This window comes from Muntiacus reevesi, chromosome 1 (assembly GCF_963930625.1).
Source record: "Muntiacus reevesi chromosome 1, mMunRee1.1, whole genome shotgun sequence".
Classification (NCBI taxonomy): domain Eukaryota; kingdom Metazoa; phylum Chordata; class Mammalia; order Artiodactyla; family Cervidae; genus Muntiacus; species Muntiacus reevesi.
Genome location: NC_089249.1, coordinates 198,463,618 through 198,583,946, shown reverse-complemented (window position 1 = coordinate 198,583,946; position 120,329 = coordinate 198,463,618). Strand labels below are relative to the sequence as shown.

The 120,329-nt window shown below is 53.3% G+C and overlaps 8 protein-coding genes and 1 non-coding gene across 16 annotated transcripts in view; 5 read left to right on the top strand and 4 right to left on the bottom strand.

Moving 5' to 3' along the window:
* The first annotated feature begins 6,046 nt into the window (after positions 1–6,046).
* On the top strand, positions 6,047–12,658 carry SHD (Src homology 2 domain containing transforming protein D). The gene is made up of 6 exons (XM_065933635.1): positions 6,047–6,346; positions 7,574–7,679; positions 7,759–7,947; positions 9,492–9,615; positions 11,059–11,178; positions 12,472–12,658. Exons 1-6 carry the CDS (start codon positions 6,047–6,049, stop codon positions 12,656–12,658), a joined length of 1,026 nt encoding a protein of 341 aa, XP_065789707.1.
* A 339-nt stretch (positions 12,659–12,997) lies between these two features.
* Positions 12,998–20,930, bottom strand: TMIGD2 (transmembrane and immunoglobulin domain containing 2). The gene is made up of 6 exons (XM_065919126.1): positions 20,885–20,930; positions 18,089–18,448; positions 14,530–14,559; positions 14,335–14,436; positions 13,919–14,008; positions 12,998–13,005 (listed from the first exon to the last, which is right to left on the bottom strand). Exons 1-6 carry the CDS (start codon positions 20,928–20,930, stop codon positions 12,998–13,000), a joined length of 636 nt encoding a protein of 211 aa, XP_065775198.1.
* A 451-nt stretch (positions 20,931–21,381) lies between these two features.
* Positions 21,382–21,486, top strand: LOC136156492 (small nucleolar RNA U13). The gene has a single exon (XR_010661034.1). It is a non-coding gene; the product is annotated as a small nucleolar RNA U13 (small nucleolar RNA).
* A 1,346-nt stretch (positions 21,487–22,832) lies between these two features.
* On the top strand, positions 22,833–34,474 carry FSD1 (fibronectin type III and SPRY domain containing 1). The gene is made up of 13 exons (XM_065918023.1): positions 22,833–22,950; positions 23,904–23,999; positions 24,146–24,277; positions 25,279–25,380; positions 26,218–26,240; positions 26,443–26,564; positions 27,123–27,332; positions 31,124–31,222; positions 32,036–32,195; positions 32,549–32,628; positions 33,808–34,059; positions 34,169–34,257; positions 34,364–34,474. The coding sequence occupies exons 1-13, from the start codon at positions 22,936–22,938 to the stop codon at positions 34,472–34,474; spliced, it is 1,491 nt and encodes a 496-aa protein (XP_065774095.1). The 5' UTR covers positions 22,833–22,935.
* STAP2 (signal transducing adaptor family member 2) lies at positions 32,788–45,529 on the bottom strand. 4 transcript variants are annotated; one of them, XR_010660872.1, is made up of 14 exons: positions 45,303–45,528; positions 42,853–42,924; positions 42,605–42,727; positions 39,267–39,323; positions 38,675–38,775; positions 38,100–38,234; positions 37,735–37,804; positions 37,543–37,645; positions 37,335–37,409; positions 35,934–36,089; positions 35,755–35,847; positions 35,597–35,671; positions 33,894–35,364; positions 32,791–33,612 (listed from the first exon to the last, which is right to left on the bottom strand). XR_010660872.1 is itself a non-coding variant. In XM_065918024.1 (13 exons), the coding sequence occupies exons 1-13, from the start codon at positions 45,402–45,404 to the stop codon at positions 35,222–35,224; spliced, it is 1,305 nt and encodes a 434-aa protein (XP_065774096.1). In that variant the 5' UTR covers positions 45,405–45,528; the 3' UTR covers positions 32,791–35,221. The 4 variants fall into 4 exon arrangements, 3 of the variants coding, with proteins under 3 accessions (XP_065774098.1, XP_065774097.1, XP_065774096.1); XM_065918024.1 differs by having other exon boundaries at positions 32,791–35,364; XM_065918026.1 differs by lacking the exon at positions 42,605–42,727 and having other exon boundaries at positions 32,788–35,364; positions 45,303–45,529.
* A 5,054-nt stretch (positions 45,530–50,583) lies between these two features.
* MPND (MPN domain containing) lies at positions 50,584–60,618 on the top strand. Of its 2 annotated transcripts, none has more exons than XM_065918019.1 (13): positions 50,584–51,126; positions 51,207–51,492; positions 52,234–52,470; positions 54,892–55,024; positions 55,684–55,768; positions 55,983–56,079; positions 56,301–56,373; positions 56,453–56,529; positions 57,722–57,890; positions 57,976–58,046; positions 58,727–58,816; positions 59,462–59,554; positions 60,302–60,618. In XM_065918019.1, the coding sequence occupies exons 1-13, from the start codon at positions 51,023–51,025 to the stop codon at positions 60,386–60,388; spliced, it is 1,602 nt and encodes a 533-aa protein (XP_065774091.1). In that variant the 5' UTR covers positions 50,584–51,022; the 3' UTR covers positions 60,389–60,618. The 2 variants fall into 2 exon arrangements, with proteins under 2 accessions (XP_065774091.1, XP_065774092.1); XM_065918020.1 differs by having other exon boundaries at positions 51,030–51,126; positions 51,224–51,492; positions 60,302–60,617.
* Positions 60,619–60,704: 86 nt separating this feature from the next.
* Positions 60,705–88,009, bottom strand: SH3GL1 (SH3 domain containing GRB2 like 1, endophilin A2). 2 transcript variants are annotated; one of them, XM_065918021.1, is made up of 10 exons: positions 87,773–88,009; positions 65,997–66,065; positions 65,601–65,673; positions 64,680–64,823; positions 64,133–64,266; positions 63,865–64,023; positions 63,422–63,525; positions 62,668–62,792; positions 62,452–62,508; positions 60,705–62,144 (listed from the first exon to the last, which is right to left on the bottom strand). In XM_065918021.1, exons 1-10 carry the CDS (start codon positions 87,815–87,817, stop codon positions 61,948–61,950), a joined length of 1,107 nt encoding a protein of 368 aa, XP_065774093.1. In that variant the 5' UTR covers positions 87,818–88,009; the 3' UTR covers positions 60,705–61,947. The 2 variants fall into 2 exon arrangements, with proteins under 2 accessions (XP_065774093.1, XP_065774094.1); XM_065918022.1 differs by lacking the exon at positions 87,773–88,009 and adding an exon at positions 81,537–81,666.
* A 2,422-nt stretch (positions 88,010–90,431) lies between these two features.
* Positions 90,432–115,241, top strand: CHAF1A (chromatin assembly factor 1 subunit A). 2 transcript variants are annotated; one of them, XM_065933612.1, is made up of 15 exons: positions 90,432–90,711; positions 93,305–93,355; positions 94,982–95,844; positions 101,733–101,789; positions 104,391–104,620; positions 104,756–104,816; positions 105,176–105,244; positions 106,244–106,470; positions 106,997–107,165; positions 107,318–107,398; positions 107,796–107,888; positions 108,584–108,836; positions 109,387–109,877; positions 114,184–114,280; positions 114,758–115,241. In XM_065933612.1, the coding sequence occupies exons 1-15, from the start codon at positions 90,432–90,434 to the stop codon at positions 114,856–114,858; spliced, it is 3,123 nt and encodes a 1,040-aa protein (XP_065789684.1). In that variant the 3' UTR covers positions 114,859–115,241. The 2 variants fall into 2 exon arrangements, with proteins under 2 accessions (XP_065789684.1, XP_065789693.1); XM_065933621.1 differs by lacking the exon at positions 90,432–90,711 and adding an exon at positions 90,993–91,167.
* A 1,761-nt stretch (positions 115,242–117,002) lies between these two features.
* The window catches only part of UBXN6 (UBX domain protein 6), a 12,007-nt gene continuing 8,680 nt past the window's right edge, over positions 117,003–120,329 (bottom strand). For both annotated transcript variants that reach the window (XM_065918016.1, XM_065918018.1), the window contains exons 6-10: positions 119,593–119,668; positions 118,802–118,886; positions 118,373–118,723; positions 117,986–118,134; positions 117,003–117,484 (exon numbers count right to left, since the gene is read on the bottom strand). In XM_065918016.1, coding sequence (XP_065774088.1) covers positions 117,359–117,484; positions 117,986–118,134; positions 118,373–118,723; positions 118,802–118,886; positions 119,593–119,668 — 787 coding nt within the window. In that variant the 3' untranslated portion in view covers positions 117,003–117,358. The remainder of the gene's footprint in view (positions 117,485–117,985; positions 118,135–118,372; positions 118,724–118,801; positions 118,887–119,592; positions 119,669–120,329) is intronic.

Here is a 120,329-nt window from a genome sequence, read left to right as displayed (position 1 = left end):
GTACTTTCACTGCTGAGGGCCCGGGTTCAATCCCTGGTTGGGGAACTAAGATCCCATAAACTGCGCAGTGTGACCACATTTTAGAAATAAAATAGAAAAAAATGAATAAGTCATCTAGCTTAAGTAGATGTGAAAAGATATTGGGTTGGGAGCTCTCTGGCTCACTTTTTAAAATTATTTTATTTATTTGGGTGCATCAGGTCTTAGTCGTGGTACGTGAGCTTAGTTGCCCTGCAGTATGTGGGATCTTAGCTCCCCAACCAGGGATCAAACCCTTATACCCTAAATTGGAAGGCAGATTCTTAACCATTGGACTACCAGGGAAATTCCTGATTGATTCTTTCAGACTGTTTCTGGAATTCCCATTGCTCTCAATTCACTGCAGTTTTTGCCATGTATGTGCACCGTCTGTTACTATTATTTACTTAGTATTATTAAGTGTGAACCTAACTTCATCCTAAAACACAGGTCACCAAACTACAATCCACAGGCTAAATCTGGCCCGTGGCCTGTCTTTGTAAATAGTTTTATTGGCACACCAACACACCTATTTGTGTGCATGTCACCCATGACTGCCTTTGCTCCCTGGTGGCAGAGGTGAGTGGTTAAGACATCCCGTGACCTACAAAGTCAAAATAGGTACTCTCATATACCATAATAGGATAAACAAATGATACTAGAGGTGGTGCTAACAATGAAGCAATTAAAGCAGGATAGGAAAGTTCTGATGGGGCTACCTTAGGAGTTATGTGTACTGCCTGTGGCTCCCTGTATTGGTTACCTAATGCTGCGTAACAAATGATCCCCAAATTTAGCAGCTTAAACAACAGGAACCTGGGGTGGTTTCACTGCATTCTTGGCTTGAGTCTATCACAGATGCAGCTGAGATGTTGGCCAGGGCTGGGGTTTCATCTGAAGGCCTGACTGGGGAAGGATCCACTTCCAAGCTCACCCATATGGTTGTTGGCAGAATTCACTTTTCACAGACTGTTAGCCAGAAGCCACCCTCAGTTCCCTGCCTGCATAGACCTCTCCAACGGCTGGCCTCCTAAGGAGGAGAGTCTCCTAGAAGTGACAGCCCATCACCATTGCTATGTTCTGCTGGTTGGAAGCAGCCACACAGCGCCCCCCACCATGTTGCAGGGGAGGTGCTCACACATGGATGCGACCACCAGGAGGCTGGCTGGGGTCATGAGGGCCACCCATGGTGGCTAAGGGCCGAAACACCCGAGGGTCTACCTGCAGACCCCCCAGGCTTTGCAAGAGTCCTGTGTTGACGAGTGTGTCCCTGGCACCTGAGACCATTCTTGTATTTTGTAGGTGTTCACTGAATGTGTATGACCTGAGTGGGTATCTCCTCATTCACTGAGGAGGAAATTGAGGCCCAGGGAACCACATGCTTCTGCCAGCTCTCTGCCGCCCTCCCCTTTCCATCATGCTGGAATTGTTTCTTTCATTCTTATTTTTCCTGCAGGGATTTACACTTTGTTCTCCCACCCATGCCCTGGGAACAGTCTGGCTCTCAACCCCCAATTGCCTTGCTGGGTTTTCCAGGGTAGGGTGGGCAGAGGGACTGCATAGCAACACATTGGGGTCTGTCCTGTGTGCTGACCTTCCAGGGCCTCACCCTGCACCTACTGCCTGCCTTGAGCCTGCCTCCCCCAGACCATCTCCCCCTTTTTAGTCTCTGGAGCCTGCCCTTCCCCCCTTGCTGCTGACAGTCCCATTTCCCAGGAGCTCCATGTCTGTCATCTGGTCCTTGGAAGCTGTCAGGCCTCATCCGGAATCTCCTCCATCAACTCCCCTGGGGGCTGCCTGGCTGCCGGAGCACATCAGAGGGACCGGAGTTTGGGGGTGGCCCCCGCTCTGCTGGAGCCCCCGCCTGCCTGAGCCTGGGTTCCACAGACAAGGGGCTGCTCCTGCTTCTCGAGCTCCCTACACGCTGATGCCCTCAGGCACGTGCTCCCCATTTCACAGAGTGGGTGAGGGGCAGGACCTGGCTTTGAAAGTGCAAGGCTGGAGGCTACACCTTTGATCACCAGGACCTATAGACTGGGAGCTTCCAGGGGCCGGTCGGTGCCTCCCCCATCAGGTTGGAGATGGGCCCTGCAGGGCCATGTCTCCATTAGACTGAGAGCCCTTGAAAGCAAGTACATATTTCCCCCATCAGACTGGATGCTTCAAGGGGCAGGATCACGCCTCCTCCATCAGACTGAAAGCTCCTTAAGTCAGAACCATACCTCTCCCTTCAGACTGGAAGCTTATTAACACTTGCATATATCTCCTCCATCAGACTGGGAGTTTCCCAGGGCAGGACCATGTCTCTCCCATCAGACTGTGAGCTAAGAAAGGCAGGGCTGTGTCCAGGAGATTCTGAGGGCAGAGGTCGTCTCTCCTATCAGACTAGGAGCCCCTAAGTTGAGGCGACATCCCCTCCATCAGATCGGGAGATTTCAAGCCCCATCATGGGTCACCCCCACCTGGTCCCCACCTGTCCTAGGGCCTTGGCTCCCATCCCCACTGCAGGTATGGGGACCCCCAGCCAGGGACCTCCTCTTGCTTCTTCCTGATGTCCCAGCCACCGTAAGCATATATTGAGCACCTACTGTGTGCCATACAAGGAAATATCATTTGGTCATAAAGAGAAATGAAACGGGCATGCCATAATTTGGATGAACTTTGAAAACGTGATGCTCAGTGAGAGAAGCCAAGACACAAAAGGTCACACTGTGATTCCATTTATATGAAACTTCCAGAACAGGCAGACTCCAGAGACAGAGAATGGGCTGATGGTTGCCGGGGATTGGGGGTTGGGGGGAGGGTCTGAGAAGAACCAGAAGTGACTGCTAATTTCAGGTGGAGATTTCTTTGGGGGGTGATGAAAATTTCCTGAAATTACTGATGGTCACACAGCCTTGTGAACATACTAAAAACCCATGGACATATAGTTTGAGTGTGTAAATTGTGGGGTATGTGAATTATATCTCAAAAATCTTTAAAGCACCTAAAACAGTGTAAGGCAGTAAGCTCTCAACAGCGGCTGGCTGTTGTCCCATTTCACAGACAGGAAAACAAAGCTAGGTCACTTAACACGAGGTCATGTGGGCTGGGATTCCAGAAACAGAGCGCCACCTGGGAGAAGATCTGGAGAAACCATCTCTTGGACCCTGAGTGCTGGGGGAAGGGAAGTTCCCTCAGCTCAGGACCCCAGACCACCCACCTCCTTGCCTTTGTCCAGACAGTGCCTGTCTCCTGGCTTGGCTCCCTTGCTCCCCATTCCCCTAATTAAAAGGAAAAACCCAAGAGATTACGCGGCTATTCAAGGTCACACTATACCACAGGGTTGTGGGACCCCTAGTCCGGCTCTCCCCTTCATCCACCGCCTCTCGCTCCCCGAGACACCCACCCCCGCTCCTGCGGTGGGAGTTGAGACAGCCCCAGGAGAAGCCGGCTCAAAAGCACAGGGAAGTCAAACGCCGTTTGATTCTGCCTCCAGGGCCCCTAATTGCTATTCCTGACACACACTGTAATTAGAAGGCCCCTTTCAAATATTTATACCTTAGACATCGTGTGTTTATCTGACAGGGAGAGGACTCGGATTTGATGAGATCTGTCAACAGCTCATCCTGGAGCCAGGGAATTGCCTTGCGGCTGACAGAAAACAGGACAATTACCCGCTGTGCTCCCTGGCAGTCCCCAGGGATGCTGCCTCGTCGCTGAACGCTGAGGGTGGGGTGGGGTGGGGGGTGTGAATGCTCTTTGGGGAGATTGGGGAGGACCAAATTCAACAGGTTTGTGTCCAACGACTCAGCTGAAGCAGGAAAGGGAAGGGGAGGGCATCCGGACACCCCTGCTGCTGTGAGGGACCTTGCCTTGCTGGCTCTGGACCTCAGTTTTCCCATCTGGAAAATGGGGCTAACGGTGCAGGGGAGATGGAGAATCTCTCACTCTGTGAAGAGACCTGATGGGTGTTGAATGCCACTCCACGCCAGGCCATATCATGGCACCTGGGCAGAGCTAAGCTGTGAGGTGTCTCTCCCTTCTCTGTTCCTCCTTGGTTTCCCCACGGGGGGGTGAAAAATAAGTCATTCCCTCCTGGCAATCCTTTCCCCACTCTCTGAGGGTTTCCTATGAGAAGCCCCATTTTTCAAATCAGGAGACATTTCGGGGGCCCCACTATTCTGAAGGGAGGGGGTGCAGCTGTATAGCAGTGTTAGCTCTGACTCCAGTCTATTTCCCCTCCCTGCCAAGCTGCGGGCACCCGCCCACCCTAAGGGGCTTGGAGAAGGGAGCCTGAGGTCCTATCCTTCCTGACCACCCCTCTCTTATTCTTCTATTAGCGGTCCCTGAATAAGTCCCTCTATGGGGAAAGAAAAAAAATGTGTGTCTCTTGGGACTGGTCAGCAGCTCCCTGGGCTCTCTTACTCCCCTCAAATCCCTGTGTCCTCGCCCCCAGACAGCTGCAGCTGCCAAGAGGCAGCCAAACCAGGCGAGGCCCCCCCTCCTCTCATTTCTGCTTCCTCCCTCCCTCCACCCCCAGAAGCCACAAAGGGACAGATGCTGAAGACACACGCCAGGCACTGATACCATCTCCCTTCCCCTGGCCAGCTGTCCCAACCCCCTTCCCCCATCCCGCAATGGGTCCCTGGGGGGAGGGGGACAGAGGAAAGCCCTCTTGGGGGAGGGGAAGCCAGAACCCCTTCCCTTCTGCCCCCCCCCCCACTTCCTCCGGCGGCGGCGTCGTCGATATCCATTTTAGCCAATGACCTCTGGAACAGTTTCCACACCCCCATTCTCCTGATCAGTTTCGCTGCCAGACCCTTGTTCAATTTCAGCCCTCAATAGCGGTCACTCTCACCCCCTCTGCTGGTCAATTTCACCCCTTCTCGCGGTCAAGTCCAGCCCACCCCCTTTCCTGGTCAATTTCCACCTCGCCTTCCTCTCGTCTTCCCCGCCTCAGCACCTCTTGCTCTGCAGAGCAAGGTCAGCGCCTGTGGGTTCCCGCCTCCCGCGCTCCTCGCTCGCTCCTGCCAGCCTCGGTCCTCCGGGTCACTGTCCAACCGCCGCGGCCTTGGCCCCAGCGACTCTCGCTGCGCATCCCCCCACTCCCTCCGCGGGCAGCGGCTCTCCTCCCTCCCCAGAACAGCTGAAGGTCTCAGTCACCTCGGAGGGGCGCTCAGGGGGAGGGGAGGGGGCGGGGGAACCCGCGGAGGGGGAGGCGGGGAAGCCTTGACGTCCCTGCCCTGGACAAGGCCCGGGGCTGGTAGGGACTGGGGCTCCCGCCCGGCCGAGCGCCCCCTCCCCAAAGTCCCACCTCCCGGCCGCGCGCCGGCGGCGGCCGTGAAAGTCTCTCCGAAAGCGTGAAGGGGGATTGGAGGAGATTTTATTTCCCTTTGTGCCAGTGACTCGGGCCGAATCGAGGCGGCGGGGCCGGGGACCCCAGGCTTGGGGCTCCCCCCGGAGAGGCGAGGAGCGCAACAAAGGATGCGCCCCACCGGGGTCACCGTCCCCGCGGCCCAACTTTGCGCGCGGCGCCCGCTCCCCCGGGGAGCCCGCCCGCTGCGTTGAGAACCCAGGCGTTCGGGCTGAGCCAAGGCTGGGGGCGTCCGCTGGCGGCGCTGTCCCCGCCCTCGGCTCCCAGGAGGGGGATTCCAGAGCTTCCCGGAGGCGGCGGGTGGCCGCGCCGCGCACGAGACCGCTCTGCCCGCGGAAACTCCGCGCGCTTCCGCGGATGCCCCTGGCTCCGGCCGGACTACCCCGCGCTCGGCGTTCAGGGCCCCGCGCGACGCCCGCTCTCCACGCCGTCCTTCCAGAGCTGGGCTAACGTGCAATTTTGCTCCTCCTTTCCCCTCCCTCCTCTTGTCTCCTTCTCCTTTTTATCCCCCTTTCACCCTCCTCTGAGCGCAGCCAAGGGGCACACCTGATCTTTCTCCTCCTCCTTCCCCTCCTACCTTCTCCCTGGGGACCCTGCCGAGGAAGAGGGCCCAGAAGAGGGCATGCGGGTCCCCCTCTGACAGTGGCCAGGTTTGGGGTGACACGCGCTCAGATGGCCAAGTGGCTCCGAGACTACCTGAGCTTTGGCGGTCGGAGGCCCCCTCCGCAGCCGCCCACCCCCGACTACACCGAGAGCGACATCCTGCGGGCCTACCGCGAGCAGAAGGATCTCGACTTTGAGGACCCCTACGAGGACGCCGATAGCCGCCTAGAGCCGGATTCCTCCGCGGTGCCCGGGGACTCTAAGGGCCCTGGAGACGCTAAGTACGACTCGCCAAAGCACCGGCTCATCAAGGTGGAGGGAGTCGACATTGCCAGAGCCAAGGTCTTGCTGGGAAGCCCCGGGGAAGAGGTGCGTGGCTAAGTCCTCTAAGCTCGGTGGGCCCCGGAGACTGGGTGGGGAGGGCCAGGCTGGGACCCCCACCCTGGATTTTGGGGAGCTTGTTTAGGTGTTACCCCAGGGGTAGACCAGGGCACCAGCCCACTTCCCCCAGTCCCCCACCTGCTTGGCAGTTTGATGTCTGTCCCCTTTCAATGCACAGCGCTTGTTGCCCGCCTCCCTCTTCATTGGCTTTGTACCCCTTTCCCCCAGCTTCCTAAGTCCCCACTTCTAGATCCCTTCCCGCAACTTCCCTTCCTCTTAGAAGCTGAAGGGATCTCCTCAAACAGACCTGAGTGAGTCAGTTTCCTATAGGGCACTTCAACATCCTCACCACTGCTCTCCACCCTTCCTCTGTTACACTCCCATTTTACAGAAGTGGAAACTGAGGCTCACAGAAGAAAGGTGGCTGGCCCAAGGTCACATGGCTCTAGCTTGTTTAGAACTTGAACCAGACTTGATTCCAATGCCCATACTTTTTTTTTCAGTATTTTCCCTAAATGATCAGAAGGTCCACCACACACTGTCAGCAGAGACAGAAAAGACTTCAGGGGGAATTATGGGAGGCTGTGTCTGGTAGTGGGGCTTCCCTGGTGGCTCAAATGGTAAAGAATCTGCTTGCAATGCAGGAGATCCGGGTTCCATCCCTGGGTCGGGAAGATCCCCTGGAGAAGGAAATGACAACCCACTCCAGTATTTTCACCTGGAAAATCCCATGGGCAGAGGAGCCTGCCTGGTAGTGGTTAATGGCACAGAGAAAGGTAGGAGGCAGGAACTCGGGGAAGCAGACAGCCTAGGCTCAAACCCTGCCTCTGACTTATCAGCTGTGTGACCCTGAGCAAGTCACTTGCCCTGTATGTGCCTTGGTTTCCTCATCTGTAAAATGGGGATAAAGTACTTACTGAGTGTTGGTACTACCAGTAAATATATTTGAAGTCTTTTGGAACAGTACTGGCACCTGATAAACATTAAAATGATTGAAGGAGGGAGGTAGGGGTCAGAGGAAGAGAGCAAGGGATGACCTACTTGCAAACACTTGTGGGTGAAAAAAAACCCACTTGCTTGGACAGGGTGTATCAGATAGATCAGAGACAGCAGGCAAGAGGTGTACTGTACCCATGCTGGGCACAGCATGGGTACCCAGAGTTAGGCTTGGTCCCCCTGAGTCCTTGACCCCCTCTCTTGCCTTTCTCTGTCCAGTCGAAAGTCGACACCGAGTACTCGGACCCCTTTGATGCCCAGCCCCATCCACCACCCCCAGATGATGGCTACATGGAGCCCTATGATGCCCAGCGGGTCATGAGTGGTGAGTAAGCAGGGCTTGGAGGGAAGGTGACAGGCTCCCAAGTGGGAGTGGGAGCTGACCAGTGTCCTTGGCCTCCCAGAACTGCCATGCAGGAGGGTGCAGCTGTATGACACCCCCTATGAGGAGCAGGACCAAGAACTGGGAGATGGGCCCCCTTCAGGGCAGAAACCTCGACAGAGTCGGCTGCCCCAGGAGGATGAGCGGCCAGCAGACGAGTATGACCAGCCCTGGGAGTGGAAGAAAGACCATATCTCCAAGGCATTTGCAGGTGCTTCTCTTACCCTGACTTCTGAAGACCTGTGTCCCTCTAGTTTCTGCTCTGATCATATCCCCTGTTTCAATGAACAAAGTAAACCTCCATCACTTGTCACTTTGTTAATTCTCACTAAAGTGTGAATGACTGATAGTCATAAGTTTGTCTTTCCAGGAGAACCTGTATCTTGGAAACTGAAACCCCTTTAGTTAATCTATTTAATTTTATTTTATCTTATTTTATTGACTATGCCATAAGGCTTGCAGGACCTTAGTTCACAGACCAGGGATTGAACCCAGGCCTTTGGTAGTGAAAGCGTGAAGTCTTAACCACTGATCCGCCAGGGAATTCCCTGAAACCCCTTTTCGAGTGCAATGGAATCTACTCATTCTGCTCACTATAGTGCAGGAATAGGCTTGGCGTCAAGACTAGATCTGGGTTTGTGTCTCTTATGTGGGCAAATGACTTTATCTCCCTGAGTCTCAGTTCTCTAACTTGTACCTATTGAGTAAGGCACTTGTAAACTGAGTGCTAAAGTACTCAATTACACAGGAGCTTTGGGGAAGAGAGTAGCATTTCTTAGAGTCAGTTCCTGAGTTGGGTAAGCTTGGACAAGTCTCTGAACCTCAGTTTCCTCTTCTGTAGAAAGAGGAATAGTAAGGTCACCTAGGGCTTCCCTTGTGGATCAGCTGGAAATGAATCCACCTGCAATGTGGGAGACCTGGGTTCGACCCCTGGGTTGGGAAGATCCCCTGGAGAAGGGAAAGGCTACCCACTCCAGTATTCTGATCTGGGGAATTCCATGGACTGTATAAGTCCATGGAGTCAGAAAAGAGTTCGGACACGACTGAGCAACTTCCACTTTTCACTTTCAAGGTCACCTTTAAGAAATAAAATAACTTGGTCCAGGAAGAGTTGTGCGAACGCAAATCTGCCCAAAAAGGTGTATAGTTGTGAGGGAAATTGGAGCTAGTGCCTCAGTCTACCAGTCTGTATATCGGGGGCGATTGTTTAGCTCTGGGCTTTCCTGGTCGCTTAGACGGCAAAGAATCTGCCAGTAATGCAGGAGACCCAGGCCTGATCCCTGGTCGGGAAGATGCTCTGGAGAAGGGAATGGCAACCCACTCCAGTATTCTTGCCTGGAGAATTCCAAGGATAGAGGAGCCTGGTGGTCTACAGTCCATGGGGTCACAAAGAGTAGGACACAACTGAGCGACTAACACATTCTACATTCTCTATGACTTGGCCAAAATCTCGCGGAACTTCCCACTTGCCCCACTAGCCACGTCCCCTGCTCTCTGATTTAGTTATTCAGGGAACTGGCCACCTTCCATGCCACCAGATTCAGGAATGACCACACCCCTTTCTTCTGAAGGCTAATTGGTTACTCATGTACCAATCCATCCCCAACCTTAAACCCAACCCTTCTTCTTCTGGATTCTGATAGGTTGCCCTAAGCTGGCACCGCCTTCCTACTGAAATCCCATTGGCTTGCTCCTATCCCACCCTCTTGAGATAGGCGGGACTTAACCATTTTCTCTTTGAACCTTCCCCTTCAGTTCAGTTTGACAGTCCAGAGTGGGAAAGAACCTCGGGGTCAGCCAAGGAGCTCCGGAGACCCCCGCCCAGAAGCCCCCAGCCTGCAGAGCGCGTGGACCCGGCCCTGCCCCTGGAAAAACAGCCGTAAGTGAGGAAGCTGAAGATGGAAGAGCCGGGTTGAATCCCTCCCTGCCCCATACCAGTCACAGATTCCTCGGACCAGGGGGACTGGAGGAACTTGGATTCACTCATTCACTTCATTCATTTCTTCAACTAATCTTCACTGGGTGACAGCGTCTGTTGTGTGCTAGACACCCAGCTCGGTGCAAAGCAAAATCAGGTGTCTCCACTCCCTCTGGCATCAGATTCTGGGTTCAAATCCCTGCTCTGTAATTTTTGACTCTGTGACCTTGGGCAAGTCACTCAATCTCTCTAAAGCTCGGACTCAACACTTCCAAGAGAGTGCCTGCCTCACACAGAATAGGGATTTCCTCCCTTTCCTTGGGTGGGGTTTATAAGCCTGAGAGAGAAGAGACAAAAATCATTGTCACCCCCAAGAGATCTTGCGGTGAAAGTGGGAGGATCAGGATTTTGAAGGAGTTTCAACTTTAGGCTGGAATGACGCTCACAAGCTGTGAAAGTCTGGGTGTTCTGTGTTCCTCTAGCCTAGTTGTTCCTCAAAGAACTTCCTGAGCCCTGAGAGCCCAGCCCTGTGAGTAGCAGGGTGTGTTTAGCACAGCCATTCCCAAACCTCTTAGGTGGGTGGCACGGGACTACCTAATTAACACAAGCATGGGGGTATTTTCTTTTAATACAAACAACTTCTTGGTGCTCATTGGTCTTTGACACTTTGCTCCCTCTATTTGAGCATGTTAAAGAAAAGTATTATGTAAAGAATGTACAGGTAGGTGGGGATATGTTGCTGCTGTTCAGATGCAAAGTCGTGTCTGACTCTGTGACCCCATGGACTGCAGCACGCCAGGCTTCCCTGTCCTGCACCATCTCCCAGAGTTTGCCCAAGTTCATGTCCATTGAATCGGTGATGCCATCCAACCATCTCATCTTCTGTCCTCTTCTTCTTCTGCCTTCAGTCTTTTCCAGCATCAGGGTCTTTTCCAATGAGTCAGCTGTTTGCATCAGGTGGCCAAAGTATTGAAACTTCAGCTCAGCATCAGTCCTTCCAAAGAGTATCCAGGGTTGATTTCCGTTAGCATTGACTGTTTGATCTCCTTGCTGTCCAAGGGACTCTCAAGAGATACAGGATGCAGCAAACCTCATGAAAGTGATGTGCAAGTGATGCAAGTTGGAGGGAGGGGTTGAGGACACCTGGGCACTCAGCTGAGGGAGGCTGCAAAGATCAAAGTCAAGGGTACATGTTGAATTGCAGGGTGGTAGGCCTGGGTTTACCTGCCTCCCAAAGAGACCCTTGTCTGCCTGAAAACCAAGTTCCTCTTGAGAAATCCAAGGGAATTTGTCTCCCTTGTTTGCCTGGATGTCACAAGTCCTTGAATGAGCTGTGCCTACATCCAGCCTCAGGACGTGTTGGAAGGGGAATGCCTTCAGGAGACATCTGTCCCCACCCCCTAGGTGGTTCCACGGCCTGCTGAGCCGGGCAGATGCCGAGAACCTCCTGTCGCTCTGCAAGGAAGGCAGCTACCTTGTGCGGCTCAGTGAGACAAGTCCCCAAGACTGCTCCCTGTCCCTCAGGTGAGACCCCAATCATCTGGAGGGACAGAGGGTCACAGGACTGCATGCCTTCAACTGTCAAGCCTTTGACTGAATTCAGCTGGAGAAGAGGAGTGTGGCTCCAGGAGCTAATGGGCGGGATTTCCAGGGCGGATGGACAGAGCTTTCAGGCCAGTGGGTGGGGCTTATGGGAGCCATGGGCAGAGCCTCTAGGTCAGAAGGCGGGGCTTCCAGAGAGGCTACCGGCATGGTTCTGACTGAGAAAGAGCTCCCTGTCACTGGAGGTATGCAAGAAAATGGAAAGGAAGCCATACAGTAAATCTAGAACTTCAGTGAGATGAGGAACTAGGTGTCCAAGTTTCCTCTGGACTCCTCCCAGGTTTAAAAGTATATCCATTTGTGTCAATCCAGGGCCAAAATCTCAGTGGCCCTGTAGACGTTTGAGTTTGATACCCTGGCTCTATGTGCTTCTCTGCCTAAGATTCTAAGTGTGTCTGATTACAAAACACTCCTAAGTTTCTACCAGGTTTCTGAGTGTGAGATTCCTAAAAGGTCAAGATTGAAGAGGGTTTGGAAGTAGATTCATATCCTGCCTCTCCCACTTCCTAGCTGTGTGACCTCAGCTAAATCATTCAACCTCTCTGGGCCTCGGTTTCCTCATCTGTGAAACAAAGACAATAATAGCATCCAGTTTGTTGTAATACTACGATTAAAAGAGGGGGGAAAGTGAAAAAGTGTTGAGAAGAATGCCCAGGAAACAGGAAGCACTTAATTCATACTAATGATGGTAATAGAGTCATATCCAGGTTCTATGTCATTCACCTACCAGAGATGTAAAGGAAAGGGACCTAGGGAATTCCCTGGCAGTCGAGTGGTTAGGACCTTTTAGGAATCTCCAGTGGTTAGGACTCCATGGGTGAGGGTACAATCAGGGAACTAAGATCCTGCAAGCCTCATGGAAAAGCCAAGAGCAAAAAAAAAGGGGGGGGGGGGGTTGGGGGTCCCTTGATTGAGGGTAACCAGGATGGGTAGCACAAGGGGTTAGGAGGTTTGGCGAGAAAGTGCCTTCTATGTCCTTGGGGAGGGACCTCTGACTGGGAGGAACTCCAGCCTGTCTTCACAGGGGACAAGCGCAGAAGGCATCCCACAGTGGGGAACGAGTCAACAGCTTGATGCCAAGTGGCTGTTAATCAGAAATATTTGGGGATGCCTGGCTCGGGTTCCTAGGGTCCTCCAGGGAGTGGCTTTAAGGCTGGAGAGTGTGGGTGGGCCTCAGGTGCTGGGTACCCCTTCTGACCTGACCCCTGTCCCCAGGAGCAGCCAGGGCTTCCTGCACCTGAAGTTCGCGCGCACCCGAGAGAACCAGTTCGTGCTGGGTCAGCACAGCGGCCCTTTCCCCAGTGTGCCAGAGCTGGTGCTCCACTACAGCTCCCGCCCACTGCCCGTGCAGGGCGCCGAGCATCTGGCCCTCCTCTACCCGCTGGTCTCACAGACCCCCTGACCTGGAGCCTCAGCTCTGCACCCCGGGCCGTGAGACCCCAGATCACTGGCTGCAAACGGAGGTCTTTCCAGTCCTGGGGGAGGCTGGATGGAGAGATGTCTGCTCCTCCAGGCCCTCTTTGGCCCCCTTCTGGATTCTAGGGCCCAGAACTGTGTCTGGAACCCTTCCTCTGGCCTGGAAAATAAATAAGTTATTGTGTGTTTCAAGTGTTCTTTCTGGGAGGGGGAGCTCAACCCCTGAAGGAAGAAGGGAGGCAGACCCGTGGAGACCCGTATCCCCAGCTCCATGTTTTTGGAACCGGAGTTGGAGTCTGAATGGTTTACAGGGAGGGACCAAAAGTCAGAGAGCTGTTGACAGGCAGGGAGAGCGCGGTATGGAGGCAGATAAAACCTGGAGACAGCAGGCTGATTAAAAAGATGGCAAAACCGAGGGGGCGAGGCTCTAAGCCAACCCTGCCCCCATCCCACCCCTCCTTCCTATCCTGGGCCGGTGGCCACGGGCTGATGCTGCTGCTGAAAAGGACATCTGTCCCCATGGAAACAGCAGACGTGGGGGAGGGGAGCCAGGCTCAGCTGGTGTCACTTCAAGGTGACAGTTGGGCAGGAGACCCCAGGGGGCTGACAAATGCCAGGAATCTTCCCCATCACCTCCTAACTCCAATCCTGCCTAGGGAGGGGGTAGACACCAGTTGGGGAGGGGGCGTGCTTCCAGCTCCAGGCACTGTTTGGAAGTGAAGGACATCACTTCTCTGCTAATTGGACATGACCCTCCAAGGATAAGAGGGGGAAAGCTTTCAAACCCCTCACCAGAGTCGTCCTCCAGGACTGCACCCCCAGATGACTCCCTAATAGCTCAAATCTCTAGCACTGCCAAATTGCCACGGATACTGGCTTTGCTTTCTTCATGAACCTTTATTGGATGTTCTTGGGACAAGGGAGAGGTCTATCCTCATAAAAACAAAGATGGGGTCTCTAGGATAAACTGCTGGACTCTGTGATCCCCTAGGAATAAGTCACATCTTTATATAGTCACTGGGAGGAGGTCTTCTCTGGCTCTCCTGGGTTCTAATTTCTCTTCCCACTTCAAGGAACCCTCTTGACCTTGGCTGCCCAGAGGAGCCTGGGCCAGGAGAGATTCTGACTGCAGAGATGGGGTGAATGGATCTGGGGCTGGGGCAAGATTTGGGAGCCAGATGTGACTTGGGGGTGGGGCGCTGGGGGAAAGAGGTCGAATAGAAGCGTTGGCTCTTCTGATCCTCACTATCCAGCACCTTCCTTTCCACAGGCCACACCTCACTCTTCCTTGGGGCTCTCCGGGGCCGGTATAGGACGTTGCTGTAGAGTGGACTGCCTGCATTGGGGGGTGGGGTGGTAGATGACACCAAGAGGGGACAGTCATTTAAGAGAGCCTGGTCCTCTCCAGCCCACTTTCTGGGGGCTTTGTCTATGCCCCTGGGGTAGGGGCCAGCCTTCCCCATCCATTCCCCTTCTCTGCCCCCCAGCCTCACCCTCCCTCCTTCCGAAAGGAGCAGGTATCAAAGACAGAAGGGGATGCGTTCCCGCCTAGTCAAGCAGATGCAGTTCCAGCTTTCGCCACGAGGGGGCGCGATCGCCAGGGGATGGCGGTGCTCTTAGGAAACTTCGGTCCTCTGCTCAGCTACCCGCGCGGTTCCTTACCTGCATCCCCGTTCCGGTAGCGGCGGCAGCCCCAGATCCCGGCGCCCAGAGCGAAAGCGGCCACGGCCACCGCCCCTGCCACCAGCGGCGCGAAGTAGAGTCCTGGAATGGGAGAGGGGATGATGAGCTGGCTGACGGGGGGCGGGGTCGAGGGGCGGGGCGGAGCTGGAGGAGGGTCAGGTAGACGGAGCTCACCTGAGAAGCTCTGGTCCTGTAGCCAGCCATCTGCAGAGACGAAACCTGCGTCTCAGGGGAGCTCACCTTTGAGTTTAGCATCCTGCACCCCTTTAGGGTAAGAGCCCCTCTACCCCGTGTGGGACCTCAGGGTTCCTACACTTGCCATGCTATGAGTTCAGGCAAGTATTTGCTCTAAACCTCTTTCCTCTTCTGAAAAATGACACTAAGCATGCCTATCTTGCTGAGTTATTGTGAATACATTCCAGGCCCGGTAATAAACTCTTTAGATATAATCACTTTAAATTCATATAATCTGGGGACTTCCCTGGTGTCCAGTGGTTAAGACTCTGAACTCCGAATGCAGGGGGCCCAGGTTTGATCCCCGGTCAGGGAACTAGACCCCACATGCCAGAACTAAGAGTTCACATGCTGAAACAAAGATTCCGCGTGCTGCAACTAAGACCTGGCACAGGAAAACAAATGCATATTTTAAATAAATAAATAAATTCACCTAGTCTGATGCGAAAGCACAATTAGCTGAATTTTGATAACTAAGGAATCAGGCACAAGAGAGTCAAGTCACTAGCATAAGGTCACAGAGGAAGTGAATAGCCGAGTGGGGATGTGCTTTCAGGTCTGTGTAATTGACAGGAACCCCAGCCAAGGCGCTTTCTCCTGTGACCAAAACAAGACCCAGAGTCCCCAGCCCCTTCATCTTTCAGGTTCTGAAGTTGGCAGTGATCCCAGGGTGGTGGTGGGGGGGGGTTCCTATGGGGAAGCCAGCTGTGCAGAGCTGAATCCGTGCCGACCCACCCTCGCTGCCTCACAGCTGCCAACAACTCTCAGCCTGGTGCCTCCGCTGCCCGCCTCTGCTAATTGGTAATTGGCTCCCTTGTCCCTGAGAGCTGAGGGTAGGGGGGTGGGGGGCAGCAGGGCAGCCATAACACACCGCCCTGGAGGCAGGCAGTGGGCGGATCCTGCCAGCTGGAGGGAAACGGGCATCTCTCAGAGCTAGGAGTCTGGGTGGTGCTTCATTTTGCCTGATAGGAGCCAGGCAGGTGCCCAAGGCCCTGAGGGACAGCGGAGAGTGCAAGCCCGCAACAGGTCAACTTGCAAACTATGCAGGATTTGGCCCTTATGTGGGTGTCATGCAGAGTTGGGGAAATGTGTGAATCGGGCTCTGGAGAAAGCTGCCTGCATCCCGGCTTGTGTGGGTGGCTGGACGTGTCTTGGCCCTGGCTGGGCCTTAGCTTTATTCTCTGTGAAAGGAGGCTGCTGGCTAAGCTGATCTGGAAAGTTCCTTCCAGCCTTGAGAGTCAATGGTTTTCTTATTTGTCTGTTTGTTTTGTGTGTGTGTTTTATTTTTGGCCCTGTGGGATTGAAGCCGTGCCCCCTGCAGTGGAAGCATGGAGTCCTGACCACTGGACCACCACAGGGAAGTCCCAACGGTCAATGGCTTTCAATTCTAGATCCTGGAATTCTAGAGTTTTCTGCTCTTACATACTCTGTGATTGCAAAAGGCTAAGAGTTTATCTATTTAAAGTATTTCAGACACTACACTTCCAAGATTCTAGAATCTCCCATGCCTTTGTTTCAGTGTTTCTCAACCTTTTTTCATTATCACTCCCCTAAGAAGACTTTTTAAGAACCTCCATTTGTTCCCTCATGAAATGTTAATACCACAGATATGCTATGAATCTGTGTGTGGGCTATCTGCACATCTCTGCTTTACACGTAAAAGGGTAAGATTTTCTTTGCTCCCAAGAACCAATGTTTACCTCCTTAGGAGTGATAGAGCCCATGGATAACACATGCTGTAATTCTCAGAGCTTAGAATTTATTCCCCTAGGATTCTCAAACTGCAAGATTCTGCTTTATGGTTTGAGATTCTAGAATTGTTTTAGGTACAATAGAACTGTGTCCATATGTCGACCAAAAAACAAGTTCTAGGGCCTTCCCTGATGGTCCACTGGTTAACACTCCATGTTTCCAATGCAGGAGGTGTGGGTTTGATCCCTGATCAGGGAACTAAGATCCCGCATGCCCCACAGTGCAGCCAAAAAAAATATTTTAAAAAAGACAAGTTCTAGATTGTTCATAGCAGTCTTATTTATAATAGCCAAAACCCAGAAGTTACCAAAATACCCATCAGTGGGAAATTGAACTGAGCAGTGGTGATGGAGGGCACTCTACAGAAAAGGAAAAGGATGAGCCATTGCTCCACACACCAGTACAGAGGAGTCTCACAGAGTGTTGGGGGAAAGATGTCAGACACAGAATGCACTCTGTGATTTCACTTAAGTAAAATAGGAAGCCAGTTAAATAGATTTATGCTGCTATAAGTCAGAATAGTGGGGGGGAGGTGAGGACGGCATTTATAAGGAGGCATGTGTGTGTGTTGAGCAGGGCGGTGAGTACCCAAGTGTGTGCAGGTTGTGAGAATCCATTGCTATGATTTGTGTTGGTGTTGTTTAGTCAATAAGTCATGTCCGATTTTTTTGCAACCCCATGGACTATAGCCCATCAGTCTCCCCTCTCCATGGATTTCCCAGGCAAGAATACTGGAGTGGATTGCCATTTCCTTCTCCAGGGGGATCTCCCCTAGCCAGAGATCTCCCGCATCACAGGCGGATTCTTTACGACTGAGCCACCAGCGAAGCCTATGATTTGTATACATCCCTCCAAAATTCATATGTTGAATCCTAACCTCTAATACAATGGTAATGAGAGGTCAGGGCCTTTGGGGGGTAATTAGGTAAAGGGGGTAGAGCCTTCATGAATGGGATCAGTGCTCTTATGGTGGTCTGTCCAGTGGTTAAGACTGCCCTTCCAAGGCAGGCGGTGAGGTTCAGTCCCTGGTTGCTGAACTAAAATCCCACATGCAGTGTGGCACAGCAGCCCTCAATAAAAGGGACCCTAAAGAGCTCCCCAGCCCCCTCTGCTACATGAGGACACAGCTAGAAGGTGCGGGCTATGAGCCAGGAAGAGGGCTCTCACCAGAGCATGACCTTGCTGGCACTTTGATCTTGGGTTTCCAAGCTCTAGAATTCTGAGAAATAAATATGTGGTTTATAAACCACCCAGTCTTTAGTGTTTTATCAGTGATCTAACAAACTAAGATATCCATGAGCTGGCCACTTTCAGCATGTGCATTTCTCTGTATGGAGGATATACTTGAATAACACAGTTTACAGAACTGTTTTGAATTAGAATCCAGAATTATCTATATTCAAGAGTGTTTATGATTGTGATATACTGGAGCAGGGTTGAGTAACTACAGCATGTGAGTCAAATTCAGCCCTCTGGGTTTTTTTTCCAAGTAAAATTTTATTGGCACCCAGGCCCACCCATTCCCTTAAGCATGTCTATGGAGACTTTCACACTATAACAGCAGAGTGGAGTCGTCACAACAGAAACTGTCTGGCCTGCAAAATTCTTGCATCTGCAGACTGTTTCTAGGAATCTGATTTAGAGAATTTAGTTGCTAGGAGTTTGAGATTCTAGAAGCTTAAGATTTCTAGAAGTTCCAAGTCCTCCCTGGCTTACACCTCTGCCCCGCACCCCCATGCTCTCATACCTGTCTCCACCAGGAGCTGCGTCCCGTTGCCCTGGGCCTCCTCCCAATCAGGGATCTCCACGGTCGCCCCACACACATAGCGTCCACTGTCATTGAAGCTCACGTGATTCAGCTGCAGGGTGAGGGTGCCAGGCGGCTGCCAGGAGAGCCATCCCTGAGGCCCACAGACATTCTTCCTGAGACTGCCTTTGACGATGTGTGTCTGGCAGAAGATGTCAATGTCCTTGATCCACTCGACATGGAGCCGCTCCCAGGCCTGGGTCTGCACCACCTGGCAGGTCAAAGTCACCTGACTGTCCTGTCTCACCTGCAAGAACTTGGGTGTCTGCTGCACAGTCAGGCCTGTGGCTCCTTGCAGGACTGGGGGAAAGAAGAAGTGAGTGAGACCTTCATAAGTGTGTGTGTGTGTGTGTGTGTGTGTGTGAGTGTGTATGTGTGTGTGTGACTTGCTTCCCTAGCCAGCCCACAGGAATAAGGCAGTGAGAGCCTGAAAGCTTACTGTCTGTGTGATCTTTGCAAGGTCATTTCTTACTGAATCTCCATGGTCCCATCTGTGAAATGGGTATAAGTCTCTCTCAGCACTTGTGAGATTTCAAGGTGAACTCTATGACATGTCAGCCTCTCAGCCACAGAAAGATTGCCTGGAGTGTGCCAGACCCTGATCTGGACCCTGTGGACACAGACACACAGGTGACTGAGACAGACAGAAGCCCCTCCCCTTGTGGAGCCGGCGGTCTCGAGGGAGAGACACAGGAAGTCATGAAATGAGAATCACATTGGAGGGAAGGCATGGGGAATGGCAAGAGATGATAAGGATGAAATGAGAGGGTGTATTTACAGAGGGTGGTCAGGGAGGGCCTCTCAGAGGAGGTGGCATTTGAGCAGAGATGTGAATAGAAAGATGCGTTCAGAGCTTGCCTGGTGGTACAGTTAAGAATCCACCTGCCGATGCAGGAGACACGGGTTCGGTCCCTGGTTGGGGAAGATCCCACATGCTGTGGGACAACTAAGCCCGTGCTCTGCAACAAGAGAAATCGCTGCAATGAGAAGAGCAAACACCGCAACTAGAGAGTAGCCCCTGCTTGCCACAGCTAAAGAAAGTCTGAGTGCAGCAATGAAGACCCAGCACAGCCATAAACAAATAAAATAAATCTAAAAAAAAAAAAAAAGTAGTCAGTCATCCATAAGGAATGGGTCATGCAAAGGTCCTGAGGCTAGAACGGGCCTGGTGAGTTGGAGGAACAGGGAGGAGGAGGCCCCCAAGGTTGGAGCAGAGCATGCGAGGGGGAGAGAGGGAGGAAGTGGGATCAGAGAAGTCAGCGGGGCATGGCTTTTAGAGACCAGCAGGCTGTGTGGGTAGGGTATGAGGGAGGTAGGGAGGTGCGTGGGGGTGGGGAAAGGGGAGCAGTGTACGTTTCAATCTAAGCGTGATGGGTAACCACTGGAGCAGGGAGGAAGTGTGGTCCAGTTAAAGTTTTAAAAATAACCACAGTCATTGCCATGGCGAGAACGGACTGTGATCTTCATGGGGCAGGGGTTGGGGGGGCGGTCAGGATGGCCGAGAAACCAGGGTCCAGGAGACCGGTGATGGGACCCAGACCCTGGAAAAGAAGAGGTCAGAGTCTGAACAGATTTTGAAAGTTGCCCACAGAAGAACTACAAGACCTGAGTTAGTCACTGTTCCCCTGAAACTGTCGCAACACTGTTCATCGGCTATATTCTAACACAAAATTAAAAGTTTAAAAATAAATATTAAAAAAGAAGAAGAACTGAAATGGGAGGGAGGGAAAGAGAGATAGTGGCAGATTTCCAAGGTTCTTAGACTGAGGGACTTTGTGAATGGTGGCGACTTTAGGCCAAGATGGGGGATGCAGAGGGCCTTCCTTGGCGGTCCAGTGTTTAAGACTTGAGCTTCCACTGCAGGGGGTGTGCGTTTGTTCCCTGATTGGGGAACTAAGTTAATCTCACACGCCACACAGCCAAGAAAAAAAAAAAAAAAAAGATATGGGATACCGAGTAGAAGAAGCACGGTTAGAGGGGAAAGAAAGAGTTTGCTTTTGGCCATGGGAAGTCAGATGCCCCCCCAGAAGGGGTGAGTTGCTGTCAAGTTCCTGGCATTTGGGGTGGAGTTGTAGCTGACCCTAAAGAGAGGAGATGCAGGGAAGAGTATTCCAGGCAGAGGGAACAGAAGGTGCAAAGGTCCAGAGGTAGGATCGAGCTCGATGTGTTGGGATAAAAAAAGAAGAAAGAAAGAGGAGTCAGCAGACTGGCCATGGGGGACAGAGAGGGAATGCAGAGGAGCACAGAGAATAGAGAGGCCAGCAGGGCCAGGTCACACAAGGCTCGTGGGCAGGTCCCAGTGTGCATTTTATCCTAAGGCTCCCTCTGTGGATTTTTGCTAGAACGGTTCAACCCTTGTAGGCTTCCCTGGGAGCCCAGATGGCAAAGAATCTGCCTGCAATGCAGGAGACCTGGGTTCAGTCCCTGGGTAGGGAAGATCCCCTGGAGAAGGAAATGGCAACCCATTCCAGTATTCTTGCCTGGAGAATTCCATGGGCAGAGGAACCTGGCAGGCTACTGCAGCTCATGGGATGCAAACAGTTGGACTCTACTGAGCAACTAACACACACAGAGTTCAACCCTTGTAAAGTTCTGAGTTTCAGGGAGAGAGACAGGGTGTATTTGGCAGAGCGGAGAGACTAAGGTTTCGAGGGGGCTCTGAACAGGAGAGGCAGGCAGCTGGAGTGACGAGTCACAACAGGATGGGGGCCAAGGTGGGGAGATTCAGATACTCACCCCAGAACTGCACCAGGAGGACCAGCATTGTGCCCGGGGACCCCATTCCTGGCCCATCAGGCCCCTCTCTCCCAGCTGGTGTCCCGCCACCCCCTTTCCCCTCCCGTGTGACAGACTTCCTGCCACGGAAGCTGAGGTGACACTCCGCCCCCACCATAGAGGCCTAAGCAACACCCAGGCCAGCCGGCAGACGGCCGGTGGCCACTACTGCTAGGGCTCTACTTCCTGTCACCTGTGCCTCAGTTTCCCTCTTTTTTTTTCAAGGCGGCAATACATGTATGTGGTGGAGATGAAGTGAGTGAAAATCTTCCTAAAAGACTACAGAAGGACCTCCCTGGCCATCCAGAGGTTAAGACTTGGCCTTCCAATGCAGGGGGTGAGGGTTCAGTCCCTGGTTGGGGACCTAAGATCCCACACACCTAGAAGCCGAGAAACCAAAACATAAAACAGAAACAATATTTTTAAAAAACAGACATTTAAGAATTGTGTTTGTTTAGATCCTTTTGTAGTTCATGAGCATGATGATTGGGTGTTTACGCTGCTGCGTGACATGTGCCTCCCTCCAAACCTTGTTACGACATCGGCACATTACCTGTCTGACGTAAAAAAAAAAAAAAGAATTGTGTTTGTTTATTCGTCTTTGGTCATCCTGGGTCTTCACTGCTGCATACGGGCTCCTCTTGGGGAGCACGGGCTCAGTAGTTGTGGCCCGCGGGCTTAGTTGCCCTGCAGCATGTGGAATCTTCCCTGACCAGGGATCGAACCCATGTCCCTTGCATTGGCAGGCACATTCTCAACCACTGGACCGCCAGAGAAGTCCAAAACAGAAACAATATTGTTAACAAATTCAATAAAATCTTTAAAAATTGTCCACATCAAAGAAAAAAAATCTTAAAAAAAGACTCCATAAACACGCGTAGACTGGGGACATACTGCAGGACAGGTGAGAGAAGGAACGGGGAGGGGACCAGATGGTTCAGAGCTGAGCAGGGGACCTAGGGCAGCGCCTCAGCCTCAATTATTTTGCCCCTAAGATGTCTTCTTTTGGGGTTCAAGGGAATGGATTTCTGCTAATGGTTTTGAGTCCCACGGCAGGTGGCGGGGGAGGGCGGGGCGGATACCTGCCCCTACAGCTGGGAGAAGTTTGCAAAGGGGGGTGCTTTATAGTCTCCAGACTTTTTCTCGGCCCTGCACGTATTACCCCTCGCCTAGCTGTACCCACCCCGGGAGGAGAAGGCAGACTCCTAGACCTCAATGTCTCACTCCCAACCACAGTATCACCTTTTTTTTTTTTTACCCACCAGAAAGAAGAAGGTCAGTGTTCTTGGCAGAACTGTTCCCATCACTCACAAACAGGCCCCTGTGGTGGTGTTCTGCCCCACATCATACACTGAGCTTACCAGCCTCCTCCTTGCCCTTTGGATTCTGGGCAGGCAGAGAGGCTTCTGGAGGAGATGTGAGAGCCTGGGGCTCTGTGGGATGCTTAGGAGTTCAGCTGTGATGTGGGGAGAGAAAGGCAACACTGGAAGCTGAACATCTGCTTAGGCAAAAGACTTTGGCTTTTCAGTAAATGCGAGGCTTGAGTAGTCGTGGAGCCAGGTCTACTGGCCATGATGGCGGGCCGGAAATGTGGCGATGAAATTCCATTTTGAATGGTAGCTGAGAAGTTGCAGGGGTGAAAGAGTTGGGAGAATGAGGCACAGAACCAGGGACAGGTTCAAGGTCACAGGGCAGTTGAACCCAGGAATCCTGCCTCCCAGTTCTGAGCTCTCTCCAGCTCAGGCATCATTAGCAATATTTCCTACGACGACCCAGGCTCTGAGGGTCTCGGCCTTCCGCGACCCCAGCGCAAGAAAGACTACATTTCCCAGCTTGCAGCGAGGGGCGCGCCTGCGCGCTGCGGCCAGTGATGGAGCGCTGACTGGGGGCACGGCGGCGGCGGCGGCGAGGGCTCGGCGGGCCATTGGCTACCGGCAGCGGCAAAGGCAGCTTGGGGACTAGAAGAGCGAGTGGGGCCCGCGGGCCGGGCCGGGACAACCTGGGCTGCAGCCATGGAGGACCAGAAAGTAAGACCCGGGCGGGGCAGGGCGCGGTCCGAAGCGGGGGTGGACGAGAGGAGGGGGACCAGGTGATGCCGCAGCGTCCTCCCAGCCTCCCCCGACCCCAGCTGCTCTGCGGCCCAAGCCCCACCCTCGCCGCAACCACGCCCGGATCTCGCCCCCATTCTGGACGCCGCAGCCCCCCACCCTAGCCACGACCCACATCATCTTGGCCTGAGTTTAGGCGCATCCCCTTCATGGCCCCCACGCCCCCCCAGTATCAGGGACCCAGCCTTGACTCCATCACCCACGCCTTCCATCGGGACTGCGGACCAGGTGTCCCGACCCTGACCACGCCCCGCCTCGGAGGGCGCCCCGCCAGCTCAGCACAGGTGACCCCCACCAATCCCGTGCCCCCAGAAAAAGGACCCGTGGGAGGCCTGGGTTAGGGCTGCAGGCCCTAGAAGCACCCACCCACGCCGGCCTCCTCTCCCGGCATCCCCTCCCCCAGACCTTCTTACCTTTCTCCACTTACCTGATTCCCTAGCGTCTCCCCTTTTCCAGATGAACCCATGTTCTGCGGGCATCCTTTTCCTCTGGGGTCTCTTTCCCGGAGTTAGCTCCTTACCCCAATCATGCCCCTCCCCCTCAGGATATAACTACCTGGTTGAAAGCTTTGCACTCAGGCAGACCTGGCCAGGGCCCAGGGTCTGTGCTTCCTGAGAAGTTCTCTCAGAGCCTCAGTTTCCTCCGCTGTGAAATGGGCGGGCTCAATGTGCCTGATGCCTGCTGCTGCTCCCTGAGGGCTGTAGGGCCAGAGCTCCACCCAGGGCCTGCCCTTGGGTGGTGCCCAAGCTTTTTGGCACAGTGGCTCCCACATCCCTTCCCTGGATCCCTGGAGAACAGAAAGGGGGAGCTTCAAGTCAAGGAGCCCTGGCCAGGCTGAGGGACTTCGTTTGTGCATGCTTCCCTGGGGGCAGGAGGCTCTGAGGAAGATCATCACAACACTGGCTGTGAAAAATGAAGAGATCCAGAGTTTCATTTACTCCCTCAAGCAGATGCTGCTGAACGTGGAGGTGAGGAAGTCACCCCTGCTCCCAGGGTAGGGGGAAGGGCAGCTATAGAGGTAACCTGCCCTTGGAGACCCTGGGCCTTGCTGCCTGTCTGAGCAGCAGCTCAGTGGCCAGTCCCGGCCACTCTGACTTCACCTCATCTCTCCAAGGCAAACTCGGCCAAGGTGCAGGAGGACCTGGAAGCCGAGTTCCAGTCCCTCTTCTCCCTCCTGGAGGAGCTGAAGGAGGGCATGCTCATGAAGATAAAGCAGGACCGCGCCAGCCGCACCTATGAGCTACAGGTGTGTGTGATTTGGGGCGGGGGGGTGTTCTCCCAGACTCCCTCCCAGACGCCATCCCCTCCACACTCCCCAGAGCCCGACCGGCCTCAACGTCTTCCTCCGAACCTGCTCCTCCTCTCTTGCCCCCTCCCAGAGGGGCCTCCAGTGTCCCTGGTGTCATGAGCCAGACCGTCCAGTGGTGTCAGCCACACCTCCGCTTTTCCCTGGGCTCTTCCCAGCCCCCTCCCTGGCCATGACCTATCCATCCCCCACCCACCTGCTCTCCCTCTTAATCCCTTCTCCCCTCCATTGCTGCAGCCCCACCTCTACATCTGGCTGTTCCTCCCCACCTGTCTTCATCTCGCACTTCCAATTTTTCAGCCCTTCCCACTGGTCCCTCAAATCTGAGGGCATCACTTCTTGCCAAACACCCGCTATGGCTCCTCTGGGGTCTCAGATTCCAAGCTGAGGTCTCAGATTCCAAGCTGGGGTCACCAGGGTGACAGCAGCACTTCCTGGGCCACCTCCTAGCCCCCTGGATGCCCATCCACAAGGAATGTGGAGCACTAGGCTCAGATTTGACCTAGGCATGTCTGCTGCTTTTTTAAAAATATTCACACACACACACACACACACACACACACACACACACACACAAATTCACTTATTTTATTTATATGGTTATGCTGGGTCTTTGTTGCAGCATGTGGAATCTTTAGTTACAGCATGTGGGATCTAGGTCCCTGACCAGGGATTGAACCAGGCCGCCTGCCTTGGGAGCTTGGAGTCTTAGTCACTTACCACCAGGGAAGTCCCTCCGCATGTCCATTTCTAAGGAAGGGATCCCCAAATGGTTCTGATGTCCTGCCCGCAGATTGGCCCAAACTCCCTCTCGCCTCCATCTCCCACCTGGAGTTGGAGAAAGACATGGTACCCCAGATCCCCAAGGCAATGAGGAGCCCTGGGAGGGTCTGATGCCGTTGAGTAAGGTGTCTCTTCTCTTGGTGGCATGGCACCTGCAGAACCAGCTGGCTGCCTGCACGCGAGCCTTGGAGAGCTCGGAGGAGCTTCTGGAGACGGCCAACCAGACCCTGCTGGCCACTGACAGCAAGGACTTTCCCCAGGTGGGCACCTCGGGAGCCAGAGTGGCCACCCAGATACGTTTGCATTTCAGATCAACTACAAGTAATGTTATACTGTGATTATGGCCCATGCGGTATTTAGTCTGAGTACATCCTAAACATCATTGGTAGGACATATGCTAAAATAAGAATTCTTTGTGGTAGATCTAAAACTCACAGGAAGCCCAGCTTGGTGCTCTGTGATGACCTAGATGGGTGGGACGGGAAGGAGGTGGGAGAGGAGTCCAAGAGGGAGCATGTATGCGTGTATCCACACAGCTGCTTCACTTTGTTGTACAGAAGAATCTAACATAACATTGTAAAGAAATTATACTCCAATTAAAAAAAAAAGAATGAATAAAATTTTTAGTATATCTCAAGCAAATGTTTAAGTATTTCCCAAATGTCGCCTGGGACATATTTACACTAAAATATTTATTCAGTATTTGAAATTCAAATTTAACAAGCAATTAATTTTTTAGTAATATGTTACATCCAATATTTAGTGTAAGTATATCTGAAATATTGGATAGGACCTCCTTATACTAAAAAGTATATATTTATTTATTGTTCATCTGCAATGCAAATTTAACTGGGTAGCCTATCTTTTCATTTGCTGAATCAGTCAGCTGTGTGTACTGGGCACTAGGCAAGAGGTGGGGATAGGGGTGGGAGCCTGTCTTTGCCTCCCATCCCATCAGGGTCCGGCTAAGGCTTTATGCCCCCGTGCTGGGGCACTTTGACACATGGACACCCGGCTGGGCCTCAGTCTTGTCTATGTAGTGGGTTTCTGATTCAGCCAACTCAGTTCTTTGGCTTTTGTTCTGTTCCTCTTTCTAGGCTGCCAAGCAAATCAAAGATGGGTAAGACGCTGGGACCTGGCTCCCACCCTATTGCCCCACCCCCATTGTGAAGGTGGGAACACCCAGGTGAGGGTCCCTTGCCCAGGGCACCGGACCACAACAAGGGGGAGGGGGGCCCCCTACACACACCTCGGGGGACTAGGCCCGGGCGTCCACCTCCTTCCCTGCAGTGTGCAGGCTGCCTCCACCTCCTTCCCTGCAGTGTGACAATGGCCCCCGCCTTCCGGCTGTCACTGAAAGCCAAGGTCAGCGACAACATGAGTCATCTCATGGTGGACTTTGCACAGGAGCGGAGGATGTTGCAGGCACTCACGTTCCTGCCTGGTGAGAGGGGAACTCACTGGATCGTAGGGAAAAAAAATCCCAAAGTGTAGGAAAGGGTCCCAAGACAAGGCATGACAATCAGAATAAGGCTGACAACCATTTGTGGAAACCGCAGAAGGTCCCGCCCTGACTTGGAGCCCTGAGGAGTCCCACCCCCCAGTGGGTGGAGCCACAAGGAAGCCCCACCCTGTGGTGGAGTCCTAAAGCATCCTCATCCACTAGGGGTGGAGTCCCATGGAGGCCGCACCCCAATTGGTAGCATTCTGGAAACTTACTACCTCTAAATGGTGGGATTCAGGGAAGCCCAAGTATTCGTTGGTTGAACCCTGAGAAAGCTCTTCTCTGCCCCACACCCTTTGGTGAAACCCTGAGGAGGCTCCACCCCCAGGCTCCAGAACCCAGAGAAGCCCCGCCCCTAATCCTAGTATCTAGAGGACGCCCAGACCCCAAGAAGGTCTAGTGTGTGGCAGGGTTACAGCCAGGCCCGCCCCTGCAGGCTTCCCTGTCCCCGTCCCCCGCCCCGCACCCTGAGACCCCTCTCTCCTCTGTCCTGGGCAGTGCCTAGCGCCCCTGTGATCGACCTGGCCGAGTCCCTAGTGGCCGACAACTGTGTAACCTTGGTGTGGCGCATGCCAGACGAGGACAACAAGATTGACCACTTCGTGCTGGAATATCGGCGGACCAACTTTGAGGGCCCGCCCCGCCTCAAGGAGGACCAGCCCTGGATGGTCATCGAGGGGATCCGGCAAACGGAGTACACCCTGACCGGTAAGCGCAGCTCAGCCTTCCCCATGAGTCCACCTGGGGCTTGTGGACCGTCCTCAAGGCTCTGCTGGGCTGATGGGGGGTAACTGATATAATAAGGAAAACCATGCTGGTGACAGCCCTGCACCATGTACTGAGGGCTTACTATGTGCTAAGCATTTTACCCACATGTAATGAGTGTGTTATTGTCAGCTTTTTACAGATGAGGGAACTGAGTGAAGCACCTGGAAAGGGTGTGCTCCATCCCTGTCTTATCTCTATGATCCATCATTCATTCATTCATTTTGATTTAGTCCCTGAAGGGTACCAAGCATTGTCCTTAGAGTAGTAAACACAGTGCCTGAGAACCCCTCCTCTCGTGGAGCTGGTGTTCAGGGAACCATCCTCCCAGGACCTGAGGATTTCCTTGGCACTTACACGAAAGCAGAAAGACTGGGGGAATCCATCCAGCTGGTAGGGGAGGGTCTGGAGGAGGGTAAAATCAGGGGTCCCTAATGAGTTAAGAAACCATCCTGAGCCAGGGGGAAGCCCTCAAGGGTGGGGAGAGTCTCCCTGACAAGATAACTATCACCAGGGCTCTTGGGCTATAATCAGCTAATCTGTAATTAGCATACAAGCTTAATAATAAGCATGCTAATTGCAGGAAAGGAAAGCCAGCAGCCAAGAAGTGGGCCTGAGAAGCTCTCAGCTTACCCTTTGCATGGAAATAAAAATAAACACATCCCATTTTTCCCCGGTCTTTTTTTAAAATTATTGTGGCAAAATACACATAAGGTAAAATCCACCACGGTCACCATTAAGTGTACAGATCAGCTATTCAGTGCATTCATAATGTTGTGTTACGATCACCCCCACCATCCATCTCCGGAACTTCTCAGCTTCAAAACTGAAACTGTCCCCATTAGTTTTTGTTATTGTTGTTGTTTGTTTTGTTTTTAAATTTTGGCCTTACCACATGGCTTGCAGGATCCTAGTTCCCTGACCAGGGATCGAACCCCTGCCTTTGGCAGTGAAAGCACAGAGTCCTAAGCACTGGACAACCAGGAAATTCCCCTGTCCCCATTAGACACTAACTTCCATCCCTCTCTCCCCAGTCCCTGGCACCCACCATTCTAATTCCCATCCCTGGGACTGTTACTACTCTAAGTACCTCATCTAGATGGAGTCATACAGTGTGCCTGGCTTATGTCACTGAGCATCCTGTCCTCAAGGTTCACCGTGTTGTAACAGGTGTTAGTTTCCTTTCTTTTTAAGGCTGAATAATATTTCATTGTGTATACACACACACACAGACACACAAACACACACACAGACACACACACACACACACACGGGGCTTCCTAGGTGACGCTAGTAGTAAAGAATCCACCTGCCAATGCAGAAGACTTAAGAGATCACCTGGAGAAGGAAATGGCAACCCACTCCAGTATTCTTCCTTGAGAAATCCCATGAACAGAGGAGCCTGGCAGGCTACAGTCCGTGGGGTCACAAAGAGTTGGACAGCCTGAGCACAAATCATATATATATACAATGAAATATATTTACAAAATATATATATATTTGTAGCTGTAGTGGCAGCTTACATAACTAGAGTTCAATACCAGAACCAGGAAGCTGACGTGAGTATAGTCTGCAGGGTTGATTGACTTTTCATCAGTTTTACCAGTTTAGCAAGCACTGATTTGCATGTACATGTGTAATCCTGTATGTAATTTTATCCCCTATGTAAATTTGTGTAACTACCACCACAATCAAAATGTAGAGCTTCTCCATCATAGGCTTCCAGATGCATCTACTTTACCCCTCTGAAACTTCCTGCCCCGAGGAATTCACTCACTATGGATTTTGGGCAGGAAGTTAAGTCCCTCACAAGACCTGTGATATTGAAGATGATAAATTCACTCACCTATGTAAATAACCCATGTGGTTATTTGCAATCCACCTACTATCTTGTTGACTATTTGGAAGACAGGAGGGTTTTGGTTAAGTTCTTATAACTTATATTCCTTGGGCCATCTCATCCTTATGTGAACCCTGCTCGGTGTGGGAAAAATGATTGTTAGGTTACAGACTAGGAAACAGACACCCACTGTGAAAAGTTGGATAGGTTCATGATTCAGAATCCAAGCCTTCTGGGTGGTAGTCTTAGCTTCCCTGGTAAAGAATCTGGCAGAGGGTAAAGAATCTGCCTGCAATCAGGAGACCTGGGTTCGATCCCTGGGTCGGGAAGATCCCCTGGAGAAGGAAATAGCAACCCACTCCGGTATTTTCACCTGGGAAATCCCATGGACAGAGGAGCCTGGCAGGCTGCACAGCTCATGTGGTCAGTCAGACACGATGGAGACAGTGTGTCAGTCAGACACACTTTCTACTTAGCGCTGGAGCAGTAGGTGGCGCTGCTGAGCAAACTGCAGAACTCAGAGAAGGGGATTTAAGAAAGCGTGAGGTAGTCTGGGTGGGCACCTGGAGAAAGTAACAGCCAAGTCGAGGCCCAAAAGAGAAGCCGGGGAGACCGAGCTCCAGGCCAAGGAACAGCCTGATCAAGGGCTCAGAGGACAGAACACTGAGCCTTTGTGTCTGGAACTAGTTAACTTTGCAGAGGGAACATCTGTAGGGAAAGGGGAGAAGAGGGATAGGGACTTACCCTGAGGGCAAGGGGACCTATGAGAGGTTTCAGAACATGGATTTCTGAGTGTTGTTTGGAATGCCCAGAGAAGGCATCCTGCAAGGAACACCCGGGGCAACTGGACACGTGGTCTGAGCTAGAGCTTGAGCTGAGGGTGCTCAGTGGGTAGGCAGATAGTGTCTTAAGGGTGAAGGGGCTGGTCTGAGCGCAGTGGTGTTTACAATTAATTGATCACAGCCAGTTACAGATTTCTTTGTTCCTTCTCCACTCCCACTGCTTCACTTGACTAGAAAAAAAAAAAAAGAAGAAGAAGAAAAAAAAAAAAACAAAAACAAAAAGGGTGAGCAGAGTCTTAGACTGAGTCACCCAAACATTTGAGACTACAGAGGAGCCTGCAAAGACCAAGAGGGAGCAGTCGGAGGGAGCAGTCAGTAGAGGGCAGTGCCATGACTGCCAAGGAAAAATGTTCCATGAAGGAAGGAGTGGTCAGCCAGGGGAACCTACTAGATGAGGACTGACAAGCCCAGAAGAGGGAGAGAGAGTGAAGCCACTGAGAGAGGTCTGGACATATCTCCAAAGAGGTTTTGCATGAGGGGGAAGACAGTTTGATAGTTTCTTTCATTTTTTTAAGATTAGAAGAAATTAATAATAACTTTTTAAAAGGATACTATTAGGGAAAATCTTTAAGGCACTGGTCATGGCTAGATCCAGGAGTTCCAGCATATGGCTCACTCAGCTCAGTTCTAGACACTTGTTGGCTCTGAGAAAGCAGACATTCTCAAGTAGCGTTGCCAACATGGTGGCAAATTTTCCCAGGAGTGGCTTCGTCCTAGTTGGCTAGTTCAGAGGAAAGAGGGACTCCGCTCACTCTATTATCAGCCAGAGTCCCAGGGCAGATTCTGATTGGTCAGTTTGGGTCATGTGCCTATCCCTGGACCAATTGCTGTGACTGAGCCTTAAAGCATCCTGATTGGCCAGTGTGGATTACAGGGGAGCCAAGTGATCCATAGCCTCACAGGTGAGTGAGGACAGGGATGACTTCTCAGGGTTACCTGGTCTACAAGATGCTCCTTAGAAGGAGGGGTGGTGGGATGACTGTGGGACACTTGGGCCTCTAATCTATAACTCAGAGAATACACAATGTTAAGCCCTCTCTGTTGCCTTGCAGGTCTCAAGTTTGACATGAAATACATGAATTTCCGTGTGAAGGCCTGTAATAAGGCAGTTTCAGGCGAGTTCTCCGAGCCAGTGACCCTGGAGACACCAGGTGACTGACTCCCGTACCTACCCTCGCTGTGACTCCATAACCACTCACTCCCAGGGCTCCAGGGACTGGTGTCTAATGAGAATCTTCTAATCAGGGTTCTGTGGCCCTTTTTGCCCTGGTTGCCGGGAAGCTCAGTGCTCAATCCATAGTAGATTCCTTAGCCTGAGTGTCTGGTATAAACTTGGTATTGTTCTTTGCATTTGCAGTTGATCGCATCATACCTGGATGGTTTTGACACACACACACACTCCCCCTCTCTCTCTTTCTCTCTCTAACTCACTCTTCAAAAAAAAAAAAAAAATAGCTAAGTGCTCTATAGAATTGGAAATAGGGTATCAGTACTGAAGATAGATTTCTTAGCCCCCCACAGTGATGATACCTTTGCATGTTCGGGTAGGAAGTCGTTGCTGCACTCTAGCTTAGCTCTGTCATGCTATAGCGCAGCCCCTTTTCTGGGATTAATCCCCAGTGAAAGCACAGGGCAGCACAGTGGTTTGAAAATGGCTTCAGACCTGGGAGACCTTTAAGCAACTAGCCCTTGGCTTTCACTCCTCTGGCTACATGTTCTGCCCGCTCCGCCCTTCCCCGTCTCGTCTCTTGGTGCTTTTCTGCCTGTTGTCTCCATCTCTCTCCATCTCTGAACCTTTATCCATTTCTCTCTCTTTCTCTCTCTTGGTCTTAGTCTCTGTTCCTTTGTTTCTTTCTGTTCTCTGTCCCTGTCATGGTCTGTCTTGGTCACTGTCTGTCTCTCTGTCTCTCTCTGTGTCTCTGGGTTTTCCCATCTCTGTGACTCCTGTGTCTGCCTGGCCCCAGCGTTCATGTTCCGCCTGGATGCGTCCACATCCCACCAGAACCTGCGGGTGGATGATCTCTCCGTGGAGTGGGACGCCATGGGCGGGAAGGTGCAGGATATCAAAGCTCGCGAGAAAGATGGCAAGGGGCGGACGGCGTCTCCCGTCAACTCCCCAGCCAGGTAGCCTGCCCCCTCCCCTCCCTGAGTCTCTGGTGGAGGAGATCAAGCTGGACATGGACATACAGAGTCCAGCGTGGTCAGGCCTGGGGTAGAGGGAGGGACATGGAGTGGGGGGAGCCCAAAGAATGAATGAAGGGAGAGGAATCTTTGAAGTGGGTTTTGATGGTCGAATAGGATTTTTCTAGATGTGGAAGGGCACAGGTATGTTCCAACATGAGATACCCTGTGTATGAAAAGGACCACACACAGTCCAGGAAAGATGAAAAGTTCATGGTGACTGGGGTGGACCAGGGAAGCCCTCCTATGGGAGAGGTGAGGTCTGAATTGAGACTTCCCCTTCCTGTCACCCACAGAGGTACTCCATCTCCCAAGAGGATGCCTTCGGGTCGTGGGGGACGGGATCGCTTCACAGCTGAGTCCTACACAGTGCTGGGTAAGGAGGAGGGAAGACCAGAGTAGAGAGAAGCCTGGGCAGGGCCCTGATGGGGGTTGGTGGGAGGGAATTCCTTTGGCTGGGGAAACTGAGGCAGGTGTAAAAAAAAAAAAACTTCTGTGGGAACAGTACCAGTGATGTGTTATTGTGAGGATAACAATCTTCCCATTGGGGGAATGGGAAGATTTGGGGCTGAGGGGTCATTGGGGGAAAGTCAGAACTTACGGATGTTCTAGACTGGGGAGAGCTGGGCAGTAGCTTAACGGGGAATTTCCTGAGGTCTGTGGAGTAGATGAGACCCAGGGAGTAGCTGAGACCCAGGGAGTAGCTGGAAAGAATAGTTGCCTGTGGCTAGCCAGGTTTGTGGAGGAGCTGAAGCAAGACACGGGCTTGGGGGAGTGGCTTAAGGTGAGTGGAGGAGCCAGAGAGAGTAGCTGAGTCTGAGAAGTGGAGAGAATGACTAGCGTGAGAGATATTGGCACCACAGGACTGATTGGCTACTGTGAAGGAGAAGCTGGAATCTGAGGAGGAACAGGAGTTCCTATAAATCACCACTGTCGTGAGAAAAGACCTTGAGAAAGAGGTCGGGATCTATGGAGAGGCCAGTGTGGTCTGTAATACCTGGGAGGTGATAAGAGTGGGAGATGAAGTTAGGGAGTTGCTGGGTTTTTAAATTTTTTTTATTTTTTTGGCTGTGCCGGGTCTCAGTTGCGGCACTCAGGATCTTTAGTTGTGGCATGCAAACTCTTAGTTGTAGCGTGTGGAATCTAGTTCCCTGACCAGGGGTGGAACCCAGGCCCCTGCATTGGGAGAGCGGAGTCTTAACCACTGGACCACCAGGGAAGTCCTGAGAGTAGCTGGTTTCCAGGACTGAGTGAGGAGCTGAGCTGTGGTCTTGTGGGGCAGAAGTGGGTGGAGAAGCTGCAGCGCAGGAACAGCTGGATGGGAAAATCGCTGAAGTCACAAGAATCTGGATCCAAGATCCTGGGAGGGTATAGATTAACTGATATCTCGCTGAGGCTTGGAGACTTATCTGGGCTTAGTCAGATACCTAGGGAGGCACGGGATAGCTGGGGACCGGGCAGTGTCTGGAGGAAAGAGCTGGGGTCTGGCTGCCCATTTTGAAAGGGCACCCAGGAGCCAATTCTACCCAGTCCCCCTGCCCGCCCCATCCCCCAGGGGACACGCTGATTGACGGCGGGGAACATTACTGGGAGGTGCGCTACGAGCCAGACAGCAAAGCGTTTGGCGTGGGGGTGGCCTACCGTAGCCTGGGTCGCTTCGAGCAGCTGGGCAAGACGGCTGCGTCCTGGTGCCTGCACGTCAACAACTGGCTGCAGGTCAGCTTCACTGCCAAACATGCCAACAAGGCCAAGATGCTGGACGCCCCCGTGCCTGACTGCCTGGGTGTGCACTGCGACTTCCATCAAGGTGATCCCCTCTGAGCCCTCACTGGCCTCTCTGGCCACCCTTCTCCACTTTTCTCTCTCTGCCCAACTACTCTCACCGGTCCCTTTGTCGCCCTTGCCCTCCACCCCAGGCCTCCTGTCCTTCTACAATGGCCGCACCAAACAGCTGCTGCACACCTTCAAGGCCAAGTTCACACAGCCGCTGCTCCCAGCTTTCACGGTGAGGCCTTGTCAGGGGCCCAGGGAAGTAAGAGCGGGGTGGTGTGAGGGTTGGCTTTCCTGCTGAGCCTGCCTGTCCCCTTCTCCCTGCCCTGACTGTCCCCCAGGTGTGGTGTGGCAGCTTCCATGTGACAACCGGCCTGCAGGTCCCCAGCTCCGTGCGTTGCCTGCAGAAGCGGGGCAGTGCCACTAGCAGCTCCAACACCAGCCTCACCTAGGCCCCTGGACTGCCCATCAGCGGGCAGATTTCGGGGGCCGCCTCCAGGCCTCGGCTGTTTCAGCTGGGCACCCTCCTCTCACTTGCTGCTTGGAGCCTTAACTCCTGATGGGGGGTCACTGATGGAGAGTGGGCATCTGGGTTGGGCCCTCCTCCACACCTCACCTCCTAATAAAGGTCAAACACTGGCCAGGCGGTGCTGCTGGTTTTTTGGGGCTAGGTGGCACTGGCTGTGCCCGGTCCTCTCCAGACCTCAGCTTTCTCAGCTGTAAAATGGGAAATTTCTTGGGAATTCCCTGGCAGTCCAATGGTTAGGACTCTGTGCTTTCACTGCACAGGGCTGGATTCAATCCCTGGTCGGGGAACTAAGATCTCACAAACTTGTTTAGTCCCCAAGTCAGGTCCAACTCTTTGAGACCCGACGGACTATAGCCCGCCAGGCTCCTCTGTCCATGGGATTTCCCAGGCAAGAATACTGGAGGGGGTTGCCATTTCCTACTCCAGGGGATCATCCTGATGCAGGGATTGAACCCATGTCCCCTGCACTGCAGGTGTATTCTTTACCACCGAGCCACTAGGGAAGCCCCCCACAAGCTATGAGGCACAGCCGTAAAAAAGCTGGGAGCTTTTCTTACAGGGTCAGGAGGCAGGTTTTGCTGAGCTGAGGACCACTGGGACCCTCTGTGGCAGTCATCTAACAGACCCCCACCCAGCCAAGCCAAACACAGCTCCTGGGGTCACTTGAGCTTTAATTCTGGGAGGAGGGATCCGCCTGACTGGTGTGTGGCGCTTGGAGACGGACCCGCTGGTCTGCCACGTGCTCGGCTGCCTGCTCCAGTGCCCGCCTCCTCTGCAGTTTCTCTTCCAGTTCTGCTGTCACATCTGCCAGCCCTGAGAATGAGGGCAGGGGTACCTGAGGCTCCAGTGGCACCAGAGACCCCCAGTCTAGGCTTTCCCTGCTTATATACACCCAGGACCACTGCAGCATAAGATGAAAATGTGTTCAGTGGCCATGAGGAACTTCAAGATGGACCCAGCAGAGCATTAAACCTAGCATGGAGTGCTCCAAAGTGTGACCACCTGGGTCCCCCACTTGAGAAGCCCTCTTACACTGACCCCTTACCTGTGGTGGGCGAGAAAGCCTGTGCTGAGCTGGCTGCCAGCTTCCTGGCTGGGCCACTGTTGAGGCCTTTGGGCTCTGCAGGAACAGACAGATGAAGGCTGAGGCCCACCCTCAGCTGCAAAGGGGAAGGGCTGGGAGGAGGAACCCCCACCCCATACCTGACTTGGGCACAATAGGTGGCTTTGGAAGCTTTGCCTGTAGCTTGGCCAACCGCCTGGGCTTCGGAACAACTGGTCGACTCGGGGAAGGCACTGTGTGGACAGAGATGTAGTATGTCACATCCGGTCACCAGCTTGCTACCCTTGGCCAGCTCTAGCCACCCCGGTCCCCCACCCACCATCGTCATTCACGTAGCTGGCAGCTGGGGTGTCTCCAATGGGGATGACATAGTTGTTATCCTGGTCCGGTAGTGGAGGCAGCTTGTCCTGACTGGGCGCAGGCGTGATGGATGTGGGAGGCAGCTGCTTAGGGCCACCCTTGGGGGGTGCAGGACCTGGTGGGAAACTGTGGTCACTGTCGGGGCCCAGGTGGAACAGAGACACGGGTGGGGATGTGTGTGTGCACACCTGCATACAGGCCTGTGTCTCCATGCATGTGTGTCTGGGCATGGCCTGTTTATGTCTATGGATGTGTGTCCTTGGGTAGCAATACATGGACACTGGGTGAATTTCGTTAAGTTGCATGTAAGTAAAGGGTTTCCCTGGTAGCGCAGCCTGTAAAGAATCCACCGGCAATGCGGGAGACCTGGGATCAATCCCTGGTTTGAGAAGATCCCCTGGAAGAAGGCATGACAACCCACTCCAGTATTCTTGCCTGGAGAATCCCCATGGACAGAGGAGCCTGGTGGGCTACAGTCCATGGGGTCAGAGAGTCAAACACAACTGAGGGACTAAGCACTGCTCAGTGAAGGGTTTATACTCTCGTGCATGCATGATACCTCATGGATGCTAAGGCATGTGTTACAGCACTTGTCTATATTAGTGTGTACACACATGTATCTGTAAAGGTCTGAATCTGTGCTCATGAGTGGATATGTCTGCATTTTGTGTGTACACACGTGGTTGTGACTTGAAGTATATATATGTGTGCTACATGGGACTGGAACTGTATGATACCCATGTTTATGCATGGGTGGAGCCACTGTTTACATAGGAACTTCTCATTATACAGGTGGACACACAGGTTTATGTTCATGAGTGGCATGTGTGTATGTATGTACATTTGTGTACATTGTACATACATTTGTGTATGTGTCATGCATGCGGGGTCCTCAGCATCTGCCCAGTCCAGGGAAGACCATACTGCTCATCCCACAGACCTTTCCACTCTTCTAATCTCTTCCTTTTGCTCCATAATCTGGACCACCTCCCAGCCTGATTTCCCATCTCTTCCTAATGAAATCCTTTGAGAAATTTAGGAAACACCCACTCTTCCAAGAAGACTCCCCCTCCCCCACTCTGCCCATCCTCCTCCTCTCCCCAACTCTAGGTTGCACCCCCACCCCCGCGCTCTCCCACCCCCTCGCCTTCCAGCCCCACGTTCAACCTCTCAGGATTGCGAGTGTGTGTGCCCAGCCCTGTCCATTCCCTACATAACCTGGAAGCACCTAGAGGACAGGGTCTGGGTACTTTCTGGGTCCCTGCAGCTCTAGGTACAAGACTGGGCACAGGTGGAGCCATGAGGGTCCTAGATCCTTTCCCACTCTGCCCCAGCGGCGGCCGCGGGGAGGGGGCATCACCTGGGCCGGGGGTGGAGGGGGCCGAGGGCGCCACCCACACACTCTCGCCATTCTCTTTATCCGCCTCCACGAAGCCTGGAACAGAGAGGGCGGCCTGGAGGAGGCACGGCAGCTGGGGGCTGACCCAAGGGTGTCCGGGTTGGGGAGGGGGCGGGAGAGGCGTGGACTGAGCCCTCCCCCCAACCGAGTTCCCTGAGGTTCTACCAACCTATCACTTTCTCATAGTCTTCATCTAGCAGGAAGGGCACCAGCGCCTTATTGGTGTGCGACACGAAATAGTTGACCACTGCTTCGAGCGAGGTGCAGCAGAACTGGGGTCAGAGAGGCGATGCTATCAGGGCCGGCGTGGAAGGGGCGCAGCCGACGCCGTTGCCTTCCCCGGACCCGGCCCAATGCTCACCGGCTCCTCCACGTCGATTACGTACTTGGCGCCCTCGCGCTTCACCTTGTAATGCCTGACCACCGGCGTCCTGACAGGGTAGGGAGCGAGTGCATGACCTGGCTGTAGGACAAGGAAGGGCCCGTCCCTCGCTCGGGCCCCGCCCCCAAGAAGGGCCTAACCCTGACCACCCCACGTCCTGGCGTGGCTCTCGGCGGGGGATTAGGCCCTCAAAAGACTCCACCTTCAATTCAAGAAAGACCTTTCTCCTGGCAATGTCCTCCGGGAGAACCAAACCCTGATAGATTCCACTGGGAGGCCCCGCCCACAACGTGACCACGCCCCTGTACCCGACGCCCCGCCCACCCGAAACCGCGCGTGCGCACCCATTGAGCGTCTGGAGCGTGGTGACCGACACGCCGCCCGCGCCGTCCCCACTGGGCCGCAGCAGCAGGTTCCCGCACTCGGGGTAGCGCTCCAGGAGCAGTTGCGCCTCCAGTCGGCTCACTTTCAGGAAGCACCTGGGGCGGGCAACGTCACTCACTGGGGCAGGCCCCGCCCCCAGAGATACAGCCACGCCCTCCCAACGTAACCCCGCCCCTGGGCACCCAGCCAAGCTCGCCTGTCTGTCACCTGGTCCCAGGAGACCCTACCTCACCCCTACAGACCCAGACTCTGCCTCTGGAAGCCCATGCCTGCCCTCCGGGAACGGAGGCCGACACTCAGAGCCCCAGACCCGCCACCCCGGCATCTAAACCCTCCCCTGAAGGCCCAGACCCGCTGTCAGGAACCTAGAACTGCCCCAGACACCCAGTCGGGCTCCCAGCTGTGGGGACCCAATCCCCACCCCTGCCGGGTGCACCGTGTACCCAAGACCCAACGCCAGGAGACCCCATTCACTGCCCTCCGCGGCCCCATGTTTCCCAGCCCGCCACCGTCCTGGAGACCCTCGGGCGCTTACGATGGCAGCTCGAGCGCACGGCGGGCCTCCTCTTTGGCCAGGGCCTCGGACATCATGTACAGGTGTCCTGGCAGCAGCGTCAGGTTGGACGGGACGCGGAGCTGAACCGGGATCGGGGCGATCAGGGAATGGGCGCCTGTGACTGCGTCACAGGGGGCACACGGAGGCCAAGGTGCGGATGTAGCCAGAATGGAACCCAGGTCTGGAGGGGGCTCCCGAGCCCCCTGACACCTCAGGGGCAGAAAGGGCTTAGAGAGGACTTCCGTGATGGGGGACGGACAGAGCAAATGCTAGCATGGAGGCTCTCAAACTCAACGGCCGTAGGGCCAGACGGGGAGCAATTGAGTAACATAGAAATCAGGGCTGTTTGCTAACATTCCTGGTTTTTAAACGACAGCAGCTGACTTTTAAATTTATAGCACTTTGTTGGCAAAACAAAACGCAGATGGTTTACACCTGGTTCAGAGGCTGCCAGTTTGAGACTAATGAGGAGGTTGAGAGGTTTGTCTGGGGAATGGAAATTTTAAAAAGGATTTCTGAGCAGGCCAAGTGGGGAAGGAGAGAGGGAAGGGCCGAGGTTGACCACGCTTACCTCCACTACTGTCAGGATGAAGCCTTTCCACATCTCACGAGACTCCAGACTCTCTACCTGGGGAGCAAAAGAAAAAGTATGCCTGGCTGAAGAGCCTTGGGCTATCCATCTGTGAAATGGGAGTAAGGAATAAGCATCCCTGTTTCCGAGGTTTGTTATGAAAATTAAATGTTGAACAGGTTAATTTAGAATGATGTATGAATATACGTCCTTAGTAATATGGGGGTACTATTCTTTAATGTTATTACATCAACGATTTTTAATATAATTAATTTATTTTGGTTGTGCTGGGTTTTCATTGCTGCACTCAGGCTTTCTCTAGTTGCAGTTTGCAAGCTTCTCATTGCAGTGGCTTCTCTTGTCGCAGAGCATGGGCTCTAGGGCAAATGGGCTTCAGTAGTTGTGGCACTTGGGCTCAATAGTTGTAGCGCATAACTGTTGCTCCACAGCAGGTGGAATCTTCCTGGACCGAGTCGCCTGCATTGGCAGGTGGATTCTGAGTCACTGGACCACCAGGGAAGTTCACATCAACATTTCAAAAAAAACGTAGATCATACATCTCCTATGTGTGAAACCCTCCCTTGATTTCTACCTCCCTCAAGGTAGAAACTCAGGTCCTCCTTGTAGCCCACAGGTCTTACATAACCTGCCCCATCCCCCCCCTGCCCTCATTCCCTCCCTCTTTCCTCCTTTCTCACTCTGCTTCAGCCACTGGGGCTTTCTCACTGTTCCTCCAACATTCCAGGCACAGTTCAGCCTCAGGGCCTGTGCACATTCTGTTTCTACTGCTGAAGTTGTTTCTCAGATCTCTATACTGCTGGCTTCCTCACCTCCTTCAGGTCTTCAATAAGAAGACCCATTCACACTTCTTAACATCGCAGCCCTGAGCCCCCATCCCCTTTCCCTTGCACTTGTTTCCCTAGCATCTGCCACCATCTAATACTCCATCTTTTTACACATTTTTATTTTTTATTGTATGATTCCACCATAAGACTCAAGAATGTAAACTCTACAAAGGCAGGTATTTCTTTTCTTTTCTTTTTTTTAAATTGAAGTATAGTTGATTTATAATGTGTTACTTTCAGGTATATAGAAAAGTGATATATATATGTATTTTATATATGAGATTCTTTAAAAAAATTTTTTGGCTATACCAACTAGCATGTGGGATCTTATTTCCCCAACGAAGGATGGAACCTGCACCTCCTGCATTAGAAGGTGGAGTCTTAACCACTGGACCACAGGGAAGTCCCTATGAGATTCTTTTTGAGACTCTTTTCCCTTATATATTATTCTAAAATACTGAATATAGTTTTCACTGTAGGTCATTCTTGCTTATCTATATTATATACAGTAATGTGTATATGTTAATCTCAAACTCCTAATTTATTCCTCCCCTCCTTTCCCCTTTGGTAACCATAAATTTGTTGTCTATGACTGTGGAACTATTTCTGTTTGTATGTAAGTTCATTTGTATCATTTTTTTCTTAGATTCCACAGATAAGCAATATCATGTGGTATTTGTCTTTCTCCTTCTGACTTACTTCACTCTGTATATAATCTCTAGGTCCATCCATGTTGCTGCAAATGGCATTATTCTGTTCTTTTTACTGGCTGAGTAATATTCCACTGTGTGTGTGTACCACATCTTTTTCAATTCTTCCATTGAAGAACATTTAGGTTACTTCTGTGTCTTGGCTCTTGTAAATGCTGCGTTCGATTCTGGGTTGGAAAGATCCCCTGGAGAAGGGAAAGGCTACCCACTCCAGTATTCTGGCCTAGAGAATTCCATGGACTGTGTAGTCCATGGGGTCACAAAGAGTCAGACACGACTGAGTGACTTTCACTTCACTTCACTTCATGAACATAGGGGTACGTGTATCTTTTTGAATTATTGTTTTCCCCTGATATATGCCCATGAGTGGGACTGCAGGACCATATGGTAGCTCTATATTTAGTTTTTTAAGGAACCTCCATACTGTTCCCCATACTGGCTGCATCAATTTTCATTCTCAAAAACAGGGCAGGAGGGTTCCCATTTCTCCATACTCTCTCTAGCATTTATTATTTGTAGACTTTCTGATGATGGCCATTCTGATCAGTGTCATTGTGGTTTTGATTTGCATTTCTCTAATAGTTAGCGATGTTGAGCATCTTTTCACATGTCTCTTGGCCATCTTTATGTCTTTGGAGACATGTCTCTTTAGATATCCCATTTTTTGTTTGAGTTGATTGTTTTTTTGATATTGAGCTGTATGTATATTTGGGAGATTAATCCTTTGTCAGTCATATTGTTTGCAAATATTTTCTCCCATTCTATAGGTGTCTTTTTGGGTTCTTTTGCTATGCAAAACCTTTTAAGTTTAATTAGGTCCCATTTGTTTATTTTGTTTTTATTTCCTTTACTCTAGGAACTGGATCCAAAAAGATACTGCTGCAATTTATGTCAAAGAGTGTTCTGTCTATGTTTTCCTCTAGGAGTTTTATAGTACATGGTCTTACATTTAGGTGTTTAATCCATTTTTAGTTTATTTTTGTATATCATGTTAGCATAATTAAAAGCAGAGACATCACTTTGCTGACAACAGTCCATAAAATCAAAGCTATGATTTTTCCGGTAATCATGTACCAATGTGAGAGTTGGGAAGAAGGCTGAGAGTCGAAAAATTAATGCTTTTGAATTATGATGCTGGAGAAGTCCCTTGGACTGCAAGGAGATCAAACTAGTCAATCCTAAAGGAAATCAGCCCTGAATATTTACTGAAAGGGCTGATGCTGAAGCTGAAGCTCCAAAACTTTGGCCACCTGATGTGAAGAACTGACTTACTGGAAAAGACCCTGATGCTGGAAAAGACTGAAGGCAGGAAGAGAAGGGGATGACAGAGGATCAGATGGTTGGATGGCATCACTGATTCGATGGACATGAGTTTGAGCAAGCTCTGGGAGTTGGACAGGGAGGCCTCGTGTGTTGCAGTCCATGTGGTTCACAGAGTCGGACACAAATTAGCGACTGAACATGATATTAGAGACTGTTCTAAGCACAGGAATTTTTAATTGTGTTAGTCACTGCTGTGACTAAGAAGAGTGTCTGGAACACGATAGGTGCTCAATGATGTTAACTGGAGACTGAATGATGGCAGTTGTGGTCCTTGTGGATCAGATTGTGTTCTGGGCACTTTACACACATTATCTCATTTTTCATTTGTAGAAACTAAGGCCCAGGGAGGTTAATGATTTGCCCAGTGATAAACTCTATGTTGACTCTGTGCTGGTATGTGTTAATGGTGGGTGTGACATGGAGGAATGGTCTTCCACCAGCCCCTCCTTAAGAGACTTACCTTGAACTTGATCTCCTGGTTCCGAAGGACCAAGCAGAAGTGGGTGCCAGGGTCATGGGAGTTCCCCGAGGGAGCCTCATCTGTGAGCTTCACAAAGCCTCCTAGATCTAGCTTCTCCACATGCTGAGAGCACAGAAGACAGAGTCTGAGTGTCTCATCCCCTCCAGCTAGGGCATCCTGTCCACACCCTCTGTTAGGTCCTGGGATCAAGGGCAGGCCAATTCTTGAGGCTTAATTTCCATCCTTACCTTACTGTCCCGATTGTTGTTGTAGAAATAGAGAGTCAGGCCCTGAAGGCCTGCCCAGAACTTCTTGTAATCCTGTGAACCAGAGGTGAAGAAAGAGAGGGAGGTGAAGTGGCAGAGCTGGGCACCTCCATCCTTCTCTACCTCAGGACCTTTGCACCTGCTGGGCTCTTTGCCTGAACATGCTTCTCCCAGATCTTTACATGGTTTCCTTCATCACCTGCAGCCACCAGGGCAGCCCACAGAGAAAGCAGAGACACTAAAATCTTCCGGAGAAGAGAAATTAGCACCCTCAGGTAGAGACAGACCCTGGGCCAAGAGATTGCAGAGGAGGAGAGAGGACTTCAAATTGCTAAATCGGGGAAGACTTCCCGAAGGGAGAAGTAAATTAATGAGTCCATAAAGGCTTCCCTGGTGGCTCAGATGGTAAAGAATCTCCCTACAATGCAGGAGACCAACGGGGGCTCGACCCCTGGGTTGGGAAGATCCCCTGGAGAAGGGAATGGCTACCCACTCTAGTATTTGGACAGAGAAGCCTGGTGGGCTACAGTCCATGGGGTCGCAAGTAGTTGGACATGACTGAGTGACTAACTTTCACAATGAGGATAGCTCTTATATTGACACTGATCATCTATCCATCGAGCCACCTATTGATTCATTCATCCATCCATTCTTTAATCCACTTATGTACTCACCCATCCATCCATCCACCTGTCTACAGGCATGCTTCATTTTATTGTATTTCACAGATATAGTGGGGTTTTGTTTTTAAACAAATTAAAGATCTGTGGCTATCCTGAGTCAAGAAAGTGTCTACTGGTATCATTTTTCCAAAAGCATTATTTTAAAATTAAGTTATGTGCATTGTCTTTTTAGGATACAGTGCTATTCCACACGCCCTAGAGCCCATGCTCTGCCACAAGAAAAGCCACTATAATGAGAAGGCCGTGCACTGCAACTACAGAGAAGCCTCCCCTGACTTTAACTAGAGAGAGCCCTCGAACAGCGACAAAGACCCAGCGCAGCCAAAAATAAAGAAGTAAATAATTAAAAAGAAAGCAGATGATTATGAGCTAATTTTTAAAAAGATATAGTGCTATTACACACAACAGGGTACAGACTAGTGTCGACATAACTTTTATAAAGCACTGGGAAATGAAAAAAAATTCATATGGCTCACTTTATCGCAATATTTGCTTTATTGTGGTGATCTGGCACCAAACCTGCAGTGTCTCCCAAGTATATTTGTGTTTATCCATCCTTTCACCTGTCTGTCCTGGAGATGGACATGGCAACCCACTCCAGTACTCTTGCCTGGAGAATCCCAGGGGCAGAGGAGCCTGGTGGGCTGCTGTCTATGGGGTCGCACAGAGTTGGACACGACTGAAGTGACTTAGCAGTAGCAGCAGCACCTGTCTGTCCACCCACCCACCCACCCATCTGTCCATCCATAGATACATCCTAGATACACACATACATTTGACTATCATTTCCTGAAGAACTGCTGTGTGCCAGGCACTGGGAAGAAAGCAGTAAGTGAACAAACTCATCTGCTTTGTCATACACCAGTTGTGTGTCACCCACTGAATGCTGTTTAAGCTCTTTGTGCCTCAGTTTCACCACCAATAAAATAGCAGATAATTATGGTACCTGCCTAGGACTTCCCTGGCAGTCCAGTGGTAAGACCCTTGGCTTCCACTGCAGGGGGTGTGGGTTTGATCCTTGGTTGGGGAACCAAGATCCCTTACATGCTTCGAGGTGTGTTCACAGATAAATAAACTCTCTTTCTTAACCCCTGAGATCTCCTGCCTCTAGTGCTTTCTAGGCTGGGGAGGATTTGAATGCATGAAGGCAGAAGGAAAGGAGGAAACTTCCAGGGCAAAGGCAGGGAAAAGGGTGCTTGGTTTGGGTCCTAGTGGGAGATGAGGGTGGGGCTTAGCGGATTGGAGGGGTCGAGCTTTACTCTGAGAAGGACACACACACATACACACACTCACACACTCATTGGGCCCCTGACTGGCATCTGGTCCTGTAGGACACAGCCCCCAGTACCTCTCACTCTCCCCACCTGCAATCTGTATGGACCTTGACCCCTGTGGCTAAGGTTCACAGAGTTAGCTCAGGGCTGGGGGAGGAGGGATGCGGGGGTGGGGAGTGGTGTCAGAAGACACCCCCCCTACTTCCTGGAGGAAGTCCCCAATCCTGTTTATATCTGAGATTCAGAAAGAGACCAATAGAGCCAGGCAGGGAGAGACACAGAAAGAGAAAGAGCTCAGATCAGAGTCAGGGAGAGACAGACAGACAGACAGAACCTTTCCCAGCCCCGAGTCCATGCCTTGCCCCAACCAGCACCCACCCCACCCTCCTCCGCAGGCTGGGGAGGTCTAGGTTCAGAGAGGTGCCGCACCTGCCCAGGGGCCGTCCAGCAGTGTCAGCTCCCCAGCCCGTCTTACCCGATCTCGGGGCCCCTTCTTCTCCAGGAAGCTCTCATGGTAGTGCGAGGGTAGGGCACTCTTGGGCTTGGGGACCCGGGGCGGGCTAAGGGCCAAGGCCATGACGGGCCAGGGTCCTCGGCCCGGCCTGGCCTCTCCCTCCAGCGGGTGCCCCAGCTGAGCCAGGAAGCTGAGAAACAGGTTCCAAGGGAATTTCCTCTCTTCTGTCAGCTCCAGAGCTCCCTCCCCTGCCAGCCCTGGGCGGGGGCTGGGCTGGGCAGGTCCAAGGATTCTAGGGAAATCCCGGTCTCTCTGGTCCCTGCAAGGAGTCAGGGAGTCAGGGAGGCCTGGTTGGAGTCAGGGAACAGAGGAGGGAGCTGCCGGGGGGTGCTGTTGGTGTGATGTGGGGGCATCAACAGGGGCACTTGCCTAAGCAAAGGTCTGGAAGGGAGAGAAAGGGATCTGGCGCCAGAGCTGTGAAGGAATGAGACTAGAAAGTGACACAATTTCCAGGAGGCCTGTTAGGCTGCCTGGACATTAGAGAAATCTGGCTTGTATTTATCCAAAAATCTTGCAGAGATTTTGACAGGAATAGCACTAAATCTGTATATATTAGTTGGGGGAGACTAGGCTTTTTTTTTTTTTAAATTTTAGGCAGTGCCACAAGTGGGATCTTAGGTCCCTGACCAGGTATGGAACCCACACCCCTCTGCATTAGAATGTGTAGTCTTAACTACTAGACAGCCAGGGAAGTTCCAAAACTTGATAACTTTTGCATACTGTGTTGAGTCTTCCAACCCAAAGACATGGTCTTTCCCTTTTTTCCTTCCTTCCTTCCTCCCTCCTTCCCTTGTTTCCTATTGAAGTATAATAATATTATGTTAGTTTCAGATTCTCTTCATTTATTTAAATCTTTGATTTCTTTCATCAGTGTTGTATAGTTTTCAGTATCCAAGTCCTGTATCTGTTTGGTTAGATTTACATCTAAGCGTTTCTTTTTTTCTTTCTATTTCAAAACATTATAAGTGATATTGTATTTTCAATTCTTTTCATATACTCATTGTTAGCATACAAACATGCCATTGATTTTTGTGTGTTGATCTCTTATCCTATAACCTTTCTGAATTAACTCACTCCTTAGTTATAGGGGCATGTTTGGGAGATTTCTTGAAATTTTGTACACAGATCATGTCATTTGCAAATAGGGTTAATTTTCCATTTATATCCCTTTTATTTCTTTTTCTTGTCTTATTGTAATGGCTAGCACTTTCAGGACTCTATTGAATCAGAGTCATGAGAGTGAAGGCCTTTCCTTGTTCCCTGTCTCAATAGGAAAAGCGTTACATCTTTTACCATGAAGTACAATGTTACCTGAGGTTTGGTTTATGTTCTTCATCAGGTTGATGTAGTTTCCCTCTGTTCCTGGTCTGCTGAGAGTTTTTATTATGAGTGGGTGTTAAATTCTATCAAATGCTTTTTTTTTTTTGCATGAATAGATACGTTCTTGGGACACGTCTTCTTTCACTTGTGTATTAGTTTTCTGTGGTTGCTGTAATAACTTATCATAAATATAGAGAGCTAATGCAACACAAATGTATTATCTTACAGCTTTGTAGGTTAGGAGTCCTATGTGGTTCTCATGAAACTAAAATCAGGGTGTTGGCAGGACTATGTTCCTTATTCTTTTTTTCTTTTAAGTATTTATTTATTTGGCTGTGTTGTGTGGTGCATGAACTCCCTAGTTGTGGCACTCAGGCTTAGTTGCTCTGCAGTATGTGGGATCTTAGTTTCCTGACCAGGGATCAAACCCACATCCCCTGCATTGCAAGGTGGATTCTTAACCACTGAACCACCAGGGAAGTCCCTGAGGGCTGTGTTCCTTTCTGAAGCCTCAAAGAATGAATCTATTTCCTTGCTTTCTCCAGCTTCTAGCTTTCCCCATTCCTTCCTCCATCTACAAAGCCAGCAATAGTGGGTAGAAACCTTATGTTGTATCAGTCTGAATTTCTCCCACAGTCACCTTTCCCTGACTCTCTTTCACATTTAAGGATGCCTGTTATTATATTGGACTCAGTAGATAATCTGGGATCATCTCCTTATTTTAATGATTATTACTTTATTTTAATGTTTCCTTATTTTAATTTGATTAGCAACTGTAATTCCATCTGCAAACTTAAATCCCCTTTGCCATGTAACCTAAATATTCCTAGGCCTTGGAGATTTGGACATTGACATCTTTAGGGAACCATTGTTCCACCTACCACAGACTCTTTAATACAGTGGAAAACACTGGGAATATGGAAACAGCCCTGCATCCCTGGGATAAACTCCACTTTCTCATGATGAATACTTCTTTTTATATATATTGCTGAATTCTACTGATTAATATTTTTTTTAAGTTTTTTTTGTCTGGATTCACGAGGGATGTTCTGTAGTTTTGTTTATTTATACTCTCCTTATCTGGTTTTGGTATCAGGGTGATGGCTAGCTTCATAAAATGAATTAGGAAGTGTTCCTTCTTCAATTTTCTGGAAGAGATTATATAATGCATGCATGTATGCTAAATCGTTTCAGTGTCTGACTCTTTGTGACCCTGTAGACTGTAGCCTGCCAGGTTGCCAGGTCCTTGGGACTCTCCAGGCAAAAGTGGTGTTAATTCTTATTTGAACCTTTGTAGAATTTTTCACCTGGGCCTGGAGATTTCTTCTTTGGGAGTTTAATTTTTTTCAATTATTTTTTCCCAAACAAATTAATATTTTTATTAGCATGGTAAAAAAAATATGTTTTTTAAACACAGGAGATTTTGACCTCAAATATTTATTAGGTCCTGCTACTGAAATGAACTTGTAGCTAAACAACTTATGAACCATGATGATATCTAGTCCCTTTTGGGGGACTTTTAAAATTACAAATTCAATTTCCTTAACAGTTCTAGGACTGCCTGGACTTTATACGCATAGCAAAGATTAGCTTTGGGAATTCACTGAAGAACTGTAACTCTTCCTCTCCTGAACTATCTGGTAATGTTGATTATACCACCTGCCATTTAGGGGTGCCATAAATTGTTAATGGTTGATAAGGTCACAGTGGCTAATTTATCAAAGGCAATGGGGATTCATAGACGGATTTAGAGCAATGGAGGGAGGTGGTCATAGTTGCATTTTAGTAAGATTCCTCTGGGGCCAGGGTGGGAGATGTAAGTGGTGTGTGTGAATATGGAGGACTGAATCTCCAGGAAATGATCCAGATGAGAGATGCTGGAGATTCAGCCCTGGGTTTCAGAAGAGAGGCAACGAGAAAGCAGACAAGGCCATGGGCAAATAAACTGAGGCCATTTGAGCTCTGTTGAGTCTAAGCAGCTGTGTGTTGTCCTCAGTCGCGTCCAACTCTTTGAATCTCACGAACTGTAACCCACCAGGCTCCTCTGTCCATGGAATTTTCCAGACAAGAATATTGGAATGGATTGCCATTTCCTTCTCCAGGGGATATTTGCGACCCAGGGATTGAACCCATATCTCTTGAGTCTCCTGCATTGGCAGGCAGATTCTTTACCACTAGTGCCACTTGGGAAGCCCCCTAAGGGGCTGGGAGATGCCTATTTGATGGCTGGACCCTGGGTGGGTGGTGAGATGACTCCAAAAGGAGGTTTGGGCTGGACACAAAGTGAGTGTCAGGGAACATTACCTATCAAGTTAAGAAGAGAGAAACGGAATTTTCTTTGAGCCAAACTGAAGATTATAACAGGAAGCAGATTTTCTGAAAGCTCTGAGAACGGTTCCGCCTATTAGTAGGCATGGTCATATATATTTCATTTATGCATGCATGCCTGCTGCGTCACTGATTCCCTGACCATAGATTGAACCCACGCCCTCTACAGTGGAGGCATGGCTTCTTAACCTCTGAACCGCCTTGAGACAAAGGATCACACATCAAAATGACATACTGTTATTTACATAAACTTCACTAAGGATACATAGTCCAGAGTGAGCAGCAAATCATCATGACCCCTACAGAGCTGGGAAAGAACGCTGTTCTTTTTTTTTTTTTTTTAGAACGCTGTTCTTATAAGAAGATACATTGTCAACATTAGAAAAAAGAAAGGGAAAAAAAAAAAACAACACACACACACACAACATGGAGAAGGAAATGATAACCCATTCTTGCCTGGGAAATCCCAGGAACGGAGGAGCCTGGCAGGATACAGTCCAGGGTGTTAGAGAGTCGGTCACAACTGAGCACGCATGCATGGCTGATTCACTTCGTTGTACAGGAGAAACTAACACAACATTGTAAAGTATTATCTTTCAATTTAAAAAAAAATGGGGGGAAAAAAATAAAACGTTAGAAAAAGAAAAGAAAAGAGATCTTTACTGTGAAGCAGGAGATCCTATCTTCCCATCTTTGAGGATCTCTGGTTAATGTGTTACACAGATTAGGGAGAGAGGGAGGGAAGAGGTCCAAACAAAGAATTGTTGTTTACTTTTTCTTGTCCTGCCTTAAAATGCAAATCTTATTGCAACATGAGTAATGATAATCACTCACATTCCCCAGCTCTTACTATATGTCAAGTCCTGTTCTTTAACAACTCTGAAGTACGAATTGTTATCCCCATGAGGAAACAGAGAGGTGGAGACACATGGCCAAAGTCACAGAGCTGGGAAATGGTAGAGCAAGATTTGGAGCTAGGTTCACTCTCATTACAGACCACTGTGGCTGGACAGCCCTGTCCCTAACAGCCTGTCCGCTCTTTCGGACCGGCATCGGGTACATTCACCTGTAGCTGAGTCCAGCCAAAAAATTGCCCTGCAGCTGGAGGGAGCCTCTGCCCAGGGCTTTCAGCCCTGCCTGGGGTTGGGGAGTGCCAGTGCTGGGAGTTGGCCCTGCGCCTCGGGGCAAAGGTCCTGGGACAGTGACCAGAGACAAAAGAGCAGCAGCTGTCCCGCGCACGTCTAGCCAGAGTCCGCCCACGTGCACCGCGAGCTGAGGGTTGGGTAGGAGAGGTGGGGGCGGGGTCTCAAGGGGGGTTGACCCGAGAACTGATTGGTTGGTTGAAGACCCGAACCTACAACGGATTGGACGCGTAAGGCCCGGGGCTCCTGCTGACTGGTCGAGGAGGAGCAATTTAACGCTTGATTGGCAGGAGGGATTCCACCCTCTATCGTCTATTGGCTGAAGATGAAATAACCCAGTTATAATTGGCTGGTGGGCTCCGCTGCGATCCAATCAAGGCAGTCGAGGGCCGCCGGGAGGGTGGAAATTAACCCTTTAGAGAATGCTGCCCGGCTTGGACACTTTAGAGTCGAGGCGTCGGGTTGTTTCCTCGATTCTGTCCCGCAGCGCCAGGGCAGTGGGGCTCATCCTCCCCGGCCTCCGTGTCTTTCTGGTACCAACAGCTGAGGCCTGTGGGTCCCTCAATAGGAGTGGTCGCGGATCTCAATTTCCCCGCTGGCCGTAGCGGGTTGAGCCCCTCTGTGTCCCCAGCCCCAGGCCTCGGTCGGTGACCGCGGGCGGAGTCATTGGTTCTTCGAAAGCGGAAGGCCCCGGCCTCAGTGTTCCCAGTGGTGCCCCGAGCTCTCGGTTACCACCTCCCTCCCACGGAAGGTGGCCTCAGGCCTCAGTTTCCCGAATGGTCCCCTAGGGTTGAACCCCCACCTCCCTCTCCCGCGTGAAGAGGCCAGAGTCTAGCTTTCCCCGGCTCGCCTCTGCTGGCCGAGCCCCCAGTCGCCCACCGGCGGCGGCCAATGGCAGGGGTGCTCCCCCCTAGGGGCGGAGCCGGGTCACGTGCCGGGAAGAAAGAGCCCGAGGCGCACGGGGCGCGGGGCGTGGGGCGGAGCGGCCATGGCAGGTACGGCGGGCCTGGCGGGGGGCCGGTGGGGCACCGGGCTGGGTGGCTGCACCCGCTCAGGGCGCGCGGCTCCGCTGCAGCCTGTCGCTGCCCGTAGCTCCGGAGCCGCTCTCCCCTGCGGGCGGCGCGGGCGAGGAGGCGCCGGATGAAGACGAGGACGAGGCGGAGGCCGAGGACCCCGAGCGGACAGGGGCATCGGGAGGCGCGCGCGGCGGCGGAGGCGGCGGCGGCGGCAGCGGCGGGGCGGGACCGGGGAGCTGCGGCGGGCCAGGGGGCGCGCTCACTAGGCGCGCGGTCACGCTGCGGGTGCTCCTCAAAGACGCGCTGCTGGAGCCCGGAGCCGGAGTGCTGTCCATCTACTACCTGGTGAGCACCTCCCGGCCTCATCCCATCCCAGCTCGTGCAAAAAGGGGAAACCCGGGTCCAGTGTGCTTTCTTGCCGCAAGCCGAGCCCCTGGTATGGGGAGGGGAACCTGAGGCACAGAGCATCCTGACCCAGCAGGAGCCTTTCTGGGTGGGAGAACATTGTCCACCAAACTCTCCATTCCACAAAGGAGAATCTTTGGCTTAGAGAGGACACTAGTGCCTTCCTGGCTATGTGACTTCACTCAACCTAGGCGTATCCTAGTTTCCCCATCCGTAAAATGGGATTTTCTTTCTTCCCATGGGGTTGAATGAGGATGCAATGAATAAACTGCCCAGCAGTGTGCCTGCTATACAGTAAGTCCTTTGTTATCATTAACAAGTAAGTGTTTGTTATCATTACCATTATTGTTATTGTTCTCTTTGTGAGTGGGAGCAGTTTATGAATTGAGCATCTGCTGTGTGTCAGGCTATGTTGGGTGTTAGGGACACAGAGGAGATCAAGTCAGATGCAGTTCTTGCCCGGGGCTCACAGTCCAGTGAAAGGAGTGGGGACGGACACAAAACTGGACAGTTTCAATCCAGGCTGATCAGGATGGTACCTAAGCTGGAAACCTCCTGGAAGGAAGTGGGAGATGGGTGGCAAGCCCTGGGAAGCAGCATGGGGTCAGGGAGGACTTCCTGGAGGAGGGAGTCTTGATGAGTACCAGCTCCTAGGTCCAGCCAACCCACTGTTCACTGCAGGGGAAGAAGTTCGTGGGAGACCTGCAACCCGATGGAAGGATTGTGTGGCAGGAAACAGGCCAGGTGTTCAACTCACCCAGCGCCTGGGCCACTCATTGCAAGAAGCTGGTGAACCCGGCCAAGAAGTCTGGCTGTGGCTGGGCCTCTGTCAAATACAAGGGCCAGAAACTGGATAAGTACAAAGCTGCTTGGCTCCGGCGAAACCAGCTCCATATGATTGCAGCTGCCGCTGATGAGGTACATCCTTCAGCCTCCCTGACTCACTGCTGGATAAAGAGTGCCCAGAGAGAGAATGTTGGAGCTGGGGCTTTGAGGGATGAGTAGGAGTTGATCAGAGTGAGATGAAGGGTAAAGAGCTTTCCAGAGGAAGGAATGGCATTTGCACAGCTTTGTAGGCATGAGGAAACACATGTGCTTAGGGAACCGTTGTTAGCTGATGCAGCTGGAGATTCGATGCCTTAGTAGCTGAGGGGGCTGGCAGCATTGGCAGGGACCAGATTTTGGAGGGTCTTGAATGCTGTGATCTTACTAACACACACACACACGCGCGCACACACAGAGGCTGGAGTTGATGCTGCAGTCTTTTTTTTTTTTTTAAGTTTTTATTTGGCTGCATCAGGTCTTAGTTTTGGTTCATGGGCTCTTTGTTGCAGTACATGTGTCTCTCTCTGGTTGTGGCTTGGCCTCCCGAGTGTACAGGCTTAGTTGCCCTATAGCATGTGGGATCTTAGTTCCCTGACAAGAGATTGAACCCAGATTCCCTGCATTGGAAGGCAGATTCTTAACCTCCTGACCACCAGGGAAGTCCACTGATGCTGCAGTCTCGAGGCAGAATTTCTTGTTTTCCAGGAAGCCTCAGGTTTTGCTCTTAAGGCCTTTAACCTGATTAGGTGAGGCCCACCAACAGTATCAAGGGTAATCTTCTTTATTGAAAGTTAACTTATTGTAGATGTGGACCACATCAACCCGATGCCTTCACAGCAACACCTAGACTAGTGTTTGATTCAGTAACTGGGTACTATAGCTTAGCCCAGTTGACTTATAAAACTAACCTTCACACCACACCATAAGGCTGTTCATTCAGCAAGCATTTAATAAATGCCAGCTGTGTGCCAGGCCCTCTTCTGCATGATGGTGATAAAGCAGAGAGCCAAATGAGAAACATCCCTGCCTTTATGGAGAGAGAAACAAACAAAAGAAATAAGTTAATCTTATCATACTTTGGAGGAAGTGATCAGGGGCAGGGGATGCAAGTACTGAAAGGAATAGGATGGCTAGGGAAGGCCTCATTGAGAAAGTGACATCTGATCAGTGAACTGAAGGGGTGGAGGCAGGGAGCTATAAAGAGTTCTGGAAAACAGCATGTGCAAAGGCCCTGAGGCTGGACTGGTCTTGGTGTTTTGGGGGAACAGCAAGACTCTGATGTGGCTGGAGCAGAGAGTGACCATAGGGCGAGAGGGAGGAGGGAAGGGCAGGGAGGGGACAGGGGCAAGTCGTGGAGGGCATGGTGGGCTGTGGGGAGGACTTGGGCTTATATCCTGAGGGAAGTCGGATCTCTGGAGTACTGGGAGCAGAGTAGGTGTGGGGCCTGAGTCAGGTCCTTAGCGGCGCCCTCTGGTGGCCGCTGTTGGGAGTACAACAGGAGCCAGGGATTCAGGGTGCAGGTGGGTGATGATGGGGTGAATCTGGCGGGCCTTTGAGGAGGAAGTGGGTAAGTTCTGGTTAATTCTGAAAGTGGATGTGATGTGATTTGCTGGTGGATCTGATGTTGGTGTTAGGAGATGTTTTGTTCCCCTAAATATTTTTGCAAGCGCGTGGACAGGATTACCCTCATCGGAGATGTGGGGAGGAGCAAGTTTAGGGGGATGGTCTGGGTGGCCTTGTTGAGTGCGAACACCCCCTTTTGAGATGTCACGGACTAGCCGGACCTGGGGTCCGGAGGTCAGGGGAGACCTAGCCTGAAGTCAGGACTGTGGGCAGTTGTCCAGGGGGCACACGGGGTTTGAGGCCACCCAGAAGGGGTGTGGGTGGGGGAATAAAGAGGCCGGGACCCAGCCCTGGCCCAACGAGTGAGATGGGGGAGAATAAGGGGGTGCAGGAGAGGTCGGAGGTAAGCCGGTCAGTGCGGGGGTGAGGATCCCTGAGGAGTTACCAGGAGACGCTGCTGAGGAGGGGCGGGGGACAGAGACTGAGATGTGGCCGTTGGGTTTGGACAGAGGTCACCTCGTCAATGGCTCTTTAGGAGAAAGGAGGAGAGGTTATTGAGAGAATCGGATCAGCTAATCCATGAGAAGTCTTTGCCAGCTGGATGAATGGAGCAGCAGGGCATATGCTTGGCATATGCTAAATGCTTTGCACGCATTATCTAATTTCACCTTTTTGCCACCCCTGTGGGGCTGGAAGTCACTGTGACATTTTACAGGAGAACAGAGCCTGAAGTCAGCTTGAAATAGGCAGAGGCGGGATTCCAGCCTGAGCAACAACTGGTCCACAGCCTAGATTGTTTCTGCTCACTCTCTCCCTCTAGTGGGCACCCGGGGCAACGACAGGAATGGCGGGTTCTGGCCTGCCAGAGTTCTTGGTCGAACTTGGGGGGAGGGTATGGAGAATCCAGCTAAAAGTCCTGTCGCGTTCCCCCATCACCCCGACCCCACCCAGAGCCCGGCCAGCGAAGGAGAGGAGGAGGAGCTGCTGATAGAGGAAGAGGAGGAGGAGGTTCTGACAGGAGCCTCAGCGGAGGACAAGAGTAGGAGACCGCAAGGGAAGGGCCCCTCAGAGCCTGTCCACTCGGGTAGGAGGTCTGGGGGAGGGGAAGAGGTGGGGACGGTGGGGGGAGGTGGACAGAGCTCAAGACGGGGAGGAGGCTGGGTGTAGAGCCCGCTAGAAGCCTGGCTGACTTCCCAGCCCTCGCTGCCTCATTTCACTCTCACCGCCTGACTTTTTAAGCTCTAATTCTACATTTCTTGGTCCCACTGACTAATTTCATTATCCTTACTCCTCCATAGGATTTCTTTGCCCTGTTGTCTGATTTCTAGCCCTGCTGCCCGATTTCTTTGCCTCCCTGTCTGCTCCTCACCTGGTTTCCTGATCCCTTCTGATTTTTTAGTTTCTTATGTCCAGTTAACTTTCTGCCTGATTTTTTTCTTTGTTTTTAAATATATTGATTGATTGATTGATTTGGCTGCACTGGGTCTTAGTTGCAGCATGCGCGATCTGGTTCCCTTACCAGGGGTAGAACCCACGTCCCCTGCATTGGGAGCATGGAGTCTTATCCACTGGACCACCAGGGAAACCCTTTCTTGATTTTTTTTTTTTCCCTTTCTTGATTTTTTAAGACTGTCCCTGGAGTCGTCTTTCTTTCTTTGACTGCCTGGCCTTGGTTTTCCAGTTCCTGGCTGGGGAGAAACTGATACTGACTTCTTTTCTTAACACCCCCTGCCAACTCCCCAGAGGCCACGCCCCCAGGGAAAAGGGTGGAAAACAAGATCCGGGTGCCGGTGCGCTACTGCATGCTGGGAAGTCGTGATTCGGCCAGGTCAGATGCACCCCATGCCCGCTGGAACCCCCACCCTCATCCCCATCTACAGAAGCTCTTGCAGCATGGGGTTGGGGGACAAGGGCAGCCAGGGGAAGGATGGAGACAAGGCCTCAGATCCTCAGAGCTGGCTGTGGGACCGAGGCAGCCAGTGTGTGGGTGAGGGAAGGGCCTTGGGGTTCCTGAGGCTGTGGAACCTTCCTGGCTCCCACAGGAACCCCCACACCCTGGTGGAAGTAACGTCTTTCGCAGCCATCAACAAGTTCCAGCCGTTCAACGTGGCCGTCTCCAGCAACGTGCTGTTCCTGCTGGTGTGTGCCCGACTCCTACCCTGTCCCTTAGGGCCTGGGGAGGGGCTGGTCCCTGCCCAGAGGGTCTTTGGAACAGAGACCTTGTCTGCTCTGTTCACTATTGGTAAATAGTAGGCACTCAATCAGTATCCGAGGAAGGAGTGGGGTGGGCTGACCCCCAGGACGGCCTTGGGACCTGGCGCAGTCTGAGCGGGTCTTCCCATGTCCCTCCCCCTCCCCAGGACTTCCACAGCCACCTGACCCGCAGCCAGGTCGTGGGGTACCTGGGGGGCCGCTGGGACATCAACAGTCAGAGTGGGTATTGGGGGCCCTGGGCAGAGAGGGTGTTTGGGGGCCGGGGTCGATGTCCACCCCTTCTCCCGCCTCCGTGCAGTGCTCACGGTGCTCAGAGCCTTCCCCTGTCGGAGCCGGCTGGGGGACGCGGAGACCGCGGCCACCGTGGAAGAGGAGGTGAGGGGGCACATGGCGACGGGGCATTTGGTGGGGGTAGGGGTGGGGCAGGCTGGCGCGCACACAGCTGTCCGGCAGGGCGCGCCGTGTCGCCGCTCAGCAGGGGTGCAGATAGGTACGTGTGAGCTCCAGCCCCCGCACTTGTGACCCCCACCGTCATTCTTCCTCTGCGCAGATGCCGCCAGCCCCTTCCCCTCTCAGCCTGCCTGTCACCTGATAAAGGCCGGATAAATATTAAATGCCCCCCTTCGATGTTTTCCTAACAGTGCTTAATATGGGCCTAGCACTGCGCTAAGCGCTCCACGCCCACCTTTTGCAGCGTGGTCTGTTCCGGAGGACAGAATAGGTGTGCATTCTGTGCACAGCTTTCCCCACCAACCTCTTCCTTTCTCTTTAGGCTTGCGCTTGCCTCTACTTGAGGTCACACATCTGCCTCTTTATTTAATTATTAGCACCTACTGTGTGCCAGGAATGGTGAGCTGGGGATACAGCAGTGAGCAAAATAATATTTTGCCTTAGATTTACAATAGGAGCATTTATTATTATTATTATATTATCATTATTATTTTATTATTATTTTTTGACTGCACCACGGCGGCTTGCGGGATCTTGGTTCCTACACCAGGGATTGAGCCCCACCTCTTGGCAGTGAAAGGTCCAAGTCCTTAATCACTGGACCGCTGGGGAATATAGGAGGCTTTAAAAAAAAAAAATTACTTATGTTTGGCTGTGCTGGGTCTTTTCTGTAGTTGTGAGGCGTGGGGGCTTCTCTTATTGCGGAGCTCGGGCTCTGAAGCATAGGGACTTAAGTAGTTGCAGCTCCCAGGCTCAGGAGCACAAGCTCAATTGTTGTGGATGTGCTTATTTACTCCCCGGCATGTGGAATCCTCCCAGATCTGGGGTTGAACCCTTTATCTCTTGCATTGGCAGGCAGATTCTTTACCACTGAACCACCGGAGAAGCCTGGAGCATCTTCTTTATGTCTTTGTTGACTGTCCCCCTCACTGGATTCGCTGAGCGCGGGGCAGGGTCTGTCTCGGTCGATCACTGCTGTACCCTAAGGGGCCTGGTACACAGCAGGCGCTCATTAAATGTTGGCCGTGTGGGGCTGGATGGGTGTCCCTGGCGTGCGCACCAGGGCCGGTGGAACCCCACGGTCCCGCGCCGGCCCCAGCCGCGTCTCTGCCCCCAGATCTACCAGAGCCTGCTCCTGCGCGGCCTGTCCCTGGTAGGCTGGTACCACAGCCACCCGCACGGCCCGGCGCTGCCGTCGCTGCAGGACATCGACGCGCAGATGGACTACCAGCTGCGGCTGCAGGGCTCCAGCAACGGTTTCCAGCCCTGCCTCGCCCTGCTCTGCGGTGAGTCCAGGGAAAGGGGCGAGCGTGGGCCCTGCCGGTCACCGAGATCCCAGGTTCAGCCCCTTCTCTGTGTCTCCGCCCGCAGCCCCTTACTACTCTGGCAACCCCGGCCCAGAGTCCAAGATCTCGCCCTTCTGGGTCATGCCACCCCCTGAGGTAGGCGGGGCTTCAGGGGAGGTGTGGGCGGGGCCCTGCGTGGTTGTGGGCGGGGTCAGGAGGGCTTGTTAGGGGCAAAAAGCCAGTACTCCGGTTCCCGGATCATTTGGGGAGCTGGGGCCTCAGTTTCTCTCATCTGTGAGATAGGAACATAATCATTGTGCTGAGGCAGTGGTGTGAGTGGTGTTGAGAAGGTTGGGGCTCCAACTGTAGCAAGCTGCCTTGGCTACCAGTACGGCCTCCAACCTGAGACCTGTCTGGTTTCATTCTCCAAGTCGAGTCTTGGGGTCAGAAATTAGCTTTAGAAAGGAATTAGGGAGCCATGGCCACGTGTGTGTGTGTGTGTGTGTGTGTGTGTGTGTGTAGAAATTAGCTTTAGAAAGGAATTAGGGAGCCATGGCCACGTGTGTGTGTGTGTAGAAATTAGCTTTAGAAAGGAATTAGGGAGCCATGGCCACGTGTGTGTGTGTGTGTGTGTGTGTGTGTGCCACCCTGCCTCCCTGGTCGCATTGCTGGGTTCTTCGGAGATCCGACGTGGCTCTGAATCTGATCCCAGCCCAGAGCCAGGCCTACAGTATCGATTCCCTGGCTCCCAGCCCAGGGAACCTCCCGCTGTGCCCTGCAGTATTGGGCTGGGGGGCGGGGGGTAGCTAGTGGTGACGAGCTTGTGTCTCCGCCAGCAAAGGCCCAGTGACTACGGCATCCCCATGGATGTAGAAATGGCCTATGTTCAGGACAGCTTCCTGACTAATGACATCCTCCATGAGATGGTAAGCTCACTGTGGGGTGGCGTGGGTGGGGGACCCTGGGAGGAGCAGGCGGGGGCTGAGGGCGCCCCGCTAGTTGGACATAACTCTAGGACTCAGGAAGCTGTGGTTGAAGGTGCCACATCAAGATCCAGATAGGTCTCTTCTGCTGCTGAAAATCACGGGCTCTCAGAATCAAGTCCCCAGTCCCAGTCTCGGCCCCTACCCCCACCCCCACCAGGGCTCCTTGCTGTTATGTAAGGTGCTAGGGACGCTCCTACCTTGGGCTTCTGCACCTGCCACTGATTCTCCCAGTGGAGACATGTGAGGACCTCAGGTGTCACTCCTGCCATTCAATAGGCACTTAAACGGAGATAGTTCATCATACCTGTGACGTCACACATGTTCCTGCTTAGACTATGGCTAGGCCAGGGAGCTTTTCAGGACGGGGTAGAAAGAATCGGTGCAGCGATTCTTCTGCTTCTGGGGGAGGTGTCTCCTCCTCCAGGCAGCCCTCCCTCCTGCCAAGTTCCTTCATTTCCCCAGGGTGGCACTGCTCGGAGGTCCCTCTCTTGGGGATCTGAGTAACCCCTACATGCTGCGCTGCGTTAGTTTGGAGGCCCCTTGAAGGGCAGCAGCGGCTGGGGCTCATGTGTTCTGTCCCACTAGATGCTGCTGGTAGAGTTCTACAAGGGTGCCCCTGACCTCGTCAGGTTCCAGGAGCCTTGGAACCAGGAGCATACCTACCTGGACAAGCTGAAGGTGAGGTTCACACCTCAAGTCCCGTGCAAACCCTTCCTTTTGTAAAGATCTCAGGGAGCCCCACAGGAATATATCCACAGGCAGCCCGAGGAAAAGTGAGTTAAGTGGGCTTGTACAAAAATATTTTAGTCAGAGATGAGCGCTGCCAAAGAAAGTCACGTTTGTCACACGGGGTGATGACAGTGGTGGAGATCACTATCAAGTGCGGATGAAGATGTAAAAGCCTGTAGCCCTTGTGGCCCTGGGGCTATCCCGGCTGGAGATGCTGCCCCTGAACAGGAGGGGGCTCCGAGTCTGAAGCACAGCAGAGCTGAGCCAGGCAGAGGGGCTGGTGCTGCGAGTAGGCCGATCCAGTCTGCCCTACCCCCCAACCCCGTTAAGTCAGTGGTATGTGTCAGCAAGGGCTTGGCAGCCTTTTGTGTCCTTCCTGGGAGCCATTCTCAGAAGACACATTCCACTCGCCTTTACAGAGAAACAGCTTCATATGTTCGCTTGTTCTGTTCAGACTGAACAGTGGACGGGGCTTAAAGCTGCCACACTGGTCACCTCCTACCGCGGTGCTCGGTGGGTAGGGTGGGCGTGGCCTCGACGCATGGGGGGCCGGGCATGGTGGGGAGGAATCATACCCCCGGACGACATTCCTAGGCCCAGGATGCACCTGGAGGTGTGGTTTTAGGGACACCACTGGGGTTAGCGGAGCCCTTAGCGGGGCAGGAGCCCTGAGGTGCCGGACCTGCCTGCTTTCAGATCTCCCTGGCCAGCAGGATGCCCAAGGACCAGGGCCTAGGCCACGTGCTGGAGCAGGTTTACAGCGTCCTCAAGCAGGGGAACTGAGGGTACCAGTCTCCAAACACAGAAGAGAGGGCTCTGGTCAGATGTGGCCCCTGCGCCTCTGGGTGAGGGGGTGGGTCCAGGGCTTCTGTGCTATTTGTCCTGTGTGACTAACTGTGATAGCAGGGGCTCGGATTATATAATAAAGGAGAAACGGGCCAGGTGTGTCTCAGGTGCTGTGACTGTGGGGAGGGCATGAGCTGGCGACCAGGCAAGTGACAGTCACCCCCACCCCTTGCTGGAGGCTGGTAGCCATGCAGGCCCTGCCCTGGCTGGGGACCCCTTGGGAAAGCTTGCCCTGCACCACCAGCAGGCCAGAGACTGTAGAAAGAGACATTTAATACGTTTTTAAAAAAACATCAGGATTACATTTGGATCTGCCCCAGGCTATGACATCTGTGCCTCCTCCAGATGCTGGTTAACCAGGGGGCCTCAGGGACGATAAGGGGGGGCCTGGTGTCCTTGGGGACTTTATCAGTCACCAGAGGAAAGGAATGTGAGCCAGGCCCAGGGTCTGCTGCTGGCCTGGGCAGCTGCCTACCTTGGAGTGGAGATGCCTGAGCCACTGTCCAGAGAGGATGTGGTGGCTGGCTTGGGGCAGCAAGTTGCCCGGGACTCCCCAGGGGTCCCAGCAGCCAGGGCTCAGGAACATTCACTTGTCAAAGCCTTTGTGCTTCACCTTCCACATAGTGGAGGCTGGGCTCCCATGGTCCCGTGTGTGTCTGTATGTGTATGTGTATGTGTACACGCACTGTGTGTGTTTGCTGGTCATGGCAGCTTGTGCCAGAGAGAGATGCTCCCTGTGCTTGGCTGGAGATGGGGCGGTGGGCCAGAGTGTGTGGGATTCAGTGCCCCGCAGGAGGGAGATGGCCTGTCCTTGGGGGCCCTGGCCTCTGAGACCCCCAGGCTCGTCTCTTCGTGAGCCCCCAGCCAGAAGGAAGGAGTGAGGGCCTTCCAGGGAGGTGGCATCTGTAGGCATTCATGGGTCCAGGGGACCCTGGAGGGGGAATTTAAAAGCAGGGTGGTGAGTCTCAGCTAGGGGGTCTTGCCTAGACCACCCCATCGCACCAACGTTCAGTCCCATCCTTTTTAGGGCAAGTCTCTGGGCTGCGAGGGATGGAGGTGGGAGAGGACATGTGTACGTGTGTGAATGTTGGATGGAAACAGGAGAGGATGTGAGTGTGCATGTATGTGTGTGGATGGAGGTGGGAAAGAACGTGTGTTTGAATCTGTGTGTGTGAGAAAGAGGTGGGGAGAGAGGAGGAGGTCCACCTGGAGTCGCCCGTCCCTGGAGAGTGGTAGGAGTTAGTGTTTCTAAGAGCACCTTAGTGTGAGCCTCCTGGGGCGAGCAGGTGGGCTGGGGGCAGAGTCTAGAGCAGCAGGATGGGGAACACTGCCCAGCCCCAAGACGGCCACGCGGAGTGGGGAAGGGAACCCCTTGGCGGTGAGTGCTAGTGTAAACGGGGACCCTGCTGCCCCTGGACCGGCAGGAAGCGGGCCGCCCCGCCAGCCATGAGCACTGCCCTGGCCGTGTGGAATGCAGAGATCCGACGGAGGGGTGGTCACTGGGGCAGCGGCACCAGCACCTCCACGTAGCTGAGGGGGAAGAAGCCTGACTGGCCGTCCAGCATGCCCTCGTACCAGTTCTCGTCGATCTGGTTGGTCAGCGTGATGATGTCGCCCTCGCGGAAGCCCAGCTCCCCGTCGTTCTCAGGCTCAAAGTCGTACAAGGCCTTGCAGCTCGGCTGGTCCAGGGGCGCTGGGGGTGGGGGGTGGTCTAGGCTGTCACACACCCCAGGCAGTACACAGGGCGATGCTGCCTCCCCTCCTGCCCAGCTGCCTGGTCCTGCCCACCATGGCTCCCACAGCTGCCCAGAGGAGTAGGCGATGAGGGGAGAAAGACTCTGGGAGGAGCTGGCGATGCCTGCTGGCATCAGGGTGTCAGTGAACAGAAGCGCATAGCGCTTGGGGCACCACTCGGAGCAGTGAGGGCCAGCTCCCCTTCTACCGGAAGAGGCGAGGGGAGGCGGGGGAGAAGAACCCTAAACCCCAGGTGGGACACTCACGCATGCTCCTGCTGGGGGTCCGGATGGGCTTGTCAGAAGATCGGAAAGATGATGAAGCTGCTTGCAAACAAAGCACAAGGTGGGCCGAAGATGCTGGGGTGGGGCCTGGCGCCCATCCCAGGGTTGGGGGGATGCTCTCTCACAGGGGACTGGCCCTGTGGCTGGGGGCTACCCCAGAAGAGGCCTGGGGCAGAGCGGAAGCCTCTTCCCCCTCACCTGTGGTCTTGGGGGCCGCAGCACAGGGGAAGCCGCCATTGGGCTGCTCGGGCTCTCCGAGGTCCAGGAGCTCCCTCGGCTTGGGCTTATATTCCCGTTTGGGGCGTGAGGAGGCGTCCCGCATCCTGGAGGAGAGGGAGTGCGTGTCGAGGTCAGCTGCCACCGTGGCACTCAGGGTGCAAGTGGGGGGCTGTGTGAGGGGATACCACGCACAGGAACACTGGTCAGCGTGCCCTGGTGTGCCTCCAAGGTTGCCTACAGGCTGGGTCCCACTGAACCCAGAAGCCTCCTTGGTGATGGCTGCCCCCCCTACAGACACCCTCCCTGCATCAGGGAACCACCCCCACCAGAACTTCCCTTTTCAAGGTCCTGGGGGCCTCCTGACTCTGAGATGGCCCTTGGGGCTGAGTGCCCAGGGAGACAGGGAAGGAGGAGAATGGCCTTCCAGGGACAGTGTAGCAAACCCTCTCCCCAAAGAACATCCCAAACCTTTCCTCTGGGACCAGTGGGAGTGTGATGAGGTCTTGCTGTCTCCAGGGACCCCCCACTCCATGCAGCCTGGGGGTTCTTTCTGAAAAGGTAACCCCCCCCCTTGCTGCTGCTCACAGCAGGATGGGGTTTCCCAGGGGCAGGTCAGCCCCCCAGGCCCTAGAGGGCCGGCCCAGGTGGCCCCAGCCCCAGCCCCAGGCCATTGGGCCTTCTAGCTGGCAGAGTGGGCCGCTGTTCATAGGGAGAAGTCAGGGGCCAGACTCACCTTCGCTTGAGCTTGTCGGCCAACTCATCTAGGATCTGCACGGCCTGCCGGTGGTAGTCCAGCTGGGCGTCCACCAGGGCAGAGAGCTGGCTCACCTGCTCGATCTGCAAGGGACCAACCAGGGCTGCAGTACGGCCCTTCTGAGCCCCATCTCCAGCTGCCTCCTGCAGGGAGCCTTCACAAGTTGTTCTGGACATGGGCCTATCCCTGCCTGTCTGCCTGACCCTTGAGCTGCAGCCGGAGGAGGGGAGGGGCCTGAGGAGACCCCGAAGCCTCAGGTGGCCAGTCGCCCCCTTGGGTCCTCTTGTACCCACTTTCTTTCTTTCACATCCTGAACAGGCACTAAGCCCGCCACTGGCCCTGGGACGCTGGCATCACCGCTGGGCTCATTTTCGAGGCTCCCCCAGGGTCTGTGAGGAGGGGTGCACAGCCCACGTACGCACATCAGTCTCCAGGAGGTGATGCATACTGGTCTCTGCCACCTCCTTGGACTCCTCGAACTTCTCCATGGCCTGGCGCAGCTCCTCGTCGGGAATCTTGCCCTGCCGCTTCTTCTTGTAGTCGAAGTCCAGGCGGCGGCCCTCCAGCTTCTTCAGGTGGTGCTGCGGGCCAGGACGGGGGTCAGGTCTTGTGCCCGGGGCCTCAGGGAGGGCCTCCCCGCAGCACCTCCTGCTAGGAATCTGGCCCAGGCGGGGCTGGGCAGGGACATACCTGAATCTCCTTCAGGTCCTTGTCGCACAGGTTCTGCAGAGGGTCGATGAAGTTCTGCTTGACCTCAATGTCCAGGGAGTCCTTCACCTCAGCCAGGCGCTTCATGGACTCTCCGGCATCCAGCAGAGCGTCCCCTGGGGAGAGCATGGGGTGGGGGAGGGAGCTGTCACTGGAGGCCTTGGCCTGTGCAGCGAAGACACACGTCACCCCCACAGCCAAGAACCTGGATGCCAGAACTGAGAACAAGGGACCCTGGAGGTTGACCTGGAGCCACAGGGGCTGGTGTGACAGCTGGTCATGAGCCACCCTCCCAGCTCTTTGAAGGCACCCAGGTCTGGACTGGGTCAGCTGTGGGGGGATGCAGCTTTCCCATGGCCATGACGCTGTAGACAGTGCTCGTGGGAGACAGAGCTTCCAAAGAACCCTTGACTGCTCTCTTCCACAGAGCCAGCCAGCCCTGGAGATGCTCCAGAGACTGCCCCATGTTCTCAGGCCCCCTCCACCCAGCGTCTCCCACCCCATCCAGGGCCCCCCACCTTGGCCTCACCGAAGTTGGACTCGCCGCCCAGCTCCTTCCCATGGCGGATCATGCACTCGCCCAGCAGGCCCTCCGACTGTGGGTAGCCAGGGTTCTTCACCTGCCCTCGGATCTTGGACACCGTGTTGAGCATCGTCAGCTTGGCCCGAGAGGCTAGGAGAGGACGGGCCAGGTGGGCATGGGTGTGGTCTTAAGGAGCTGCCAGGCCTGTGCTTGGCCAGCACCACCAGCTGCCCATCTCTGCCCATTCATTTCTGCAGTGCTCCCCCAGCCCAGGGAACCAGAACCTCCCAGACTTCCCCTCTTCTGCTCTCAGCCTCTCCTGGGAGCCTCTCCAGTGGGCAGGAGTGGGGTGGGGCGAGGGGGAGAGGGGGATGTGCTCCTCGAGACCCCCAGAGAAGCATGGTAGACAGGTCTAGGTGTGGGGATACAAGCATGCTTGCACCCCCAGCAGTTCCAGTCCGTCCCTGGCACAGGCCTCAGGTGGAGGCGGGAGCTGCTGCTGCCTGTCCAGCACCCATTCACCTTTCACCACAGAACCCAGCCCTGCGTCCCTCTTGGTCCCGAGATCCCACTGCATGCTCCAGAGGCAGGTACACAGCTGGGGCCTGCCAGCCAATTCTCACTAGTACAGCGAGTTGACAGACAAAAACATGCTGTCTTCTGCTGGGACCACTAGTTGTAAGGGTAATTTAAGGCTAGGATCATGAGAAACGGGAGCTGACAGATAAAGCAGTAGGAAACTGGAGACCCTGAGGACATACTTTGAATGCCTGGATCCAGTCATGCCTGAAACCACCCACCCCTGGGTGTTTCAGTTCTTTGTACCCATGCCTTTCTTCTTCATGCTCCAGTAACCAGAGGACTCCTGACTGCCAGAGACCTGAGGAGTTGGGGTGCAGACCACTTGCAGCTGATAGGTGCCCCTACCTGGGTTGGGCTGCAGGTACTCAATGGTTCTGGCCAACACTTCTGTCACAGCCTTGCTGGTGACATCCACCTTCTGTAAAGAGAGTCCATGTGTGGAGTTTCAAAACCATCAGGGTGCCTGAGGCCAAACCAGGAGCCCCTGGACAGCCCTCAAGCTCCTCCCAGTTCCCTGCCTGCCTCAGCATCCACACGGGAACCCCCTGCTGCTTTGGGGTCTCTCTCCCTCCTTGCTGGTGGTTGTGCTGTGTCCCCACCGCTACCTGCCCAGAGCTGGGGGAGGCCTGCAGCCCACCTAGACCCTCCCCATAAGCCTTGCCAACTCCAGAGTGCTCAGGGCCAGGCTCTGTGGGGGTTGGTAACACTGCCAGGCATCAGACAGGTGCGTTCTCCCATTACCTTCTCCATCTCTTTGAAGTCATCGTCAAGCTTGGTCCCTTCCGCCCCTCCGACCTTCTCACTGACCAGCTGGGGGACAAAAGGAGTGAAAAGAATGTGAACCAAGGAGGAGGAAAGCGAGGGCTCAGAATGGCCATGATGGCTTCCCAGGGATGCTGGACATGGTGGCCAATGACAGGGGGAGGGATCTAAAAGAGGTCCTTGCTTCAAACCCCCACACTCCTGCAAACCCAGGGCCTGGAGCTTGCCCTGGGGGGACCCTCTCTGGTCACACCCACGTGGTCAGGCTGTGCTGGCGGCTCCACAGTCTGAGTGTCCCCTACCCCAGCAGGGTTCTGCAGACTGTCTGGGTCCCCCTTATAGGCTGTGGTGCCCATGCCTAGATGGTGGTGTTGTGATTCAGCTCCAGGTGAGGTGCCCAGGTTCACAGAACTGTGACCGCCCTCTCCCACTGAACTGCCACTCAGGGAAGGAATGCAGACCGCTGCTCTCCATCTCCCCCGCCCCACCCACCCCGCTGGGGCCAGTAACGAGCAGGTCCGAGGCTGAATGACGAGCACCAAGTGGGAGGGAAGACCTGTCCTGCATGGGCCAACTGTCACAGGGCCGGAAGTCACTTCTGGTATGGGCACACACCATGTACGCAATTTCCTAATGGCTGGCACACTGCCTTCAGCCGCTGTGGTCTCGGGCTATTGACTTCACTGGGTCTCAGCTCTTGCCTCTGTAAAATGGGGTGACAGGTGTGCACTCAAGGGGCTACTGTGTGCAAGCGTGTGCTTGGGGGTACTTCCATGATGCCCACACTGCCCACCCCGATGCCCCATTATTTCCCCTGAGCATCTTGTCTCTCCATGAGGAGGTAGAGCTGCACGGCAGGCCCAGCCTGTAGGCCTTTATCCCTGCCCTGCCCACCCAGGGCCTGGGGGTATTGCTCGGGTAGCCACACACCCTGGCCAGTCAGGGTTCTCATGGCAGCTGCACCCTGGAGTCCAGGAGGGCATGGGGCACAGGCAGGAGGCAGGCCTGGCTCAGGGGCCTCCTCAGACAGGCGGAGGCTGTGCGCCCGATTCTGACTTTATAAGGGAAGCCCTGTGTCTCTCCTATAGGTGTTTCTCGGGTGTCCCACTTTGTTTCATGGGACAGTTTCACTTCTTTTGATAATGGCAAAACAGGACGTTCTCAAATTCAGTGGTTGCCAGAGGGAAATGAGTGAGATGTCTGACGTGGGATGAGACACTTCTGGTGAACCGGGAGGGCTGCTGAAGCACCAGGGCTCAAAACCACACCTTCCGGGCCGAGGGCCTGCTGGGTGCAGGGGGCCCGGGCGCCTGCAGGGACCACGTCCTTCCTCTGAGGGGAGAGCGCACCGGCAGACCCCATGGCCTCTTCCAGGCCCCCTGGGAGTGTCACCTCTGTGAGCCCCTACAGTTACTACATGGGCCCTCCTTGTTCTGGGGGCCCCACTAGCAACATCTGGGTCCCCACCAATCTCTCTGCACACCCCCCCCACCCCCCGAGTGAGCACTAAGCTCCAGTCCCTCAGGCTGACTGGCCTCAAGTCCCTTCTCTCCAAGGTTCACAGTCTGGAACTGATACAAATGGATGAGAGGATGACAAAAGGCCAGAGGGAAGAGAGGGAACTGGCTAGCCACCGACCAACCGCAGCGAGAGCATCAGGGAAGGGAGGGGCGCTGAGGGCAGGGTCCCTGAGGAGGCGCAGACAGCACTCCAGAGAATGGGCAGGGGGCCCCCAGGAGACCTGCAGGCAGCGGTGATGCCTGGTGAAGCTGAGGGCAGGGCGTGCCATCTGGGTGGGAGGCAGGACTCTGACACTCAGTCCTGCTCAGGCACCCTGCACACACCCTCTGAGATGCAACAAGGGCAGCAGCGCCACCATGGAGGTAACATTTTCACCTGCAGCGTCGGCATCCCACACTCCCCACAACCTGACGATGTCCCCAGCCTATGGGAGAGGGGCCCGGGAGGCAATGGGCTGTGCCCACTTTCCTGTCTGCATCCACTGAGCCCCCCACCCCACCCGTCATCTCAGGGTGTAGGGGACAGCTGAGCAGGTGGGTGACTGCTACCCACTCTCCTGCAGGGCTGTGACGACAGTGGTGTGGAAACTATGGCCGCCTGGGACTCCGCAGCCAGCTGGGAGCCTGAGTGATGGCAGTGGGCCCACGCTGGTGCCTCCCAGGGGAACCACGGGGCCAGGCCTGGCAGCAGCCTTTGAAGATGAACTTGCTGCTGCCTGTCTGACAGGCCTCTCGGATTGCAGCCTGGATTCATTTCTGCCCTGGGAGGTGCTCAGGGACCGTGTGTTCCATGAAGGTCCAGGACAGGGTCTTTTCTGTTAGAACAGGGAGGAGGGTGGGCAGCTGCCTGGTAAAAAGGTTCATGAGTGGTTCTGAGACCAGCCAACAGGTGTGACTGCAGAGGGAGGGCTGCTCTGTGGCCCCATGAGCACAGGCGTTGAGTCCGTCTGGCCCCTGTGACAACAGCTTATGGAGGCACTGCTGGCCTCTGCACACCCACCCAGGCACGCACACCTCTGACCCCACAGGGGCTCCCTCTGTGGCCGGTTCCTCCAGTGCTACCTCTCTGGGGAAACTGAACAAGCCAACCCCCACCACGTGTTTGGTCTGACCTGTTTTGTTGATGTTGTTCAGTTGCTCAGTCGTGTCCGGCTCTTTGCAACCCCATGGACTACAGCCCTCCAGGCTCCTCTATCCATGGGATTCTCCAGGGAAGAATACTACAGTGGGTTGCTCTTTCTTTCTTCCAGGGATCTTCCCAACCCCAGATGGAACCCACATCTCCTGCATTGGCAGGAGGATTCTTTACTGTCTGAGCCACCAGGGAAGCCCGGCCTGTGTTACAGCTCCAATATCCCCTGGGAAGAGCGTGCCCTGCCCTCAATTCAGGCTGCAGGTGCCTCCAGGGCGGGTTGGGGGCCACAACTGTAGTGTGAGCTGAGGGCGCCAGAGCTGTGGCAAGGTCACTGCCAGAGTGGGGGAAGGACCCCCAAACTGTTCATTTCCCTGAGAGCTGACCCACTCAGGCTGTTCTGCCAGGACGGCTCGGGCTCAGCTGGCATGTGGACTTGAATGGTGGGATTTAGATGACACGCTCATGAGTGGCTGCAACAGGCAAAGGGTGGCCCAGTTCAGGCTCCCACACTGAGGAGCAGCAGAGCCGTGTGGTCTGAGGACGCCAGTCCTGGGCACCTGGGGAGGGAGAGTGAGCCTGGGAGAGAGGTGGATGCTTGCTGCTGAGCACCTGTAGGACCTCCACCCACGAGAGTGGCCCCGTGGGCACTGATACTAAAGACCAATTGGAGGAGGGGGCTGTTCTCTCAGAAGACAAGTGTTCTTCAGCATTCTAGGCCTTTGGCCACATTTGGACAGGAGCTAGGAATCTGACATGTGGGAGAGAAACAGAGAACGCACATTGGAAAAACACACAAACACAGGATGCCATGTGCCAAGAGCCGACAGAGCAATTGCTCCAGGAGCTGAGTGGAGAACAAGAGGCAGGAGAACCTTCAGTCCCGGAAGGGGGGCTTGGGAATGGACGGCTGCCCCTCAGCAGGCAGCAGAAGCTCAGATCCTGACAAGTGGGACACGCCAAGGGGAGGCCTTGTAATTGAATCATCTTGGCAGGGAATCCTGATCAATACAACATGGAAAATAAACGGCTGATCTATCTACAGGCTTGGTGACCTGGGTAGCCGATCCACTTTGATGAATTCAGAGTTTAAAAAAAGCAGCGGGAGGAGGCTGGCCCAGAGGAATGGGAGGCGGGGAGAGAAGCAGGGCTGCTCAGGGCCTGCGGTGCAGGATGGATGCTCCACGCATCCTACTTGGCATTTTCATGCCTCGCGAGCCAATGCACTGGCCCGGGGGGCCACCACCTCTCAAGTTAACAGCAGAGGTCCCTGTCCTATCCCAGCCCCCCTCCTGCCCTCCACCCAGCTAGCATCTCCCTGCCTGCCAGTGACAGCTGGAGAAGCTCCCACTTCTCTGTCCCTCCTCACAGGGAGCGCCAAGCCCAGCTCCAGGCTAGGGGCCAGGGGCAGCCACTCTCAGGCCCTGGCCGGAGAGTTGGAACATAAGGCATGGGACAGGCGATGACAATGAAAGGGCCTTGGGATCCAGGCACCCCCCATTCCCTGGGTCTGGGCCGAGGAACGCCCCGTAGCTGGGTCACCAGGACCCAGGACTCGGGCATAAGCACTCCTGGCTCCAGTCTGCGACCACCATAGGGAGGAGCCCACCACCCTGGCAGAGACTATGCTGGCTCTGAGGAACGCCCCTTTGGTGAGGGAGATAAAGGCAGGGGAGACTGGGTGAGACGCAGCGCCCAGTGTGGTCTAGGCTGGAGCTCACAGCACAGGGTATCCCACACCCAGAGATGGCCAGTGCAATGATCCTCGGCGGGGCTGAGCGATGCCTTAACGGGGAGGCCAGCATGGGGACGGGACGGGAGGAACATGTAGATGGACACAATCGCTTCCACATCCCTTCTGACTGCAGTCCCCTCCCTGCCAGTCTCCTAACATCTTGGAGCCACTCGCCAAACACCTCAGAACAGCCCCTTCTAGTTTCCTTTACGGCCTCTGTCTCGTGACTTGGACAGTCCACGAGGCGGACAAAGCCAGGCTGGCCTGCTGCCCAGTCGACACACAAAGCCACTGGCCTTCTTGAGTCTTCTCTCTGCTGGGCCCTGGGCCCCTGACTAGGGGGTGCTGGCAGGGACTCAGAGGGTGAGCTCAGGTAACTGATGCCTTTCTTACGGAGGTGAGCTGAGGGTGCTTCTGAGGAGGAGATGTACCATGCAACACTGCCCCAAAGCCTCCTATCGGTCCCTGCCTGCAAACCTCCAGTGGCTCTGGGTCGGAATGATCTCCAGAGCCTGGCCCCCATGAGTTGCTCGAGTATGAAATGCCTGCCAACAGGCGTGGCGTTTGGATTCTAGGCAGCCTGGCCCCCATGTGGCTCTGAGAGTAGAGGCCACGAGGCGTGGGGCTGGGCCGCCGCCCCAAAGGGCAAAGGAGGGGTGCCACTGAAGTGAGGACCACAGAAACACCATTCACACCCACACGAAGCTTCATGTGGGAGAGTCGTGATCAACACCTCAGCCCAGGAGACAGGCAGCAGAAGCCGGAGTGCCCTGGCAGCAGGAGCGCCTCCTCCATCCCGGGCCTCAAGCGCATACTTGTGAGCTGACAGAGCAGAAGTCACACCCCTCTGTGAAGCCCCACAGAGGGAGGTGTCCTGTCAAGTCACAACTTCCTTCAGCAGACCAGGAATTAAGGTCATGCCTCTGGGCATGCACTTCCTTCCCCCTAGGGATCAAAGCTAAACAGTTTGTGATGGCAGCTCTGTGAACAGGAGCAGAGAAAACCCTCCATTGAGTACCATGACCACTGGATCTGGCCCCAAGGGGCAGACATGGACTCCCAGACATGGTTCCACACAGCGTGTCAGGGTGTATGTGGAGCTTGAGCTTTTCTCTCAGCAGAGAGGGTGGCACCTCGGGCAAGAGGCTGGCACATGCAGGCTCAGGAGCAGCACCCTTGGGGTCCCCAAGACTGCAGGGACAAGCCTGCTGGAGGGTCCCCCAGGAGGCGGTGGGCTGTTGCTGTGCAGACGAGCCTGGCCTGGGGGCCTTGGTCAGACCTGGCCTCCCGCAGTCTGAAGCCCCCTGGCTTCTCTGCCCTGTGGTGCTCCCTCCGGCCTCCCTACACAGACTCTCCTCTCAGGACTGGCTTGGTGGGTAGGGAGCTGAATGCCATGTGAGTCCCAGTGGCTGCTCCCCTGCCTGGCATATGCTGCTGAGATGAGGGGGGAGACCGTTACATGAGAAAAACCCCCTCAAAGTCACGTCTGGCTTAATCCAGAGTCTGATCTTGACGTGGCAGGGCACCGGGAGCAAAGCAGGAACCAGTGGTTGGAAAGAATGAACCGGAGGTGGCAGCAGTGGTGGGAGGGGACAGTTGCTCAGGGACTGTCCAGGCTGTGATGAGCTGGAAGACAAGGTCCCAAGACAGAACAGAGTGCAGTCCGACCTCTGCTGTTGCACGTTTTGGGGGGCCCAGCACCTACAGCCCTCCCACCTCTGTCAAGGCACACATCCAGAGCTGCTCCTCCACTCGCAGGCTGATGACGAAGTCCCTAGACCCCCCACAGTGGTCACACTGCTGTCTCCACAGGGCCTCAAACTGGCTTTACATGCCCTGGATCCGTCATGAGACCCCTGTGGACCCCAGAAGCCTCTCCTCCTGCCTGACTCAGGCCTGCTCTGCCCTGGCTCAGCCTCTCCTCACTCCTCCCAGGGATTCAGCCTCACAGGCACCCCCACCTCGGTCGGTCTTGCCAGGTTTCCTGCCCACGGCAGCTCCCAAGGCTGGGAGGATGCAGGTGGTCGTGACCCCAACCGGCAGGCAGGCTTTCCCCTCACAGGCCATTGGCCTGAAGCCACAGGCCCGAGTGTCCTCTGGGTTCTCTGTGGAGGGGCGGGGGCCTGGGGTCAGGGCTCCACAGCATCTAATCCTGCCTCCTCTGGGGACCACTCCCCACCCCCACCTCCCCACCCCGCTGAGCACTGACTCCAGTGATGGCTGGTCCTGGGATTGCTGTTAAGGCGCCAAGTTCCTCCACTAGAAAGCAGAAGCACTGGACAAGAACCGTTCCCGCTCCCACTTATGATTAACCAGCTCCCAGTGCATTCGGCGGAGTCAGTGAGGAAGCAGCCCCCTTGGGCGCTGGGACAGCTGTGGGGCGGCTTCCAGGTGAAGCACTTCTGGCTGGTTTTGGGGTGGGGGGGGAGGAAGGACTGCTGGAGGGGAGGTGGGCCACATTAGGTGTGCATCTTCTAATGTGTCCACAAAACACAGCAGAGACGCCTAGTTCCTGGGACCTGTGATCTTGCTGGCCCTTCGGTTAACCTTGAGGACTCCAGAGGAAGGGGTGGAGCCACGGAGACCTCCAGCACTCACTGGCCCAGTTGCAGTCACCGGGGAGTCATCTCCACCTCAAATTAATAAATGGAAAGACTGACAATCCAGGAGGTGATGTACCTTGCCCAGGGCCAGGCAGTGCAGTGTGCATGCACGTGTGCGTGTTAGAGACGAAGCCAGACAGCAGGGGTGACTGGGTCCCCTTGCTCTGGAGGCTGCCCTGTGCCTCCCTGATGTTGCTTCCTCACTTCAGAGACTGGCTGGGATGTCAGGGTGCCGGGGACACAAGATCCGGCTACAATCCCCACCCTCCCACCTGGCTGGGGAAGCATCCTGGTGACTATCAGGCCACATCCCTACCCCTGGGAGCAGGCAATCAAGAGGACCACAGCTGTTCCTGGACACTGATGGGAAACACACTGGGGATGGCCAACCAGGATGACACCCGACCCATGCTGAGTGCACTGGTCCGGAGGCAGAAGGCCTGTGTTGGGGGACCCGGCGGCTCTGCCCGAGCCTCCTGGAACTCCAGTCTCTCACACTGCACCCACCACTCCAGGGTGGCCTCAGCCCACAACCCCAGGGACGTTACAGAGCTCTCTATGAATACCAAAGGCATATTGGACCGTGAGCTGTTCATGGAGGGGGACACCAGTCACACACAGACCCGACCAGGGGCTGATGCCACCTACATGGGGAGGATCAGATGGGCCTGCCCCCACCCTCACTGAGCGACCCTGCCCCAAATGCTATTGGGGGAGGTGAAGGGCCAAAGTCACATGGCCCGGCTGAGATATGTGGGGAGCAGAGTGAGGTGGGGGCTCAGGATTCTGTCTCCTTGGGAGAAGGGGAGAGGTGGGCCTGACCCAAGTTGGCACCCCAGGCTGTGCCGAGGGTTTTTACCCCACAACTGCTTGCAATCGAGGCTCATCTCTCAGGAATGAATTCCACCTGGAACTCTTGCCAGTGCTGAAAAGCCCAGGTGTAAACTGGCTTCGTGCATTTTCATCTCTCATCTCAGGGATAAGGCAGGAGGGCTGTGTGTCACACAAGCGGGAAAATCAATTTCAGATGAAAACTTATAAAAAGAAACACCCAACCCACAAACAAATGAGGTCATAAATCCCCCGAGTCCTGCTGGCGAGGCCACACCCGCCCTGCACTGCTGCCCCTGAGCCAGGGCGCGCTGTGGGGGAGCTGCCGCCTGCAGACCCACCAGTGGGTGTCCAGGCACACAGCACACTTCTGTCCAGCGTGTTTGAGTAAACAAGGTGTTCTGCAAACTCATCTTTTTGTCAATGGCAGAGCTGACGCAGGAGCAACCCTTCAGGAAAGAGACAGGAAACAGGGCTTGGAAATCCTGCGAGGCACATGCACAGTTGTTTGGCTTCCGAAGGCACTGGAGCAAACCCTGCATTCAATGTCATCGCCACAGCCGACCACAGAAGAGGCTGTGGACACCAGAGCACATGTCTTGAGGTGGGGTCATGTGCACCCCAATGACGACAGGCTAAGGTGATGAAAGCCCAGAGCCCTTGCCTCCTGGAATGCTGTCTCCCCGTCTCTAGCCACTTCCATTCTGAAAAGCCTAACTAATGTAAAGCCACCTCTTCCAGGAAGCCCTCCTGATTCTCCATCACCCACCTCCGAAGGACCCAGGTAGGAGGAACCTGACCACTGGCTACCCTCTCCCATTACCAGTCCTGGCACCTCCTCTCTGAAGGCCAACCCCACAATGGGCCAGGCTCTGTTCCAAAAAGGTATGCACTCACCCCACATCAGAGTCTCTGCCATGCTGTTCCTTCTGTTCCAAACCTTCCCACAGCTGGCTCCTGTCCATCTGATCCTCCTTAGAGCTCCCGCCTCAGAGGGGCTGTCCCTGACCCACCCATCACTCTCATTCTCTCAAGCACCCTGGGCTCTGAGAGCGCGACCCTGGCACTTCTGTACCGTCCGTGCTCGGAACCGTGTGCAAGACTAGAAGTGCCTCCTTGATACTTCGTGCCCGTGGGAGGAAGGAAGGACCTCACAGGGGTCTGACCTCATGGTGCCACTCCACACGGCTAAGCCCTGGGGGCTGAGGACCCAGGAGCTGCCAGATGATAGCATCCCTAACCCCCGTACCCACCACTGTCCTTTGTGTTGCTTATGGGAAGTTCAAGTTCAGCTGAACTCTGCCTAGGGAGGCTGCCTGTCTACATCCCCACTCTCTACTCGAGGTCTGCCCACAGCCGGCCCTCTCACCAGGGAGCAAAGGGAAAGTGTGCGAAAGAAAAAAGTCTGAGCAAGATGGGCCCAGGCTGGGGACTCCTTGGTGGCTCAGTGGTAAAGAATCCACCTGCCAATGTCAGAGAAATGGGGTCGATCCCTGGTCCAGGAAGATCCCACACGCCACAGAGCAACTAAACGCGTGTACCACAACTACCGAGCCTGTGCTCTAAAGCCTGGGAGCCGCGACTACTGAGCCCGAGCACCGGAGAGCCTGTGCTCTGCAAGAGGCCACGGCAATAAGAAGCCCGCACAGCACAAAAGAGCGCAGCCCCGCTCACCCCAACCAGAGAAAGCCTGTGCAGCGGCAGCTCAGCACAGCCAAAAACAAAACAAAACGCCGGGCCTTGTATCCAGGCTACTCTGGTCCCGAAGTGGGGTGGTCTCCTATCGACAGAAGCCCCCGTGAAAGGGCTGCGCCTGCAGTTTGGGAGGACAGGACATGAAAACGGCAGGCTGAGAGGCAAACAGACTTGAAGGCCAAAGGGAAACAGCCCCCAAACTGGTCAGGCTGCAGCCAGAGAGGCCACATACCCGGGTTCGCGGATCATCGAAGGTAAGTTCGAGGGGAAGACAGAAGCTCTGAGTGGGTGCTGAGGCACGCACCCTTATCTGGCACACTAGCTGGGTGGTGACAGCAGGTGACTCAGGGCCATTGAGACCAGTTTCTTCAGGTGTGGCTACCAGAAGCAACTGGGTGGGTCACAATCCCAGGACAGCACATGGCAGGCCAGGGGAGGTGACCAGTCCCCTCCTGGGCCATGAGTCAGATGCCAGCACCCTATCACCCTGCATGGCCACTTCTCCTTCTGTCCCCCACCCTATTTGTCCAGAGGTACCTTCCCTTCTGACCTGCAAAGTCAGTCCTGGAAACCTGAAGCAGGAAGGAAGGAATCTCGGCACAAGATGAGGAGACCAAGAGGGGCTGCCAGGGCCAGGTGAGCCTCAGATCCTGCCGCTCCTGTCCTGACTGCCATCCCCTGCAGTGGCAGCACCGGGGGAGGGAGCTCCCCCTTCTCAGGAGGCACAGCAGGACTGGCCCACACACTCCCTGACATTACTGTCTGTGCCCCAGTGGTGGGTGGACACCCCGCCCTGGGTCACAAAGGAGGGCAGTTCTCAGGGCCCATCTCCTCTGTCACCTTTATTCCAGCCAACAGCACCCGGGATAGCCTCCCCTCCCCACCTACACGTGGCCTGTCCCCAGATGTTAACTTCCCAGCAGCTGCCTGCTGTTGACAGGGCCCAGCAGGTGACGGGAGATCAGTATTTGCTGAGATAACAGACCCCCGCCCTCAGGACCTCTGGGGAAAACACCACCAACCAGGTGTGTCAGCAACAAGTCAGAACAAGGGTGTGCCCTCGAGCTCTGGGGCGGGGCTAAGACACAGGCCACAGCAGGGGTGTGAATCGCAGACAGCCTGTGTCTTAAGAATGTCAACTCCTCTGAGTCTCAGTTTCCTCGACTGTAAAATGGGGGGCTGATGATGACGTGCTGTGGGGTCTGGCTAGGAACATGCTTCAAGAACCATGAGCTGCTCTGCAAAGATGAGTCTGCTGTTCCCCACGTGAGGCAAAGCCCAGGGGAAGAACAAGGCCAAGAGGGTAGGGAGCTGGAGGCGGGTCCCCGCACAGGCGCGGTTCAGAGGCAGGACACGCAGAGCTACTGAACGACTGGGATGTGAAGATGCCCCTGTCTCTGGAGTGAAGGCCCTCTGCACACACCAGGACACATGTGAACACTGCGTGAACTGTGCTGCCAGCAGGCTGCGGTCCCAGCTGTCCCTGTTTACCCAAAGCCCCCAACCCAGACTCCAGAGGGCTCACGGTACCACGTGTACTGCTGACGGGCAGCCGTGACACACATTCTAGAGCTCTACTTGGAAGCAAAGCAACAGGGTTTAAGGGAGGAGGATGGGCAGCAAGCCCAGCATGTCTCCTGCCAGCCTGTGGGGCACCCCACCTCCTCCTGCTTCTGCTGGCCGACCCTCAACACCCTGGGGGGCTTTCTGCCCTGACTCCCAGGATGTCCCACCCACCCCATCATGGCACATCAAGAGTTGGCCTGTCTTTCAAGATGATACCAGTACACACCCCAAGAAGTCATGCTTACACTCTGCGCGTAGGAGACCACGCCCCGCTAAGCCGGGGTGTCTTTATAGTTTGATTTTGGCAATGCCTTTATAGTTTGATTTTGGCAGGAGAAAAGCTGCCCTGCCCTGGACCCCAAATCTTCCTTCTCTGTTGTCATCTTGAGACACATGTCTGGTGTTGCCACTTCTGAGCTAGGAGCAGGAAGAATATTCCAACCCCTCGTCACCTGATGATGATGGTCTAGGGGCCAGGGCCTCCTCCTCTCCCCCTCATACCCAGACAGTCTCTGCTCCCCTGGCAGGGCTGAGCCCATAGACAGGCAATGTCTGGGCTCCTGGACCACTGCAGGGCAGGCAGTGACCCCGAGGCCCCAGTGCCCAGGGCCTCCCAGGGAAACCTGCACGCTGCTCTCCCTTCTCCTTCCTGTGTCCACGTTCAAGGCCAAGGCCTGGGTTGTCTTCTCATGAGTCACGCCTGGTTTCTCCGTACTGGGCGTGCGTGTCACAGGATCCTGCATCACCACACTTGCCCTAGTTCAACTGCAAAGCCACCGTGCGGGTCTGGGATGCCCTCCCGCCCTGAGCTGACCTGCTCTGGCTGTGTCATGCCAGCTGAAGAGGTGGTGGTTTTTTCCCAGGTTGGGCCTGCTTAAAATCTACATGGTCACGTTAAAAGGGCAGTAGTCTAGGACTTGCCTGGTGGTCCAGTGGCTAAGACTCCATGCTCCCAATGCAGGTTTGATCCGTGGTCAGGAAGCTAGATCCCACCTGCAACAACTAAAGATTCTGCATGCCACAACTAAGACCCCTTGCAGTCAAATAGATAAATAAAATTAGAAAAACAAAAACACAGCAGGAGTCTAGAGGAACTCTGGGACCTCACCTTGGGCATGCCCACATGACTGCTCACTGCCACGCTGAGAGCAGAAACGCAGCAGTGGCCTCTGTGCCCGCTGCCAGGGGAGGGACACATTGTGGTCAACATATAAAGGACCACAGGGAGCTGTGGAAGTGAACTAGAGTCACAGGCTTGGGGTGGACGAAGGGCACCAGCAGTGTGAACAGAAAGAGCAGGATAAAAAAGCTGCCCTGGGACACTGTTCAGGCAGTGTGAACTTGCAAAACAAAGCCGTGGACTTTTTAGTGGTGAGTTCATCATGGTGACTTATCAGGGCGCGGCCTCCGCACTTAACTATGCCATGCGTGTTTACTCAAGCTCTCCTGGGTGCCTGGCTATCGGCCAGTCACTCTTTACCTCTTGCTTGACATCCGAGACAGTTTAGCACCACCTCAAGTGCCTGAAAAGGTACGTGCCCTTTATGGTGCACTAGCGCTGCCTGGCGTGGGGGAGTAGCTGAGTGCACACTGCCTGGACAGCAGTCAGCTCCCCTCCAGGCGCGGCTGGGAGCTGAGTGGCCTCCTGGACTCAGACCAGGCAGAAGGCCCTCCACCCTAGTCCCCTGGAACAGCATCCTTACACCCTGGGTCCCCAACGTACCCCGTTGCCACAACATCCCAAGGAGGCCTCCCAAACCCACAGTGCCTCCTACCTACCACCGGCCAAGGCCAAGGGCACAAGGTGCTCTGGGGTGAAGTGGACAGAGCACTTGGCCGCCTTTGAGGCCGCTGGCGGGAAAGGCTTGATGATGAGGAACCCAGAGAGGTATGAAGTAAATGCATCAAGGTTGGGGGCGAAGGAAGAACCTCAGAGAAGCCTCTGGGGCATCACTCATGCCAAGCTGTAGAGGGGCAACGGGTGGGGAGCTGCAGCTGCTCCAAGACTCCTGGGGCGGGGTAGGTGAGATGCTGACCTTGCGGGACAGCAAGACTTCCCCAGCTTAGAGGAAATGCCCCAGGAGAGGAGATAAAAGTAAATCTCAGGCTAGCAGTTAGGGGTAGGGGACACAGAAATCCTTGACCCCGTTCCCTCGGCTGGCCTCTTTAGGACAAAAGGTGGCCTTGACAGGCCAGGGCTGCCCGCAGGACTTCTGACAATTAAGGCTCTGACGGCCTGAGGTCATCAAGTTGATGGACACATGCTGGGGTCGGCCAAGGGGCCTCAGAGTGGGGAGGCAGATGGCAGGGGATGGGGAGGGAGTGGTGCCCGAAAGTGAGAGTTCCCAGTTTCCTTCCCTAAGTCTCTGCTAACTCTTGGGGCCAAGACCCAAAATGACCAGAGAAAAACCATCAGTCAACTGCTCCTGCTTCAGAGAACATGGGACTGGCTTGAGCTGTGCTGGCCAGCGTGGTGTCGGGGAACTAAGCGCACAGTCTGAACAGGGCCACACACTGTCAGGGCTCCTCCGTCCCAGATGCCCGGGAAATCCACCCTCACCCCAGAAATCTCTCTTCTGAGACTTAATTCAAGCCTGCAGGAGTTCCTGGCTCCACATGAAGACTGTAAGGGGCAGGGGAGGGGTGCCAAGAGAAGACAGAACGCAAGGGACAAGTGAGAAAGTTAGTCCTGACATGATCCCCTTCCAGTACCCTTCATTCTGGCTAGGAGAAACTTCCTGGCGGACATTTGTTTTTAAAAATAAATTATTTTTAGGCTTTTTTTTTTTTTGGCTGTGCCACATGCCATGTGGGATCTCAGTTCCCCAGCTAGGGATCGAACCCATGCCCACTGCAGTGGAAGCGCAGTCTTAACCACTGGACTGCCAGGCAAAGTCCCCGGTGGGGAACTTATGGTTTCACAATTCTTTTCACAAGAGAGAGCAGACCCCAGTTTCAGAGGTCAGGAATCCAGGAAGAACTGATTACATTGCTTTGTTTCTGCTGTATATGGTGATCCTGTTACTAAGATTTATTGTAAGAAATAACATCAAGATCCCTTTTAAAAACAAACTTAAAAAGTGAGTCTATTTGAAGGTCAAATTAACGAATTAATTCAGGCCCCAGGCTAAGAGGTTGGTGCACAGTATTTACTGCAGGCTCAGATGCCAAGGAGATAGATACAGCAGGCTCCCAGGTCCTCCGGGCAAGGACAGGGAAGGATAGGGAAGGACAGGGCTGGGCCTCAGGTGCACTGGGCCTAGGAGAGCCTGGTGCATTGCCTATACCAGCCAGCAAGTCTGGGACCACCATCTAGAGGGCGGCTGCGCGTGTTGTGACTGGTGATGAAGATCTGGAGGGGTGAGGGGCGCCAGGGAGGGAACTCAGGTCCCGGAAGAAGAAGGCCCAGAGGCAGGGTAGCAAGTCCAGAGGGCACCAACGGGGCCAGGCAGAGGACAGGGAGAAAGCTGGCTGCCTGTGGGAGGAAACAGGAGAAGAGGCAGAAGGCAGCCAAGGGTGGAAGCCACAGAGGGGCTGCGCATAGGACCTGGTCAAGTCCAAGAGCTCAGAGGTCCAGGAGCCTAGAGAGCAGGCTTCTGAGGCCAGAGAGGTTGGGCCCACGGACCTCCTTTCCCCAGGAAGTTAGGCACCTAACTTTGGATCTGGCTGTGGGGTCGGAACAACAGAGACTGCCTGTGACAAAGTCAAGTGCAAGTTCCTCTGGGCTTGGAGCCCTCAAAGCAGATTCCAAGCAAAGGAGACAACCTCTGAGCTCTGATGACTTATTTTTTAAACCAGTAGGACCTGTTCCTTATTTTTTAAACCAGCGAGACCTGAGGCCTCGCTGGCCACCCTGCCTCACACAGGTACCATCATGGCACCAGACCATCCCACGCCTGCTCTGGGGAGGCGTCCACTGTTCCTGACAACTTGCTCAGTGAGCCATGACCTGTGGGGACCTAGGCCTGTCACCAGCCGCCAAGCAGCCCCCTCCCTCAGGAGCTCACGCCCAATGAGAGGAAAGAGTACTGGGTGTGAGGATGTGCTCAGTGTGCAGCACGGGGGCAAGAGACCCCTGGGCCAGAGGCTGGGAGGGAGGAGACGTGCTTCCGGAGACTGGACCTGAGAGGTGGCAAGGATGAAGAAAGACATGCAGGGTCTGAGGGCAAACAGGAAGCGGACAGGAGAGCCGGGCAAGGGTGGGGAAGGATGGAAGCTACAAGGCCAAGCAGACCTGCTGGACTGGAGTGTGCTGTCCATGCTCGAGGGAGGGTGGGGAAGGTGCTGAATGCTAGGTGAAGCTGACATAGCACCCCGGGTCACCAGGGACGCTCCCCTCAGCAGGCCCCAGCTCTGCCTTCTCTCTCATGCCCAAATGGACACCCCACTTTTGCACTCTCACAACCCACAATTTAGGGCAAATGTCCCTCGGCCCACCTGGTATTCACTGAGTTCTTCAATGGCCCCTGGGTGGGCTGTCTCACACCCGGGACAGGGCACGGCACCTCTGGACGACTGTAATACCCAGGTATGGAGGTCTGAGCCACCGGGCAGCAGCCTTCCCAGGGAGGCAGCAACTGATGCTGAGTCAGGTCCTTTGGAGGAAATCGCACGTCTGTTTTCCTGCTGTGGTTGGGAGTCTCCGCGTGACCCCCTCTCGGGCCCAGTCAGCAGGTTTTTCTAGGAGCTGAGTGGAAAAGGAAGACGAAGCCATCCTCTGGGAGCCTGGGCTCGTGGAGCCTGGGGGACCGCTCAACAGGAAATGAGCAGAATGTACCCAAAGTGCAGCGCTTGGGAGTAATGGCTGTAAATTCAGCCCTGGGGAGGGGGGCAGGGAGAGAAGAGGGGGTGTGGGGAGAGAAAAGAGGGGGAGGGGAAGGAGGAAGAGGGAGATGAGAAAGGAGGGGGGCAAAGAGCAGAGAGCAAGCAGCTGCTGCTAGTCTGACACATTCCTCCATCCGGCTTTCCAGGGACGGCTTGGGAAAAAGTCCAGAAACATCACCCCTAACGTTTCCCCGGGGAAGGGTTTGGACATGGCTGGCGGGTAAAGATGCCTCCACAGGCCTGTGAGCTCCCAAACCCTCCTGTGGCCGGGAGGCTCCAGCATCAAACCCTCCTTAAACCTCAGAAACCTCCCCCTGCCCCTCCCCCGACCTCAGAAACCAGAAACAGAAGACAACTGGGCTTTCCTCCCCCACTGCCCTGGCCAACGACCTGAGGCCTCTGAAACCCTATGGAGGAAGTTGGCTGCGCACCCCAAATGAAAAACTAATTTTCCCTAGATTGGGTCAGTCTCAAGATACTGGCAACAAAGAGGAGACGGTGGAGATAGGGGCCAGGGCAGCACTAACTGTGGCCCCCAACCCAGGGTCAAAGGTCACGGGACATGCAGGCCTGAAGCAAATGGCGGGCCCAAAGGGCCCAGTTGCAGCCTGTCAGTTTGTCCTCTAAGGAGAGACACAGAGGGCTGCACAAAGGGGCACTGGAAGGGCAGGTGGAGCACTCAGGGCCCCGAAGGATGCTGCCTCTGGAGGGACGCTGGGTGGACGGCACTGTTTTCTGGGTTCAGTTGCTAAGCCTGCAACAGTTCTGGGGTCTCAAAACTGTGATAGCCTCCAATCCCTAAAGCTGAGCAGGGAGATACTGAGAAACCTCTCACCTCACAGGCTATTATTAAGTGGCACATGGAGTATAATTAAGTATCCTACAGCCTGGCCTCAAAACACACCCAGAGAGGCAGGGCGATCAGCTCCCACTGAGTTCTGTGATAAACTGGCCTTTACTACACCCAGGATTCTGAGTCACAGTGAACTTCAGGCTCTACACACGGTAGTTATGAGCAGTAGATTCAGAACATGATGAGCCCCTGGTCCTGGCATGTTAATAACGAAGAGATGCAGGATGCTGCCTGATTTTGGGGTGCCTCCCTGATGGCGAACAGTGGGTCCTGCCCAGGAGGTCAGGTTAACCTGCTTTTACAGACAGGCCTGGGAAGTGGTGGAGATGAGAGGCCCCTGCTTCCTTCAGGGAAGGGCAGTTTTGGATTGCTTCTAAGCTCCACAGTCCAGCCTACAACACAGGGCTGGGCACTGCACCCAGCTAGCTTGTGAGGCAGGATGGGATCATCTCCGCCCAGGGTCCTGCAGGGACACTGCGAGGTCAAGGGTCTTCCTACGGATGAGTCAGCGGAATGGTTTCCTGTAAGAGTGGACTTAACCCAGTTCCCGCCGCATGTGGACAAGGCCATGGCCAAAAGCCACGTCTGCTGCCCCGAGGCAGGTTTTCCAGGGGTGAATGCCTGCAGCTGCTGGGCTCAAGGGCCTGGGCCAGAGACCACTCCTACTCCCTTCCCCACCCCCAGACTTTGCCTGACATCTGTCGCTCGCAGGCTACATACTTTGATTCATGCTGACACTTCAGGAGTTATAAGTTCCAGACTTTTGTGTCCTAAGATCACCCATGTCTGTTACTCAGCAGGCCAAGTACTTTGCTAGGAAATCAAGAGTGTGATTCCACAAAATGAAGTTTAAAAAATAGGTTGGGGAAAAAAAAAACAGGTCGGAGCAGGCAGCATCTGGGAGACCCCTGACATTCCCCCAGGTACTGCTTACTCCTACAAGTTGGGGTCTGGGTCCCCTAGTCCTTCCCCCACCCCCACATCTCTCCCAGGAAGTTCAATCTTTCCTCCTAGACACCAACGCAGGGCCTAGAGAGAATCGAACAAACTTCAAAGTTACGGGATACGGCGGTCATGAGTTCCCCTCCTAGCTTGGATGGAATCAATCTTTTAGTTCAAACTCTCTCCCTCCTTTCAGGCAAAGAAAAAAAACAGAGAAATCAGGCCAGCATTCCAGGCAGCTGCCAGATCTACCCCTAGTTACACTCTCAGATCTCCACACAGCACAGCCACAAGAATGATCAGGAAACCAGTTAGCAGCTTAGGTGGAAATTAATGTCACCCACACACACCACAATGACAAGTGAGCTTCTGAGACTGGAGCTTGCTAGTGGGTTCCTCGACCCACCTCTATTCCCCAGAAAGACTCATAAAGGCATCTCTCCCCAGTTTAGATGTACATAAAAACCAGACAGTATTGACTGACATTATTACATGGGGAGGCGTGAGAGGGCCCGGGACAGACGCCTACTTCTTTTTCTGCTTTACTCTATGGATTCCTCAACATTCTCCAGCTCAGCCTGTCAGTGACCAGAAGTAAAAACTCACAAACTTCCCACTCAAGCTCAAATCGATTTTGTTTAAGACCTGAAAGCTTTCACCAGAGAGGAACTGGTGCAGAACTGGCCAGTCTCGTGCCAGCTACTGGAAGCTGGTTTGTCACCGATGTCATCAATGAGGTAGACCTGCCAGAAACCAAGCTTCTCTACTCCTGGCTCTCTGTCACGCGTCCACCTTTCTCAATTTAGAGACGACGCTGTTACAAGCCTTTGAATCAAGAACCTGTTTCAGCAGGGTTTCTCAACGTTGGCGCTCCTGTCATTTGGGCAAGATAACTCTTGGTGGTACAGAAGGCTGTTCTGTGTGTTACAGGGTGTTTAGCAACCATCCCTGGCCGCTACCTAATCAGTGCCACTAGCGTCTGCTCCCCAAAGCCTGACAAAGCCTCTGATGCTGCCAAATGTCCCTGGGGTGCTGCACGGAGGGGAAGGGGAGAGAGAAGGGTTAGTCACCCCTAAGTGAAGAGGTGCCGATGCAAGCTTGACAAGATGCCAATAGATACTCTGGGATTCTCCTGAGGACTTGGGCAGGGGAGATGTGGTGTCTGGGTGCTGAGTTTTACATACGTGTCCATCTACATATTATCTGGTTATCTCTTGTTTCAAGAATTAGAAAAAGTAGGCAGCTGCCACAAGAATGCCCAGGAGGGATTTCTGTTGTTGTCGTTTGGTTTGGGTAAAATTATCCTCACTTTTCTCAAACTGTAAAACAGGGTTTCCCAACCTCAGCACTGCTGACATCTGGGGCCCAGTGCACTGTAATACAATTAATTACCTCCAAGTTTTGACAGCCAAACATGCCTTCAGACATTGCCAATGTCCTCCAGAGAGTGGAACTGGCCCTGGCTGAGAACCACGGTCCTACTGGAAGACAAATGCCCCACAATCCTTTGGTGTAAAAAGGGGAGTATGCTGACCCTTGGGCCAGATAAAGTGAGACTGAGACTGAGACTCACTGAGACCAACGGAGACTGACTGGTTTAAAACATATTCACGCGGTGAACCTCAATATATATTAGACTTAACCGGAATGTTACCTGGCCCAGACGATCCTATCCTGAGGGCACAGAAAGAGGATGAAGGAGGTGTTTCTTTTGTTTTTTTTTGAAGGAGGTGTTTCTAAAATCAAGACAAGAAATACAGAGAGGTGGACACGTCCAGATCCACAGTGGAGGTCTATGGAAACTATTGCAGAAGGAATGGAACACAGCCAGGGTGATTCTTGAGAACACAACTCAACACGGACTTGGTCACGAGGCCAAGACGGCGGCTCTCAGAGGAGGATGTGGCCATAGTGGCGATTCTTTGGGAGTGGGTCCCGAAATGTCGAGATAATAAACTGATCTGAACCACCAGCTTATGCTGCACTGAGCTTTCCAGGTTTTAAGTGCTCCCCCTAAGTGCTACATTCAGGTCTGAATGTAGGCCATTCTTCCTTCCCTGAGAAGATAAGGCTCAAGTGGACACCCTGAGAGGCCCAGCTAGTTCCTCCAGCGCAGTGGGTCTGCTGGGGGCAGGACGGGCTACCAGCATGGGCCCTTGTGCCTGAGAGTGGGGAGGGGAGGGCTTCCAGAGACCCGTCCATAGGAAGGAACAAGGTGGCCCAGGAGTTCTTCCAAGACCTATAGTTCTTACAGGAGGGGCTACATCAGTGTCCAAGATAGTGAGCAGCACTGCGAGGTGCCCTGGTCAAGTGTGCAGCGAGGCGGGGCAGAGGGGGAGGTAGAGGCTTGCTGGGCCAGGTCACTCATTCCATCCTGCTGGGATACAGGGCTGTACTCTCAGCAACAACCCTAGAATCCATCTAGATTAAGTTTCTCTTCCTCCAATGTTTAGCCTGGAGTCAAGAGACAGACCCCAAATATCTTTAGCCCTGACTAGGATCATTACTTTCCCCCTCAAGAGGCCAAAGGTCCTGGTTGTGTATCACTGGGGACACACTTCTTTTCCCTCCCACTGGACCTCTCCAAGTCATGGGTTAAAGTCTGGTTTGCCAGCACTGCCTAAAGGATTCCTATGACCATTGCTCGTTCCTTCTTGGAGTCTATCCATACAAACTCCAAACCTAAGATTCTTATGAGATGGAGAAATCTGGGAACTTTTTGGATCTGAGCCTATAAACTGAATTTTACATTTGCCTAGTTTTCTGAAGAGTGAATCCACTCAGCTCTCACCAGATTTGTGAACAACGGGGCCTGGAATTTCCAAAACACCTATTCTGTCCATCACAAGTAGAACACTTAAACGATCTTGGATTCCACGTTCCACTTCTGGGAACTTAACCTGTAAAGCCAATCCCACCTGTAAGCAGAGATACTCACTATTCATGACAATACTGTTTGTGGCAGAAAACTACTTGAAACAATCTAAACATCCATCAAGAGACAACTAGTTAAAAAAAAATCATGGTTGACTTTATGGAACAGAATATCACGTACCCATTAAAAAGATCCAGGAGGAGGTGGAGGAAAAGCAAAAGAGGAAAATGAAATACATGACATCTTATCTCTTCAAAAGAACAAAACAACAGAATTGAACAGGAGGCTCTAGTGCTGTGGCTCTAGGGGGAGGGGAGAAAGAAGAGGGGGTTCCCCTAAAGACATCTGGCAGCATGGGGAGACACTGGTGGTTGTCACAACTGGGGAAGCTCCTAAATCGACTGGGAGGGGGCCGGGGTGTTGCTCAATGTCCCACAGTGCCCAGGATGGTTGCCAGGACAGAGAAAGACCCGAGGTGGAGAATTCTGACTTCAATGTGATCTCCAAGACACAGTTAATGAAAACCAGCAAGTACACGGTTCTACGTAGACCATGCTACTACTACGTGGGTTTTTTAAAGAAGAGGCGTACACTTCTCTTTGGTAACTGGAGACAGTCTTGTTTCTGGGAAGAGGGACTGGATGTCTGAGGAACTGAAGTGGGAAATTGACTTTTCACTCAACCCTTTCAATTTTGCACCCAGCCCACTGAGAAGGCTGCTTGTCATCTTTGGAGAGAAAAAAAAAAGAACTGCTCTAGACACAAAATTTCCCTGCCCCTGGGCTCTCTGTGTCGACAGCCTCTGGATGGCTTCTTCCTCTTCTCTCTCTCCGCTCCCTCCCTGACGTTTTTACAGGGAAGGACAGGAGGCGAGGGATCCACGACCGGGAACAACCTCTGGGTGCATCTCTGCTCTCCACCGTCTGCCCACCCTCCTGGAGGAGACTGGAGCCCACATGGCGGACAGAGCTTGGGCGCCCTCGCACGCAGACCCTGTCCCTCCTAGGCTGTACCCACCCTGCGAGGGACGCGTGCCAAGATCGCCCCCTCACTACCTCCGGTCGCCTCCCGAGTCAGGGCCAGGCCTGGCATCGCCTGGCCCCCCTCCGAGCAGTCTGGGCCCGAGGCTCGCCGCACACCCCCCCCCCCGCCCCCCGCCCCGCCTCGGCCTCCGCTCACCTGGCTCGCCTTGTAGAACTGCTTCTTCAGCCCCGCCACCGACATGCTGCCTTCCACAGTCGGGCCTGCCGCCCGGACTCAGCGAGCCGGAGGGACCGCGCAAGCGACAGGTTTCCGGGCTCCACCAACCCCCAGCGCGCCTCAGCGGGCCCCTTCGGCACCGCCTCCGCCTCCCTCAAGCCAGCTCCGCCCGCCCCGGCGCCGCCTCAGACCCTCCCGAGCCCGCGCGGCCAGGATATTACATGGCAACCGCACACTTCCGGTGCCGGCCCCCGCGCGCGCACGCGCGCTGAGTCCCGTCAGCGCACACGCGCCCCCTGCCGGCGGGGGAGTGAACGCACATCCCGCCTGCTAACCGAGAGGCCGCCTCGGCCTATGAGTGGGCCGGAGCGAGCCTAGAGGGGCTGTAGTGGCTGCAGCGACCCCTGGAGTCCCGGAGGTGGCCCTGACGTCTCAGGAAAAGCTCTTGGACCTTTCTGCAGAGGCGGGGGAGGCTAAGCGGCAGGTAGAACTCCAGAGGCTGAGTTTAAAAATCTTCAGATACCTGCTCGCTAATCTCAGCTATATACAGTTCTTCTGTGGTCTTCCATCACCTTCCCTTCCAGTCCCATGTTCATCCATTCAGTTGCCCAAACCAGACATCAGGTACATGACTTGTACCTCCTTTCTGCTACCCAACTGTCTCTCTGCCCTAATCAGACCATTCCACCAGTCTTCTCTCTGGTGTGCCCAGCTTCAGGTTCTCCCCTCCAGTTCATCCCTTACAAGGCTGCCAGAAAGATGCTTCTATAACATAACTCAGATCACATCATTACCCTGGCCTATTCTAAGGCCAGTAGTATTGGCTTTAGAATACTTCTAAGGCCTTCTTGACATGGCCTACAAAGCTTGTAAAATTTGGCCCCCTCACCTTTTCTGACTTCTATAACCCATGCTCCTTGTTGCCTATGGGCTTTGCTAACATTATTCCTCTCTTGCTCATTTTCACCTAATCTTTCCTCCCATCCTTTGTGCATTAAAGAACTCTATTTGTAATGTCACCTCCTCCAGGAAGGCTTCTCAGATTCATACATGCTTACTGCTTTTGATTTTTTTTCATCAGTTGTTTTTTGTTGAATGAATCAAAAGTTAAGAATGAATCAAAGTGAGTAAATGAGCTGATTCACATCAATGTATGACAAAACCCACTGAAAAATAAAAAAATTAAAAATTAAAAAAAAAAAAAAAAACAAAGTGAGTAAATGAATCGAAAAAGAAGAACAGGGTTGGGGCCAGTTGCACAGTGGATAACAAGTCTGACTAAGAATTGTAAGAAGAAGAACAATAAAGTGACTAGGGCTAAAGTGCTTGCAACTTCATTGTTGAAATCTCTGACAGAGTTGAGTGATTTTGTGAAGCAGAGGATTGCTGAAAGTTTACAAGTGCCTCTACAGAAGGTACTGGACTAGATCAGATGATTGCTTTAAAATATACATGACCCAATCTCTTTCCCTAAGATGAATAGTGTGAAAAACCTCCCATGTGATTTTGATGGGTGCCCTGAATGGTCATCCACCAGGCTAAATCATTTCAGGTGCCAAAATGTCAGAGAAAGAAAGAAAAATATCCTAAAGGTTCAGACAAGGAAACTGAGACCTTGAGTAAAACATGACTTGCCCAAAGTGATGTCCTCTTTTTCCACATCATTTTCAACCAACCCTACTGATGTAATTATCCAATCTACAAGATAAATAGAATTATGAATTTGGACTAAATTAATTATTTGCTTCTCACTTCTGCTTTGCTTGAGAAAGTAAATTGGTGCTGAAGAAACCTGTTCTAAGGCTCGAAGACTGACTCTGAAGGTCTCTGTTCCATGTGAAGCTTTTAACTGACATGATCACACAGTTCAATCAAATTATATATATGTATTCACTCAAATATTTATTGAGTACCTACTAATGTATAAGTCACCAGTAAGTCCTGCAGATACTGTGATAAATGATTCCTATCCTTATGGAGCTGACGGTAAAAACAGAAATGAATTCACTAGCCAATAACATGCTAATAAATAAACACAAGCTGTAATTGTTCCAAGAAAAAGAACAGTGTTGTAGCAACTTCATCTTGGAGCCTGGGGAAGAAAGGCTTCCCTGGGATTTCAATCTAAGATCTGAAACTTAGGTAGAAATCAACCAGGGAAGGAGCTATGGAAAGTGTTTCAGGCCAAGAAACAGCATGTGCAAAACCCTGAGGATTAAACAAGAAATATCCATTTCATTCATTTCCTCTGAATATATATATCGCATCTCAAATACTTTTGAAGCGATTCCCAGCGTTTATTTTGCTTTTATTGTTTATATAAATTATAATTTTAATTACTGTGGCTATATCCAACCTCTGTGCAATTAGGATTAAAAAATTAGTCTTCAGCCTAATCGCAGTTTCAGGCTGTCACCGGCGCGCTGCGTAAAGCGTTTCGTCGTGACGTAGGAGCCTGACTGTCCTGCCTCCTACGGGCTCAGCCAATCACAGTGTCGAACACTCAACTTGACATCACCCATCACCAATCGCAGGACATCTACTGCCCGTCAATGACAGGCCTCAGTGAGGAAGCCCCGCCCTCCACTAGAATATCAATAGGGTAGCCATGGAAAGAAAGGAAGCCTCGGTTCTCGCGATGATGCTCCCGGCGCTCCCCTCTTCCCGAGTAGGGCCGTCACGTGACGCGGCATCACCCAATCGCCGTGTGGGCCGCGGGGGTCGCCGCGGTTCCCGCCAAATACGAGCGCGACGAGCGCGGCGGCCGCGGCAGCAGCGGCGCGGGCGGGAGGGCGAGCAACAGCGGCCGCCTGAGCGGGGCCCGCTCTTCCGCCGCCTGAGGGGAACTCGAGACGTCGCCCGCGCAATGCTGGAGGAAGCGGAGTGCGGGGCGCCGGGCGCCCGGGGAGAGGGCGCAGGTCGGTTCCAGCCCTCGCTGAGGGAAAGGGGGGTCGCGGCGCGCGGCCTGTGCGGGCCGAAGCGGCAGTTGCGGGCAGACTGGCCTCCTGGCCTGGGCCCAGTGCTCTGCATCTGGCGTTGGGTCCGTGGAGCCGTTACAACCCCGGGGAAGGGCCTTGCGACCCGAAGGGCACCCCTTTGACGTTATTGTTGCAGCCACGACCATTTTTTTTTTCCGGCGCTTTTACGTCAGTTCGTCCTTCCAGAGCGCTTTGCGGTGACGGGTGTGTGTGTAACCCGGAGGGGAAACTCAAAGAGGCGAAAGGGCCGGATTTGTTGGTTAACGAGTGCGTTTGTGTCCCCCGGACAAGTTGGACCCTGCAGCGGCGCTATGGCCGGATGGGGAAACTGAGGTCCGGGGTCCCACGGGGTCGGGGGACCGGAACAGCTCCGTCTAAGGGTCAGGGCCAGCCCAGGTAAGAGGCCCGGGTGGTAGGGGTCCTGGGTTCTTGATGCTGCCGGATATGCAGGAAGACCTATCTTTCTCCTTCCTGTGTCTTGGGAGGGGGCTTTCTGGCGCCTGGCAGGCCCTTTACGTGGGGTGGCGAACTGAGGAGGACCAGACGGCTTGTCTCCCCTGCTCCACTCCCATTTTGCCCCCAGGACTTGGCGCAGTGCTTGACACATAGTAGGTGCCAGTATTAACTGGTTGAATGAATTAAGTGTTGGTAGGGACATCTGCTAATCTAGTTCAGAATTTCTCAGCCTCAGCACTATTGATACTGGGGCCCATCCTGTGCACTGTAGCAGCATCTCTGTCCTCCACCCATAAGATCTCAGTAGCAAACCTTTCTCATCTGGGACAACCAAAAATGTATCCACTGTCAAGGTGCCCCCTAGGTGAGAAGCACTGTGCTAATTGCTTCCAGACTTTGGGATTTCAAAGAGACAGAATTCATATAAAGTTGGGGCTGATTGTCATGGACAGTCATTGGATCCAGTATGGATGTTTAAGAAATTTACAAAGCACCTTCTGTTATTATGACCAGGTTATCCTAAAAGGGGAGGATGTTTTAATGCCAGGTAAAATTAGAAGGGATATAGTCTCAGAATAAAGAGCAGTGTTAAGTTTGTTTAGAAGTGTTTGTTAATTGCACGTATACTGTTGAATAGACTTGAGTCCCTGGATGGGATCCCTTTTTATGTCGACTGGAGGTCACCTCTGTTCTGCTTGTATCAAAGCTGGTGACTCAGGGCCATGCGAATAAATCCTTGTGATTGTCTGAAAATTAATTTAAGTGGCTAAAGATTGTGTATCCTTCAACAGGGGCGGGGAGGAGTTCATGTTTTTGACAACTGAAAACTTGGGAATAATACTATCTTGAAATGGGAAGAAAGGAAATGTCTTCTGGGTACTTTCTTGTATTTCTAGCTTGGAAGCAGGTAGAGTAGGTTCATCTATGGGCAGTTGAGTTTTTTTAGAAAGCCAGGATCTGATTTTTAAAAATACCCACTCATATGTATCTTAAAAAAAAAAAGAATGTAGGTTAGCCAAAATAACTAGACTTTTCCAAGCCAGATCTAGCAGATGTCAGCTTCTCAACTTATTCTAGCCATTTGAAGATATTTATTCAAGGACTTAGTTCTGTTTATGGTCATTTCTGTACCAGTTTTGATACTGTTATGCTTTTTTTTTTTTTTTTTTTTTGCATATTTCTTTCCCCCCTGTGCAGGAAAATATCCTCCCTTACCATTTCTTGACTGTGCTTCAGCTCCAACTTGGCAGGCTCGAGATGCTTTAACTTGTATCACCTTTTATAAACACTATTTTAAAAGAAAATAAGCCCTATACCAATTGTACAGATTTGTTGGTGGGGAGGGGTTGGATTGGAGGAGGATGTTTGGGCTCCTATTATGGTAAAATCAGCTGATTAAATGTTTTCTCTCATCTCTAGTTTCCTTACTTGATTTCCTACTACCTGCCAGGCCCTGAGCCCATGTGTGGAACAAGTCTGTGTACTGTCACAAAGCTGGTGTTCTGATAGGGGGAAAGACAGAAATGCAAAAGTCTCAAGTATGCTAAGTGCTCAAGGGAAATAAAACAAGAAGATGTGACAGCATTCAGGGTAGAATTTCTCAACCTACTGACATTTGAGATCAGATAATTCTCTGTGGTGGGGAGCAGTCCTCTGCATTGTGAGATATTTAGCAGTGTTCCTGTCCCTTACGCACTTGATGCTGGTAATACCCTCTTTCCAGTCATGACAACCAAAAATGTCCTTTGTTGTTCAGTTGCTCAGTTGTGTCTGACTCTTTGTGACCCCATGGACTGTAACCTGCCAGGCTCCTCTGTCCATGGAATTTCCCAGGCAAAAGTACTGGAGTGGGTTGTCATTTCCTTCTCCAGGGGATCTTCCTGACCCAGGAATCGAACCTGTGTCCCCTGCATTGGCAGGCAAATTCTTTACCACTGAGCCACCAGGGAATCCCAAGGATGGGGGTGGGAGTGCCCAAATCAGGCCCAATGGACAACCACTTTGTGTAGTAGGTACTGTATTTTCTGCTCCGTTGTTTCCAGCACTTAATAACATATCCTTTGACATTCATTCACAGCCATGGATTGCAAAGACAGGCCAGCTTTTCCAGTCAAGAAGTTAATACAAGGTAACTCTGGGAATGGGTTAAATATTTGTTCCTAGCTTATGTCCTTCATTGTTTTCTCAATTATTATATTTTTCATTTCCCTTGAGCAGAGGCAGGCCATCTCCTGGGGTCCTCATCAGAAGCATCAAGGGGGTGGAGGGGAGAAGACAGTTACATCTTACATTTGAAAGCTGGGGAATCCATTTCACTGCCTGCTGTTCCCAGGACCAAATGCAGAAGTTGCTGCTTTTACAGCTGAATTCCAGCATATTAACTTTGTAATATTTTTTCTCATGGAGGAAAAATATACTGTATATTCTATATACTGTAGAACAGGGGTACCCAACCTCTGTGATCTAATGCCTGATGATCTGAAATGGAACTGATGTAATAATAATAAAATGCACAATAAATGTAACCGTCCCCTCACCCTTTGTCCATGGCAAAACTATCTTCCACGAAACCTGACCCTGGTGCCAAAAAGGCTGGGGACCACGGCTGGAGAGAATTTCACAGGCATCCTAGCCTCTGCTCCCAAGTTGTCAAAGGCAGTAACATCTCTTGATGTTGCCAGATGTCCCGTGGCAGGCACAGCTGTCCCTGGTTGAACAACTTTTTACAGGAAGTGTCTCAAAATCCTTTCATGCAAAAGGGAGGAATGAATTTACCCTTAGGCCAGATTAGTGGCTGGACTATATAAAAAGGATGGTTTTTGGTTTTCCAAGCTTGGTTATCTGGTTCCTCTGTAGCAGCTGGCCTTCTCCTGTCATGACTGACAGCAAGGTTGGTGTTGGTAGGAGTTGTATGAAGGGCAGCCACCTTCTGAGGTTAAAGGATTAGGGGCAAACCATAGAATCCGAGGGCATGATCATCTTATAAACTAAGCCAGAACAGGTTTATGTGTTTGGTCTACATTAGAAGGTAGTTAACATGATGTTTGGGTGTTTGAGTACAGGCAGACTCTGTAGGAAAGTCACCCATCTGCATTTCCTCAGTCTTCCATGTGCCTATCTCTTGGAACCATCCAGAAGGTTGACATGCAGTGGGAGGATACTTGTTTCATAGGCAAGAAAAGCTAACAGCCTGGAGTGCTAGGGGCAGAACAAAATCTTTCTGCAAATGGATCTGTCTCTTTAGCTTTTGGAACCAGATGCACTTATCTTCACATGGGATTTCCACCCATAATAAATAACTTTAGAATTTGAACTGGATCTCAAAGAGATCAGAAAGTGTCTTCGAAATTCTTGCAAAAGTCCCTGCTCTATAAGCTTGTCAGTGTTTGGGGATTTTGTTTATTTTCCATTTCTCTTTTTGTTTTTGTTTTTTTGTTCATTTGTTTTTGCTTTTAATTAGGTTGTTGGAAAAGTCCATAATGAAAAGACTTGTTGTTTCGTCACTAAATCGTGTCCAACTCTTTGCAACCCTATGGACTGCAGCATGCCTGGCTTCCCTGTCCTTCACTATCTTCTGGAGTTTGCTCAAACTCATATTCAATGAAAAGATAATCCCCTTTTAAACTTTAGATATCCTCCCCACCCCCAAGTACATCAAGGTTGTTCATTTTTTGAGAACATGGAATGTTAAAGTATTGATTGTCACTCTTCACACTGTCACTTAAAAGAGGTCCTCCTTCTCTTCTGGTTTCAGCCCGACTGCCATTCAAGCGCCTGAATCTTGTCCCCAAGGAGAAAATTGATGATGGCTTGGACGACACAGGGGGCTCTCGGGGTGGCCCTATGCAGACTCAAGTCCACGACTTAGAAACCTCTTTGGACCACTTGGAGAACTGTCACATGGGTTCCAACATAGATTTTAGGCCAAAACTTGTCAATGGGAAGGGACCCTTAGATAACTTTTTAAGAAGTCAAGTTGAAACCAGTATTGGCCAGACTGTGGTCATAATCGATTTGACAGAGGACTCGAGCAACCCCCCGGACAACATGGTGGGCCACAATAAACTGACTTCTGTAGCCTCCCCCGCTCAGAAGAACATAAATGGGGTCCCAGACAAAGCTGGAGATGACAGGGGGCTGCCAAAGCCCAGTCAGAAGGACGAGCTGGCGAGTCCCGAAGAGGCCCTTTCAGAAGTTCCATGCAAGACAGAGGCAGGGGGTGCTGACTCAGGGGGTGCAGACAGGAGAGAACTCGCACAGAGGGGCTCACCCCAAAACTGTCCTGAGCTGACTGGTGACCTGAGCACGTGCTCTGAGAAGGACCGGGACGGCTGGAGCGAAGCCGGGGGCATCCTTTTCAAGGGGAAGATGCCCGTAGTCGTCTTGCAGGATATCCTGGCCCCCAGACCGCCAGCCAGGTCTCCTCCTGCCACTCCTCCGGGCCAGGCTGTGCCTTCTGAGAGTGAGACGCCGGAGTCCAGCCCAGAAGAGGACTTGGCACTGAGCCACTCGTCCTTGAGCTCATCCTCTCCCACCAGCTCCCCCGAGGGGCAGTCTGTGCCTACAAAGCTGCATACAGGCCCCAGCCCCCTCCCTGCCTCCACACCTGTCTGCAGAGTGAGTACCTCCCCCGAGTCAGTGCTGCCTGAACCTAGAGGCTTGCATCCGGCCCCTCTTCACCCAGGGATCCTGTGTGACCCAGCTGGCTAGTGGCTGAGTGAGTGTGGCCACAGATGAGCTCCTGTGACCTGCGCAGGTCCAGGGCAGAATTCTTTCTGATATCGAGAGCCACTGAATTGTTTATATTTGTTGTTACTGCGATGTGCACCAATGTGTGTGTCCGTGCCTTCCTGGTAGCCTGTTCACACTTAAATAATGGTGCTGTTCACCTTAGCCACACTAGTGACTAATGGCTGTGATCCTCAAGTTAGCCTTTGTATATACATACATATATTATTTTAGATGTTTATTTGGTTGCACTGGGTTTTAGTTGCAGCACTTAGGGTCTTTGATCTTTGTTGTGGCATGCAGGATCTGTAGTTGCATCATGTGAACTTAGTTGCGGGATGTGGGATCTAGTTCCCTGACCAGAGATCAAACCCGGGTCTTCATGCATTGGGAACACAGAGTCTCAGCCCCTGGACCACCAGGGAAATCCTTCAAGTCAGCCTTTAGCTTCTGCTCCAGGCACTCCTATTCCAACACAGGAGTCATACAGCCATTGCTGGTAAGCATTCGGCGTTGCTTATGAGACCCAAAGACAGCAGGAAGAACAAAACAGGGCATCCTGAAGGGTCAGCTCTCATGACTGCCCGTCTTAAAACCTCACCTGGAGAAATGAGAACAGAAAAGACCTGGCTTCATGTTTAAGGACCCGGGCAGGTGGCTTTGGAAATTTCTGTTTCTGTTACTGGCTTCCAAAGGACATAATGGCAAATGTCTCTCTTCTCACCTGTCCTTGAGATCCTATGGGTAGCACTGAATCAATTAATCAAAAATCACAAAGCATATTTCACAGTATCTGTGGTTTGAGGGTTTTGTAGCACTTGTATGTGTTCATATTGGACTTTCACGTAAGATTGGATCCTGGAGTGAGTTGTTCATTTTCTACTGTACCTGCTTCATTTGACCATAAACCGCCTACCTTGACTGCTTTCTGAAATTCCCTAGCATATTAGCTATTTTTCTAGATGATTCCATTTCGTATCTTTTATCTCCCAAGGAGATTGGAGAATGGGGAAAGTGGCTTCCTCTTTGGGTTCACAAAATATCAGTCAAGTGCAGGGTCATCTTTTTTCCTTCTGAGTTTCTAGATGTGTCAGACTGCGATACTCTGCTTTTAAACTCTCATCTGAGCCGTCACCCAGACTTTCAGAACCTGAGTTTGGGTCCCATGCCATCAGCCATCTTGTTCTGTTTTGACCCTCCAACGCACAGAATCCTTGCTGCTTCTGCGTTGCAGAACTATTTTGTCACATGACTGGTGACAGCCAGTGAGCCCGGAGAACAGAACATGTACACGTTTTCATATTCCTTCATAACTTTGTTTTTTAACAAAACATAGCCAGGTCCCAGGACTGGGAGGCCACGCTGTTGGGGCTTGTCACAAAGCAATGCTACTTCCTATGCATTGGCCTAAATGCTGTAACCCAGCTGAGCGCATGGACCAGGCGTGCTGAGTTTACAAATCCTGCCTCTGAGACCACGATCTGACTCCATACACAGGCTTGGGGTTTTAGATGTTCTAGAAGACAGTGTTACCACTCAGCTTTGCAAACAGTTCATGCTGCAGAATTGCCCCAGTCACCCACAGCATGAGGTAGAGCCCCCTGATGCTGGGCGACACCACATGTGTGAGAGTGAAATGGAGCGATCACCAGGAGATGCCTGAGGGCCTCGCTGGGGACAGCCCAACTCGCCTTGCACACTCAGTTTGTGGTTTTATCTCCTCATCTTTCAGGAGTGCTGGATCTCCTGAGTGGTTGGTTTTTGTGTTTGGTACCTAACATTAACAACTTTCCCTGCCGTGGGCCGAGGTTCTGCCTGACCCCTGTTACTGAGGGGAATTCTTTTCTTTTTCCATTTTGTTTCTGCCCTCTCCTCTCCACATTGTAGGCAGAAGCTTGCTAAAGGCTTGCAGATTGTTTCTTATTCACATGTCGTGTGTGTGATTTTTATTGGGCTCAATTTATCCTGGACTTGGTATCATAAATCTGCATTGCTGGTCCATGCGTGCGTGCATGTGTGGGTGAGGGGGAGATCCAGCTTGTTAAAATGCAGATCATGCCGTCCCTTCATCTAGAGAGTCTCACTTTGAAAAACCACTTAGGAACACCTTTTCTAGATAAACCCAGGTCTCTTGACTAGTCAAAGTGTGGCTGTTTGGCCTCAGAGCTTTTACCGCCTGGGATAGAGCTGTTTCTCCAGTTTGTTTGCAGAGAAAGGTTTGATTAGCCCGCGTTATTGATGACTCAGATGTTTGTTCCCTAAAGGACTGTGTGGATACAGTGGTGTTACCAGAATCTACGCCTTGCCTCTGTACAGTTGCTGGAACTCTTCAAATTATATTAAATTATGGTAATTTAAATTATACAAGTATTAAATGCTCTGGTTTTTAAAAAAAGAATCACTGAACCGTCAAAGCCCCTTTTGGCTTTTTCCTGTCCCCCAGGTTGCCACTATAGTTGTCTTACTTGGCTCTGTGTGGTATGTATGTGAGGGATCCCTGGGAATATACAGTATCATTTTGTTTCCTTACATGAGCCTTATACTGTCAATATGTTTCTTTTTTATTCCAGGGTATGTTTAACTGTATTTTACACTGGGATGGGAAAATGTATGTCTTTTTAACTGCTGTACTGTATGCAGATGGTGTGGATAAATTGCAGTTTGCACAGTCATTCTCGTTGATGGATATTTCTTTTTTTCTTTTTTTTTTAAGTATTTATTTATCTGCCTGCACTGGGTCTTAGTTGCAGCCCGACGGATCTTCCAGTCATCTTCATTGTGGCATGTGAATGCTCAGTTGCAACATGCGGGATCTGACCAGGGATCAAATCCTAGGCTTCCTATATTTGGAGCCCTGAGTCTTAGCCACTGGACCATCAGGGGAGTCCAAATGGATATTTCTGTCTTCTCTTGCTTCTCAGCCTTGATGGATGATAATTGTCCTGAGCTTCCCTGAGTGGTTGTTCAGCAGAAGTGCAGGCTTACAGGACTGGTCGTGTCAGTGTCTGCGTGCTGACCGTCCCCCACGCCTGGGGCACTTAGAGTCGTGTCTCCCCTCCACTTGCTCTCCCTTCCCTGCTATCAGGGTACTAGCTGCTGTGGGACCTCCCTCTCCTCACCTCGCACCTGCTCCTGCTCTGGGCTTAGAAGTTAGACCTCCTTCTGTATCATACCAGACTGAGGGGGCTCTGGAGTTCTCCCGAATACAGTGCAGGAATTTTACTGCACAGATGTGGTAACGTATGTCTTGGCTCTTGGGTAAGTTGATGTATCTGTTTTAACCTCATACTAGAATCCTGGGTCTTATTTTTGGTAGCTGAGCTCCAGATAGGGCTTCCCTGGTGTCTCAGGAGGTAAAAGAACCTATCTGCCAATGCAGGAGACACAGGTTCAATACCTGGATCAGAAAGATCCCCTGGAAGAGGGGATGGCTACCCACTCCACTCCACTGGAGAATTCCATGGATGGAGGAGCCTGGAGGGCTACAGTCAATGGGGTTGCAAGGATTTGGACACGACTGAGTTGCTAAAACTAACACTTTGCAGATAAGTAAAATGTGTGGCCTGTATTTTGAAAGAGTTCTATAAATACTTAGGCCAAATATCAAGAAGATAAAGTTATAGCTGTTCAGTAAGGTTTATCCAAATGTCTGGTAAAGCAGAAGAGACAGTTTTAAGTGAAATTGCAGTTGCTGTGATTGTTGGGTGTCATGATGCCAGCTTCTGGTAGTCATGTGAACTCTTTCATTCCTGGACTCACAGCACAGGGTAAGATTTGGAAGGGGCCTGATTCTGCAGCTGAATCTCAGCAAGTATGGGTAAGACCAAACAAACAACGTCTTCCTCCACAAACGCCCTGGTACAGCGGGGTGTGGCAGTCACGTTTTGTGCTGTACTCTTCGAATACAAAGGACAGTGACATAGATACAGCGCCTTCCAAACCCTGCTACCTACTCCTTTGTTGTGGGGGAGAAGTCTGCAGGTTTGGCAGGCAAAGTGGATGCTTTTTCGTAAGTGCTTGGTTAGACAGCTTTGGTGTGGGCACCTGGCTTAGAGAGGCGGGGTTGAGCACTCTGCTAGTCACATGGCTTTCACATGGCCAGGCTCTCCTGAGGGAAGGCTTGGTCCAGAAAGGACTCAGTGTGTCCCTAGTAAGAAAGGTATCTTATCTGTATGCGTTAATCTGTAGGAAGTCTTAGGGCAGGTGCCCTGAGAGAGAGAGAAAGCACTGTTTTCATGTAGTTCTGTCAGTATGTCAGACAGTTTCGAGAGAGATGGGCTTTTGGTTTTTCACCTTGTCTCATTTCTTGGCTGTGAAAGATGAGCCTGGGCAGGGAAGGTGGGTATTTCTTTCCAGCCCAAGTTCTCCCCGTTGCTTGTCCAGTGAATGGTGCGATTGCCAATACCCTGTTCTGGAGGGAGCTTAAACCACTAGCCCGGACTTGTGCGTATTCCTACCGGGAGCCATTTGCCAGCATGGTGAGGGAGCCCAGCCGTGTGTTTTGGTCTGTCCTTGCAGCCCAGGCACAGTATGCAGCAGGGTGATTGAGAACGCTATGTTCTAGAACATAGGGGTTCTGGACTGGATCACCACTTCTGGCCAGGTGACCCTTTATCCTGGACGTTCACTCCATGTTCTAACAGGCAAAGCCACAATGGGCAAGAAGTACAAGTTTGTGGCCCACGGGAATCCAAGCCCACATGTCTTCCTTGAGTCACATGGTATTGATTTGTAGACATGACAGGTAAACCTCTGAGCTAGTGCAGATTTGGTTCCAGATTCCCCTGCAATAAAGTGCATGTCACAGTAAAGCAAGTCACGTGGCTCTGTTGGTTGCCCAGTGCATGTAAAAGTTATGTTCACACTATGCTGTATGCAGTAGCATTATATCTTTAAAAAGTACATACCTTAATTAAAAAAATACTCAACTGTGCAACTTCCCTGATGATGCAGTGGTGAAGACTCTGCTCTCCCACTGCAGGGGAAGTGGGTTTGATCCCTGGTCAGGGAACCAGGATCCCACAGACTGCACAGCGTGGCCAAAAAAAAAAAAGCTTCACTGCAAACACTGCCATCGTCTGAGCCCTCAGTGAGTCGTGGTCTTTGCAATAGTAACATCAAGGATCACTGACCACTGATCACCACACCACGTGTAACAGTGAGAACGTTTGAGACTTGAGGATTACCAACATGTGACGCAGAGACACAAAGGGGCAAATGCTTTTGGGAAAATGGCGTTGATAAGACTTGCCCAATGCAGAGTTGCCACAAACCTTCATTTTTTTTTTTTTTTTTTTTTTTAACGCATTATCTTGGAAGCAAAAGAAAACAAGGTGTGCCTGGACTCACAGAAAACCTCCACTGTCTTCCTTCCTGGGGAAAAGTAGAAGGAGCAGCTGTGCAGGGCTGCATGTCTGCAGGACTCAGGACTCGACCTCCACAGTTGCTTACAGGACTGCTGCTCTGTGTCTCCCCAACGCCAGGGCCCTGGCTATGGCTCTTGATATCGAACTTGGCCTCCATTTTTGGTCATCTGCCTTCCAGCCTCACTTAGTATCTCCACATGCACACATATGTGCTTTCATTGGAGTTTATGACCCAACCAAGATGTTCTGGTTCTGTTTGCTGTAACCGGTCACCCAGAAAGGTTTCCATTGTTGTTTTGCAGAGTGTTGGCCCCCACCCCACCCTGACCTCCCCTTGAGGACCGTTCAGTGTTAAACGTGTTGAAGTGATTGAAACAACCCGTGTTCTTATTTCAGTGTCTTTCCTTTCAGATAACTAAGAAACTGGTCAGAGGCTCTGCAGAGAAGAACAAGATGAAACTGCAAAGGGTAAGGTTTGTCCCCTGAAGTAGCAAGTTCCCCAGCTGCACTCTTGGCAGTAAATGGGCAGCAAAGCCCTTTGCATGTCTCTGACCCAGTTTTTCACTTTCCCCTGGTTGTCCTGGGCAGCATTTTGGTTCTTGCTTCATTTTACATAACTGGGCCTCGTGTTTGTAGCTTGCATCACTTTGAGATTTGCTGAATCCTGAGGTTTCGCCTGTAGTCTTTTCTAAAATTTTACTAGAATCAGTACTGTCATAATAGTTAGGCATCCCCATTGTAGGGTTTACTTTGTCTTTTTTTCTATTTTTTGGCTGAGCCACTTGGCATGTGGGATCTTAGTTCTGTGATCAGGGATTGAATCCATGCCTCCTGCAGTAGAAGCTTGGAGTCTTAGCCATTGAACCACCAGGGAAATTCCCCCCCCCCCCATTGTAGTTTAAAATTGTGTTAAAAAGAACCCAGTTCCTCTCCCTGCACCCCATGCTCCTAATGGTAGATCAAAGTCACATCCCTCCTGAGGCACTGTAACAAAGGCCCTTACACCTTGTGATGGGTGATTACTGTAAAGGGGTTCCCTGTTGAGTCTTCTTTTATCTGGGGGGGGTCACATTGTTACACACAGCAATGCGGGGCCTTCTTTCGTACTGAGTGAATTGCAAAGAAAGTCATGGACTCTTCACCCGTCATCACCAGCTCAGGGAAGGGCCACCCATGACAGTCGGCTATGTGCTCATCCTTTTGGCTGCGTTCAGTTTTTGTGTTTCAGGTTTGATGGCTTTAATGTTTTTTAAATCTTTATTGAATTTGTTACAGTATTGGTTTTATGTTTTGGGGTTTGTTTTTTTTTTTTTGGCCGCAGAGGCATGTGGGATCTTAGCTCCCCAACCAGGGATTGAACCTTCACCCTCTTGCATTGGAAGCAAAGTTTTAACCACTGGACCACCAGGGAAGTGCTCCTGATGTCTTTTTGAAAGTTTATCTCATTCTTTTTGTTGGAATTTCAGAACTAGGCACCTGCTTGGCAGGTGTGGCTAAAGAGGTCTGATTTATGCCTGATTCCAGAAGTTTCCTGTCCTTGCAGTTAGCAGCGAGGAGACCCCCCCCCCCCCCCCCCCCGCCCCACTCTGCAGTTGCTGCTGGTTTCCTCACCCTATTACTTGTTCAGTTACTCAAGCCCCTGCTCCAAGTGTCCCACGAGGACATTTGGCAAGGACATTCCCAGGTCTCTATCAGCGTGCCTCCATGGCTTTTGTGATAGGGAGCAAACGTTGATCAGGGCAGGGTGTTCTCTAAGGACAAAGGCACAGTCATAGGCCCAGATGGAGAGCTGAGCTGTCGGACTTCTGCCAAAGGCGGGAAGCCTATGATGGTTCTTGTCCTGGAGAATTACCCAGTGCTATGAGAAGGTAGGGCTTCCTCAGTGGCTCAGTGTACAAAGAATCTGCCTGCAGCGTGTGCTTGATCCCTGGGTTGGGAAGATCCCCTGGAGAGGAGAATGGCAACCCACTCCGATATTCTTGCCTGGAGAATCCCATGGTCAGAAGAGCCTGGTGGCCTACCGTCCAGAGAGTCACAAAGCCTCTGACACGACTGACCATGTTAGAAGGTACCGCCCCTTCTGTCTGAGAGCTGAAACTTGTTCAGTGTGAATGCCACGTTATATAACAACTCAGTGCCCCAGGCCACATACAAATTCTTGGGAATGAGGAACCGATAAAATGAGATGTTCATGCTTCAGAGTGGTCTCCTCCTGCTGATGATGAGGAGGCCCAGGCATTGTCATGGATATCATGATGTCTCTTCTTAACCTCTGACCTTCTCAGATTCTGAAGAATGTTTGTTTGGTTTTTTGAGAAATGGTTTTAGAAATTTAAAAAATGTTTTCTTTTGAGAAATGGCTTTAAAGATTTAAAAAAAATTTTTTTTTGCTTATGTTTTTTAAATGTATTCTCATCTGTTCCCCACTGTTTTAAAACTTAACTCATGAGGTTTCCCGGCCTTGCCTCGTCCTGCTCCTCTCCCATTTCAAGAGAAATAAACCCTGTTGTCTAGAATAGTTTTGGAGGGAATGGAAAGAAAATGTCTTTTGGCTGTGGCATGCCAGGATCTTAGTTCCTCGACCAGGGATGGAACCTGTGCCCCCTGCAGTGAAAGTGCAGAGTAGTAACCACTGAGCCGCCAGGGAAACTCCAGGAAAATGTTTTTGTTTTGAGGGCAGGGAGGCAAAACCTACAGGTGTTTTAAATGTGTTTTTATTTTACCACACTTTTCTGAGCAAATAAATGTTACTCTGACCCAACAGCGGGTATCCCATGTAGGCAGCCGAGAAGGACTTACTTCATTTTTTTTAATTAAGTAAAAATTGACCCTCATTCCACGCTTGAAAATGGTTTCTTAAAGGCATCTTATTGTTAATCGCCCATGAGGCCCTGTGGCAGCCGGCCAATCCTCGTGGCCTTTCTCAGGGCAGAAGGAGATGTAATGGACCAGATTTTCCCTTCTGTGCATGTGCTGGCCGGCAGCCTCACACCTCCCCGTCCACCTGCACACAGCCTGCCCTCCCTGGCATCCGCCCGCGGGGCTAAACTGTATGCCATCTCTGTGCAGGATAAGGAGCGTCTGTGGAGGCAGTTGAAGCTCCAGGCCGAGAAGGAGGAGAAGGAGAAGCTGAGGGAAGAGGCCAAGAGGGCCAAGGAGGAGGCCAGGAAGAAGAGGGAGGAGGAGAAGGAGCTGAAGGAGAAGGAGCGGCGGGAGAAGCGAGAGAAGGATGAGAAGGAGAAGGCGGAGAAGCAGCGGCGCAAGGAGGAGAGACGCAAGGAGCGCCAGGAGGCTTTGGAGTGCGTGCCCCGCCCCCTCCATCTGGGGTCCCACACCCTCTGCCCTGTCCTGCTGTCACACCCCCCCCCCCCACCCCCCACGGGCATCAGCGCAGGCCTGGGCCAGCCCATGTCACTGAGAGTGATGTCTCATAGGGCAAAACTGGAGGAGAAGCGGAAAAAAGAAGAGGAGAAACGGTTGAGAGAAGAAGAGAAGGTAGAATGTGTTTCTAGATCTTACACCTTCCTGTGTTTGAGAAATGGGGCTTCTGCCTGATTGCTGTTGGATATTGCATGTCCTCCCTGAGGTGGCGGGGGCGGGGGGGCTGGGTAGGACTAACACTCCTGTAACTAGGCCGGTTGGGGTGCTGGCCCAGCCCTGCCTAGCTAGCTGTCTCCTCTGGTCCCTCTGCCCACAGGAGCAGCTCTAACCTTTGGAGTTGCCTGATACCCATTTGTGGGTTTGGCGAACTCACATTAAAATAATGCTTTCAATGTAAAAATGCTTGGAATTCAGTTACAGGGGCTTTTGCATGCTTAAGTTCTCTATTTCTCACCCTCATCTTTGCATTGCAGCGCATTAAAGCCGAGAAGGCCGAAATCACGAGGTTCTTCCAGAAACCAAAGACTCCACAGGCCCCCAAGGTGAGCAACTCGCTTCCTCTGGCTTTAATTTTGGTGTCTGTCTGGCTGTACTGTTCGAAAAATAAAGAGGCATCTTCTGACCTGCTGGCTCTGCTTTCATTGAGAGGGACATCCGCTGGCCCTGGGAGCTTTGATCTCCAGTAGAATCTGGAGGTTCAATTCTTATCATCCACTGCGCTCAGAAAGGCAAAAAGTGGCACATTTGCTCAAACTACCAAGTGTTTATAGAGGTTATGCTGGGATCCTTGAGGGAGAAAGACCAGTCTTCACCCTCAGTGGATGTCCACTCAAGATAAGAGGCAGGATTGAGCGTAAAACAACCCATGGGGTTCATTCAGCACAGGATTCTGCTTCCTGTCACCTTCTAGACCAGGCTCTGCCTGTGAAAACCACAGACCTCTGTCCCCACCCTCCTCCATGCTCCAGAGGTGCAAGGGTGTCCTTCCAGTTTTTTAACTGAGTATGTTTGTGTATTCATGTACCTAACAAATTATGAATTTATTGTTTATCGCTTTACTTAGTTGTATCTTGGATTCTTGCCACACTGGCCCTTCTTTATTCTTTTTCATTGCTGCAGTACTATGTCATGATGTGGGTGCATCATACTTTATACCCCCTTGCCATTGATTTCCATCCCCCCCCCCCAACAGTGCATGGGTATCTCAAACCTCTCTGGACCTGACTGATGTGTGAAGAAAAACATATTTATTTCTCTTTATGTTTCTCCATGATTCTCGGTGCAGTTGAACATCTCTTTGTGTTTGTTTATCATTTTATTTCTTTTTATTTATTTATTTTTCTGCCGATTCCTGTTTTTTGTCAGGTTAATGCAGGATTGGCTTTCTTCTGACCTCTGGCTCTTTATTATCTTGGTTTTCGTTCTTGGTGAGGTGTCTCCTTTGACACTGGGTCCCATGTCCGGTGGCTTCTCAATGCCTGCTGTGCAGGTCTGTCACACAGTAGGCATAGTGGTGCCATCACATCCCTTCTCCATTTCAGACCCTGGCCGGTTCCTGTGGGAAGTTTGCCCCTTTCGAAATCAAAGAGCACATGGTCCTTGCCCCTCGATGCCGGACTGCCTTTGATCAAGACCTCTGTGACCAGCTTGACCAGCTCCTCCAGCAGCAGAGCAGCGAGTTTTCCTTCCTGCAAGATCTGAAAAGCCGGCGGCCGCTCAGGTCTGGGCCCACTGTGCTGTCTAACCAGAGCACAGACCTCTCTAACAGGTTAGTTCCAGGGGAAGCTGCCGATTGCCCTTGGTGAAGTCAGAGAGTCCTGAGTGGCCAAGCAGAGCCCTGGTCACTACTGGGTCCCTTGGCCTTGACCGGTCAGCTCCCTCCCTGGCCTCAGGCCCCAGATTTCACTGCTCCAATAGCTCTCTCCTGGCTTCACCTCCAAAGTCTCCCAGGTGTGGTGACCTTGCAGAAAGTCCTGGCTCTGGAGTGCAGGCTGCCTGTCCTAGGTCCCCAGATTCCCCACCCCCCAGCTGGAGCTGCCGTCTGGACCACTTGTCTGGAGGGCTGCTCCCCAGCTCTTGGCGATGTACTTGTTTTCACATGCCCGCTTCTGTGTGTTCTGTGGGGCAGCAGCTCCCATCTGGTTCCTCTCTCCTCGAGCTGTGTTCCTGGAGTAAACGTCGGCCTGCTTTAGGGCTGCCTGTCTCTAGTGCCCATGACCTACCCCCGGGAGGAAGGATGTTGTGGTGGGCGAGTGCACCATGGAGGGGCCTTCTAAGCCAGGCTTTGTCTCCAGCGATGTGGTGATTGTGGAGAGCAGCAAAGTGGACGGCGTTCCTGAGCGGAGAAAGTTTGGCAGGATGAAGCTCCTGCAGTTCTCCGAGAACCACCGGCCAGCCTACTGGGGCACGTGGAACAAGAAGACGACAGTCATCCACCCAAGGGACCCCTGGGCCCAGGACAGGGTGAGTGTATGGGCACTGCTCCGACTCCTGTGTATCCTTTTCAGCATGGGCTTCTCCCAGGGCCCTGGGACTCCACAGAGTTCTAGCTTTCTAGCTCTGCCATTCCCTCCCGACCCTGGAGACGACAGTGACTGCTGTGTGTGTGCCCTCAGGACCTCCTTGACTACGAGGTGGACAGCGACGAGGAGTGGGAAGAGGAGGAGCCGGGAGAGTCCCTCTCCCACAGCGAAGGGGTGAGCATGGCAGGGGCCTGCAAGTTCCGGCCAGAGGGCTCCCTCAGACAGCATCTCAACAGCGGATTTATAGCTATTCTTGGAAAACCTTGTTTGGTGACACTCACCTGCCTGGTGGTGGACAGAGTAGCACCCAAATACTTCTGGGTGGGCCCGCCTGCCTCCTGCCACACCCGCTGCCTTGCTCTGGGCCCCACTTATCTGTGTTCTGCCTGGCTCTCCACCCCCACCAGAATATAGTGGGCTTGTAAATGGAACCCTGGCTGATCCTCAGGGTGTCCGTAGAAATGACACTTGAAGCACTGGAAGGCTGTTTCCTTTTTACGTGTTCACAGGTGAATTATAAGTAAAGCACATGTTGTTTCCACACGTTATCATTGTGCTTTTTTCTCTTGAGGACGATGACGATGACGTGGGAGAGGATGAGGATGAGGATGATGGTTTCTTCGTGCCCCACGGGTACCTGTCTGAGGATGAAGGAGTAACCGAGGTGAGGGGTGGACGGGAGGTGACCGGGCCAGAGCTTGGTGGCTGCTGACCTGGGGGTGGTTGTGTAGGTCTTCGCCCACCCTGCAGCCGATTCCTTGTGGACCTCACTTCTCAGGCTCAGCCTCACCCCTCGGCTTTCTCAGTTCTGCTGGTTGGTGGGACTTTTGAGGGAGCCATTTCCAGAGCTCTGAAGGCCTGCTGGGTCATGGGGAGACTGACAGGTGTAACCCTGCCAGTCACACTGGCACACAGGTCACACTTGGGGACCTGTGTCCTTCATACATTCTCAACCAGCGAGGCAGATGGGTCTTGTCAGGACCACAGTGTATCTGGTTTAGACAGTGGCATCATTCTGAGGTGGGAGAGGCCCAGCATGGTGATTTCAGCTCCAGGATCACATGTTAAGCAGAAAATCCAGAGTGGTACTGAGAGGTCTACTGAAGAGGTAATAAAAATACCTGTGACTCTCCAGTGAGGGCTAGAAAGGCAGGTACACCTAAGATACTTGAGGGTGAAAATGCCAGTTTTTCACTCTGAAAACACTCTCTGCCTGTAGTATTGCCAGTCAGGTGCCATCCACACTGGCCCTGAGTCTGCGAAGAGCTCTGCCCGCCTCCCACAGGCTGTCTCACTGTCCCAGAGGAGGGCACCAGGGAGCAGGGATCCTGAGCAAGTGTCTGCTCTCTAACCTGCCAGGAGTGTGCCGACCCGGAAAATCACAAGGTGCGCCAAAAACTGAAGGCCAAGGAGTGGGATGAGTTTCTGGCCAAGGGAAAGAGGTTCCGCATTCTCCAGCCTGTGAAGATCGGCTGCATCTGGGCGGCCGACAAGGATGGCGGTGCCGACCTGAAGGTGCTGCAACAGTTCACGGCCTGCCTGCTGGAGACTGTGCCCTCCGAGGAGGAGCAGACGCCCAAGGCCTCAAAGAGAGAGAAGAGGGACCAGCAGAGTGAGCTCCAGCTCTGGGCGGGAGCGGGGGCGGGGCGGGAGACTCCCTTGGTGGGTGGCCAGGTAACTCACAAGTTCTTCAAAGAAACAGCCAGAGCCAGTGCTTGCTGGGGAGGTGTCCTTTCTATGACGCTCTTGAGAGCTGTACAGGGTGGCTGCTTCAGTCATCCTGTTTCCCTGATGGTCACACACATTCTTAGCTCTTCAGAGCTGGGAGGGCCACTCAGAATGGGTGTATGAGGGCAGTTACTAAGGAAACGAACACAGGAGGTGAGGCCTGACAGTTTATTCCAACCAGTCCCGCCTCTTGAAGTGTGAGCCTCCCAGAGTCTCTCCTGGAGCAGTTCCTGTGTTTAAATCCACCCCTAAGCAGCCACCCGCACTAAACCTGTGGTGGTGGTGGTGATTTTGTGATGTAAGTCAAATCACTGCTGTGTGTCAGTTACGTCTCAGTAAACCAGGAGGAAAACAAGGCCACCCAAAGCAGACCGTGTCTCAGCCTCCCAGGGGCCGTGTTCATTCCGTCTCCCCCTGCTCCCTCTCCCCGCCAGTCCTGGCCCAGCTGCTCCCACTGCTGCACGGGAACGTGAATGGGAGCAAGGTGATCATTCGGGAGTTCCAGGAGTGCTGCCGCCGAGGACTGCTCAGCAGGGACGCCGGCAGCCCGGAGCACAGTGCCGCCAGCCCCCCAAGCCCTGGCGCTGCCCGTCCACAGACCCCTACCGCCGGCGAGGACACAGCCGTGCCCTCCAAGGCGAGGCTCAAGCGGATTATTTCTGAGAACTCAGTGTACGAGAAGAGGCCCGACTTCAGGATGTGCTGGTACGTCCACCCACAGGTGCTGAAGAGCTTCGCCCAGGAGCACCTGCCTGTGCCCTGCCAGTGGAGTTATGTCACCGCGGTGCCCTCAGCCACCAGAGAGGACAGTGGCAGCGTCCCCGCCCCGGGGCCCGGCCAGGGTTTGCCCGTCTCACTCAAGAGGAAGTCGGCGGGTAGCATGTGCATCACCCAGTTCATGAAAAAGCGCCGGCACGACGGGCAGGTGAGATGCCGCCATGGCTTGTAGTTTGTAGCAAACCTTCCTTTTAGGGCATGTTTAGATTTATGACAAAACTGAGGTAATGGAACTGACCAAAATGGAGGCCTGGGTGTAGAAGTTTCCTCACCCACCAAGCACCCCCAGCAGAGCCTGCGTGACTGTCATAGCTGATGAACCTACGGGGACGCACCCCTGTCACCCAGACTCCAAGGTTTACTGGGTGCGCTCTGGCAGCTGTGTGTCCTATGGGTTTGGACAGATGTGTGACGACGTGTGTGGCATCACAGTGTCGCACAGGGCCATGTCACTGCCGTCACACCGTGGTCTGCCTGTTGGTCCTTCCCTCTTTCTACCCTGGGCTGCCACTGGGCCTACTGCTTCCACTGGCTTTTTCAGTTAGTTGTGTGCCTTTACGCTTATTTCCTGTCTTTTCATGGTTTGACAGCTCATTTCTAAAGTGCTGAATGATGTTCCATGCAGCAGCTTCTGTTTAGTTAGTTTTTGTGTTCATTTAACACAGTTACTAAGTGCTTACTCCATGCCAGGTACTCTGCTAGGCCTTGTAGACAGTGGTGAGCAAAACGCCATCAAAGGGGAGGCAGACTGGATTCCATGGTGGGAGCAGCCATGTATCTGTATCCTGACAGCACATGGAGGAGGAAGCATGTGGCCCCATGTAGACAGGCCACGTGTTGGGAAGGCCTCGCCTCACCTGGAGGCAGGTGGACTTCCTGAGAGTCGCTGGTCCCCAGAGCGAAGGCTTCCACGCTGCCTGGACACACGGAGGCTGGGCCCCCGCCTCAGCCTTTCCTTGTTTGTGTTTGTTTCTGTTCCTGGTGTGTGAAGGTGATGGGTTTAGTCTCCTGGCTACTCTCACCTGAAGCCTGGTCTTGGTTGTGGGCACCAGTCCTCACTGAGGACAGTGTCTCATGCGGCTGAAGATCTTGGGAGACTCGAGTTTATGAGGGTGAGACAGGTGTGGTGATAGTTGGTCTCTCACTCACATCCGGGGCCCTTCTAGGGTGCTGTCGCTCCAGGCGGTACTGCTGGAGGCTGGAAGTGTGGGAGAAAGAAGGGAGCCCGCCTGTGCTCCCCATCCCCCACCCCTGCTCCTGCCGCATATGTGGGGAGGATGAGCAGGCGGTTGGCTCCTGGAGTGACGCCCGCACACCCATGAGGTCTTGGGTGTGATGGAAACCTTCTTCCTGAATCATCACAGCAAGAGGGAGCCAGGACAGTCCTGTGCAGTCATGGCGGCTGTCCTAGCCACTCCCTGACCCTGTCCCTGTCCGCCGTGGACACGGCTCGATACAGTAGCACCCACCTGGTTAGGAGTTAGGGACCCAGCCCCACAGACAGTTCCCTCCCTGGGCCTGGACCCAGAACAGGCCCTCATGTGTTCAAGCTGTGCTGAGCTGCAGAACCTCCTGACGGTCTCAGAAGACTGCACCTGTGGATGCTCAGGTTGAAACCAGCTGGGGAGCCAGTGTAAACGTGACCAGGGCTGGAAGGACCCTTTGGTGTCCTAATCCAGGCAGGGTTTGCGGGCTGCTGCCCTCATCAGCCCTCCCATGGGTTCTCATGGGGGACACAGCCACCTCGCTGAGTTCCCTCTGCTCTTCTTCCCCTCCAATGGCGTCCACACACGTGTTCACAGTCTGTGTCTCTACATGGAGAAAGATGGGTTAGCCCTTATCACCTGTTTCCTCTTGCACTTGACATGGATCCCTGTCCTTGGTGCTTTGTTATTTACTGAGAAAAGGTGCACCCCAGTAAACTGGAGGCCCCTCTCCCCAGGTAAGAGGGGTTGGTCTGTGAGAGTGAGTGACATGGGACGTTTCATCTGATGACACGCATGAATAGCAGTCAGTGCTATTCAGCCTCTCCCCGTTCACGGGCCTCAAAGGGGCTCCGAGGTCTGGCAGGATCTCACGGAGGGACACACGTTTGGTGGTTCTGGGTGTGCTGGCCCCAGCGGTCCTGACTCAGTGGGTCTGAGAGTAGGTGCTAACATCTGCACTTTAAAAGCCCCGTCTTGGAGCTTCCCTGGCTGTCCAGTAGCTAAGACTCTAAGCTTCCAATGCAGGAGGTGAGCGTTCAGTCCCTAGTCAGGAACCAGATCCCACATCCTTGCTTGTAACAGCACTTGGTCCCGTGGGACCATGTAGGCTCAGGGATTGTAAACACATGGAAGTTTGTTTACAGCAACAGGAAGTCCTTAGCTGGTGAGCACTGTGGTCTGGGGCCAGGCTCCTCATGTCTCCTGCTGCTCCTGCCTGTTTGTGGCCTTGTCTTTGTGGTCACAGAACTGCACTGCCAGCCAGCGAGATATGAGGATGGCCAAGCCTACCTGGGGAGGAGTCCCGTTTACCTGGAAGGAGGAGCAGACTCTACCTGTGTCTTTCTGACTGGATGCTCTGACCCAGCCACCCAGCTGCAAGAGAGGCTGGGGCCATGAGACCTTGACCACCTCCAGCAGAATCCTGGTGGTTTGGGACGGGCAGGCTGGAAGAGAGCTCTGGGCGTGCGCTGAGCTGGGCCTGCAAGGCAGAACACAGGAGCTGGGGAGACTTCCTGAAGGCTGAGTTGGTGGCTTGGGAAAATATGGATGGTGTGTATGAATATTTTAGAGCGGGTTGGGCTTTTTTAATTTATGGGAATTTTAGAAGCTTTTCATTTAGAGTTCCAACTAGTGTTATACTTTATGGGTTTACACAGTACCGTGATCAAGTGAGATGAGCTGGCTGTTAGGGGCCACTTCTGCCCTAAAGAGTGAGTGAGTGAGTGTGTGTGTGTCTGCCCCCCCAGCAACTCAGCTCTTTGGCCTTGTTCTGTTTTTGCATGGGCAGGGGCTCCGTCTGTCCTTTCCAGCCTCAGTGCTTGGTGGTGGTGACATGTCTTCCTAACTCCCAAGGCTGCGTGGCCAGCTGTGTGCCCTCTGCCTGCAATAGCAACAGCAGCATGTCAGGCTGTCCCCCGGCTGCATGTGCCGACAACCCTCAGCCCAGCATGTGGGACCCCATCCTGGAGCCTCACCTTAGAGGCTTGAGACCCGTCATGTGCCTGTGGGGCTGTGGGCTGCTGTTCCTCCCGCAGAGGGCTTGTGGGCCCAGAGCTGTCCTCATCCGTCTGCACTTGGCTCCCAGTGTGGAGGCCCGGGACTGGGAGACTAGAAGGATACCCGCCTGTCCCCTTGCTCACCAGACCCAAGCCTGCGTGGCTGGGGGTGGAGACCGCGCTGTCTGTGCTTCTGAAGCAGGTGCCTGGAAGCTGCCCTGCACCTCCCAGCAGCGCCCATGCCAGCTTGGGGCCATTCCTGCCTTGGAGGCCCTCAGCCCATGGAGCCCTCCTGGAGTTTCTACAGTAGGACTGAGGGGTCTGTGAGCGTAAGCTGTCTGCCAGCCGGGCTGGGACCGCAGGTACAGCAGACGGCCTCGCTGCACTGTCGTCCCTTTTCCAGGCAGACTCACAGAGTAGAAGGGCTCTAGGAGGGTGTTGAGCCCCTTGGAAGGGAGCCCAGCTCCATGGTCTCTGTCGACTCTTGGGCACAGGCGGTGTTTAGGATTGGTCCTGTTCCTTCCTCCTTCTGTGTCTCTGTCCCCTCTGGTGGAAGCCAGTGATAACAGCCCACCCCTCCTGACCCCCATTCTCGGGGTGCTGGTGGCATCTACATGGGCAGAACTGGGCAGAGTGGGCATCAGAGTAAAGAGTTCACAAGCGTCTGGCAGAGGGACCAAGCTTGGGCAGAGAAAACACTGACCACAACTACGTTCCCAGCCACCTCCTTATTCCAGCAGAGAAGATAATAATTCAGAGAAAGCATGTGCTTTGTCCATATCCTTTTTAAACCACAGCAGAGGACCACCCCCCCCCCCCCCCGATTTCTAATTTGAAAACAATAATGCATCATTTTTCTAACAAGGTAATTATCTATTAGTTCATCTAAGAGTACTCCCAAGGTTTTCTTTGATCGTAACTCTTGAAACACTAAGACTCCCCTGGTGACTCAGACCTTAAAGAATCTGCCTGCAATGCAGGAGACCTGGGTTCAGTCCCTTTGTGGGAAAGATCCCTTGGAGGAGGGCATGACTGCCCACTCCAGTATTCTTCCCTAGAGAATCCCGTGGACAAAGGAGCCTGGTGGGCTCCAGTCCATAGGGTCTCAAAGAGTCAGACACGACTGAGCAACTGACACTTGGACTTTGATCAGACTCCTCAGATGGCGTCTCCTGGATGGGCAGAGGGGGTCAGGCGTGCAGCAGTGGGTGGCGGGGGTCACACCAAGACACAGTGTGCCTTGTCTGTTCAGGTTGGCACTGGAGACCTGGACGGCTTCCAGGCGGACACAGAGGAGGAGGACGACGAGGAAGGCGACTGTGTGCTCGTGGACATCTCTTATGTTGGGGGTGAGCAGGGTACCACACCACCTCTTTTCCTTCAAGCCGGCAGGGAAGGGAAGGGGCAGTTAGTCACCCCCCAGCTCGCATCCTGTGAGTGATGGGGACTGAGGAAGAGGTCCTAAAAGGTGCTGGGCAGGCTGGTGTGGTGGTGGTGTGGGTGTCAGACCACCTGCCCTGGTCTGAAAGCTACATTCAGGAAACCAGAGACCTGAGGGTTGGTGAGGAGCTGTGTTAGGGAGGGGGGGTGTAGGGCCTCTGAACCAGGCTTCCCCAGGGCAGGGAGCTTGAGGCCGGCCACTGAGCCTTGCTGCCCACTTTCCTCATCTTTACCATGGGCTGCCCCTGCCCTGGAGAGTCAAGTGCAAAGCCTGCTGGTCAGAGCTGCAGAAGCACACAGCTGAAGCCCTGGTGAGAAGGCGGTGCCTGCCCGCCCTCCCCCGGAGTGGACCCAAGGCTGAAGCCCCTCCCTCTCTTGCCTTACAGACATCCAGGCCCCATGTGGAACCACTTCCGGAGCTGGAGGGTCAGTGGGGATGGACACCAGTGAGAGCCTCGTGGCCCCCAGCTCGCTTGGCCCGTCCTGAGCCGCCCAAGTGGCCCATGTATGTATGTAGAATGGTTAGGGTATTCTCGACGCCTCTCAGATACTTGAAAGTCCTGACTCCTGTGTAAAGAGCACTTTGCCCTGCTTGGCAGACCTCCCTGGAGGTTTGGAAAGTTTTATATAGGATACTTGGTTAGTTCATTTTGATATTTGTAAAAAAATTTCCCCCCAAAGCTACATATTAATCTGCCGTTTAATAAAGCATTATTGTGATGTGATGACCTGCATGGGGAGGGCCTAGTCGTGCCCCGTGGACCCTGGGCAGGCACAGTGACGAGACGCTTGTGAATGAATTAAAGCCCCTCGGATGTGGCGCAGCACCCGGACCTGACATGGACCTGTATAAACTATTGTCTAGCCTGACCTGGCGTGTCTGTTGTCTGTTCCAACACGTGGTGTCTGTGCGTGGTGTGTGCACTGCCCTGGGTCTGAGGCCAGCGCTCTGCTGTCCAGTGTCCGCCACCCCCCCCCCCACCCCCCCGGTTCCCCATGAGTGGACCTATGGCCTTTGTTTAAAGTTCAACGCTTCATACAAGTTCTGTCCCATCTCTTTGTTGTGAGGTCCTTGGCCTCCCTGCTTACCTCGTTCAAGGCCAGGGCTGCTCGGCAGGTGCTTGTGCTGGTTAACCTCTCCTGCCCCTTGGCTGGTGGACAGAGAGTGTTCCCAATCTCGGGAGGCTGAAGCTAGGAATTGTGGAGCCAGGCGCCGCACCTACTGGACCCTGGAGCAGTCCTAGGAGAGGGCTGTGACGGGTCCAGCAGAGGCATCTGAGCATGTACCGAGGGCCTGGGGCAGTGAGGTTCTGGCAGAATTCCGACTGTTGGAACCAGGCTGCAGTCCTGCTGGCCCTTCACAGTACGTTGTTTTGTTGGGAGGAGAGTCAGCTGGCATTTCAGCGTGAGCACCTGTTCAGACTGTGATGCCTCACTCCTGAGGTGGGCAACACGACCCTGCCCTTGGGGGTCATGCCATCTGCTGGCTAAGACCCTCCCAGGCCCGCCTCTCCTAGCAGCACCCTGATCCTCCTGGAGGGGGTCTGTCCCTCCAGCTCTGCAGGGGTGGGGTGCGGACCCTGGCCCCACCTGGGACTAAGTGCTGCAGGTTGCTGGCACAGGGGTGAGGCATGGGTGCAGCTCCACCTGTGGGTGTGGCCACCAGCCGCAGTCATGGTTAAGTGCCTTTAACCTTGCTAGTTGCCACCTGACAACTTACTGTTTACCCCCTAGCAGGTTCTGGGGATCAGGCAGCCAAGGAGGGTGGGCCCAGGTCCTGCCCCCATGTGAGGACAGCTCTGCGGGCTGCCCAAGTGTGAGGCACAGCTTGTGTGGGGGCTACTCAGTGGCTCTGGGTTGCAAGAAATTTTTGTGTCTAATCACATCGGGGGCCTGGAAGCTCTCACCTCACAGCGGCCAAAGAGCCAATCACCACTGGCCTCCATGAAGGTGGGGTCTAGACAGGGCAGGTCCTCCACCCTCCGGACCTGTTTCCCTGTCAGCTCTCCATGGCTGCTGTGACAAAGCGCCCCATGTTATTCTTAACAGTTCTAGGGACAGAAGCCTCATGAGGGCCTCACTGGGTTAAATTGAGGGGGGAGGGATGGTTTCTTCTGGAATGAGAACCCCATTTCATTCTTCCAGAAGAACCCCCTTCTTTTGGAAGGGGGAGCACCATTTCTTGGGGGAACCCATTTCTGTGCTTTTTGCAGCTGTTAGAAGCCCCTCCTCCATCTTCAAGACCTGCAGCGTCACATCTCCCATCTCTACTTCCTTCCACATGTTAGAGCTCCTACGGGAATGCTGGGCTCACTGCATAACCCAGGACAGTCCCCTAGTTTGTCCTTACCCACACCCCAAGCCCCTCTGGCACATAATGTCACACATTCACGGGCTCTGGCCCCAGGAGCCCTCCTCAGCAGGGCTGGCTTGTAGGCAGTGGAGATAACATAGGAAAGCATGGGAAGTGAAGAGCTTGCCTTGGACATGAGGGGCTCCTGGGACCCCAGGTACCACCCCAGAGCAGGTGTCCACCTGACCCTGCTTCACCAGGAGCCACAGCCAGCCTTGCTCACTGGTGGTTCCGCAGCTGCTGCTGAACCCTGCCTCCCATGGCTTGAAACACCAGGAAACTAGTCAACATCCTGTTTATTCAGGTTTATAACTTTACAGAACTTGTCCTGACAGGCCCAGGCCTCCCTTGGCTGGTCACCCCGGGGCCACTGCACATAGGGTTCTGGCCGGGACTGCAGGCTGCTCTGCCTGGGAGGCACCCAGGGCTTCTGCTAAACAGATTATTAGTGATGCCCTCTCCTGGCGGTGGTCATGGCTGTGTGCTCGGCCAGCCAGCACCCCTCCTCATGCCTGCAGTGCCCCATGGGCAGGGTGAGCGGTTCTGGAGGTGATAGGGGGACCGGAACGGGAGAATGTGGAGGAGAGCACAAGACAGACCCACGGTGGGGCTGAGCCAACCCTGCTTTATTTCACTAGAGCTTCTCAATGGCCGACAGGAGCTCGGGTTTCAGGATAGACGTGTCTGGCTGAGTGCCTGCAGCCCTGATGTCCTCAAGCACCGCCGCATCCCACGAGAAGGTCAGGAGGGCAGAGGGCACCTGCAGCAGGGTGAGAGGCGCAGAGCTCCAGCTTCACATTCAAATCTCCCTGCTGGAGCCCAGACCACACTCGCCCAGGGTTGCTCCCCACTGGGGACAGCATCGATGTGCCATCAAGGGTTCATCAGATGAGGACACCCCCTGGCCTGGCTGAAGCCCACCCAGCCTGAGGCAGCAATTGGCACTTCCTCTCCAGGCCTTCTTCCCAGTCTCCCTGAATCAGGGTCTGACCGTGATCCGGCCCCCTCCTTTGTCCTCTCAAGGAATTCCCTGCATTTTGAAAGCGTTCTGGTCTCTGCTTTGCAGAGGACTCTTAACAGACTTGGCATATTTCCATTTTACAGATGAAAGTTACTCAAGGCCACACCACAAGTAAGTGGGAAGGTGGGTCTTACATCCAGAGACACCCTTCCTAGTACCATCCCATCCCCTCTTGGGGCCTTGTGTCGATTTAACAAGAGCCCAGAGAGCCGGGCTAAGGTGCGGGGAGCTGTCACTCACCAGCCCACACTCGTTGAAGGCCAGGTTCTCATCTTCTGACAGCTTCTGCCCGCCTGAGGCCAGCAGCTCAAAGGGCAGCCAGTCGTTCTGCAAGGCCTCCCGGACAAACCCGTACAGCGCAGCCACCCGCTCCCGGGCGTAGAAGGTCCCTGGGGGCGAGACAGTAGAGTGGCGCTGAAGCTTGCGGGGGCACCTCTGCGCCAGCCGGCCGCCAGCCCTCCGCCAGTCCTCAGCCTCCTCCCCGGGGACGAGAACAGCCCAGAGAGGCCGCGCGGGCGCGCAGCACGCTCCCTGCACCCTGCAGCAGGCAGCTGTTGGGGACGCGCACGCACACCTCCCCGGGGACGAACGCAGCTCAGAGGGACCGCACACGTGCCCAGAACGCACCCTGCAGCAGGCAGCCGTCGGGGAGGCGCACGCGCAGCAGCGTGTACGTGTACTTGCGCATCTCCCGCTGCTCCTCCCGCTCACGCATGGCCTTGGTCCGCAGCACGCTCAGCCGCTCCACGGCCTCCGACCGCAGTCGCTGCTCCCGCTTGATCTCCTCAGCCGTCAGGTTGAAGAAGTCCGTGGGCAGGTCGAACTGCGAAGCCAGGGGCGAGGGCCGGAAGACGCGGCGCTGGCGGGCCAGAGTGGCGCGCACGGGCTCGGCGCTCAGCAGATGCTCCTTGTGCCGCTCCAGACTCTGAGGCTGGGCCAGGGCAGCCTCGCCCAGCACGTAGAACTCCTCGGGGCCCTCTGGAACACGCAGAAACGTCATTGCCGAGTCAGGGAGACCCCGCACCGGACCCTCCCGCCCTAACTCTGGGCTCTTACCCTGGTCGGGGATCGGAAGCAGCACCTTCTGGAAGCCGATGGCCTCAAAGAACTCGTGAGTCCCTTCCAGGCAGTGAATGCGCTCCTGAGAGCGGAGGCAGAGGTCACGCGCGGCCCTCGGGGCCTCCCTGTGCCCCACAAGAGTCCCCGCCCACCCTGGCCTCCGGGCCCAGAGTCCCTGTTCTTTACAGCTGCTATCCCTGGACAGGCTGAACCCCTGAAGCCATCTAAGGGGCTGAGCTCACAGAGGGCCTGGGACCCGGAAAGGTCAACACCAGGGTGAAGGAGGCTGAAGCGCCAAAGGACAATGCGAGGAAGGAGTGCCAAAGGTGGGGCAGGCCAGCTGTGTGATGCTGGACTCCCGTGGGCACCACCAGAAGAAAGTGGGGCCCTGCCGGCCACAGGGGCAGGCACCACGGCCGGGGTGGTGGGCTTGCAATTTCTCCACAGACACCAGAAGCCTGTCTTTGTGTGGAAACCCTCCCCAGTGCTGACGTTCTCTCAACTAACTCAAAGAGAACTCACACTACACTGGGTGGTAGGCAGGCAGACGGTTTATGGTGCTCACAGAGCCCGCCCTCCCACCCACCACTTCAGCCCGCCCCCCAACCCCCCACCCCCCCCCCCCCCCCCCCCCCCCCCCCCCCGCCAAGCAGGGGCCCTTCTGCAGCCAGCTCTAGCCCCCACCCCAGGCTGTCTGCAAGCCAGCTGCTCCCTATGACAGCTTGGGTCCTGGGGGGCCTCATGGGCCTGGTCACACCAGGCCAAGTCCCTCTGCCAGCAGCGCTCACCTGGAACACCTTGTTCTGCACCTTGATCTTGCGGTACTTCTCCTCCTCTGGGTGCAGGTGGATGTTGTCCAGGTACCTGGGGTGGACAGGAGCCAACAGCTCAGAGCCACGCCACCTCACTAAGGGTGACCCCAAGCAAGGTGCTGTCACACCTGCACAGCCCACAGAGCCTGACCCCTGGCGCCCAAGACACCAGGCCTCCCCCTCGGTCCTGCCTTCCGAGGGCACCAATGACCCGCCACAGTGGGTGGAGCGGGGCAGGGCCAGAGTAACGGTCTCTGGAGCTGATGGGTCCCTGAAGGTCCCCCAGCTTGGGGGGCTCCTGACCAGCACAAACTGCTAGGCACTCCCACCCAGACCTGCTCAGTAACAGGAACGGGGCGACCCTGCCTTTTCACTCTTCTGATGATCCCAATAGGAAAGGGTTGGGAACCCCTGATGCAAGGTCCGTCTAGTCAAAGCTGTGGTTTGTCCAGTAGTCATGTATGGATGTGAGAGTTAGATTATAAAGAAAGCTAAGCGCTGAAGAATTGATGGTTTTGAACTGTGGTGTTGGAGACTTTTGAGAGTCCCTTGGATTACAAGGAGATTCAACCAGTCCATCCTAAAGGAAATCAGTCCTGAATATTCACTGGAAGGACTGATGCTGAAGCTAAACTCCAATACTCTGGCCACCTGATGCAAAGAGCTGACTCACTAGAAAAGACCCTGATGCTGGGAAAGATTGAAGGCAGGAA

Bases quoted from the DNA above. Each gene is read 5' to 3' on its own strand.
- SHD (XM_065933635.1), top strand. From the start codon at position 6,047: ATGGCCAAGTGGCTCCGAGACTACCTGAGCTTTGGCGGTCGGAGGCCC. The intron at 6,347-7,573 runs GTGCGTGGCTAA...TTCTCTGTCCAG, and splicing joins TGGGAAGCCCCGGGGAAGAG to TCGAAAGTCGACACCGAGTA. The intron at 11,179-12,471 runs GTGAGACCCCAA...CCCTGTCCCCAG, and splicing joins GACTGCTCCCTGTCCCTCAG to GAGCAGCCAGGGCTTCCTGC.
- TMIGD2 (XM_065919126.1), bottom strand. From the start codon at position 20,930: ATGGGGTCCCCGGGCACAATGCTGGTCCTCCTGGTGCAGTTCTGGG. The intron at 18,449-20,884 runs GTGAGTATCTGA...TCTTTCCCCCAG, and splicing joins CCTCCTGGTGCAGTTCTGGG to TCCTGCAAGGAGCCACAGGC. The intron at 14,437-14,529 runs GTGAGCTCCGTC...CTCCCATTCCAG, and splicing joins ACAGGACCAGAGCTTCTCAG to GACTCTACTTCGCGCCGCTG.
- FSD1 (XM_065918023.1), top strand. The intron at 26,241-26,442 runs GTAAGACGCTGG...CCTTCCCTGCAG, and splicing joins GCCAAGCAAATCAAAGATGG to TGTGACAATGGCCCCCGCCT. The intron at 34,258-34,363 runs GTGAGGCCTTGT...ACTGTCCCCCAG, and splicing joins CGCTGCTCCCAGCTTTCACG to GTGTGGTGTGGCAGCTTCCA.
- STAP2 (XM_065918024.1), bottom strand. From the start codon at position 45,404: ATGGCCTTGGCCCTTAGCCCGCCCCGGGTCCCCAAGCCCAAGAGTGCC. The intron at 38,776-39,266 runs GTAAGCGTGGTC...ATCCCGGTTCAG, and splicing joins TCATCCTGACAGTAGTGGAG to CTCCGCGTCCCGTCCAACCT. The intron at 37,410-37,542 runs GTTGGTAGAACC...TCTCTGTTCCAG, and splicing joins AGACTATGAGAAAGTGATAG to GCTTCGTGGAGGCGGATAAA.
- MPND (XM_065918019.1), top strand. From the start codon at position 51,023: ATGGCAGGGGTGCTCCCCCCTAGGGGCGGAGCCGGGTCACGTGCCGGG. The intron at 55,025-55,683 runs GTAGGAGGTCTG...CCAACTCCCCAG, and splicing joins CTCAGAGCCTGTCCACTCGG to AGGCCACGCCCCCAGGGAAA. The intron at 59,555-60,301 runs GTGAGGTTCACA...GCCTGCTTTCAG, and splicing joins CCTACCTGGACAAGCTGAAG to ATCTCCCTGGCCAGCAGGAT.
- SH3GL1 (XM_065918021.1), bottom strand. From the start codon at position 87,817: ATGTCGGTGGCGGGGCTGAAGAAGCAGTTCTACAAGGCGAGCCAG. The intron at 65,674-65,996 runs GTAATGGGAGAA...CTCTCTTTACAG, and splicing joins ACTTCAAAGAGATGGAGAAG to AAGGTGGATGTCACCAGCAA. The intron at 64,024-64,132 runs GTATGTCCCTGC...CCTGGCCCGCAG, and splicing joins AGGACCTGAAGGAGATTCAG to CACCACCTGAAGAAGCTGGA.
- CHAF1A (XM_065933612.1), top strand. From the start codon at position 90,432: ATGATGCTCCCGGCGCTCCCCTCTTCCCGAGTAGGGCCGTCACGTGAC. The intron at 107,889-108,583 runs GTGAGGGGTGGA...CTAACCTGCCAG, and splicing joins AGGATGAAGGAGTAACCGAG to GAGTGTGCCGACCCGGAAAA. The intron at 109,878-114,183 runs GTGAGATGCCGC...TTGTCTGTTCAG, and splicing joins AGCGCCGGCACGACGGGCAG to GTTGGCACTGGAGACCTGGA.